The sequence below is a fragment of the Dicentrarchus labrax genome, unplaced genomic scaffold (assembly GCF_905237075.1).
Source record: "Dicentrarchus labrax unplaced genomic scaffold, dlabrax2021, whole genome shotgun sequence".
NCBI classification, from domain to species: domain Eukaryota; kingdom Metazoa; phylum Chordata; class Actinopteri; family Moronidae; genus Dicentrarchus; species Dicentrarchus labrax.
In genome coordinates, this window is record NW_026136703.1 from 198,868 (window position 1) to 343,046 (window position 144,179).

At 40.6% G+C, this 144,179-nt stretch overlaps 4 protein-coding genes, 2 long non-coding RNA genes and 1 other non-coding gene across 24 annotated transcripts; 3 read left to right on the forward strand and 4 right to left on the reverse strand.

Moving 5' to 3' along the window:
• Positions 1–5,262: 5,262 nt before the first annotated feature.
• On the reverse strand, positions 5,263–5,335 carry trnat-ugu (transfer RNA threonine (anticodon UGU)). Its single transcript has one exon. It is a non-coding gene; the product is annotated as a tRNA-Thr (tRNA).
• A 429-nt stretch (positions 5,336–5,764) lies between these two features.
• Positions 5,765–14,533, reverse strand: hhipl1 (HHIP-like 1). Its single transcript, XM_051383717.1, has 9 exons — positions 14,068–14,533; positions 12,267–12,913; positions 11,977–12,120; positions 11,443–11,771; positions 9,124–9,250; positions 8,280–8,425; positions 8,092–8,173; positions 7,384–7,466; positions 5,765–7,286 (listed from the first exon to the last, which is right to left on the reverse strand). Exons 1-9 carry the CDS (start codon positions 14,371–14,373, stop codon positions 6,718–6,720), a joined length of 2,433 nt encoding a protein of 810 aa, XP_051239677.1. The 5' UTR covers positions 14,374–14,533; the 3' UTR covers positions 5,765–6,717.
• A 36-nt stretch (positions 14,534–14,569) lies between these two features.
• Positions 14,570–48,117, forward strand: ccdc85ca (coiled-coil domain containing 85C, a). 15 transcript variants are annotated; one of them, XR_007881521.1, is made up of 4 exons: positions 14,571–16,236; positions 29,125–29,208; positions 36,382–36,480; positions 39,643–48,117. XR_007881521.1 is itself a non-coding variant. In XM_051384242.1 (4 exons), the coding sequence occupies exons 1-3, from the start codon at positions 15,564–15,566 to the stop codon at positions 39,663–39,665; spliced, it is 780 nt and encodes a 259-aa protein (XP_051240202.1). In that variant the 5' UTR covers positions 14,571–15,563; the 3' UTR covers positions 39,666–39,706; positions 42,428–48,117. The 15 variants fall into 15 exon arrangements, 9 of the variants coding, with proteins under 9 accessions (XP_051240222.1, XP_051240202.1, XP_051240214.1 ...); XR_007881515.1 differs by lacking the exon at positions 36,382–36,480 and having other exon boundaries at positions 39,643–43,057; positions 44,946–48,117; XR_007881512.1 differs by lacking the exon at positions 36,382–36,480 and having other exon boundaries at positions 39,643–42,577; positions 42,929–48,117.
• A 1,022-nt stretch (positions 48,118–49,139) lies between these two features.
• LOC127354265 (cyclin-K) lies at positions 49,140–55,138 on the reverse strand. Its single transcript, XM_051384064.1, has 10 exons — positions 54,564–55,138; positions 54,081–54,162; positions 53,108–53,239; positions 52,523–52,628; positions 52,208–52,265; positions 51,562–51,731; positions 51,293–51,465; positions 51,167–51,197; positions 50,955–51,026; positions 49,140–50,522 (listed from the first exon to the last, which is right to left on the reverse strand). Exons 2-10 carry the CDS (start codon positions 54,111–54,113, stop codon positions 50,080–50,082), a joined length of 1,218 nt encoding a protein of 405 aa, XP_051240024.1. The 5' UTR covers positions 54,114–54,162; positions 54,564–55,138; the 3' UTR covers positions 49,140–50,079.
• Positions 55,139–55,323: 185 nt separating this feature from the next.
• On the forward strand, positions 55,324–101,989 carry setd3 (SET domain containing 3, actin histidine methyltransferase). 4 transcript variants are annotated; one of them, XM_051383835.1, is made up of 13 exons: positions 55,324–55,434; positions 61,838–61,956; positions 63,189–63,281; positions 63,444–63,592; positions 63,895–63,967; positions 64,169–64,425; positions 77,693–77,751; positions 82,345–82,459; positions 83,114–83,188; positions 84,279–84,445; positions 97,564–97,649; positions 99,614–99,774; positions 100,143–101,989. In XM_051383835.1, exons 2-13 carry the CDS (start codon positions 61,854–61,856, stop codon positions 100,623–100,625), a joined length of 1,821 nt encoding a protein of 606 aa, XP_051239795.1. In that variant the 5' UTR covers positions 55,324–55,434; positions 61,838–61,853; the 3' UTR covers positions 100,626–101,989. The 4 variants fall into 4 exon arrangements, with proteins under 4 accessions (XP_051239795.1, XP_051239787.1, XP_051239802.1 ...); XM_051383827.1 differs by lacking the exon at positions 55,324–55,434 and adding an exon at positions 58,180–58,317; XM_051383842.1 differs by lacking the exon at positions 55,324–55,434 and adding an exon at positions 58,191–58,215.
• A 5,268-nt stretch (positions 101,990–107,257) lies between these two features.
• LOC127354551 (uncharacterized) lies at positions 107,258–112,027 on the reverse strand. Its single transcript, XR_007881579.1, has 3 exons — positions 111,859–112,027; positions 107,426–107,529; positions 107,258–107,337 (listed from the first exon to the last, which is right to left on the reverse strand). It is a non-coding gene; the product is annotated as an uncharacterized LOC127354551 (long non-coding RNA).
• Positions 112,028–127,721: 15,694 nt separating this feature from the next.
• On the forward strand, positions 127,722–134,415 carry LOC127354504 (uncharacterized). The gene is made up of 2 exons (XR_007881566.1): positions 127,722–127,880; positions 134,181–134,415. It is a non-coding gene; the product is annotated as an uncharacterized LOC127354504 (long non-coding RNA).
• Positions 134,416–144,179: the final 9,764 nt, after the last annotated feature.

The window sequence follows — 144,179 nt, forward strand, 5'->3', positions numbered from 1 at the left end:
CTCGAGCCTCAAAGCGGTTTGGAGGCTCGTTTGTACCATCAGCTATCAGACTCAACAACGCCACAGCACCCAGTACCTCCAGCCTCAGCTGACTAAGACCAGTTTAACGACGCACAAACTTTTTTCATTTATATTTAAGTTGCACATGTACAGTTTAGTTTTTTAGTCAAAGCTGCTCAAAATATTTGCATTACACCATTTTACTTGCATATTGCATATACTGTATATACTTTTCATCTATAGTCTATATTTTATATTATATTTAGTAATATTCTTATTTTGTGATATTTTATTGTACTTCCACTTCTGTACTCTTTGCACTACATTCCCCTATGCTGCTGTGTCTAATTTGAATTTCTCCTACAGGGGGGATCAATAAAGGTGCATCTAAGAAAATATGGAATCTGGAAGTATAAATATGGGACTTTTATTCTTCAATTTCTCCACATTGGTACAGTAAAAATGCTTGATATTAAGTATATTTGTAGTCTTAGATGTGTAGAAGTCAAATATACCATCCATAGCCAGGAATTATTGTGCAAAGTGTTTTTACAGTAGCTCAAATATATGTAAATATGCCACATGGAGGTACAAATATGGGACTTTTATTGTTGAATTTCCTCAAATTGGTACAGTAAAAATGCTTGATATTAAGTATGTTTGTAGTCTCATATGTGTAAAAGTCAAATATACCATCAGTAGCCAGGAAACACTGAGAAATATGTTTTTACAGTACCTCAAATATGGTCAAATATGCAATCTCTGGAGGCATAAATATGAGACTTTTATTTTGGCATTTCTCCACACTGGTGCAGTAAAGATACTCGATATAAAGTGTTTTTTTATTCATCAGGGGCACAAGACTTTAATGTAACATATTTTAATTATAGCTTACGGCTCTAAATACCTTTATTTTGAAAACCGGAAGTAAATACGCTGTTTCTCCGCATTTACCATAATGCTGAGAATACTTGTACACTCTAAATTTAAGTGCGGCTGATTTGACCACGGAGATCGGACTCACGGCTGGATTGACCGCAGTCTACTAGCCTACTGTTTCTTCTACACAGCACCGTCCTGTAAATGACAACATCCGGTCTCAGAATATGAAAAAACAGGCCTTTTTTCCGTTTCTGTTTTCTAGTGATTTTATTTTTTGTTATATGAAATAGAAAACGAAAATCGAATCATTTTTTAAATTTCGCTCATCCCTTTCAGACCATGAAAAAGAAAAACGCCTTGTATTTCAATTTTAATTTTTGTATTTTAAAACGAAATATAAAAAAATATTCGATTTTCATTTTCTATTTCATATAACAAAAAATAAAATCACTAGAAAACAGGGTCCGTGTATGGTCCGTGTATGTTTTGGTCATTGGATTTTCCTTTTAGAAACGGGTATTAAAAAACAGAAAACCAGTGGTTATTTGATTTTCGTTTTAAAATACAAAAATTAAAATTGAAATACAAGGCGTTTTTCTTTTTCATGGTCAGAAAGGGATGAGCGAAATTAAAAAAAATATTCGATTTTCATTTTCTATTTCATATAACAAAAAATAAAATCACTAGAAAACAGAAACAGAAAAAAGGCCTGTTTTTTCATATTCTGAGACCGGATGTTGTCATTTACAGGACGGTGCTGTGTAGTAGAAACAGTAGGCTAGTAGACTGCGGTCAATCCAGCCGTGAGTCCGATCTCCGTGGTCAAATCAGCCGCACTTAAATTTACAGTGTACAAGTATTCTCAGCATTATGGTAAATGCGGAGAAACAGCGTATTTACTTCTGGTTTTCAAAATAAAGGTATTTAGAACAGTAAGCTATAATTCGAACCTACATTTAAAATAAAATATGTTACATTAAAGTGTTTCATGCGCCCCTGATGAATAAAAAACACTTTATATCAAGTATCTTTACTGCACCAGTGTGGAGAAATGCCAAAATAAAAGCCTCATATTTATGCCTCCAGAGATTGCATATTTGACCATATTTGAGGTACTGTAAAAACATATTGCTCAGTGTTTCCTGGCTACTGATGGTATATTTGACTTTTACACATATGAGACTACAAACATACTTAATATCAAGCATTTTTACTGTACCAATTTGGAGAAATTCAACAATAAAAGTCCATATTTGTACCTCCAAGTGGTGTTTTCATATATTTGAGCTAATGTAAAAACACAAGAATAAAAGTCCCATATTTATACTTCCAGATTCCATATTTTCTTATATTTGAGCTACTGTAAAAATGTAAACTGTATGTGGAACCACCTGCAACAGCTGTCACACTGAATAACATAAAAAATAATATGTGAGGAAGAGACAGTAGGTACAATGGTGTTTTGAAGTTAAAACTAATTATTTTTCCCTTTTACCTACAAATGGACACAGCAGAGCTGCAAAATAAGAAGAATGTGGACTGGCATTGCATTTTGTGTGAAAAGTAAACAAATTAGAATTGTGTAGGATTTTGTGTTTAGTGTTTATATTATCAAGATGTTATTAAACATTTGTGTGAAATTTTGTCATGATTACTGCAGCATTATTGAAGTATAATGAAAATGCTTCACCCATAGCCAGGAAATATTGAGCAATATGTTTTTACAGTAGCTCAAATATAAGAAAATATGGAATCTGGAAGTATAAATATGGGACTTTTATTCTTTAATTTCTCCACATTGGTACAGTAAAAATGCTTGATATTAAGTATGTTTGTAGTCTCATATGTGTAAAGGTCAAATATACCATCAGTAGCCAGGAAACACTGAGCAATATGTTTTTACAGTACCTCAAATATTGTCAAATATGCAATCTCTGGAGGCATAAATATGAGGCTTTTATTTTGGCATTTCTCCACACTGGTGCAGTATAGATACTTGATATAAAGTGTTTTTTTATTCATCAGGGGCACAACACTTTAATGTAACATATTTTAATTATAGCTTACGGCTATAAATACCTTTATTTTGAAAACCGGAAGTAAATACGCTGTTTCTCCGCAGTTACCATAATGCTGAGAATACTTGTACACTGTAAATTTAAGTGCGGCTGATTTGACCACGGAGATCGGACTCACGGCTGGATTGACCGCAGTCTACTAGCCTACTGTTTCTACTACACAGCACCGTCCTGTAAATGACAACATCCGGTCTCAGAATATGAAAAAACAGGCCTTTTTTCTGTTTCTGTTTTCTAGTGATTTTATTTTTTGTTATATGAAATAGAAAATGAAAATCGAATATTTTTTTTAATTTCGCTCATCCCTTTTTGACCATGAAAAAGAAAAACGCCTTGTATTTCAATTTTAATTTTTGTATTTTAAAACGAAAATCAAATAACCACTCGTTTTCTATTTTTTAATATCCGTTTCTGAAAGGAAAATCCAATGACCAAAACATACACGGTCCGTAAACGAAAACATTAAATATCAAAATCGAAATCGATCCGTGGCCCGTTATTTAATTTCCTATGTTTGATCTGAGCAATAAATCGAAAGTACAAAAAATAAACCGTTATTTGTTTTTTGGTATCAGATTCATAAACAATTAAGGAAATAACAAACCGTTTTTTCATTTTCCGATTTTGGAATCTCAATTGAATATGAAAAGAACGAATGATACACGGATTCCCTGGTGACATGTCACACCTACTGAAGCAAACTGTAGCACATACATATGAAAATGCTTTTACATGACTATGTTCTCCCTTATCAGCCTAGTTTGTCTTTTTTGTGGAATTGCAGAGATGTTGTAATATTGCATGCTAACTGTATATTTGTTTAGTATTTTGGGGTTCTGACCTGTATCCTGAATCTGCTTTGACCCAAAGATATTAACCCCCTCAACCTCATTGACCTCTTTCTTTGTATTGTCACTGCCAGTTTTAAAGATGGAACTCATTCTGGAACTCCATTTGACTAACATCATTTTGTAATGTACACACAAAATATTCCTGTCCATAATATGAAGCCAGAGAGTTAAACTTAAAATGTGTAAGTAATATATTACATGTCATGTATGTAATTTTTTGCCATGTATGAATTGGAATGTTTTTTCCTGATGATAGTATTAATTGTGTTGGTTCACTTGGAAGCATGATGTTGCCAGTCACCTGGACTCTTTGATCTTTATTGTCTTTACATCAAGGACCACAATTGCAAAAAGTATTGGACTTTATTTTGTTATCCTTGATATAAGCTACGACTGTCAGTTGGACTGGACCAGAAACACAGAGGCTGTCTACAAAAAGGGCCAAAGCCGACTCTTTTTTCTAAGGAGGCTGAGGTCCTTTAACATCTACCAGACGATGCTGAGGATGGTCTATGAGTCTGTTGTGGCCAGTGCGATCTTCTTTGCTGTCACATGCTGGGGCAGTGGGCTGAAGGTCGCAGATACCAACAGACTAAACAAACTGATCAGGAGGGCCGGTGATGTGGTGGGGGAGGAGCTGGACATGTGGTCATTAAACTCTATAACGCCTCCCTAAGAGAGTCAGATACCCCGTCTCTGTAATGTGACTCAACACGGACAATCATTTTTTGCACTTTTTGCACATTATTAAACTGTACATGTGATATTTTGTTCTTAATAGATGTTGCTTGTATATTGTATGTTGTATGTAAATGTGTTGTATGTATATCTGGAATTGGTAACAAAAATAATTTCCCCCTGGGATTATTAAAGTATTTCTGATTCTGATTCTGATTCTGAAAAGCTGTATATATATATTTTTAGGGCTTTTATCAGCCTGAATGCAGAGAACCAGGATGAGAGGTACAGCCAAGGGCCACACATTGGCAGGCTTTAGGGTGGTTGATCCTGGCTCCAGGTCCTGAGATCTAACGCTCAGCATATCAATGACACTCACAACAGAGAGGAAAAATTCCTCAAACAAGTACTGACTGGTTAGAGTACAAGGGCTGTCATTTTGACTTGTTTGTGTTGGTATTTACTCTACATACTGCAATCATGGAAGATTTTGGGGCTGGTCTTATTTTTAAGTTTATGTTTGATTGTATTTTTAGACTTGAATTATGATGCAGGAAAAAAACAAATAAAAATAAGAATGCATTCACATTAGACCATTGTTTCTGAGTGGTGGTACTGTATTGGTCTTGTACTCCACTTAATGCAATTATGTTAAAGACCACAAGTTTAAATGGTTAGAATTAAGTAAGCATTCCAGAGTACAGTTCAACTAGTAGTACTATGTTAACAAAAACTGACTACACGCTTGTGGAGGGGAGAATAGAAAACCTAGAAGGCCCCAGCGAGGATCGAACTCGCGACCCCTGGTTTACAAGACCAGTGCTCTAACCACTGAGCTATGGAGCCATACTATTTCCTTTGACATTGTAGGTCTATATTTATTACTGGAGAAGTAGTACGCTATACGATGTATGTATGTATGGGTCAATTTACGTTGTATGCTATTGTACAGTAACTATGCTACAAAATTCGTTGCATTAACGTTTGGTTACATCACCGAGCTTTAACACTTAACGTTAACGGCTGTGGCGCAGAGGTAGAGCGGACCATCCACCAATCGGAAGGTTGTCTGGTTCGATCCCGAGCTGCATGTCGAAGCATCCTTGAGCAAGATACTGAACCCCAATGTCGTCGATGCTGTACATAGAAAGACAAGGGAAGGCTAGAAAGGCGCTATACAAGTACAGGTCCAATTTACCATTTAACGTGAAGTGCAAGCTGTCATGCTGAAACAAGCCACATTAGCGTTTAAAAACACACACTTTACATTTCGGCAACATGATATTGTAACACTTTTATTTTGCTTGATCCTTAATAATGCACATTTGTTAAAATCTACGAGATAAAGCTTTTTAAAATGCTACATTGTACTCTTTTCAATAGCCTACATTTGATAAAACAGAGCTGTCAAATTTCGAGTTATGTCAGATTTAATCTGTTTGGTCTGAGTGGAGGAAAGCCAGAAGAGATTTTTTCAATAGATTTTTTTATTAACCATTTTCCAATAAAAACGTGATAAAATCATACATTCATTCAGTGGGTATTAAACATTGAAGACCTAGGAAATGTGACATTCAGACACATCAAAATTGTTACTGTAACAAATCACTGAGGAGGCAGACTTAATGTGAGCCAACCATACATTCAAACTAAACATTCAAGTCTGTAATGAAAAAGAAATTCTTCTATATAAACATTTACCTTTACCTAGAATAATTTCCAGGAAAGTAGGAGTCCATCTGGTTACAGTGTTATATCTAATTAATACATTCCAGTTGGTTATCTCAAAAATAACCTCTGGAATGCTTTGATATAAAGGACTATCTTTGTTGGTACTACCTCAACTGCATCATCCCTACTTTAAATTGTGATTTCCTGAACTTTTTTGCATTTATCTGTGGATTCTATGAGAAGCATTAGTGCCATGCCCCATAGTCAAAGCATAAATAATTCTAAAAGATTTCTCCCTTTGCGTTTTATTGTGATGGACTAACAACAAAATACAGCAATTTAGATCATAATTATGCAATTTAACTCTATCGTAGATAAAAAATATGGTGGCACAAATTATGCGTTCTAAGTGATGTGGTTCAGTGTGCTCATTCGTGGGAATGAGAAAGTTCTCCACTAAGAGTACATACTGTAGAAAAGACCTGTTTTTAACAGTGTTAAATTTATGGTGGATTTAGTTAATGATAATTATCTTTGACTTCAAAGTAGTCAAACATTTAGATTTCTACAATGTAATCCGAATTGCCACAGATCACCCCGGCATCTTCATAATGGGCACAGTTATGCGTCCCCACACCAGCGTGTTTGCAGTCCAGCAGGCCGGACTCGGTCCCTTCACACTGAACATCATCCAGAAGAATCTGCAGATCTGTCCCCTCCCCGAACTCTGAGTTCTTGGCTGCCTTTAGAGCGTAACGAAAGCCTAGTTGCCGGCAAACCACTGCAGCATTCTTGGTGGTCCATAGGTCGTCACATACGGTGCCCCACTCCCCATTAATGTAGATCTCCACCCGTCCATGGTCATTGCGGCCTTGTTCATCCCCAACTAGCCTCACTGCTCCATTCTGGAGTTCAGGCACACTCTGCGATCTGGATTTGCCCTTCCTGCGTTTGCCTTTCCGCCTTGAATGTCTGGGTGGTTTGGTGGTAGTTGTGGTTGGCAAAGGGGTGGTTGGGTCAAGTCCTGCTTCACCTAGGCGGTCAATAAGCTCTTGGAGCCAGTCGGAAGATTCTGTGGATCTTGGTTCAGGCTTGTTTTTGCTTGGTGACTCAACGCCGATTAATGCTAATGGTAAAAGCATAAAAGAACAAGACCAATTATGATTTAATTTGTTTTCCAACTAGCCAGTAGTGAGGTTAAACTGTTTTGGAGAGGGACTCACTTTCCTGGGGATCAAACTTAATGAGGTTACTTTTCACTCTGACAGGAAGAGGGTCATAGTGACATTGTCTCGGTGGAGCACGTCTGAAAAACAATTAATAACAAAACAGAATGAAATATTGTTGCATATAAGAGAAGACAGGCATACATACATGCAGGTGGAGAAAAAACAAATTTTTCTAAAACGTTTAGTTTTTTCATATGTATTTGGCATGTATGTGTAGTGTACAGCGCATTGAGTGGTCGAAAACTAGGCCACACAAAGGTGCTATGTAAGTACAGTCCATTTACCATTTAACTTTTAGCTCAAGTGACAACAGTGGTGAGGAACAGTTCAAATGACTAGGATAGAAATAAATGCAGAGAGAGCCAAGAGTCAGAGAAGGGAGATTCAGGAGACAGACTTTTCACACCATGGCCAACACTGCTTTATTTTCCTGCTTTACCAAAACAAATTCTACCTATATAATCTCCATATTCAGCTGAGAAATATCTGAGCCAAGTATGATCCTGACAATGCACATCCCTCGGGTTCACAGAGTAGAAAGACATGCCTGTGTTTGTAATTATAAACAGCTGTGTGTTTCCAAGAAACAGAAATAGAACTGTACATACTCTCTGTACACAGTGATCAGCTACTTCACATGGCAAATTAAGTTTTCTTTGTGTAATGATGGTACAGAAGCAAAGTAATGATTATATTACTCACCTTGAGGGATCTACAACTTTATAAACAACTCCTGAAGGTGACGTAGCACTCGGTATACCAGTCGACATGAAATACAGCTCGCCTGATGGAAAGAAAAACAAAACATTACATCAAGACGACCTTACACAAGAAAACATATTTGAAAATGACCAACTGAGTTTGAGGGTGTGCATGCGTTCATGCATTACCAGCTTCATCCTCGGCAAAGGAGATGACATACTGATGGTAGTTGTTGATGAGTCCAGGGAAGGCGCAGGTCAGGCCCGTCCCCATGCAGATCTCATTGTATTTCCATTGGCCCGTGTTTGTATCCTCCCGCAGACTCATCAAACGCCTGGGAAAGAATCAACTCTACAATCTCTAATGTGCAGTGCACTATTATTTCATGGTGGAGATTTGCATGAACTTTTATACCGTAATAACAGCAAATAATAACTAATACTTGTAAATGGATCTGTACTAGTATAGCGCCTTTCTGCCTCTCCGCCTTTCTGTGAGAGTGGTTCTATAAGATTTAAAACCTCTCTGGCAGAGTTCACTTCTTAAGTAAGACTTTTAGGACTCAATGGAAATAGTTTTTATAATTGATATTAATTGTTAAAGTAATTTAACAATATATTTTAACAAATTTGCTGATTTGCGGCTTTTTTGTATTGTGTATTACTGTGAGATTTTAATGACTAAACAATTAATGGATTTATAAAAAAAAAAAATTGACAGATTAATCAATAATGATCAAAAGATCCTTGAAGCTGGAAGCTTTGTCTGCACTAAATTCTGTTTTACTGAAGCTACAAGTTGGTGGAGAGCATGGCACAGTGGTGTAGGGTGTGTAGCATTTTTCTTAAAACAAGTGCTTTTGGAACTGATAAGAAACTTCACCAGGCCATGAAGTGGGACTTTAAATGCATGTCCAAACTAGTTCACAGACTCCACGTCATTTCTAAAATCGTCAAATGCAGGTAGGCATCCAACAAACACCTCCAGCTGTTATCAGAGGAGAAATGTGCTCTTTACCAGATTAAACCTTACCCACTCATAAAGTCTCCAAACATGTATATGCCATTCAGGTTGGGGTATTCACAGCCTCGGTACACATAGCCACCAGTCACTGACTTGCCCATCCTGTGAGGGTACGCATAAATAGGCAGGACATCCTCTGTGAAAAAATCCATCAGTCATTATTTTTCAATCAAATTTTGATTGAAAGTCATGTCATGCATTCATGGCTAGTAAGAAAAGTTACATTTAACTAAAACTAATGGCAATACCCAACTCCTGCTAACAAAATAGGACTGAGCAGCAACAATTAGTCAACTGAGCAGTTGTCAGCTATCAGCTATCTATCGCCAACCATTTTGATAATTGGCCTGTGTCAGTTTCCAAGAATAATGTCAAAAAAAAATTCAGCTTCTCAAGTGTAAATACCCTCTGATCTCCTCAGTCTTCCATGACAGCAAACCAAATATCCCTGCTCCATGAACAAAGAGAAACACCTGCGGATAGATGTTGTGCCTAACATTAATCAACATTACCAATAGAAGGAAATGTATTTATTATTATACACCACAAGGTTGTAACAAAATGGAAATGGGATGAGGTTTCTTCAGGACAGGGACCACTGTTGAACGTTTGAAGTATGTGGGAATAACGGACAGGGTCAGGGAGAGTTGAAAATATCCATGAACCACATCCACACAGATCCCGATATTCCTTTCAGTCCTGCTACCTTCCTGGTTTCCATCCTCCTGAAGCTCCTCCTCACGTGTGCTGAGACAGAGACTGCAGGCTTCTCTCCCACCCAGGATGTGACAGCTTCAAGGCAGATGGTGGTGTTAGCCTCAAAGCGTGCACAGAAGGTGTTGAGATCCTCAACCAGAGAGCAGTCCTCCAGTCACCATCCGGGAGATGGTCGCTTTGTTGTCCGTTATGCTTGATAGTCCCTGCCACAAGCATCTGGAATTAGTCTGTTGTAATTGTGATAGCCTCCTTCTCTGCTCTATGGATGTTGTATGATGCAGCTATTCATCCATGTTCAGAGTTGGAAGACCTGTGGTGTATGCAGCAGTGTGGGCCTTCAGAGTATCACAGATGGTGTGATCCACCCATGGCCTCAGATTGTAAAGGTCCTGCTGGTCACCATAGTAACAATATCAGTCACTAATTTCCCAATAAATCCCACAATAGACTCCATAAACAGATTTATGTCATTATCACAGCTGCACCTGAATATATCTCAGTCTTCATCATACAGAGCGTACTGATTGGTCAGTCCAGTGGATTACCTCCTGCTGAATCTGAACTTCCTGTTTCAGCCATTGTTAATACTTACACAATAACAATGGCAGCTTAGTCAGATTTGCCAATTGAGGGGAGAGACTGCACTTTGTACCCGTTCTTTAACTGTGTGCAGCAATGGTCCAGAGTGATGTGTTGCCAAAGGTTGTGTTGTCATCAGTGGCACTGATGTGAACTGAAGATAACTAATGTGAATTGAAGATGGCTGATGTGAACTGAAGATGGCTGATGTAAACTTCAGAGGAAAGATAGAACAGGTGGTGTTTTATGATCAGGAGCACCAGATTGGGTGAACAGGAGATTGTGAGCAAAATGATGTTCCTGCTGTTGCACCAGTTGTTATTTGCCTTTAGACATACTTCCCCTCCCCTTGATTTTCCAAAGTCCGCTGTTCTGTCCATGTGTTGAAACAAGAGGGACTCCACTGAGTGAATGCTCTGGTCTGGTACCCAGGGTGCCATGTTTCCAAGGATGTTACTGTCCCCTATGTCTCTCTGGTACTTTATCATGACCCTGATCATCCAGTTTATTCTCTAGAGACAGGATGGATTGGATATTAAGATACTGAGCGATGTGCCCGGGTCCTCAGCCTGTTCCTGACACCCAGTTGTTTTCCTTGGTGCTTTTTTTGCATCTTGGCGCAGGCACGCTCTTGTTGTTGTCCTTCCTTAGGATCTCGCTTGGTCAGGTAGATGATTGATCTTGATTTTATGCTATACACACATAGAGTATATACTAATATTTAATTTAGAATAGAATAGAGTACAATTAAATTAAATTAATTAATAAATAGATTAGAATAGATGTTTATGTAAATATACCTATACAAGACACCTAGAAAGAAATAATTCAATAAGGCACATTTGAAGTGACTGAGTGGTGATGCAATTTTTATAAAGACTGTGAACAATGTAATGTATTAATGGATTACACTTAAAAGGTCAGTGTTTGTGTGTAATGAAAAACTTCATCACACAAACACAGGTGGCAACCACCTCTGTCTGCAGTTGAAAGAGTAACCACTGATGACTGTAATCACACGATCATGCCTACCTAGTGAGCTGTTGGCACACAGCTTCTTATCGTAGCAGGAGAAGCCCTCTTTGGCTCTCCAGCCATAGTTCCGACCTTTCTCGATGATGTCGATCTCTTCAAACTTGTTCTGGCCTACATCTCCGCAGAAGATGCGCCCTTTGCCCTCTTTAGTCCTTGGGTCACCCCGGTCCACAGAACACCTCCACATATTGCGGACGCCATAAGCATAAACCTCAGGTCGTGCCCCCCGGTCACGTATGAAGGGGTTATCTGGTGGAATTCTGTACAATGGGCCTCTCTCATTGTCATCCACATCAATGCGAAGAACTTTACCCAACAGAGCTGACCTAAAGGAGATGTGGCATTATGGAAAAAATCTGATTTTATCTGAAATGCACAGAAACACATAATTGCCCTTTGTCAATTAAAACTAACTTTATATTTTATAATGAATTAGTTTTTTTACTACATTTTCTAAAGTTCAATACATCCTTTGTTACTGCTGATCATTCAAGGGTGCCTAGTTTCAGAAATCTTTAGTGGATGTCTTACTTGTTCTGGGCATTTCCATATTTCCCGAATGGGTCTCCTGCCATTCCGCCATCCCCTGTGAAAATGTACAAGTAGCCATCATCTGCAAAAAGAAGTTGGCCTCCATTGTGGTTTGATGCTGGTTCATCAATCTCCAGAATAACACTGGAAGGAGAGTGGACATGGCAAATAAGACAAGAAAAGGATCTGGTATAACTCCATTTTTTTGAGTTTATTTCTCTGTGTGCATGCAGAGTTTTAAAAGTTCAGATCACTGCCGTTTGCTAACCTGGTTGTACATCAATACCTACCGCTCAGAGGCGTGATCCACCACATTCATATCGTTGGCTGACACATGGAACTCACTGATCCTGATCCTCTCATCAAAACCCACCTCCACTGAGTAATACACATACAGCTTCTTGTTGTACTTGAACTTGGGATGAAAGGTGAGTCCCAGAAAACCTCTCTCATCACCTTCCCATGATGATGTTAACACCGCCTGGGTAATGTTTAAAAATGGTCTCTCCAGTTTGGACCGGTCAGGAAGGTACGTCCACACCAAGCCCACCTGTTCTGCCACAAAGAACCGATGTGTGCCGTCATTGGCGTGCACCATGGCTAGCGGATTCCTCAGCCCGTTTGCAACTTCTTCAAGGCACAACTGCAGACAGCCGTCCGAGTCTGACTGAACCCGGCCCAGGTTCTGGGTGAGCTTCTGGTTGCTGAGGAGGTGTGGGTAGCAGTAGTCCACGTCGTCTAGCTCCAGGTATTGGCATAAATGTGTCTGGTCTTCTTTAACTTTGGCTATGTGTGGGTCGTCAGACAAGAGGGGGATGGTAGGGCTGCACTTCTTCCAAAATTGGGAACAGTAATCAGGACAGAGGCCAGGAATGGTCCTGACTGGTGTGCTCGGGTCCTCAGCATCAAAGAGGTGAGCTGCATAGGGAGAGCATTCCTGTACAGATAAAGAAAAGCGGTCAGGAGGGATGGAGAGACAATACAGAGGAAGACTGAGTATGATGGGTAGTATGTAGACGTTTCCTTAAATTAGCCTGAACTGGTTTTTGGGGGACTTAGGGGCTAACATATAAGCTGGTTAACACAAATGACACAATAACACTGATATATAAGTTTTAGGTTGATATCGTGAAATTGGTAGGAAACAATTGCCCATTTACACATCTAGCAATTCTAACATTTGCATTCATTTGAACTTGTGTTTCTGTCTACATGATGGATGTAAGTCCAATATTAAATTGTTATTAAGTTCTTTTGGTCTCCATCAACTCCTGATACTGAGAATATGTTAACCAACTATTTGCTCAAGGGTTAATGAGGGGTGAAAAAAAATCAACCCCATCTCTGACAAAATATCCACATTAAGTTAATCTCCCCTCTCCCCTCCACTATGCTAATTTAAATCAGATTTTAAGCGCTGTGGCTCCAAAGCATGATTTATGATATCACAAAGTCAAGTCTTGAAGTTTGGAAGTCAAGCCTGGTCCAGTATACAAGTGTGATGTAGAGCCTTGAAGCCAACGTGCACATTAAGAAAACTTAAGAAAATAACAAATTATGCATATTCATACACCGATCAACCATAACATTATTATTATCATAATGTGTACATAATTAATATATTTTCGCTTTGTTTAAAGGATTTGTTTGTTTAGATAATTTTCTGACAAATGTACACAAGACATACATCAAGAAGACAAAAACTAAAAAAATAGTCTTTCCCCATAATAAGAACATATAAAACGTCCATAAATAAACGTCCTGACGTTGTCATTTAAAAAAAAAATTCCCATGCTGAGTCCGCCTGAAATACACACCGCAAGGCCTATTGCATAGAGAGGGATGACCTTTAGTCTACCTTGCTTCAGCTCTTAAGTGTAGTCTACGTCATGAAACGGAGTGTCCTTCATATTTTTCTATTTGCCAAAGAGATCAGATGAAATGCTTTTATATTCATGTAGTTTTACACATGACAGATCGGCTTCCTATGCTCATGTAAGCATCAAGTGTTTAGTTGTTTGATGGGGCTTCTGGCGCTATGGGGGCGTTTTGGACTAAGCCAAGCGACCTTATTTGTCCATACATCCCTACCTGGCAGAGCAGCTCCAGGACGAACCCAGCACAGTTGGCATATCCGTAATAATCAAAATTATCCATAATCCGGTAGTACTTTGTCATTAGCTCCTGGTCTTTCGGATAATCACAGCACCCAAACTCCTTGTACATTACGCAAAACTCCAGCTCCCTCAGCGGTCGGTAGGGCGGCTTAAAGTCCAAACACTGCGGGTGTAACATTACAGGTGCGAAACATAAAGCCCAAAAATACAAGATGCCAGTCGACGAGAGCCACAGCTGGCCCAGTACTCTGCCATAACATCGCTGCATTGTGGCATGCATGCGTTGGAGATCATGGAAGAGAGTTGTGCAGAAGCGTCTTCCTGTCTGCACTTTGCTCTGACTCCAGTCAACCGCTTTTATGTCGCCCTCTGACGTAGTGACCAACCGAGTGCTCTGTCACCCTGTCTGTAGTCAGGCTGCAGCGTCGCGAGCCGTTCGTTTGGTGTGGACTGCAGACTGAAACCATCTGCCGCCCCCGGTACATCTGCATACAAAATGGAAGAAACGAGTCTGAGCCGCTACAGCCGCCGTCTGTGCGATAGATTAATATGATAATAACACCATCAGCAGATTTATATTAACATCATAATCGATTAGGCTACTCGTATAATAAGTCCACCTCCATCAAATACTCTTTTATTAATTTAAGTATCCTATATGACATTTATTTGCCGTTGTTTTCATTGAGTAGTAGTCTGAATTCTAATTCAGACTACTACTCAAGCCTAGTCCGCAGTGCATTGTGGGTTTGTGGATTAATTGTAGTTTGTTGTGTTAAACTCTTGTCTTTTGCGAAATATTATTGTTGAATAATCATGCATGTAGAGTCCTGCTGCCCAGTAGATGGCGACCTTAACAACAACGACGCACGCAGTTTGTGAAAGATCCGGGTCAGTATCATAGGGGTGAAATTGGTCTATTTAAAATAACCATGCACTTAATGAACCGTGACACACAATGTGCTGACTATAGAATTCATAGTGCAGGGCGCCAACAGCAAAGTACATCTGACTTCTAATCGTTGGCGTGACCTCATTTTGGAAAATTTCTGAGGGATCAAATTCCTTCTGAATTTTGTTTTTGTCACTAATAAAGTCTGTGGTGCTGCCTACAGAGGACACTGTTACTTTATTTAGTGTTGGATACGCTCTCTCTCTCTCTCTCTCTCTCTCTCTCTCTCTCTCTCTATCTCTCTATCTCTGTCTGCCTGTCTCCTCCCATACCCCTCTACTTCAAGGACCAACGCGGTGCTCCGGTCTCAGGCTTCAGGCAGTGTTTCATCACGTCTCCAAGATGAATTTCCAGCGTTAATATTAATTGCTATGATTTGTGGATTAAAGGCAGGGTGATCTCAACCTGTCTCTGTTGCCCAGCGTGGATCATGAATCTGGTTTAACTAAGCCTTCCTAAACCGGTTAGAAGACTCCCGGCTGTTTATCAGTAGCCTACAACATTACAACAGCGGGGACATGGACGGGGCAGGCGTAGACCAGTTGTCCGACGGCGAACTGCTGATGTTGGGAAAGGAGGATCTGATCCGAAGGCTAAGGAGGCTGGAGAGCCGCAATATAGACCTGATGCTGGAGCACGGAAACATGGTGATGGACGTGAACCGGAGCCTGCAGGTCCACCTCCACGAGATCCGGAGTCTGAAAGAGGTCAACCAGAAACTGCAGGATGATAACCGGGAGCTCCGAGAGCTGTGCTGCTTCCTGGATGATGACCGACAGAAGGGGAAGAGGGTGTCCCGGGAGTGGCAACGGTTCGGCCTCTATACGGCCAGCGTCCTGTGCAAAGATGTCGGGCTGTACCTGCAGAAGATGGGAGAGCTGGAGGCCAGTCAGGGTGTACTGTGGACGGAGAATATGGAGCTGAAGGAAATCGTCCTGATGCTGGACGAGGAGAGGAACGGAGCCTGCTCCCGGAGCTCCATCGACAGCCAGTCCAGCTTGAGCAACAGGAACAGCTCGGTGCCAGTTCGGGACGTCGGGGATGGTAGCAGCACATCCAGCACTGGAAGTGCCGCTAGTCCCGACCACAACCACCGCTTACACAAAGCATCTGAGGGAAAGATAGCATCTCTAAAGAGGTCTATGGACGACCTATCCGCCACTCATTTCCACAGGGGAATGGGGCTAAGTGGTAAGAGATGCTCATGTTATTAATCATGTAGCTCAGGGGGAAACTGCAGCCTATTACTATGTGATAAAGTTAGTAGTCTACTATATGTGATGAAAAAGTTGTTTGTTTGAAAGGTTGTTTTTCTTTTTCTTTTACCATTTAGTGTAAAAAAAACAAAAAAAACAGTAGCTAAAATGTTATAGCCAGAAGAAATAACCCTTACTTATGCAGGGGTGGCATGAAGTATGTGTCTCAGTTTTCAGTCATTCCGATTTTATTCAATTTGAATACACGGATCCCAGTATGCAAAAAATCTTCAAATACACTAGGCGACATTTTATACCATATACATAAAAGGGTTTTGCCCAAAATTGCATGGGATTAGCATAAAGTGAACATGTCTACAATTCATATATCTTGAGGTCAGAGGTCAAGGGACCCCTTTGAAAGACAGTATGAAGTGGAAGAGGTTAGGATAATGGGGTGGCAGATTTCAGATCAGATTTCAGGGGTGGCCAGTGCCACCCCAGGCCCCCCTGGAATTGCCCGTAGTGGCAGACCTGGCCTCTACTGGTCTGGCTGCTGAAACTGAAATGACACAATCAACCCAACAATACTCTATACCTGTACAATACCTGGCCCTTAGTGGTCCATGTGTGGGTGCTCCAAGAGGCAGGCTTTGCCATGCCAGAGAGAGTACCAATGCAATATTAGGTTATGCCTTCAGTATACACTCAACTAGACACAGTGTGTGTTCATCATAACACTGAACTCTTCTTGTAATGATTTGCTTTTGATATGTAGAAAGACAATTGATTAATTTTATTGAATGAGAAAAACAGTTTTAGGATATATAAAAATATTCTGCTTTGAATAATTTGTAATAACCATAATTACCATGTTAAATATCTTAAAAAGACATCTACTCCTTTTCCTTCATTAAAAAATCCTGAGTTTATAGCCCCACCCCTGCATTACCCAACACCTACCCCCATAATATCCATTCATGGGGTTGCTGTGCCTCAGGAGTTAGAGTGTCTCCTAAACGAAAGTATCTTCCCACTTCCCACTGCATGTCAAAGTGTCCTTGGACAAGATTCTATCCCCAAATTGCTCATAATGCTCTGCCATCAGTGTATGAATGTGTACATTTTCTCTTCTCACCCAATGTTCCACCATGCCATTCATAATAACACACTATTCATAATGTGCCTTGTTGTGTGTTGAGCAGCAGCACTCAATTAAAAATCGCCCCAACAAAACAACTGGCTCAACCAATCACCAATAGCTGATATATTCAACCAATAGCCCAACCCTAGCCTGTGCCTTACATGTAACATATTTACTTGTGGGCTAATATAAAACACAAGAACAGCAGTGCTTGACTTAAACCATGACTTTCTAACCTCATAGCAAACCACCACCCCTGCAGTAGCAATAATGTATAATTAATTCTACTTCAAATCTCAGTCTGGACCATAATTTATAGTTTTGTCTTTATACCTAAATACATGGATTTTCAGACTGTGGTGGTGTCTTCTGGTAACCTTGCTCAAACTCAGACTTGCTCACACTGAGTGACACTGTCTTGTCTGGTGCAGCCCGTCACGGAGGGCCTTGGCCTGAGCTGAGGTAATTACCTCAGCTCATTTGGGATGAAGTCAGTTTGAATGAGGACTTAGCACCTCGGCAGCGCCAGCAGGATGGTACTGCAACTTGCTTCAGCAAGTCATCTAGTTCAAAGCACAGCTGGAGGTGGCTGAGGTGCCAGTCAGCTGCATGCAAACTCCTCTTTGACACATTCCAGCAAGTCTCAATCTATGTATTATACAAAGAGAGAAACCTTAGGTGGGGAGGAAGGTTGCATTTCACTGCTTGGCGGGGCCCACATACTAGTGGACACACTTTTTTTTAGCAGGTTTAACTCTTCACCAGTAGGAAAAAGTGAAAGTTTAAAAGATTCAATTGGGCAAATGCAAATGTAATTATCTCATTATCCTCACTTACAATAGAGCATGTTGTTTGAAAACTCCCGCTTTCTACCATATCTCAATATCATTAATTTGTGTTGTCATAACCTGGCCCATAGATCATGACAAAAAATGTGAAAAACACAGCTTTGCAAAAAAGTAAGAAATATTTATTATAACAACAAAGAAAAACTGAGATGTGGTTGTTTCTAACATCAGTGGTGTTCATGTGGATGAGTGTGAGTGTCAGAAGAGGTGTTGTGCAGTAAAAAGTAAAATAACTGGCAAACAAAGCAAAAAGGTGCTGCAGGGATGAGAGAGAGTGCCACACAGGAAGCTGGAGCTTTTATATCCTGCAAGCACTGGGCCCAGGTGCTCCAGATCGGGGTGGATATGCTAAATCTGCTCCTCTGGCACCTCCAAGACAAAACACACACCATGAGTGACAAGGCACACACCCAGACATACACAGGGGCCATCACAGTATGTACATGAATATTGTAACGCTGGTTACTCTTAGCGTTAACTATAGCTTGATAGTTACTATATTAACTACCTTTTTGGGTCGTGGGTGAAGCAAGAGCACGGGGAAAACTTCATCTTGGTTACTCGATCCACTTTAATGTCCGTTTTCAACAGTAGGACAACTGATCACACTTAACATCATATCACTCTGCCAATCTTAACCATTGGTAACATTCCAGGTAACATGCACCTTATGTAGTTCCTCATCTACATTCAACAGAATACAAATATGCTTATATATGTAATTACCCTTAATTAATTTATGCAAATTCAATAAACATAGTAAAGTAATTCACAAAATAAATCTCATCTTACAATATGATAATATCTTACCCAGTATAAATACACCAGAAATATACCTGCATTAGATTCATGTCTGATGGATATTTCTTATTTCTTTAGTAAAATGTTGGACTTCCAGGTAGAAAAACCCCAAACAGAACATTGACCTATAACTTAATGTACGATTAATGTCATTGAGGGTGTGGTCCTGGAGCAGAATTTCTGTAATTCTAAGTAATTCTAAGAAATTCTAAAAGATATTTTTGGAGGGTCTCAAGCTAAAAAAGAGGCACTCACCCCACCTGTAAATTGTTTCTTCTCACCCAATGTTGCTACACTGCCATTCATAATAACACACGATTCATAATGTGCCTTGTTTAAACACTTTATTTTTTCCTTAGTAAGTGTCCTACATCAGGAATTAATTGGACACCCTGCAGCCAATCCGAATTGAGTATTCACCCAGAACATGGTATAAGCGTTGTAAAGTTCTTGAAATGGAAAAGGAGCTGTTGACATGTTATCTTCCATGGTCTGGGTTGCATATTTATTTCGGTTCAGTTTTTCAGCTAGGCTAGATAGTAGTAGTATACTACAACTCTCTCTCACCCCCAAGACCACCTAGAGCCGAAGGGTCTGTCCTAGGTTTCTGCTGTTTAACAGGCAGTTTTTCCTTGCCCTTGTCGCCAAGTGCTTGCTCATGGTGGTACTGTTGGGTCTCTGTAAATGTTATAACGAGTTTGGTCTGGATCTGCTCTATTTGAAAAGTGTCCTGAGATAACTTCTGTTATGAATTGGCGCTATACAAATAAAAGTGAATTGAATTGAATTGAATTCAAGTAGGAATGTGGGGCCTAGAATGGTTGGTTGGTTTTAGGAGATAAAAACAAGTAATGTTGCTTCTACTATATGTAATGGCTTTTCTGATTGGGCAAGATGTTGTTCATATGGTTAAAATGTATAATAATGGTGTGTATAGACGGGGTTGTGCTTTATAAATGTTTGTTTGTTTGAGTCCTGCGCTCCTCTATTGCTCAAGAATATTCTTATTGAAACCTAATTTTACAGTCTAGACTGCTCTATTTGACAAGTGTCGTGAGATAACTTCTGTTATGATTTGATAACAGCTAGCCTGACTCTGTCCAAAGTTAAAAAATATAACTTTATATTCCTCAATGTGAAGTAACAAAAACTATTGTTTTGTATTGGTACTGAAACTCAGCTTTCACATTGGCATCTGTATGATTCCCAGCTCTAGTTATATGATACAGTAATATTATTTGTCCAGTGTGGCAACTTATTATACTCTGCTTCCCAAAATCTAACCTGAGAGGGAACATTAGTGCTCAGTACTCCTTTGATGCTATAATCTAACCCCCCTTTCCATTTGCCAAGTTGAATTCATTATGAACTCAAAACATTCAAGCCTAATCCCCAGGACTGCAGCCTAAGCAGTACCAGGCAGGAAGGCTGGAAGGCCAAGTCCTGAACACAGGTCACCTGCAGGTCCAGTTGGAGAAATAAATCTTCTAACATTCTCAATGGACCTGTTTATTTACTGAAATTATTAAAACAGAAAGTAAAGCCAATCAAAACCACAATTTACCAACCCACATCCATCTCTCTGATGCATGGAAGAATCAGAATCAGAGATTTAGAGCTCCCTGGTCTTCCTCTGAGAGAGGAATGGAACTGTAATGACTGCAGCCGGCAACCTTCATACATTAATAGACACAACTGTGCACAGTAATGAGGGTTAGATATCCATCAAAAGTGAAAAGTGCCAGCTGTTCAGCAAGGATTAGAGGGCTGCAGACATAATTATGTCATTACAAGTTATTTATTGCCCTTAATCCTCCCATACACTCATTCATACAACAAATTTTCTTCACATATTTATTAGTAAGTAAATATGTAAATATTAGTAAATATTAGTAAGTGAATATGTCAATTATGGCATGTCAACTTTCCTTTTGTAAAGAAAATACATATTAACAACAGAGTTTGCTGATACTGATTGAGTAAGAAAGCTTGAATCAACTTGGTTGAATCCTGGTGGAGCCTCCTGCCATGGTCCTGCTAGATTGCCATTGCCAGTACTGTTGTTACTGTGCACCTGTCTGTCTCTCTCTCTCTCTCTCTGTCTCTCTCTCTCTCTCTCTCACCCCAACTGGTCGAGACAGACGACCACCCACCTAGAGCCGAAGGATCTGTCCTAGGTTTCTGCCTTTTAACAGGCAGTTTTTCCTTGCCCTTGTCGCCAAGTGCTTGCTCATGGTGGTACTGTTGGGTCTCTGTAAATAATGTTATAAAGAGTTCGGTCTAGACCTGCTCTATTTGAAAAGTGTCCTGAGATAACTTCTGTTATGAATTGGCGCTATACAAATAAAATTGAATTGAATTGAATTGAATTGAATACTTAATGACTCTTCAAAATACACCATGATACTTGATGCTCTACATTTCAGATCCAGATTTCCACATGGACTGATAACACTGTCAGAGTGTGTGTGTGTGTGTGTGTGTGTGTGTGTGTGAGAGAGAGAGAGATAGATAGAGAGAGAGAGAGAGAGAGAGAGAGAGAGAGACGGCATGAATCTTGGACACCTTTCCCCTCTTGCAGATTAATTATTAAGTCTGTTAGTTACCCTCAACCTGCTGCCCCAGCAGACAACAGCGAACAGGATAGCACTGGCCACCACAGACTCACAGAACATCCTCAGCATTGTCCTACAGATGTTGAAGGACCTCAGCTGCCTCAGATAATAGAAACAGCTTTGGCCATTCCTGTAGAGGGCTTCAATGTTCTCAGCCCAGTCCAGCTTATTGTCTATGTGAACTCCCAGCTACTTGTAATCCTCCATAGTTTCTACACTGACCCCCTGGGGTCAGTGGGGCCTTGGCCTTCCTCAGGTCCACAACCAGTTCCTTAGTCTTTGTCACATTGAGCTGCAGATGGTTCTGCTCGCACCATGTGACAAGTCACCCACCACAGTCCTGTACTCACCTCTGCTGATACACCCCACCACAGCAGAGTCATCAGAAAACTTGAAGATGGCAGGACTGTGTGTGGTAGTTGAAGTCTGTGGTGTAGAGGGTAAAGAGGAAGCAGTGGAGCAAGAGGTGTTTTGGGGGAGACAACAGACAGATGAATTAGGATGGGGATGAGCAGGTACCATCGTGTCAAATCTGTTGAAGAACAGATTAAGCTTGTTGGCCCTGTCCAAACTGCCTTCAATTCCCCTGCTGCCAGTCAGTCTGAAACCAGTGATGGTCTTCATTCCATTCCAGACCTCCCTCAGGTTGTTCTGCTGGAGTTTCCACTTTAGCTTCCTCCTGTATTTCTCCTTAAGGCCAGGACACACCAACCCGACGGCCGACCGTTGGCAGAAAAGCAGTCGGACTGATCAGTCGGCTCCCGTCTTCCTGAGTCGGTCAAAAAAGTGCTTCGGAACCCACCAAACCGACGCCGGCTGGAGCATATGCTCTGCGCGTGTGCGAGCCGTAATATGTCCCCATAACAGCAGGCAGGGCTAATCTGTGTTGTCGCCCACAAAAAATGAAATGAAAGGAAATGACGGATCACTGTAGACCTAGTAAACACAGAGCACGCTGTCGTCAGTCATTGTTTTCGTCAGAGAGTGTTGATAGTAGTCAAGAAGGATCGTTATTGTCATTACTCGCTGAACGGAAAATACGATGGTTAATAATAACAAGATACTGGCGTTGGCGTAGTATGTTTACCATTGTCACTTCCGGTTTTCTCGTACACTCACTGATTCGCTAGTCAAGGGCTAGCACTCCACCAATCAGATTGGTCATTGAGGCCGACGGCCACTGGGCGATTCTACATGTCGAATCAGCCAAAATGAACGCCGACGCCGACTGACGACGGCACGTGACACACCAAACCGACTCGAGTCACCGACCTCACCAGACTGTCCGAAAACGTCTGACGGCCGATAAACGGGTTGGTGTGTCCGTTGCATGTTCCAAATTGCATCCAATCTTGGGGGCATTTGTCTGCGATCTCCCAAAACAGTTGGCAAGGCATTTGTATGCGATCTCCCAAAACAGTTGGCAAGTGGAAAATCAAGGCTAAAATCATATAGTGAGACCTCATCTTAACTGTAACCTCACTTGACTGTTCAACATTTTTAGACATGCTAGCAGTAGCCATCCATTTTAAGTATAATGGCTTTGGTGATCACCTGTCTTTTCCTCTTGTGCCACCATGAGGCTGACATTTGTAGTGTAGTGACTGTCTACACCTATGGGATGGATTGCCATGAAATTCATGTTCTCTTCTGGATGAATTGTAATAGCTTTGGTAATTCACTGACTCTTCATCTAGCGCCATCATCAGGTCATAATTTTAATTTGTTTTGTGATTTGGTTCATGACAACAACAAACATATAAAACAAAGACATTCCCATCAGCATCAGCTATACTTTGTGTTTAGTGCTAATAAACAAATGTTTGCATCCAATCCAATCCAACTTTATTTGTTAAGCACTTTAAAAACAACCAAAGTTGACCAAAGTGCTGTACAGGAGAATAAATAAGACATCATAGACGTAAACAGTGATGGTGATGATGAAGACCACTGTGAGGAACATAGACAGTGATGGCAACAACTCTGGAAAGCCACCGTGGCAGACAACATGGACGAAGTCCGACAGCGACGAGCTCGATGTCCAGGCTGCAGACACGCTCTTTCACACAGACGTGCCCGGCGTTACACCACCTGTTGTTTATGAGCACGGCCAGTCCCCCTCCTTTCTTCATGCCGGTTGCGGTGCTGTCCCTGTTGGCTCGAACCGTCTGGAAGCCAGGAATGGTGACGTTGGAGTCCGGTATCTGCTTGTGTAGCCATGTTTGTAGGGTTTAAACCTCCTCTTCTTCATCCTCCGTTTAACCCCCGCTCTGCAGCCTCGCCGTCTCCTCCTCAGCTCCTCAGGTATGGAGAGTCTCTCTCCAGTCAGGATGCTCGGGTACCTCAGGGCGGTCATCTGGTGATGATCCATCATCTGCATGATAAAATAAGATGGGAACATAGTTCTACGGTTTTATTAAACTACATCCCACCGCACGGGGTGCGTTTGACCGGCGAAACAGTGTCACACTCAGCTCCGACACTCAATATCTTTTTCACGTGTTTATTTCCTTTTCTCAGCAACTCCACACATGCTTTTCTTTTAGCACTTAAACAGTGATCGTGCCGTCAGCAGGTAATCAACTGGAAAACACAAAATATAAACAACATCGCTACATTAATGGCACGGACATATTTATGATAGTTAACTCGAGTTACAAACACTTTGTATACATATTAACTCACCAGCTCAGCTTCACCAGTCAAACCGAAGCACAGCAAGTACGAAAAAATCACAGAGGAACAAAAAATACAAGGTGGACTGCTGCCGCTCGAGGGCGCTATGAACTCCCAACATAATAACATAGTATGAGACAACATTACATATTTGAAAATAGGAGAACTTCACACAATAGTTAACATTATATATATTATAAAAATCCGCAATGTCAGCATTGTTGTTGTTAGCATGTTAGTTAAATCATTGCATTTGCATTTAGCTCAATGCTCCGCCTAAATTTGGCATGTAGACTCTGGATCTCGTTGATAACAGTGATTCTGTTTTGACAAAATATGCCAAACTGCTTATTGCATGTGTGTTTAATAAAGTACTTTGTCTTAATAAGGTTTGAAATTGGATGCCACGGGACGCCACGGGCACAATGTTGGACGAAAAAAACTGACTGCACTGACCAATTTTGAAGTAGATCCAATAAAACCTGTAGGAGGAGTTAGTTAAAATAGAAGCCCTGAAATGCCAAAAATGACATCACAGTGTGACATTCGTTCAAAATGGCCAACTTTGACGGCACGCCACGGACACGCCCTTCAACGTACAGTTACAAATTGAACAGCGTTCATTCAGCACCATGTTTTGACTGTACTGACCAATTTTGAAGCAGATCCCAGAAATTCCCTAGGACGAGTTCGTTCAAATGCAAGGCGAAAATTCACCGAAAATGACCACGGACTTAAAAATGGCCAACTTTGACGGCATGCCACGGACACGCCCTTCAACGTACAGTTACAAATTGAACAGCGTTCATTCAGCACCATGTTTTGACTGTACTGACCAATTTTGAAGCAGATCCGATAAATTCCCTACGAGGAGTTCGTTCAAATACAAGCCCAAAAAGTCAAAATGACCACAAAATGATGAAAATTAAACATTGAAATTGCAGACTTCCTGTGGGTTTGGGGCATGGGTCCAAGAGGCTTTTCTGCTTCTTTTATCATGATACACATGCGTAGCAATTTTCGTACATGTGGGCCTTACGTGTCTTGGGGGCTGATTCTGGGGGGCGTGGCTTAGCCGTTTGGCGGCGCCCATGCACAGGGACAATGTCATATCGGTATTTTAGCTACGTTCGAATTTTGTGGAAATTTTCATGGCATTTTGAGCATGTTGCGGGGGCCAAATATGCGGTCGAAGTCCCAGAGGTATAATAATAATTCCTAGAGGAACAATAGGGTCCTTGCACTTGTTAGTGCTCGGTCCCTAATTAGCAATTAGCAATGGCAGTCAAGCAGGACCATGGCAGGAGGCACCACAAGGATCCATGAGAACCTTCGAGACGAGAAAGCACAAGAACTCCGGGGAAGAAGTGAAGTTAGTAACATGCATTAATGGGACATGAATGAGTGCAGAAAGAGAGAGGAAGAGAGGAGCTCAGTGCACCATGGGAAATCCCCCGATAGTCTAGGCCTATAGCAGCATAACTAAGGGATGGTTCAGAACTCACCTGATCCAGCCCTAACTAGAGGGGTAATAGGGTACTATGAGCTCTTTAAGATATGAAGGGGCCTGACCATGAAGAGCTTTATAGGTGAGGAGGAGAATTTTAAATTCTATTCTAAATTTTACAAGGAGCCAGTGCAGAGAAGCTAGTACAGGAGAGATGTGATCTCTTTTTCTAGTTCCTGTCAGTACTCTTGCTGTAGCGTTCTGAATTAATTGGAGTGTTTTAATGGACTTATTGGGGCAACCTGATAATAAAGAGTTGCAGTAATCCAGCCTTGAAGTAACAAATGCATGGATTAGTTTTTCTGCATCTGTCTGTGATAGGATGTGTCTAATTTTTGTAATATTACGTAAATGAAAGAAGGCAGTCCTGGAGGTTTGCTTTATGTGGGATTTAAATGGCAAATCCTGATCAAAGATAACTCCAAGATTCCTGACAGTGGTGCTAGAGGCCAAGGGAATGCCATCTAGAGTAACTATATCTTTAGACAGTGAGTCTCTAAGGTTTTTGGGGCCAAGAACAAGAATTTCGGGGTTTTTTTTTAGTTTAACATCAGAAAATTGCAGCTCATCCAGGACTTTATGTCCTTAAGACATGTTTGTAATTTAGATAATTGATTAATTTCATCGGGCTTGATCGATAGATATAACTGCGTATCATCTGCATAACATTGAAAGTTAATGGAGTGATTCCTAATAATGTTGCCTAAAGGGAGCATATATAAAGTAAATAGTATTGGTCCAAGCACAGAACCTTGTGGAACTCCATGACTAACTGTAGTATTTATTGAAGATTCATCGTTAACATGTACAAACTGTGAACAATCTGATAAATATGACTTAAACCAGCTTAGTGCGGTTCCTTTAATGCCAATTTGATGCTCAAGTCTCTGTAAAAGAATATCATGGTCAATGGTGTCAAATGCAGCACTAAGATCTAATAATATAAGTACAGAGACAAGTCCATTGTCAGAAGCAATCAGAAGGTCATTATTAACTTTAACCAGAGCTGTCTCTGTGCTATGATGAACTCTAAATCCTGACTGAAAATCCTCAAATAAACTATTGTTATGTAGAAAGTCACACACTCTTTGGCGACTACTTTCTCCAGAATCTTAGAGAGGAAGGGTAGGTTAGAAATCGGTCCATAGTTGGCTAAAACCCCTGGGTCAAGAGTGGGCTTTTAAAGAAGGGGTTTAATTACAGCTACTTTAAAGGACTGTGGTACATATCCTGATAATAAAGAAAGATTAATCATATCCAGTAAAGAAGTGCCAATTAAGGGAACAGGTTGACGGCTTTCTATAAGTTTTAAGATTATCTTGCCAAATTGAGCGATATTCTGATAATTTGAAAGAGCGCCATTTCCTTCCAGATTTCCAAGCTATTTGCTTTAACGGGCGGGTTTGGTGGTTGTACCACGGTGCTAGTCTCCTATGTTTTAATAATTTCCTTTTTATAGGAGAGATAGAGTCTCTCGTTGATCGTAGTTAGCCTGCAGCACTATCAACAAGATTATCAATTTCAGAGGGACTAAAGTTGTTATAGGACTCTAAAATAAGACTAAATTCAGACATGGCATTGAATTAAACACTGAAGGAGTCAATGGGGCACTTTAGCACGCGTTTCGGCTCCCAAGAGGGCACTTTAGCACGCGTTTCGGTTCCCAAGAGGACACTTGAGAGCAGTAAAGCACACATTTTGGCTCCCAAGAGGGCACTTTAGCACGCGTTTTGGCTCCCAATGGGGCACTTTAGCATGCGTCTTGACTCCCAAGAGGGCACTTTAGCACGCATTTTGGCTCCCAAGAGAGCACTTTAGCACGAGTTTTGGCTCCCAAGAGGGCACTTTAGCACGCGTTTTTCAACAATTGGGCCACAAGGGGCGGTGACCCCCTTGAATTAAAAAGCAGCAGACCTTAAGACAATCCAAATTTCCTGGATAAGCCCACACCGGTGGGAGTTGTGATCACTCCCAGGAGGAGAGGAAGAGCTGGAGCCTTGCTAGCCTAGCTTGGATGTAAGGCTGCCCCTGGCTAATATACAATATGAACAACATGGGATTTAGGCTGGCCAAACACTGGGAAATCAGAGACTGTTGTGCATATAGTCATCACATTCCCCCAGACTGGATTATGGCCTAAGCAAAACTAGGAGAGAACAAACTATTTTGAGCCCATGTGAGGTTTGCACTGTGAAATTATGGGCCAATAACGATGTAAATGATCCTATGCTGATACCAATGTTTTTTTGTAGTTATTTATTCACCATTATGTGTCTGGAAACAATGGAATCTACATAGATATTGGTAAGCATCTCTGGGGTGCCCTGATAGCTCACCTGGTAGAGCTTGTGACCCATGTACCAAGATTGAGTCCTTGCTGCAGTGGCCATAGGTTCGACTTCAACCTGTGGCCATTGGCTTTATGTCATCCCTGTCTGAATAGTAAAGTCTTTCCTACCAGTCACTATCGCTGTTTTGGTTAAAATAAACCTTTAAATCACTGAGTTAGATATGAAAATATTTAAGAGACAGGCTGCAATGTCTGCAGTATAATCTTTGCACCTGTCTAAGTACACTGCTTAATGCTTGTTTTTTCCACTGACAGACTCATTTTGTTATTCTAAGTGTCTTGAAAGGATACCTGCAGAGACCTTTTATTTAACCAGAAACAGCGTTACATTGCTATCGCTTGCCACCAGACATCATCATCACAAGGCATTAGCCAGCTAAAACCACAATATATTCAACAAACTTTGCAGTAATGTTAGCTTTGACTTTTGACTTTGTGTTGAACTCTGTGTTGTGGTGGGTGTTGGTCGTTTGTAGACGTTAGTGGACTCCATTTATAAGCTAACGTTAGCTAGTGACCCTGAAGTGAGGTGGAGAGAGAAGGCACTTGGGAGTGCACATAAATGTCACATGCTTTGGATTTTCACAAAAAAAAATCCAACCCTCATCCCTACATAGAAACACATATAAATCCACAGGCAAAAAGTTGGGGGTCTCATTTTTTAAATTACGTTACAACCCATTCACTCATTGGTAATAAAAAGTGATTCATTCATAAAAATAATATGTAAAATGCCTCAGAATCTTACACAGAACATTTAATACAGTAAATGTATATGCAACCATTAACAAACTAATGTTAACATTTGGTCCATCTAAGATCTTGGTTCAGACCAGATAAATCTGCCGATGTTTTGTGTGCTCTGGCAGGTCCAAATCTGCATTTGGGAATTAGTTTGTCAAAGCCAGACTAACATTTATGCTTTTGTTTTTGTTTTTCAAGATTCAGATGCATCAGATAGTTACATCAGACAGCTAGAGAACAGGTTGAGGATGCTGGAGGATCAAAATAAGCATCTCCTGTCAGGTAACTACTGCCACCACACCAACAGTGACTTTGTCTTCTGATGATTGACATCAAAATGACATAAAATTAGGGCATGGTGTACAGTTACCTAAACACACAGTACAAACAACTACAGTACAGAATGTTCAATTGTTGATGTCTCCACATATGTTATGTGGTACTCTAGATGGTATTACCACAACTATTTTTTTAGACAGTGAGTCTCGGAGGTGTTTGGGGCCAAGTACAAGAATTTCAGTTTTGAGTTTAGCATCAGAAAATTGCAGCTCCAGGATTTTATGTCCTTAAGACATGGTAGTATCTTAAATAACTGATTAATATCAGGCTTGATCGACAGATATAACTGGGTATCATCTGCATAACAGTGAAAGTTAATGGAGTGATTCCTAATAATATCGCCTAAGGGAAGCATATAGAATTGGTCCAAGCACAGAACCTTGTGGAACTCTATGACTAGCTTCAGTGTTTATGGAGGATTCATTGTTAATGTGTACAAACTGTGAACGATCTGATAAATAGGACATAAACCAGCGTAGTGCCGTTCCTTTAATGCCAAATTGATGCTCAAGTCTCTGTAAAAGAATATGATAGTCAATTGTGTCAAATTGATCTAATAATACAAGTACAGAGACAAGTCCATTGTCGGAAGCAAAATTAAATTGTTCACAGTGAGCCTGCAGCACTATTTAAGTATATTTTTTGGGCTTTTATTGCTTTTATTTTAGTGACAGCTGAAGATTGACAGGAAAGGGGGGCAGTTAGAGAGGGGATGACACACAGCAAAGTGCCGTAGGTCGGATTCAAACCCTGGGCCGCTGCAGCAAGGACCCAGCCTTGGTACATGGGTCGCCAGCTCTACCCACTGAGGTATCCAGACGCCCTACCCTGCAGCACTATTAACGAGATGATCAATTTGGGAGGGACTAAAGTTATTATAGGATTCAGTTATTTGAAGTTATTCAGGCATTGAATTAAACACTGATGGAATCTCCTCCTTACATTTAGCTGTAGAGATAGACATCTGCTGTAGGACGTTTTGCCTAATGACTTATAATCTAGTAATAGGATTAGATAGTAAGGAATTCAAAAGTTATTAAATAATGGTCAGATAGAAAAGGATTTTGTGGGAAGACTATTGTCAGGGACCAAACAGTCAAGCAATGAGGAAACAGGAGTTTTTTTTTAATGACCCAAAAATACCAAACAATAGAAACCAAGAATTTAACGTCTAGGTCTATAAAAGAGGTCAACAAAATATAACTATACTTAAAACAGCATACAACAAACATAATATGAACTGAACAAACTGACCTGACTGAATGAGACACACAAGGGAACATATATAGTAGCTTGGCCAAACCAATTTACAAACAAGGGGAAAACAAAATGGACGCCAACCACAACTACTACAAGTAAAACAAATTAAACCCAAAATCCCCCTCCAACATGGCAGCACATGGTATGGCTTGATTGACAGGCCACAGGATATAACAATCCTCCACCCTTGGCCATGCCTTTCTTCCACCAGGACAGACCTCCTCCACACGGTAACACAAGAAACAATGATTAATATAACAGAAAATATTTACTTAACCCTACAATGTGAAAATGTGTGCACTCCATTTGGCCAAAAGCAAATAAATGTATATTATAACTCAAATAAACTGTAATCTGTAATTTGAAATTATGAATTGTTTGATGTGTGGCTAACTGCAAAAAGAACCTAACCTGTGTACTTAACGAAACATGGTAGCCTTGTGTACTGTATTACCATTGCTGGCTCTTACCCTGTGTGGCTTGGGCCATCACACTATTAAATGTTCAATATCAATGCCATATAATAGATCGAGGTCAAGAGTGTGATTAAAACAATGGGTGGGTTTATTTACACTCTCACAGAAGCCAATTGAGTCTATTAATGAGATGAATACATTACTAAGGCTGTCATTGTCAACACCCACATGGATATTAAAATCCCCTACAATAATTACTTTGTCGGTTTTAAGGACTAAACTTGATAAACAAAACTCATTCAGATAGAAAATCAGAGTAGGGGCCAGGAGCGCAGTACACTATAACAAACAGATAGTGTTAATAATTCTTATTTTTCAAAACACATTGTAGTTTTGATGGTGTAAACTTTATTTTAATTTAACTGTAGCACTAAGTGCAGTGTTTTTACATCTACAGTAAAAAATCTACAGCCTCTCTACTTAGGTCTCCCCCAAAATATTTTCAGTGGCTTGGTCTGGGGAAGTGTTTTCAGCAGATCAGACGCTATAGAATAATCATAGAAATGCCATAGGAATATTGTAAGAATACTACAGACCAGTGTGCTTCTCTCTTTTCCACGACTACACATTGCTACTTGTGATCATTGAGGTGACACTACTTTAGTGAGTATAAACAGTAGGCTACAGTAGTATAGAATTGTGTATTTATAGTGTATAGTTAGTGTATAGAGAATTATATAGAAACTGACCATCATACCATCCTTTACCCAATGCATTCAGCAGTCTCATGTCTGATTTGCATCATAACTATCTTTTTCTTATACCCATAATTAGTGTGCCTGGAAAAGCACACTACTACTATCCACCATACTTATTAGTGTGCCTGGGAAGCACACTACTATTATTCCTCGTGCTTATTGGTGTGCCTGGAAAGCACACTAATATTATTGCTCATACTTATTATTCTTCTGTACGTTTTTTGGTCGACTACTCCTCCCACAGTTTTGGTCGCACATACACAGAAAGGTACCAAAACGTGCGGGTCGGTGGGGACATGCTATGACTTTTCTAAGCGTTTCGCCAAACAATTTGCTGATAAATGGCCAAAAACCAGGCCAAAAACGAATGGGTGTGTATTGGTAGAATGTTCAACTGAAAATAACTGCCGATTTCTGGACCTGGTCGGCTAGCAACCAAAGCCTGCAGCTCACAAGCTTGACTGTGAACAGGTATTACTCTCCAATGTCGTTTTTCGGTCGACTACTCCTCCTGCAGTTTTGGTCGCACATACACAAAAAAGGTATCAAAACGTGCGGCTTGGCTGGGAGATTAGTGCTATTCTAAGCGTTTCACCAAACAGTTTGCCAATAAATCGCCAAAAACCAGGCCAGAAAAATTAATGGGTGTGTATTGGTAGAATTCTCACAGCTAGAGTGCCTGACATTATAACTAGAGTGTGGACAGAGAGAAAAATTTGTCGAGAAATAAATTTGTAAACTGCTCTCAATGCCACAAATGTCACTCTACAGAAATAATTTATCGCTAGAAATGTCGGTAAATCCATTGGGGTCGCAGTAATAACACTGCTGAAGCTGTCAGACAAATAGTTTTGGCAGGAAACGTACTGATGCGCCAGCAACACCCTCTCACAGCCCCATCTACTCCCATGTTAATTGTAGAGGAGAAATTTTGAAAGGAGCTTGTTGCAACTGTTCTTCCTAAATCTCCTGAGGTCACATTTTTTTACTTTAGCCACTGAAACTCGGCAGTCCTATGGTCAACAGGATGACGGTGCTCATGGTCTTTTCGGTTTTCATTTCGGTCGTTCCTGGCCAATGGTTCGAGGGGATTCAATGAGATTTTCTGTGACTCTCAGGAGTTAGTGACAGAGAGAAAGCGCGCAGCTGCTGTGGCCTCCCCTGGTTGCCACGACAACCAAAGCCTTCCTGTGAACATACACATACACGCACACACATAGCTAGCTAAAGAGGTTGACAAGGTATTATTATGCTAGCGCTAGCTAGCTAGCAAAAGAGAATGAAAAATTATTTATATGCTAGCGCTAGCTAGCTAGCTAAAGAGAACTCCAAGGAATTAAAATGCTAGCGCTAGCTAGCTAAAGAGAATGACATGGTATTAATATCCTAGCGCTAGCTAGCTAGTGTGCTAGAGAGTAAGACATGGTATTAATTTATGGGCCAGAGTCAGGCACACTCGAAAATTTCTTTAGGAATTTTCTAGTCAGGGACCGAGCCAGCAACCGCTGGAGGTCCCTATTGTATTTGCTATGTTTCTTCTTATTATTATAAGAATTATAAGCCTCTTGGACCCATACCCCAAACCCCACGGGAAGTCGGCCATTTTGATTTTTTGACATTTCGCGTTGTATTTGAACACCATTGACTGCGTTTTTGCTCCCCTGAACATATACTAAAACTCAATTTTATTTGGCAAAGTCGTCAGGCCTGGTGAAAAATGGGATATTCTATGTGTCGCTTTCGGGTCAGCCACTAGGTGGCGCTACTATTAAGAAAAATGCGTTGACTTTTTGGTTACTTAATAACTCCCACATTGTTTGTCGCACATTCAAAAACCTTATATCCACGCGTTCGGTGAACGTCGGTGAATCTTCCCATATAGGCCCCGCCCACTTTCGCCTATAATTTTTTTTCGTTAGAGCGCAAAACGTCCTTAAACTACTTTTTCGTGTTCCTGCTACACGCTTTGTCCGACTCGCACAAAGTTTTTCATCTAGCACCTGGGGACTGCCCTGGCAAAAAAAAGTGATTTGAACGTTTTTGAAATTCCAAAAAATAAGCACGCTATAAAATTAAGACTTGCTGAAGATTTTTCGTCAAAAAAGGAAGTGGACCAAAGTGGAAGTGGTATGTCTGTTTGACACCAAGCTTGGGTCCATAGTTCCCCATGTCTTCCTTAGGCATCGTGAACAATCTTGAACAATTTGAGGAGGCGCTCTTTCAAAGTAAAACGTTTATATCTCTGCATCAGCATGTGTGATTAAAATGAAACTTGGTACGATGCTTGCCTCTCTGAGGCTCGCTAATAAATGTCACAACAATCTGCCACTAGGTGGCGCTCTGGTGGCATGGTAAATCACTGTGGGGAGACCGTAATACTTATGAATATGAAATTCACAGGGCACGTGAAGAGTGGTGCCTGTAGCTCACATACCAAAAATTGTGTTTGTCGTGCCCCCTACCGGATTTTAAAAAAGGCGCCACGTTTCACCGATATGTACATACTTGGTAGGCACGTGTAATGTGCCGAGACGTACAAAAAAGCCTCTTGGACCCATACCCCAAACCCCACGGGAAGTCGGCCATTTAGATTTTTTTACATTTTGCGTTGTATTTGAACGAACTCCTATGGACTTTATTGGATCTACTTCAAAATTGGACAGTACAGTCAAAAAATGGTGCTGATTAAAAGTTGTGCTATTTGTGCATGTACATTAAAGGGCGTGTCCGTGGCGTGGCATCAAAGTCAGCCGTTTTGAATTCCGTGCTCATTTTCTGTGATTTTTCGCCTTGTATTTGAACGAACTCCTCCTAGGGACTTTATTGGATCTACTTCAAAATTGGTCTGTACAGTCAAAGTATGTTGCTGATCAAAAGTTGTGCTATTTGTGCATGTACGTTGAAGGGTGTGTCCGTGGCGTGCTGTCAAAGTTGGCCATTTTGAATTCCGTGCTCATTTTCAGTTATTTTTCGCTTTGTATTTGAATTAACTCCTCCTTGGGAATTTATCGGATCTACTTCAAAATTGGTCAGTACAGTCAAAAATGGTGCTGATTAAAAGTTGTGCTATTTGAGACTGTACGTTGAAAGGCGTGTCTGTTGCGTGCTGTCAAAGTTGGCCATTTTGTATTCTGTTGTCACACAAACTAAATGAAAAATTTAGCTATTTGTGACTGTACGTCAAACCGCGAGCCAGTGACGACTTGTCGAATTCAGCCGATTCGCCATAAAACAGTACTCATAACTTCAGTGTGCAATGTCCAATCTCCAATAAACTAAATATATTCTGTAACAGTCTCGCCCTGAACACGTCCTCATAACTTCAGCGTGCATGGTCCAATCTCAACGAGACTTCAGTCCCGCCCTGAACACGTCTACATGACAATATTCAGACATAGTGATAGCGGCACCTACTGGCAACAGGAAGTAAGCGCTGCGGGCTGATTCTGAACTGATTTACGTGAAATTTTCATGTTGTGGTCCGCACGTGTCATGACGGCCCATGATGCAGCCGCAGCACATCCCCGAGTTACGTGGAATGCGATGTCCTGCCCAACGCTGCTTGCAGCTTTAATTACCCGTTATTACCCGTTTTTTGGAGCCATCTTTAACCATGGCAGGCTGTTCACCTTCTGGTTAAAGTGTTGCTCCACTAGAAACCACAGCAGTGAATAAATAATGTGAATAGACAAACCCCTCCTCCACCGGGGCATTCCTTATAGAGGCTTACAGAGACAGGACATCAAATTAGCTAATTGAGTTTATGTGTAAATGCTTGTGGAAATCAGATGTGGGAGGAAAAAACTGTTTGTGTAACTAGCGTCCTCCTCACTAATTTTCTTTTCTTCAGGTTTCTGTCATTATCTAAGGTAGGGTATTAATGCCAACATCAAATAGAAGGAAAATGTAAGCTCCTTACAACAGTTGCAAGACATCCTACCTCACCTATTGATATAGGTCTGGCTGATTGATCCTCTCCTGCTTCATTGCAAATACAGTAGGTCAACTAAAACATGTTTATCTGCTTGAGCAGTTCTGCCTCCTTTTGTACCTTCTTCTGGGTTTCTTTTTCCTGTCTTCTATACGGTTACTTTTTCCTTCTTTATTGCTGGGTGTTGCTATAGTGTATCTCTGGTGATTACAGTCATTGTGATCAGAGGGTGCCAATTTTCTTCCCAGGGTGCTTCTCTGACCCCCAACTTTGAACCCTCGCCCACCTTCCACCACAGAAACCAGAAGCTGTAGTCCACGCAATGAATGTGGTCCACAAGCCAGCCTGTGTGAGCAGTTTAAGGCTGTGTAGATGTCTGCTATTTTACAGGCAATCTGGGTAAAAGAAATCCAACTGTACTAAAGCTAATTATGGCTATTTTCTGCTTTCACTGACCTCTTCAATCAGTTAAAGTAGTCCATTCTGGGTCTAAGTGTGGTTTTGATCAAGACTTATCAACAGCTTAAAAAGAGCACAAAACAACAAAGTGGAAGGTGGAGAGGATTATGTAAGTAGGTACACACAGCGTGTGATTCTTTTATCATGGTAATGTAATTATGAATGACAGCAGCTGCCCCTAGTGGCTACTGTAAGCCAAAGGTTTTACTAGGAAGCCTGAGCTCTTGAATCTTTAGGCCATTTCAATATTGTATTGCTGTAGATTCGTGTGTGTGTGTGTGTGTGTGTGTAGGTGCTGGAAGTCCATGAGAAGCTGGACAGGCAGAGCTCACAGGAATATGATGAAGATCTTAGTGAGAAAGAGAAGGCCATCATCAGAGAGATGTGCAATGTAGGTTTAAATATGACCTTTCTTTTTCTTTCTTTTTTTTCTTTGATCTGAAAGAAATGCACCTACACACAGTAGGTCTCCAGTCGATCCATAAATGGAACTTCCACACAGCGTCAAACATGGTGATTCAGCAAGGATTTGCTAAATATTATACAGTCTCTGATTTCTACAAATGCAGGGTTTGGTCCACTTTCAAGTCATATGTGCAATTTGTTAAGACTGAGACAAAGATCTCCCCCCTAATCTCAACTGCGGAGGGCGTCCTCTTGCTCCGCCGGAAGTCCACCACCAGCTCACTGATTTTTCCTGTGTTGAGCTGTAGGTGGTTCCTGTCGCACCATCCAATGAAGTTCTCAATCAGGTCTCTGTACTCCTCCTCCCTATCATCTGAGATACAGCCGACAATGGAGGAGTCATCAGAGAACTTCTGTAGGTGGCACGCTCCAGAGTTGAAGCAGAAGTCAGAGGTGTAGAGGGTGAACAGGAACGGTGACAGTACAGTTCCTTGGGGTGTACCAGTGCTGCTTGTTACCACATCTGACAAGCAGCTGTGCAGTCTGACATACTGTGGTCTGTCAGTGAGGTAGTCAGTGATCCAGGCCACGAGGTCCTGATCCACCTGCATCACTGAGAGCTTTTCTGCCATCCAGTGGCGAGACGTAGGTGGGGGGAGGAGGTGGAGGTTTGTGGGGTGGAAAAATGGAGAGGATAGGGGGAGTGGGAAAGGGGAGGGAGTGGAGGGGGGTTTAGGGCAGATGAGGGGGGTGGTGTTACTGTCGTCATGGGGAATACGGGCTGTGGAGGAGGAGGGTGGGGTTTGTGAGTCAAACCTATTGAAGAACAGGTTTAGCTCGTTGGCACGTCCCTTTGTCCCTTCTACTGAACCTACTGATCTTTTCATGCCAGTAATGCGCCTCACCCCCCCCCCAGACCGCTCTTGTGCTGGTCTGTTGCAGCTTTCCCTCTATCTTGTTCTTGTAAAAGTCTTTGGCCCTCCTCAACTCCCTCCTCAGCTCCCTCTGAATGTCTTTCTTGGTATCCTCATCTCCTGCCATCAAAGCCATCTTCTTTCTGTTCAACAGGGCTTTGATGTACCTGCTGATCCATGGCTTGTTGTTTGGGAAATAGCGAATCGTCTTGGTGGGAATAATGCTGTCCTCACAGAACCTGATGTAGTCTGTGACACACTGGGTGAGACCCTCGATGTCGTCTCCGTAGTCTTCCTGGAACACTTCCCAGTCGGTTGTCCTGTAACACTCCATCAAGGCCTCCTCTGCCGTCACCGACCACTGTTTCACAATCCTGGTGGTGATGGACTGTTTCCTCCTAACAGCAGGCCTGTATGTAGGATTGAGATGTATCAGGCAGTGGTCAGATTTGCTGAGAGGGGGGAGGGCGGTCGCGCTGTATGCCTCCTTTTCATTGCCATACGGCAGATCCAAGGTCTTTTCCCCTCTAGTGTTACAGGTGATGTACTGGGTAAAGTTTGTCAGGGTCTTTGAGATTTTGGCATGGTTAAAATCTCTGTTTATTATGATGAATGCGCTGGGATGACGTGTCTGCAGGTCTGCAACGGTAGAGTGGATGACGTCACAGGCGTGTGCCGCTACTGCTGATGGAGGAATGTAAACAATGACAACAATAGTGGCCGAAAACTCACGGGGCAGATAGTATGGCCATAGCCCTATGGCCAGCAGTTCAATGTCAGGCGTGCAGATTTCTGCCTTCTTGACAACATGTCCAGGGTTACACCTAGGGATGCACCAAAATGAAAATTCTTGGCCGAAACCGAAAACCGAAAATGAGGAAACCAAGGGCGAAAACCGAAACACCAAAAGAAATTATTATGCCAATTATTAGCACCATTGCATTTATGGCTATGACTGTGTACTAACCTCACTAAAATCAAGGCATTGCAATTCAAAGAATAAATCAATTAGAAAAGTATGAAAATATTTATTTAGCACTGACATTACAACAGTGCACAATATAAAATAAAATTAAATTAAAAATAAAATGTGTAACTTTAACTTAATGATGAATGAATGAATGACTAATAAGAATAATAATCAGCCTACGAAATCCCACATCCTCTATGACAGAAAATGGCTGATCATCTAAGGCAATGAATTCCATACTTTTTTGTAAAAATTTTTGTTTTTTTTATATGGCTAAAAAAGTAAAAAAAACACTTGTGGTATATTTACAACAATAAACACAGTGCTATTTAAGAAGGAATAAAGGAGTAGTAAGATTTAAGGCGAAAAAATAAGAGGCGCAGCGGGAGCTGTTGCGTCGAGCTGCTACTCTCTAGAATGAAATGTTCTCAGTCAAACCCTAACGAAAGTTTGGGCCACTAAACCAAGTTATATGCAGTATACTGTAATAACATATCAGTCAGTAGATAGAAGTTGTAAAAAAATCGAAACAAAACACTTTTCTAGTGCAATCCACATTTTTAATGCTTGCACTATATATACTAAAATTTCAGCCTGATGTTAGAAAAGTTGGTATCTTAATAGGGCTGCACTATATGGTAAAAATATACAGTATTGCAATTGCAATGTTTCACGATTAGTGATTAGAGATTAGTGCAATCTTTCATTACCATTTTCATTTTCACTCAAAAAAAAATTCATAATGATGTGACATTTTTTGGGGTCTGTATCAAACAAATGTGAATCTTAACCAGAATTTAGAATAAAGTTCTCTGGATTTGAACAAAGCTTGCAATTACAGTATTTATTATAATTTATGAAATGTGGCTTGCAATATAAAACCCAGCCATTCAGTTTGTAATGCAGTCCAATATTATACTGTAATCAAGAATTGAGCCAACTACATCATACCACATATGAAGTCAATGCAGTTGGTATGAGCACACACACGCACACACAGACACACATGCATACACACATTTTCATGTAAAAAGTAAGTATACATATGTCAGATGATAAAAAGAGTAATAGGAGTTAACAGCAGTGGACAGAGTTTGAGGTTTAGGAGGTATACAGTATATTCAGCGGTGATGCAATTGTTGGTTGCATATGTCTTCATGTTTTGTCACACTTTTGGTATATTCCACTTTCTGTTATAAAGTGCTTCCTCTGACTGACTTCCTGAGGACTATCACTCTGACACTGTGTTGTTTCTCTCTTTCAGGTGGTTTGGAGAAAGCTGGGTGATGTTGCCAGCTCCAAGCCTTCCATCCGACAGCAGCTTTCAGGTAACCAGTTCAAGGGGCCTTTATAAATGAAGCCACTAGAAGTCCCGGCAAATCTACACTACTAATTTGGACTGGAATCTTATTAGTGCAGTTTTTGCTCCAGTCTCATAATCTGAGTCACAGACATACACTGTATGGAACTGTTCAAAGCTTGGATTTGGGTGTGGAACTGGAAATGTTAAGCCTGGTTGGAGCTCAAGCACAAACAGCAGTCACCTCAGCCTAATGTAAGCAAGCAAACACAACCAGAAAAGCTAACTTTAAGCCTCAATATCTAATTACCACTTACCACAAAGTGTTTTGAAGTGGTCATTAGAAGAAGAGCAAGGCACTTCTGCATTGGCTTCTCCACTTAGCTGTGCCATGTGGGGACGAAGAAGGGTGTGCTCTAATAATCACACTCTGCAGGAGCCTCCGGTTACAATGAATAAAAGGAAGCTATAATTGATTATTTAGCCAATGCCTGATGTCCAAACCTTTGTTTAGTTTATTGGTATGTCATAGATGTTACATATTAATTGTGTCATTTACGGTCTCAACGAAGGACTGACTGAATTCAGGAATCACAGAAACTTTCTCTGATTTCAATGTTAATATAAGACCGCTAAAAACTTAAAATGAGTCGTATTTGCTGAAACTTTCACTATATCCTGACAGTAGTACATGAGACAGATAATCTCTGAAAAAATCAGGTTCCTCTGTCTCTATATAGCATGTCTAATGGCATTTGCAAGAATCCATCGGGTATGGACAAAAATAACCAATCATGGGTTGGAAGCTTGGAGTTAGTTGATTGTTGAGTCTCATTCCCAGGGTCGCAAAGCCAATGGATATTCTCGGGGGTGGCCTGGGGTGGCCGGGGCCACCCCTGAAAGCTCATTGGCCACCCCTGTGTTCACCCCAGATCTGATAGGTAGTTGGTCAAGTTCATCAACACAAGAAACAAGATAAATGCTGTCAATCAATGATGACAGCTGATCAACTGATTTAGGGCCAGTTTTACATTTTAAACTAACACAGTAATGGTCATACTGAGGCTGTGAGAGCTGATTTCTGCTCAGCAGACGTTTGGCCATGCAGGTCAGGTGACCCATGAGATAAGCACGCTGCACCTGCTGCTGCTGGTCCATGAAACAAGAGGACGGTCACAGTTACAACATCAACAATACAACAACGATAAAAACGCTGAAATCTGTTGATTGAGAGGTATGGTAATTAATGTTTAGTTATATCGTAGTTCCCTCTGAATGTGTAGGAAAACTTTATCTAGCACTAAGTAGCAGCTAAAAGTTGAACTACACTGCACTAGCTAGCTTAGCAGCCTGCAAACCAAGTTAAAGGACATTGTGTAGGAATTTCTCCCATCTAGCGGTGAAATTGTATTTTGCATTCAAACGAATAGTGCTCTCTAGTGCCTTGCGTTTTCAAATGCGTATTGCAACTACGGTAGCCGTTATGTACCAAGAAGCCTACCTGTTGAGGAGAAAGCAGGCAACTTCAGCATCCCTTTGAAAGTCTTTCTCCTTCATTAGCTCTTTCCACCTGGGAAAAGCTACCCCGATGTTTTCCCTCGTTTTGTGAATTCGCCGGTCACTTTGCCTTTTTAATTCCCTTTTTTGCTTTTTTGGCGACGAGGATTCCTTCTCCTGTTGCTCAGCATAAGTATGATCCTCCATTATTAACTAAAGTGCAGTGCAGACTTTCAAATGTGCCGGGGCAGTGACAAGTGCCCTGATCACTGATCTCCTTCTCCATTATAGCTGGTTTCAGTCATGTGACGCTGGCTCTGAACGAAAACGCGTTGTGGATTAGCTAGACAGGTAGGCTAGTTCTTTATCTCCCTCTCGGCGATAATAGTTTTTCAAAATGACAGAACGACATGGAAGCTTCCATGGACTTGTCCAATGTATATACAGATAAGAAATTCTTCGCTCACGAGGATAAGTCAGATCATTGGCAGAGGTAATTTTACACCAATGAGGACACATTTATGAATGAAGACATTGATTTTAGCTAATAAAATACTTAAAACACTACACAATGTCCCTTTAAGCATTGTACGTTAGCATTTTGTTTTTTTAATTGTTACTTGGATACCGCCATGAAATATGAAACACTATTTTCTGGACTGAAGACTGAGGGTGTTTTTGCAGATGTGTGTGTTCAATAGAGCTAATGTTATATTTTTGGCCAACCAGTGTGTGAAATATAGTGTGACAGTCTAGATTTAAGTAACTATAACACAAGAACAAGCTGTGACTTATTTATTTGCTCTGTGATTTAGGGGCTGTTTAAGGACTTTTTCTTTTGTCAATTAGCTCATCTTCACAGTTCACATATTTTTAGACGTTTAAATAGGCAGAGGCAGAGAAAATTGCATTCAAATGCCACAAATGCTTGAGATGAAATATGTGTTAATTGTGTTGTGTAAAAGTGAGTGGTAAGAGTGGTAGTTATGTAAAAATAAACCTTTGTAGATCCTATAAATAGACATAATTAGGCACATTGTTGACACCTCCTTTTCTTTGACATTTTAATGGAGTCAAAGCTGTTATTTAAGGGGTTCCAGAGCCCCACAAATACCTGTATTTTGCACACTGATTCTAACCCAATTTGACAATGATCCTGCTTTACTAAGTTTGTAGTTATAGCTATTACTTCAAAGTGAATTGACTGACTGATTGATTGAGTGATTGAGTGATTGAATTACATTTCCCCCAGGGATAATAAGAGAATAGTTATGAAGAGAAGCAGAAAGAAAGAGTCAGAGCCAGCCACAGCTTCTACCAGCAGCAGTGAAAAGGCTGTCAAATCAGCAGCCTAGGTACAGCAGTAGTGATGAAGAGCAGTCAGCTCCTCCTGCACAGGATGGTAAGTCATGCTTGGATAGTTTGAATGTAGGCTCACATTGTTGTTGTTTGTCACTCCAGTTATACAACTAACCAACTTTCTGAAACATCACTACACAAGAACAATAGTTAAAATAGTTGTAAAAGACAGAAGAACAATAATAAAATGTGCATAATACATAAATACACACACACACACACACGTATGTATGTATGTATGTATGTATGTATGTATGTATGTACATATGTATTGTGTGAGTGTAAAAAAATAAATAAAAATATATGTGTATATATGTGTGTGTGTGTGTGTGTGTGGCAGAACCTCCAGCCTATTGATGTCTCAGATTTCTCAGATATCTGTGTATTCCCACAGCTGACCAGCCACACCCAGAGGAGGATCCAGCAGACACCTTTATTTGACAGTTACGAGACAGGAAATCATGGGAGAGAGAAGGGATGTAACATGCAGCAAAGGACCAGGATTCGAACCGCGGTCGGCTGTGTACGTATATGCATTAAACTTCGCTATGCCATGGCCACCCCACACTAGCTTTGTGTCCCATCTTGGCCACCCCAGTAAAAATGCCCTGGATACGCCACTGCGCAAAGCGCGTGTATGTGACGCCTTGGGAATGAGAAAGAATGACAATCTTTCTTGGCTTTGATTGGTTGTTTTCGTTAAGGCCCGGTGGATTCTTGCAAATGCCATTAGGAGCGCTAGAACAAGGAGGAACTGGATGTTTTCACAGATTATCTGTCTCATGTACACTACTGTCAGGATACAGTGAAAGTTTCAGCAAATGTGATTTATTTATTTATTTTTGTTATTTTTTTGGCTTTTTATTGCCTTTATTGATAGTGACAGCTGAAGATAGACAGGAAGGGGGGGCGGAGAGAGAGGGGATGACATGCAGCAAGGGGCCACAGGTCGATTCGAACGGGGGTCGCCAGCTCTACCGACTGAGCTAACTGGGAGCCCCAAATATGATTTTTTAAAATAAAAATTACCTACTATTTTGACTGTTATGACATGATTTTAGGAATACATGGTTTTGTTGTCTTAACCACAGTAAGATTAGAAAATTGATGACTCCATCTGTTTGTCAGCACAGAGATAGGACCACTGTATGTTAAAGCTGCAGTTGGGAACTTTACTGAAACCTTCCCTATCCTCCTAGTAGTACAAGAGACAGATAATGCGTGAAAAAATTAGGCTCCTCCTAATGCTCCTAATGACATTTACAAGAATCCACTCTACTCGAAAGACAACCAATCAGAGCCAAAAATGATAGAAAGAAACTTTGGGTTAGTGGCTTGAAGATGATTGATTGTTCAGTCTCATTCTCATGTCGTCAAGTACTGATGCTAGAAATAGACTCAACAACAACAACTATCTTTCTCGGCTTTGATTGGTTGTTTTCTGTCGTGTACGGTGGATTCACGTTAATGTCATTAGGAGCACTAGGTGGAGCCAACATTTTTTTACAGATTACCTGTCCAATGTACTACTGCAGCTTTAAGTCTAAGTTAGCACAAAGACTGTAAGAAGCTGAAAAAGTAAGGCTCCATCAGAGCCTAAAATATCTCCAATAACTTCAAAAACATTGTATTTACATGCTGTCTCTTGCTGGCTCCCCTTAAAGCCACCAATAAATCTAATAGTCACCTGAGTTTTGTTCAGGGGTTACTTTGCAAACCTGGCAACCCCACAATGAATACAAGTCAGTGCACACTGCAGTCAGTTGTTCTAGCAGTTAAGAAGTAGCTCCACTCTTCAAATGACAATCTCATGTAATTTTCGGTTTCTACAATTTGAATACACAATTTACAGCTTGTAAATAAGACAGCTTAGAAGTTGTTCGATGGTAAATCGGCACCCTTATGCTGGCACCTTCTATTGTGGTGATAAGCAAGGCTAAATACAACCCAGATGTTGCTGTGTTGGAGCCACAGAGATTAATGTCAGTGTTCCAGGATATTAAGTGCCCTAAGAGATAATTTGCCTAGTTTAGTCTGTAAGCATCTATGACAGTGTTATCTTATGTTTCAATTATTGTCCATTTTTTTTAATTTTGTAATATCAAGCAAACTTTGATCATTTCAGGTGACTTAGCACTACAGTTAGCCTTATTCATACAATTTTCATTTTGACTGTACATGTACTACAAATGATCAAATTAGCTCTTAGTCCTAATTGGATCATAATTAGGTCTCTTAACAGCTAGTAAACACTATTGCCTCAATTTAAAGGTCCAGTGTGTAACATTTAGGAGGATCTATTGTCAGAAATGGAATATAATATTCAGAGGTAATGTATGTTTTCACTAGTGTATAATCACCTGAAAATAAGAACTGTTATGTGCCTTAGAATGAGCTGTTTTTATTTGCAGATGTCGCGGGTCGCCTTCCATGGAGGCCACAATCTTGAACCGCTGTGTTTCTACAGTAGCCCAGAAAAGACAAACCAAACACTCACTCTACATGGGGCTGTTTCTGTTTTTTTTTTTTGCATGTTTTGCAACCACCATAGTTTCTCTTTTGCACTTGGAAAGGGAAGGTGAAGCAAGTAAGTGGCAATTTGCAACTACAACGCTAGATGCCGCTAAATCCTACACACTGGACCTTTATCAGATGCTTTAGATAAAAAACCAGCATATGGTTGCTATATACTGTACAGTCATTTATATAGGAGTCATAAATGAAGTTACATGCTTCATACGTTCTGTTTGTTTATTTTCACATTCGTATGAAATGATTTTGATCTACAAAGATAGTGGAATTTCCTTTGAAATTCCTTACGTTATACACATTGGGAAAGATGTTATGTGTGCACCATGTGCTGTCTTTAAAAACCACTTGTACAATATGTACAGAATGGCTGAAAACAAGTTGTCCAGAGAAAATACATCAGTAGAATCCTTAGAAATTTGCAAAGTTACCCCTGTTGAAAACTCCTGTACACAAAACTGCTTTTTTGTGTGTTACAAGCACAAAGTTATGTTTTAACAACAACCACTTTTAGATGATTTTAAAATAAAGTTGAAGGATACTTTCTTCTTTCTAATCTGTGTTTCATATTTGATTTCTTTTGATTCCAGTTTTCTCCCTATGTTTTGATAACTGTGCTAACACAATCCATTTCCTGTGACAACAAGTTTATCTAAGACAAAAGACAGATGCAACACACCTTAACAATATTAATACATACAGTAAATAATGTATTACATCACTAATGACATAAATAATAGAACTATTGATCACTAGATAATACCTGATAATAAATATGTACTTTTTATGTGACTCAGATGCCCCCACCCCAATGTTCCCCCTAAAGCCTTAAGCCCTGAACCCTCACAGATTTAGTTGACATCCCTGGTAAGTGCTTGAGTGCATGAGGCCTCAAATGGTATAAATATATGGGGCAGCACTCTTCAACATATCAGCAAATACATATCTTTTACAACAATTCTGAAAATGTAAAGAAATATTAATTTGTTGTTCACTTTTTTTTATTGCCAACATGCCTTTTATTATTAGTATTTATCTTTATTGTTTGGGGTTTTACTTAATTGTATTTCTGTATTATTTTAATTCCCTGATTTGGTCCTAAACTGTTTTAATCCTGGTTCAACCATGTAAAAGTTTTTCTAAGTTTCATTTTGAAAAGTGATGTATAAAAAAGGTTTATCACTGTATTAAATTATTAGGCCTTTATCACGTTATTACCATGACAATGCCAAATCATGTTACATTCAAGGATTAAAGATATCTTTATTATCCCTGAAGGGTAATTTGTTGTACAGCCAGTAGTAAATACATAACCACATAATCATCAGGAAAAAAACATGTTTGACTTTCTTCACAGCCAAGGCACTTAGAGGATTCATGTGCTCCTCCTATGTTTGTTTAACAAATATTTTTTTAATGCTTTAATTCCCTCAGGCAAAGTCTTAGAAATGCAGACTTTAGGGTATCTGTGTTGACCTCATACACGCCTCATCATCCGTGAGCCTTTGAGTGTGGAGATTAGGATTGGGTCAGATGTGTTTTTTAATGTGAACAGCACAAATCACATGGAATCTGATCTTTACTAATTCTGATTTGGGACACTTTCATATGTTGTCCAAATCAGATACAGGTCTGATTTTTATAATATGATATCAGTGTGAACAGATTTCATGACTTTTAAGTCACTCTAGATCAGCATTTATCACAATTCTGGAGTTACTTTGTGAATATAAACGTGGAAGACAGCTGTGAAGGAGGTAGTCAGCGGAGGGACAGTGAAGTGTTAAACTTCGTAAGTATTTTGGGTGAGACTGTATAAACAGGTTCGCTGTTTTTAATCCATTTTAATTAGGACACTTTCAGTGCCTTTTGTCAGTGTTAAGCTAGTTGTGTTGTGTGAACAGCCAAACAAACAAAAAAAAGATACAAGCAATAAATAGTAGAACAGGAGCCAGAGCCTTCAGTTACCAAGCTCCTCTCTTGTGGAACCAGCTTCCAGTTTTGGTTCGGGAGGCAGACACCCTCTCCACATTTAAGAGTAGGCTTAAGACGTTAGGGATGGCTCGGGTGAGTCCTAAACCATCCCTTAGTTATGCTGCTATAGGCCTAGACTGCCGGGGGATTTCCCATGATGCACTGAGCTCCTCTCATCCTCTCCCTCTCTTTCTGCACACATTCATGTCCCATTAATTCATGTTACTAACTTCACTTCTTCCTCGGAGTTCTTGTGCTTTCTCGTCTCACAGGTTCTCATGGATTCTGGTGGAGCCTCCTGCCATGGTCCTGCTTGACTGCCATTGACTTCCATTACTTATATTACTGATATTCTTCTTCTTCTTATTATTATTATTATTATTATTGTCCATCGTCCCCCATCGCTGTTGTCGCCATCATCATCAGTCATTTCTATTAGTATAGTTGCTGTGTACCTTTGTCTCTGTCTCTGTCCTTCTCTATTTCCCCTCTCTCTCTCTCTCTCTCTCTCTCTCTCTCTCTCTCTCTCTCTCTCTCTCTCTCACTCTCTATCCCTGTCTAACCCCAACTGGTCGAGGCAGACGCACACACCTAGAGCCGGGGTCTGTCGGTGGTTTCTGCCTCTTAAAAGGACGTTTTTTCTTGCCGCCGTCGCCAAGTGCTTGCTCATGGTGGGAACTGTTGGGTCTCTGTAAATAAGGTCGGTCTCTGCAGTGATAACTATAGTTGGATTTTCATTCCATAAAGATATATTGAAATGTATTAGTCTTCATTACTATAATGTCTAATAACAATAGATTATTTTAGGTTTTTATTCTGACTCCTCTGCCATGTCTCACACTGTTATGCCCTGGCAGGGAGGACAGCTGTGCCTTGCAAGAAACTGTACCAATATTATAATAATATACATAAATACCATCCTCAGCATGTGCGATGGTATTTATGTATATATATATATATATATATATATACATAAATATGTAATTTTCTTGACTGAATGTTAGTATGTATGCTGAGAGGAAGGTACGTATTCCTCTTGCTCATTTGGTCCACATTTACATAAAAACTAGATTTTTGAGACATGCTTGTCTTTCTGCTCACATTGGTTTTCTGTAGAAAACGATATGTTTTAATCATTCTTCTTAAAGGTCACCAACAAGGAGCATTTTGTTTATCTGAGAAATAAACGCCTGCATGCTGGTCTATCCTTCCCACTCACACTACCAACTATCTTCAAATACAACACCAAGTTAAATATTGGTACAAAATGAAAATCCGTTCAAAAGAACACATTCGGAACATACCAGTTGAGGGTATCCTAGGAGCTCATACAATGGGGCTGTGGGGACACGTCAGACAAAAATAGGTTGGGAACATTTATACAATATTTAAACAGAGATTTATAATAATATACCCCATTATTTTATAATATTTTATTTTATTATACCCCCATTTTCCAAAGCTTCACAGTGTGTTGTGAGGCCTTCTTGATTTTAAGGGGTGTAAGAAAAGCTCAAATATATACAGTAGGCCTATATCACAACATTTCATTCATTTCTGTGAAGAAAACTAGATGAAATTATTATTTTAAGATAAAAATCTCACTGGATAAGGGCACGGTGAAGACCTGAACACAAACTGTATTCACAGAGCCTTCACTCTCTGCTAAACAGCCTCGTCCTGCAGAAATACACAGTTTATACAATGAGAAGATGGAATTTTTACAATTAATTCTTCAAAAAAGGAAGCCCATTAAGTATGTCTCATTGTTAATAATTTAAAAATACATAATACAGACATCAATATATTCAATATTTAAAGGGAATAATGTGCTTGTAATTCTTCTAAATCTCTTGTTTTGCATATGTCCTGCAGTTACTGTGTTCACTTTTTGGCTTCACTGTACAGTTTCAGTTGTTCTGTACTGTTTTTTTATACATTGAATATAATATGAAATATCCATAAAACACAACACTTCAGTTTAGCCAATGATAGAAAAGGGTTTCCCTAAGGAAAAATGCTGGGAACTAGTGATATAATGAATTCCTATTACAGAACGTAATTCATGGGAAATTATTAAAATAATTTAATTATCAACACAGTTCTATTCTTTGTGGTTTATTACATTCTTACAGTAAAAAAACAAACATCCAAAGCATTTTGAAAGGGTGTGCTTATGTATTTACAACATTGCATGTTTACATACAAAAGTTGGTTGACAACAACATGAAACTTTATTAAACACCAGAAATGCCTTATTGATAAACCAAATAACACAACCCCCTTAATGTTATTTGGTTTATGAGTAAGACATTTTCCTGATGTTCCCACATGGCAAAACAACAACGAAATTGTGTTCTTAATAATTCTTAGTAATAAAGAATTTCTGAGCAGATGATACAACCAATGTGAATACTGTTATGACATATATATATATGTTGTGCAAAAAAGAAGAGAGCTAAACGAAAACATTTATTTAACAATCGTCCATCCATGTCTCTATTAACTGTCAAGAAATTGGCACAATTAGCTGCATTTTCTTTCCTATTGTTATCTGCTCCGTATCCTCCTGGATTAATGAAGACTTTCTGAAGAACTGAGAACACTGGAAGTCCGTATCTTAAAACTGCAGTAGGTAACTTTTATAAAAAATAACTTTGTCATACTTGCTGAAACCTTCACTTTATCCTGACAGTAGTACACGAGACAGATAATCTGTGAAAAGAAATCAAGTTTGTCTGGCTCATTCTAATGCTCCTAATGTAATTTGCAAAAATCCATCGGGCCCGACCAAAAACTAACCAACAACAAATCAGAGCCGAGAAAGATAAAAAGATGCTTTGGGTCAGAAGCTGGAAGATAGTTGAGTTTCATTCCAAGTCTGTATTTGACGACTTGGGAATGAGACTCAACAATTAACTTAATCTAATTACCAACTGCAGCTTTAAAAAGCTCAAGACCATTAAAGTTGCCTGCTGTGGTGATATCAATTGGAACTATTTTAAAACATTTCATCTGAACTTTTTGCTGTCTTAGCTGCCCTTATCTCATCCATGTACTCCGACTCAGCCCGCTGACAGGGGGCATCCCGGGTGGCAGCGGAGGGGGTAGCTGATTGTGTCCAGCAGCTGATGGTGGGGGGTATCCACCACTCAAACTAGGTGCCATCCCCATGACTGAAGGTGGTGGAGGTGCAAGCAGGTAGCTGTAGGCTGAGAGCGGGGGAGTATGGTAGGAGGTGGTGCCTGGGGGGTAGTGGTGGTAGGCCAGTGGTGGAACACAGGCCTGAGGTACAGTGTAACAGGAGCCCTCTGTCGTCATCATGGACTGGAGCTTCTGGTAGCCTTCACTGGACAGCAGGGAGCTAGAGGTGGGGAGGTCCTTGGGCGGAGGAGGTGGTGGAGGTGGGCAGTGGGGTAAGGGTGGAGGGGGTGGTTTAGAGGGGAGATCTGGGGCTGGTGGGTAAGAGGAAGGGGGTTTATGGTCTGTGGGAGAAAAGAAAGATGCAGTGAATGTTATTCTAAAAAAAACTTTGAATGGGAAAATTTGTCTTTCTGTGCAAAGATCCAGTAACAAGCAAAAGAAGTGTTGAAGAATATATATATGATAACAGTCCATAACTTCACAGTAATACCAAAAGTAGAATGAATTCCATATAATCTTACAAATTCTAATCTTACAGCTCCCATGCTCTTAGGCCATAAAGGGGAATAATTCAGTTATAAATGGTCCTCTGCTGACACCGTCAGGAATGGGACAGTAACAGCAGGTAAAAGTTAAAAAGGTAAAAGAAGTAGAAAATAATATTCCAATATATTTTACTCAAGAAATGTGGTTTTATTTCATTCAGGACAACAAAACACAATGTGGACAACTAATGGAGTGTTAAAATAGAGTTAAGGGCAGACGATTCTAACCTGGGTTTATGGAGACTGGAGGAGGAGGAGGGGGTGGAAGAGGAGGTGGAGGAGGTTCTAGACTTGTGAGCTCTGGAAAACAAAAAGACAAAGAGGGCATTGATAAAGAGAAACAATTTAAAAAAGACAGTGTATAAGTTAATGAGCTTAGAATCAACTGTGAGTCATTCAGTGTGTCTGGTATCTGCTATGGAGGCAAGATTTTTACTTACTAGCAGCCTTGCTGTCATCTTTGGGAGAGGGCTAAAAAAGACAAGTAGTGTCAACTGAAGGCATAAAATGGGATCAAACACAAACACTACAGTACATACAGTTTGAGATGCATGCAGTCGACTCACCTGGGCTGGTCTAGGCGGTCTGGGGCTGGTTTGAGGGGAGGCCTTTTTCACCGGTGGTGGGGCTGAAGGGGACAGGATGGAAGGTGGAGGGAGATTTTCCCCAGTCCCTGTCCCTCCATCAGGCATCTGCTGCTTAGCCTGAGAATACAAGTCCAGGATCTGGTGGCAGATATCTTTGTGATGGAAGAGAGCAGGAGAGAAAAGGTTAAACATTTAGAAAAGCTTATATACTAAATATACCGTGAATAGTGTGGCAGTATTGCCATTACCTTCCAGCACCTCAACAGGCACATCATGGACGAACTGCTCCCACCAGCGCCGGGACGACTGCTTGGAGGTCCAGTCCTGGATGTCGAATTTACAGAGACGTCCAGCCAGATACATAACAGCCACCGCTATGATCTGTGGCTCCCACTGCAGGGCCACCACAGTGCAAAGGCTTGGGAGAACCACAATGGACAGTATTATTCGAATACCCCAAGTACACATCTGTCCAAATCGGCACATAATAAATTCCACAGAAACTATGAATAAATTACTACCATTTTAAAGTTTAAAGCAGCAGTAGGTAAACATAACTTTTCAAATTTGCTAAAGCATTCACTATTTACTGATGCAACTACATGAGACAATAATTTGTGAAAGAATCAGGTTATTCTGGTCCTTCCTATGCTCCCAATGACATTTACAAGAGGAAAAGAGAGGGGTGTGTTGCATATGCGCGTGCGTGTCCATGGGTGCGTGTGTGCACATAAGCCTGGAGAGTCGCTTCGTCTAGCCTCTCAATCAGTGCCTCAATTCACATGGTGTCATCGCGATAACACAGCAGGTTGCCATGGAGACGTCCCTGATCGGGTCCTAAACAGAGTCAACTATCAACAGGTGTCTGTGTGGGAAGGGAGCTCCTGACCTTACCTGTCATTCACAAAAGTCCAGGCCATCTGAACCAGCTTCTGTACCTTGTTCTTGTCACCTGAAAAACAACAGTAGTTCCTCCATCAGGTCCAACATACTTGAAAATGTTTTGGTAAATGTAACTGAGGGGACTACACTGTTTCAATACTAATAATTTTAAAGATTAAATAAATATAAAGATAAAGATTTAGGCTTAATTAACCTAGGCACACTACAGTTCAAGGTCTTAATTTATGTACCATTTTTCTCAATATATTAGTCAATTCTGAATTTTTGCAAAATACCACAGAAATGGACAAAGACAAACAGAGGTACCTTTGAGCTGCTTAGCATAGCGCAGAAGAAACTGGTAAGGATGCTCCACCTGCAGGTCAAACTTGATGGTCTGGAGCAGGATGCGCTCTAACACCATCACCTCCTCCTGTTAGGAAAAGGATTCTAAAATGGGAACAGACTTCACAAGAAAAACCTACCCAGAATTTCATAGATGATAAAGTTACAGTTTACAGTTAAAGTTGTCTGTCTGTAGTGAGACAGCATGAATTGTAAATTTTCCCAAGGCACTGCAAAGACAAGATGATCATTTTACAGATCTTCTTTTTAAGGACGGGCTGTTTTCACAAAGTAGTTTACCTAACACTTTCAGTAGCAATACGAGTTAGGGGCTAAAATAGAATACAAAAAATAAATAGTTTTGCCAGTAAATTATTTACAGGATATTTGGTCATTTGATGAGTTTACAGGTGTTTCCATGATTGTCTCTAAACTCCCAGATTTTCACGGTTTTCCAGGATGTGTCCTCCAAAATGTGCTGTACAAACACAACTGCCATGACGATCAATACAGCATTTTCAACAAGACACTAGTCATGTCCTGATAAAAGGATTTCTTTCTACAGACCTTGGGATCATCTCCGAACTGTGCAAACTGGATGTCGTTAAGCAGGCTGCGAGCTGTCTTGATGATGTCTTTGCACTTCTTTGGAGTTTCCTCCACTTTGCCTGCTAGGAAAAGGCAGCATCCTCCTGTCACCTACAGGTACATGCACCAGGTTAGGGACAAAATGTATTCCTCCAAATTCTACAATAAGTTCAGTTTTAACTGCAGTTTTTAAGAGAAGATGTAATAGTTCTAAAGAAGACTACTTGCACAACTTCTCAGTTTAGGACAAAGTAGTCTCATCCCAGTGCAGCTGTTTAGTTTTTCATTGCTTTAATAAAAAATCCTATACTAAAAATGCTTCTGGTGCCTTCATTTAAAACAAAGTCGCTTGTCATTATTATGTTGTTTGGAGGTTTTTTTTAATCTAATTATTAATCTTTGATTAAGGTACAAATTCTTAAATTTAGCTCAATAAAATTGACCAAAATACTTATTTATAAGTCTATCTAAAATAATTGAGTTTTTATTGCTTGTAATAAGCACAACATGCTTACATGTATGGCTTTTATTCTAGTTTTAAGGCCCATTTCAGTCTTTTAGTTGCCAGATTTTAATGCTAGTTTTAAGAATTCTAGCCAAGCTAAATTGGCTTGCCGAAGAATACAAGAAAACTTAATTTTATTTAAGAATATTTGGCCTCTTTACTAGAAGGGCTATTTTGCGGTGTAGAGGAGTCACTTGAGCTGTCTACCCCAGTTAGGCTTAACAGTTAATTATTGCAGTTTTGTATTTCTTCTTCCAATACTTCCCAGAAAACAGTAAAAGCTTAAACGTACATGAAGTAGTGCCCAAGTGCTCTTAATAGCGAACTGATGGCTTTGTGGAACATCGTAGTGTTGCCACACATCACAGTGGGTAGATTAAGTTTCATCATCACCAAATGGCAGTACACAGATCCCCAAGCCTGACAGAAACAAAAGACCATACTTACATATCTAGGAAACTGCTTGAAGGAGTGGAACATGTAGAAGCGATGGAAGTAAACAATTCCAGTAGCCAGTGTGTCATAGTGTCTGCAGCCACAGAGGTTAAGAAGACTGACAGAGGGACTTCAACAGTGTGGACAGGAACTTTGTCAATCAGTCTCAGGAAGGACGGCTTCCTTTTTCAGAGCCTAACATTTCACTATACCACACTGGATAACTAAAGTAAGAGCTATACATGCTTTCATTTTTAACATGTACTTGAATATTCAAGTACATAAGTTAGTCATATTTTCTGAAATGTTCACTGTCCTGACAGCAGTACGGATGTGTACACGGATGTGCTCCGTATAGCAAGCAATCTATGATACAGTCTAACTGTGTACCAGGTGATGGTTTATGTAACCAATCATTATCTTTCATGTAAATGCCATACAGTAGCTAGTGGGTTTCGTGTAGGTTAGCCATTCATATTTCCCACAAAAGGATACAATCCGAGCCGTGTGCCCACATCAAAGATGAACCGAGCCCCTTCTCTGCGGTACCGGGCCTCAGTGGCAGGGTCCAGTCCCTCTGACTGGGATGGAGTGTGGGCCAAGTCCTTTTTGTCCCAATACCAGCATGGTTTGATGTGGTCCAGGGTCGCCGTGTCCTTCCTGTCCCAGAATAAGAGGGGTCTGATGAGGTCCAGGGTGGACAGATTGTGTTAGTCCCGCTAGCAGCAGGGCTTGATGCTGGATTTCTTGTTGTGCTGTGTTGAATAAACTACATTTAAGCTGCTAGGAACTGTTCCAGTCAGTCGGCCAACGATATGCTAACGTTCCTATAACGTTAGCTACTCACACATCCACTGTAAGTTACAGCAATGGAAGAGACACAAACAATACAAAACCGCAACACAATTTGTTTATAACTACTACTTATCAAACTACTGCTTTTTTTTCACAGTAATTAACACGAGTCATGTCTAATCCCACTGATATATATAAAAAGTGGAATATTCTGAATCTGCACTAGTAGCGGTGTACTCCTGCTGCAAGCGAGCCACTATGTCCAAACAAAGACTACCGTACTACGCCTGAGCCACATTTATGATTGACAAATGTTTCAACCAATGACTGTAGCCCAAACATTACCATATATGGTTGTTTTAAAGCTGTCTAAAAGTAAGCGTCCAATTGCAACGCGCGTTGGGGGCGTCAGTCATGTTCCGCGAGGGTGCTGGTTATCAACCAATTAGAAGACCAGAATGTAGTGTTGTTTTTGTGGGTGTCGGTTACGACTACTCCAATCACAGGCGGGACTCAGTCAAGATTGGTTTCAGTGCAGGAAGAGAGGAACTGCTGCTGTCACTTAAAAAAGGTATGACTGAAACGGAGAAAAATGCTTCTGTTTAGTTTAGTGAAGTTCTGACTTGGTGTTGAGTGTTGTTTTGTATGAATGCGTGTATGTGTTGTAGATGCGGTTGTATCTTAGAAGACATGACTGGCTCGCCAGACAATCCGGCAGATTAGCCCCTTTTAAAACTCAGGCTGATCCTTTATCACTTGACAGCTAATCAGCTAACAGCTAGCCTGGTAACGTTTAGTCAGTGTACATGAATGAGCTACGTTACCCTGCCCCGCTCCAATTACGTCCCTGCTCCGATGGGCGTGATTCTTCAATGCTAGTAAGCTAGCTGCTGGCCTAGTGGGAAATGCTAACGTTACATATAACCCGAGGAGCTACTAGCAGTGGGGCAGCTAGTGTAACTAGTCAGCTTGGAGTTGGTTGGGGGATAAAACCTTGCTAGTAACTAATTTATGACATGTTCTAAATGTTGCCCCGGGCTGCACTGCCTGGTTATAGTTAAGATAGTGTTCACTGCCCAAACTGATTGATTTCAGTGTTAACGTAACATATCAGCAAACACTTAACGTTAGCTGCATTCGTGACAAACCACGCTGCTAGCTGTGCCATTAGACTGTGGGTTGCTGGAGTCAGGAAGCTTTATTCTAGTGTATTATGTAATTTAAGTAAAATAAATGATACTTTGTACATATCTCACCGATTTTCCAGATTTGGCTGTGGTGGGTAGAATACTTCTATATAAAATCTATTCACTGCTAGTACGGTTACACCCAAAAAATGACTCGAAGTAAAAGGTTTGGCAAAGTTACTCAAGTTAAATGACCTAATTACTCAAAGTAGAACTTACTTTTTAAAAACATTTGTTGGGTGTCCAGTGAAAATAATGAAAAAAACCGGACTTGTTCATAAAATCATCATAATTTTTATCCGGGATCGGTCCGTGGGGGTAGCAGCTCCAGCAAAGGACCCCAAACTTCCCTTTCCCTGGCCACATCGGCCAGATCTGACTGGGGGATCTTTGACCAGATTGGACCTGACCCAACCTGCTGGTTGTGGCACAAAACTGCTGTCATAGGTCGGGCTCAAACAGAAAAAGATTAATTTTGTTATGAATTGGCGCTATACAAATAAAATTGAATTGAATTGAACAGGCGCCACCTGGTGACCAATTTTTGGATTATCAAAATTCTTTTAATAGCTTTTGGTCATGAAGTTGCGTAGAGTCTATGTGCACAGTTGTGTGCAAATCGGAATTACCCACTATGAGGAGTCATTTTTGATTATTTTTACAGATATTACGATTGTGATATGATTTGCAATTAGTGGGAATCTTTGCGTCACAAATTTAATTTTCACTGAAAAAAGAAACTATTCAAATCAATCATAATGATGTGAAATGTTTGTACCAAAAAAAAACAAAAAACGGCATCTTTACAGCACTACATTATTTCATTATGATACTGTTTTGTCATACTTTGTCATATTGCGATTTCAATAATATTCTAATTAATTGTGCAGCAAAATTTGGTGAAATTGAAAATGTGCATACAGTACTAATTACAGTAAGACACTGATGGCCATTGCTGACTTATTGTCTGAATACTGTTCAAAATGTGATTTCCAGCATCAGCAGCAGAATGGAGTGAGTCAATGAAGTCATGCCACTGACTTAACCAAAGTCATTAAGCTATATTCATTATATGTACAATAAAAAAAACACCCTTCAATTTGGGACAGTTGTTGAAAGTAGAATTCGGGACAGTTGTGGCATACTCAGACAGCTGTTTTTCTGCTAAAAAAGCTCTGATAACAATGTTGGAACCAAACAGCAGTCAGATAAAGTTAGCAACTACCTAATGAACATACTGGAGCATTTGGCAGCTAAAGAACTAGATATCTCCACCAGGAGTTGGTAGAGACTAAAAGGACACAACTTTAAATGCATGCCAATGTTATTTTGTGTCTACTAGTGGTTATAGAGAATTGTTTTTGGACAGTTGTTTTTTGTGATTGGTTTTGCACAGCTGCTACTGAATGTCACTAAGCAGCCATCTGCTGTGTGAGTGTTTATGAGAGGGAGAGTGAAACACACATGTAGTGGGGTGGAGGGCCCTTTCAGAAAGAAAGACCCCAACTACCAAAATTCATATTAGTCATCCTAAGGCTAGTAGGAAATTTCATCGTTCCATGTAAACTGCACATTGGCACTTTGTCTATTTAAAGGTGTCATTTGGTGGTGTGAAAGCCGTAGGCCTAACCGTGCAACCTACTCCTCATAATGACATATCAGGCTGCCAATGAGGTGCTGTAGAGATGTGAGAATCAGAATCACTTTATTGGCCAGGGAATGTGCACACATACAAAGAATTTGACTCTGGTTTCACATTGCTGTCAATGTACAAACACATACTAACAGCATAAATAGACAAAACAAGTTCAACAAAATAGACACAGACTAATATGTACAGTTATACATGTGTATTTAACATTTGTAGACAAGAGTGCAAATGATGGTGAAGCAAATATTTCACGTGCAGGTTACTTTATGTAAATGAGGTAGGTGGATATGACAGTATAGTATGCAGAGCATAGGTAGATGAATTAGAGTGATATAATTAATACATATTTCAGGTTCAGTGGATATAAGAGTCCTAGGGTTATTGTACAGGGCAGTTAACTGTTCGTCAGAGTGATGGCTTGTGGGTAGAAACTGTTCCTATGTCTCTTTGTTTTGCCGTACAGTGCTCTGTAGTGCCTACCAGAGGGGAGGAGTTGGAACAGGTTGTGTCCAGGGTGAGATGGATCTGCGGTGATATTTCCTGCCTGTTTCCTGACTCTGGACAAGTACAGGTTCTGAATGGATGGCAGTGTAGAACTGGATCAGCAGTTCCTTAGGCAGGTTGAGCTTCCTGAACTGACGCAGGAAGGACATCCTCTGCTCGGCCTTCTTAATGATGTTTTTTTAATTTTTTTTATGTTGAACTCCCACTTCTGTGTCCTGGGAGGTCCTGTGGGTTTCTAAAGCAGACACAGCCTCCTCCTAAAGTCTGACTGCATCATCCACTAACCTGTTTGCCCAGTAGGCAAACTGCTGGGGGCCCAGTAGGGCTGGGCGATATATCGATATAAAAAATATATCTATTTTATTATATATTTTAAAATGTGATGTGGAATTAGACCATATCGCATATATCGATATAACGTTAGTTCAGTTTTGCGCTGTGATCCTTGCTCCAAGCAAGCTGCTGACCCGGAGCTCTCTGCACTGCTCCCCGGGCCCCCGCCACTGCCCCTCCTCTTTCAATAACCTAACGTAATGTTTATGTTCATATCCATAATTTAGACTGTAACGTTGTCAGACTGTTAGGTTAGCTAACTGCTGAGTAATTAACTGACCTTACAGGTACCTTAACGTGCTAACGTTAGCTAGCTTTAGCTTGTTAAGCTCGGCATGATTCATGTCAGCAAAACAACGTTAATATTGAGTGTGGTTTTAGTCGGGATGGGTGCTTGTTCTGTTTACAGGCAGCAAATCTTTATCATACCATGTTACTAACGTTACAGACACTTGTTGCTGAGTCAACCTAATGGACAGCTCAGTAATAGCGTTACCTTACGTTACGTTGTTTTAACGTAATTGTACTTGCTTGTGTAATAACGGTAGCAGTTTTGGTGAGCGCTAACAGCCTTACTGCCTTCTGAAAATATTAATTTAAAAGTTATAATGCAGCCTAACTTCAGGTCACAAGTGTGTGTGTGTAGGTGTGTCTGTGTATGTGTGTGTGAGAGAGAGAGACAGACACACACACACACACACACACACACACTGTATATAACTAATATAATGTTCATAACGTATATATCTTTCATATTGTGTATTGTCTGAATATTTCGACTTATTGTATTTTGATGCTTTGCTTTGGCAATATTGTTTTAAAAAAAAACTTTAATGCCAATAAAGCCCAATTTGAATTTGAATTTGAATTGAGAGAGTGAGACAGGGGGGGGAGAGAGAGAGAGAGAGACTGAACATTTGCTCTCTTTTTGCAGAAAAAATATCGGGATATATATCGTATATCGATATTCAGCTTAAATATATCGGGATATCACTTTTGGTCCATATCGCCCAGCCCTAGGGCCCAGTAAGGGGACTGTAATGGCCTTCAGGTGGGCCAACACCAGTCTTTCAAAGGACTTCATCACTACAGATGTCAGGGCGACAGGCCTCTAGTCATTTAGTCTTTAGCTGGGAGACTGATGGTTCTTTGGCCTGAGAACACTGAGGAGCCAGATAGGCCTGGTATGCATAGTTTGATAAAAGCAAAGTAAACATCTGGCAGATTCAACCACAGCCTTTGGTAGGTGAGCTGTTTGAAAATATAGTAAAACTTGTATTGAATGTAACTGGAAATTGGTAAGTCTTTGATTTTAGACCAGTGCACAGTTTTCAGAGAACCAATAATAATAATAATAATAATAATAATAATAAATTTTATTTATAAGTGCTTTTCTGGATACTCAAAGACACTTTACATAAAGACAACATAAAAGCAGCAAAACAACATAAAATAGTAAAACACTAAAAAACACATCAGACTAAGCTAAGAGGAGCAGCGGAGAAAGAGAGTGATGGGCGGAGTCGGGCAATTTTTTTTTAGGTGAAAAAAGGTAGTTCTGGTCATTTGGTTTATGTGGTGTTCAAAGGAAAGGTTATTGTCAAAGATGACTCTGAGGTTGCGACCGTGAGGGGATGGAGACAGGGTGGAGGTGTCGACAGTGAGGGAGAAACTGTGAATGGCTTTAGTGATGGATTTGGGGCCGATGATGATCATGTCTGTTTTGTCACAGCCATGTGTTTGCCAGTTGCAAGGTGAGCAGTTGCAGTCAATTCAATTTATGAGCTTTATTGGCATGAAAAAATAGTGCTTATATTGCCAAAGCAAACAGATATTAACTAGTGTTTGCCAGTTGCAAAGTGAGCAGTTGCAGTCTGTGTCTCAAATAGTAGTGTGACAAAGTGTTTTTTTTTTTCCTGAATTTGAGATTTGTTGTGCTTGAAACATCCAAAAATAGTATATTTTTTGTTGAAAGTAGACAGTTCACAGCAAGGTCTTCAAATTATCCAAAATAATGAGGACGTGGTTTCTACAAAGAGAAGTTATTGTTCTAGTTTTTTTTCATGTTCATGTTTTCTTTTTTTCAATAGTGTGAGGACCATAAATGAAATTCCATTCAGCTCCATTGTATTAGGGAGAAGGCAGAAATCCTCATAAAATGAAAACATCTGGCATGCCTAGATAGCACTAGAGTTAGAAAATCAGATCTTTTGAAAAATTCAGATTTTGCTAATACACTGGTTATTGGCCAAATTGTTATTTAAAACATTGGTATCAGTATTGACCCAGAATTTCCCAATCAGTGCATCCGTTTCAGATGATATGGTATTTGTAGGCAAAAATCACATGTAAAATAATCTAATAAAAATGTTGTATGTAATGAACTGTATTCCACAATGACATTAAACTCTTTATATATGTATAAAAAATGTGTTAGTTTTTAATTATAAATGTATAGAAAAATACATTATAAGATAATATGAGCAGATTAGCTTGTTGATGCTCTACCATTTTGTTTCATGTTCTTATTTAAGTGACAAACAGCATTGTAATGATGTACTGTGGTGAAATTTTAATTGAATCGCAATTTGTGTCAAAACATTTTTTATCATATCGTGCAGCCCTTATACTGATGTTGTTACTTTTCTATACTGTTTATTTACGTTCAGCTTTTATCTCCACCACACAGCTGCTCTATTGTTTTTGTCTGATCTTATTCACTGTTGTGAGTTTGATATCTTTCAGGCTAAATAAGCACAACAGACAAATGCCTGATATATCCAAAAAAAAATTCTGACAAAAACTGGCTCAAGACAAAAGCACACTGATCTCAAGAAACTCCTTGTTAAAAAATCAAACCATGAATAGGTGGAATGTGGCTCTGGGCGTCTAACCTAGTTAGAATTGAAAATATTCTGTATCTACGTGCTGTTGGTGCTTCTCTGATGCCCGACCTTCCTCTCCCCCCTCTCCCGCTCGATGCCTCTCTTGTCCTGGCCTGTCTCCACCATGTCTTCGTCGTCCTCAGACTCTGAGTCCTGGTCAGAGCAGCTGTAAATTACCTCATTATTGTATTCTCTGTACCCTCTGTTGACTACAATATACAAGCCCACTTATCCAACCTTATTCTTATCAGTTTGTCTGTTTTGAACAGGATGTTAATGAAACAAATGTGATGTCTACCTTTCAGTTTGACCTGTTGAATTTCTGAGAGCTTTAAACAGTACACTGTTGTATTGGACATAGTGAGTACTTGTATGAAATGCTAACAGTAATAATGGTGTGTCTTCTCAACCCAGTTGTCGATCGAGCACCATGGGAAAGAAGAGTCGAGTGAAAACTCAGAAGTCGGGCACGGGAGCCAGTGCTGTAGTTTCCCCCAAAGAGATGATGAACCTCATCTCTGAACTGCTTCAGAGTACGTTTACCTTCAACCTCTACATTCCTACATTTCTACATTGCTGACTCGCATGAATGCATATGCAGTATTTGTTTTAAAGGCATGTTGGAATCTAGAACTGTGGTTCCCAATCTTTTTCCTTAAGGAACTCCTTCTCTGTCATTGAGTAAATCCCTGATGCTATATAAATGTAGCCACAAGACAACACTTTTGAAATGCTTGTTTTCAGAATGGAGTTTCGATCAATCAGGGCTATACTAACAACTTCCTTGCTTACTTTCCTCCAAGCAATGTTTTAGTTTTGTCTCTGTATAGATATGATATAGTATCATAGAGCTCTGGGTGCACACAGACAGCTACAATAACAACAGTGGAGGTCGGCTCTATGCTCGCTGCTGCTGCTGACATATTAAGAAGCAAGAGTAAAGATTAATCCACTTTTTAATTCCAAAATTTAAAAAGAATATACCCTGAGTTACCAGTAAATTGTTCCATTTCAGTGCAGAATCTGGCATGACTCCAGGTGTTCTGCCTCTTGGTTTTTTTCTAGGACTCCCCCTCGACCCTGGCCTCAGCAGTTGTAAATGGATGGTTAATGGACCTGCATTTGTAGACCTGTAGTTGCCTTTCTAGTCTTGTGATGCTTTCAAAGCGCTTTTACACTGTGTGCCACATTCACCCTGTCAAACACATTCATTCACACTGGGATGCCATTGAACAGAAGCTAACTCATTCATGCAAATTCACACACCGCACACAGCATCGTGAGCAATTTGGGGTTCAGTATCTTGTTCAAGGCAGCAGGGAGGAGCCTGGGATTGAACCAAAAACCTTCCGATTAGTGGACGACCTGCTCTACCTCTTATCCATAGCTGCGCAGTCTGTGCGGTTCTCCTTTCCACTCAGTTCTCAACTTCCTCATCCTTGTATTAAACTGATGGCAGACTGGAAGCTACAGTGTCTCACTTTAATTGTATTGTAGTGGTATTACAAGACATTACAGGCTGGGTCTGGCTGGTACCCAGGCTGATTTCAATAGATGTCTTTGCAGCACAGTACATGGATGTATTTGACATATTGTCTTCACATTTAGTTGATAATGTAATTTTTTTGCAGCATTTTAACATTTATGAACCATAAATCTTATCTTACACATTGCTTCTTTTAAGGTTTGTTGGCTATATGGGTAAATGTATGGTTAGTGATTGAGTTGAGGTATTTATGGAACAACACAACATGTGTCTCCCCAGAATGCAGCAGTGCAGCACCTTCCACTGGCAAAGAGTGGGAGGAGTACATCCAGATCAAAGGCTTAGTGGAAAAGATCCGCAAGAAACAGAAGGGTGAGTACATAAACACACAAACAATATTTTTAACCTTTTTGCATTTATTTTATCTTATCCAACAGTGCTGAAGAATAATTAAGTTTAATCTTCGCTGTGTGTGTGTGTGTGTGTGTGTGTGTGTGTGTGTGTGTGTGTGTGTGTGTGTGTGTGTGTGTGTAGGTATGTCCATAGTGTTTGAGGGCAGCAGAGACGACTACTACCCAGACCTGATGTCCTGGGCTCAGGAAAACAGGGCGTCCTGTGACGGTTTCACAGTGACCAACTTTGGGACGGAGGGCTATGGCCTGCGGGCCACCAGAGACATCAAGGTGAGGTCAACCCAGTGGGCAATGTGACGCTTTTAAAGGCACACTATGCAAGAGTTTTACCTTAATATACCAGCTTCGAAGTCATTTCGATGGTAAACAAACTCGTAGTACAGTACACACTGCACCTTTTAAGATGTCGGCCATATTATCGCCTAGAGATTTCACCAGTGTGTTTTTTTTGCTGCTGTTTAAGTTTCTCCAGATGCAAATTAAAAAATGCACTACAGAAACTGTATGCATTCATCACCAGTCACATGTAGCTGGTTATTTTAACAGCTTCCAGTATGTGTGTGTGTGTGTAGGCAGATGAACTATTCCTGTGGATTCCCAGGAAGATGCTAATGACGGTGGAGTCGGCCCAGAACTCTATACTGGGTAAGGAAGTACTTCATTTAACCTGCAAATGGCCAAATCAGTATAGGGGGCTGTTGCACATCTAATCTCTTCCACCACAGATATTCTGTTAGATTTTTCACTTCCACTGTGTGCAAATTTCAACCTGTACGACAGCATTAAAATAAGATTCAAAAGTAGCGTTCTGGTGTCCTGTAACTGACTGTAATCTCTATGTCTCAGGTCCGCTATACAGCCAGGACAGGATCCTACAGGCCATGGGCAACGTGACGCTGGCCTTCCACCTGCTGTGTGAGCGGTCCAATCCTGCTTCATTCTGGCTGCCGTACATCCGCAGTCTTCCTCAGGAGTACGACACACCGCTGTACTACCAGCAGGATGAGGTGCAGCTGCTGCTGGGCACACAAGCAGTGCTGGATATCCTGAGCCAGTATAAAAACACTGCACGCCAGTATGCTTACTTCTACAAACTGGTGCAGGTAGGCAGATACACTGAACACGCACACACATGATCAGCACCCTTAAGGAGACAGAGCATATATCCTTGGTACATTGTAGGGCTGGGTACCAAACTTTTCATACTTTCATTACTTTTCAATTGATTTACTATGAGTGCTGTGTCTGCGCCAGTAAGCACGGACAGACTGTCTAATGTTACACATCCTATGGACATTCAGGAAAAACACTACGTTAATGCCCAGAGTAGCAAATAAAACTTTATGCTGCTTGTTAGATAACCAGATTAAATAACTGAGCTGCTCCCAAAAACCATGGTAGGCTGCTATGGTTAAAGTTGTGTCTCAGAGAGAGAGTAGAATATGTTGCCTGCTGATAAATAAACAGTTTTCAATTCATGATACTTTATAATTTCTTAAGTTTGTTATGTTAAGAATAGTAATGTTGTTAATAGGGCTGGACAAGTTAACGCGTTATTATCGCGTTACCGCATTAATTAACGCCAACAATAGTTTTTTTACTATTATTATTATTTTGAAAGTCCGTTGCTCACTGTCTCTGAATATACATCCAGGCAAACCATGGGTCACAGGAGGGGAGTGGAGGGAGGCTTTAGCAGACTACGTTGGACGCAGCGTGTGGGAGAAGTATAGATAAACAAAAGCCAGACAAGCTAACAAATTCCATAGCCCGAACTGGATAGCTACAAACTGCAGGCTGATTAGTATTGTGGAAGATAGGATCTATAGAACAAATGACGGCACACATCCCTCAAAACGCACCATCATATGAAGAATGCACAAGTTGTATGAAAAGGAGAGGACTACAAAAGCGACGCGTTACAATGTGCATCACCTGTTGCTCTCACTGGAGACTACTGGACATCGCTGGGTAACCATAATTACCTCTGAGTTACAGTACTTTATATTGATGGACAGTGGGAGCTGCATTCACATGCTCTGACTGTTATGAAAACAGAAGAGAGACATTTTGCTGAAACGTGCGCGGAACATTTTATTCATGTTGTACAGCAGTGGAACGTTTCAAATAAAGTCAGCACACTTAGCACAGATAGTGCAAGACTTATATTAACTTCTACTGTGTAAAGGGAATACTGCTGTTAAAAAGCACCTTATTTGTTTAAAGTGTAAAGTGCAAACCAAATGTTATTGCACTTTTGTTCATATAGCTGTACCTTTAAAATAAAAGTGTGCAATACATTACTTTTGAATTCATTATTGAATTTTGTGTAACTGCGATTAATCGCAATTAAAGAATGTAATCGTTGCCCCGCATTAGTTGTTAAGAATAGTTCAATAAATAAGAAAAGTTAAACAATGCTGTGATCAGTATCAGCTGATACTGCTTCCAGTGATCAGTGATCGGCCTGATCGGCGTCATCTGTCTGACTCTCCTCGTTACCACCACTGAGGTGCCCTAGAGCAAGGCCCTTAACCGCAGGGCCAGTACACTGTGGCTAGCAGATCAGACTGTGGTTGTATTGGGCATGTGTGAATGTGATCAGGGTGTTCCTGGAAAAGAGAACACTTTTTTTAAGTGTGTCTAATTATAGAATCAAGACTTTCATTTCCTGAAGCAAGACTATATTTGAAAGATTTTGGACACTTTATCCTATTTATTCCCTACTTAATCCACCAGGATCTCAGAACCTTCTGTAGTTTTATTTATTAAATTTAAATTTTACTTTTTTTTTAACCTTAAACAATGAACCATTTGGGGGGCATCCTTCTCTCCTTTTTCTCTCTTATTTTTTACCTCACAGGTGGTATTATTAACCATTGATTTTAATATTTACAACTGTGCTTTTCCTACCGTCAGCATGTCAAAATGTCTTTCATTATACATTCATAAAATACATATTACCTCCTTCCTCCTGTCCTGTGGCAAGCAGCCATTTGCAGCTGTTCAATCTGGCTTCAGTCTCCCTTGGTGGTGAGCAACAGTGATGTACCTGAAATACTCCACCATGACCAACAGGGGGAGGCATTGGGCCAGAATATACATTTAGAGAACAATGGTTCAGTAATAATGGAAAGTAACACCATCTGAAGTGGAGACAGTTAAATATTCCGATCTGTCTGCAGTTGTATCAAGATCAGCAGAACCCTTTTTCAATTTGGGAAAAGATTCTGTTTGTGAACCTCCTAAAATTATCATGCATACTCTTTCAGTCCAGTGTCATGTGTCAGAAAATGGAATCATATATAAACACAGTGATTATTATATGATGAAATATTGGTTAAGATAACAGGCATGATATCTGTATTTGGCTGACTCTTTTTCTTTCAGACACAAACTTAATGGAATATCTTTCCATTAGCGTATGATTATTTTGTTGCCTTTTTTAATTAGTCTGACAATATTTTATATTTTAAAATAATGAAATCATTCTTTTAAAAACAATGGGTAACTAAAGATAAATGCTTTGGTTAGTGTTCTTCGAAAATTACCTTACAATGCAGTTTCAGTGGACTCCACTAGGTGGGAGTATTGTAATATAACTAAATGGCTTAATGTTTGCAAGATAGAAGAAGAGTGCTAGCACTGGAGGAGCTTTAATCACTGACCCCTTACCGTTGGTTTCAGTTGTCTGATGTTGTCCATTTGATTCCATTGTTAATCTACAGTCTCTGAATGCCATGGAGACTGTCTGTCTGTGTTTTACTAACATGTTGGGGGAATTAGGTCAGTATTGGCACCTGATGCCGAAATTTGAATCAAATTGGTCCCAACTCTTAAGTTACCTTAACTTGATTGTAATGTGAAAGTTGAGGTTAGAAAATACACGTTGGTAACAGTAGAGTTAATTTATCACTTTAACCTTACCTTACCACTTACCTTTCTGAAGTGGCAAAACTGTTAGAAAGATGACAAAGGTAACAATAGAGCAGGAGGAAAAGGATGAGTGTTATAATGACACTAACATGCAAGCTGGTAAATGGTAAATGGACCTGTACTTGTATTGCGCCTTTCTAGTCTTCCGACCACTCAGGCAGGAGGAGCCAGGGATCGAACCAACAACCTTCCGATTAGGGGACTTAAAACTGTGTGGAAAATACAGACATTTGTGTGACAGTATAAAAAAATCTTGGAAGTTGTGCTTTTGGTCATAGAGGTAGGTATATCTGAAATAATTGTGCATTAAGTTGTCTTTTGAAGTGAGGTTTTTGGGATTTGGGGAACAAAGAGCTGAATTTGTAATGACAAAGTACACTTAGATATATAGATATCTATATAAATTACCATTAAACTGTAGAACAATGTCCGTTGCTGTATCAGGGGTGTGATTTGCTCTGTGCCTGAACATTTTTTGAGTTTTAACAAATGTTTCTCTGTAGCATAATCACAATTAATGTTCAGATTCCTGTTAAGGATTAAGTGTCAAACTGTGAGGTTTGGATCGTAGAGGGCTGTGTTTGACTTTGTCTATCAGGAGAGGAGACTTTCAGTCACATAGAGCTCTGTGTTGCACTTGGCTTGAGATAGAGACTCAGCAAGGGTGGCTCATGGAGGTGTGTGTCTTGTCCCCTCATCTTTGATACATCTTCCCTAAGACACACACACACACACACACACACACACACACACACACACACACACACACACACAGACTTCCCTCCTTGTGTAGCCCCTCGCTCTGTCCCAACCTCCTCCCTCTTCTCTCTCCTCAGATGACCGGGCTAGAAAATTAACTTGTCACATTGGCTTTGAATCGAATTGACCTGAATGTACCTTCCTCAAATGTACCTTCCTCTTTCTTTCTTTCTTTCTTTCTTTCTTTCTTTCTGAAATCTGTAATGCTATAATGGATATAATCTACAGCTATAGGATATGTTTATAATAATAATGTGTGAAATGAGAGTGTAAACAATGTTTTGTTTTCAATCATACACACTTAATAGTCTTCTTTTTTGACATAACACACCTTTCTCTTCTCCCTGATGCTTACTCTATTGTTCTATTAGCTCTTTGTTGTTTTATCTCTATACAGTACAAGGCTGTAAAATAACATGTTTTCTCGCAACCCCCTGAAAAGCTTTGGTGACCCCTAAGTGAGACCATAGCAATTCAATTTCAATTCAGTTTTATTTGTATAGCGCCAATTCATAACAGAAGTTATCTCAGGACACTTTTCAAATAGTGCAGGTCTAGACCGAACTCCTTTATAACATTATTTATAGAGACCCAACAGTACCACCATGAGCAAGCACTTGGCGACAGTGGCAAGGAAAAACTGCTTTTTAAGTGGCAGAAATCTCGGACCGACCCCAGCTCTAGGTGGGTAGCCGTCAGCCTGGACCAGTAGGGGGCGCCACTGCTACATATTTAATTTTGCTTTGTATAGTGGTCAAAAACTCCACAGAGTACCTTATAAGTGATTGCACTAATCTGTTAGTCATCCACCATGGAACAGTTGGCTCTGATTGGCCACCCATACTCAGCCAATCAGCAGTCTTCACTGATGGAAAATACCCAAGGGATTTTGCACTATGTAGTTTCTTGTCCATTCATTGATTCAGCTTTACCTGTACAGTGGTAAGTGTCTGTGTCCTCCACCGCACACATTCTCTCTCCACAGTGGCAAATGATGGATGACCCTTGTCGTTGGATGCTAATGCATCAAGAGCTCATTGTGTGTGTGTGTGTGTGTGTGTGTGTGTGTGTGTGTGTGTGTGTGTGTGTGTGTGTGTGTGTGTGTGTGTGTTTCCATTCAGCTGATTTTTACACCCATGTGTCCATCTCGTTCAGGCCCCTCTTCATCTGTCTGCAACATTTACAAACCATAGATTGTGAGTCAATTTAATGGAAAGGTTTACATGCTTGTGAGATTGTCTAGAATCCAACTGTTGGTCATGGTTCAGCAAAGGCCAGAAGGACTGTGATATTTAATAATAATAATAATAATAATAATACATTTATTTGTAAAGCGCTTTCTTGTCAAATTGCTGTACAGAGCATAGGAAATACAGTTTAAAAATATTTCAAATAACTAAAACAAAAATAAACACACACTCGGACTCTCAGGAAAACATACAGAGAAATTAGGCTTCATACACAACAGTAAACAAATGGGTCTTTAGTAGAGGTGTGAATTGTCACTGTTCTCCCGATTCGATTACGATTATCATGTCTTCGATTCCTCGATGCATCACGATGCATCATGATGCTTCAAATACATTTTTCTATTAAAGCCATGTAGGATATTTGACTTGACGGCATGCATTAAGATACTGTATAGTTCAATATAATACAGTTTTCTATATTACTTCATATGGTTGTTTTCATCCAAAAATACAAGAAGTAAGATATAAACAATCTTTTTTATTTAACAGTCTGAACACAGCAGACAGAACACACACACACACACACACACACACACACACACACACACACACACACACACACACACAGATATACGTCTCCCGATCGTGTCATTGGACAGAGGGACAGTATTCAGTGTCTCAGCACTTTCCTCACCTATGATTGTGACTATGTCCAGTGCTGCCGGAGTATTAGCTCCTCTGCTATTGTGTGATTTTTTTTGCACCTTGCGATGTTGCGGTGTTTGTACGAGGCTAACGGTGCGTTGGCGATACTCATCGAAAACTGAACTGAAAAAAGTCCAGTGGCTTATTGACATAACTGGGGTTTAAGGTCTCCAGGTGCCGTCTTAATTTGTTTGGTTTCATGCTGTCCGCTGCCACAGTTTTTAAACATAAAACATACAAAGGTCTTTCCTCATTTCCAACCGTATTCACGGTAAACCCACGGCTATGTAGGCTTCGTCGTATTTCCTGGTCTTATTAGGTTTATGCCGGTTACCGTCACTTGCTGTTCTTGCCTCTGACGTCTCCTCCGTTTTTCTTTTTACTCCTGTCAGAAACTTCTCCATCTCTCCTCCCCCGTCAGTCCCCCCTGCCTGTCGCGCCCCCCTTGACATCTCACTGCGCCCCCCCAGGGGGGCGCACCCCACTATTTGAGAAGTACTGGTCTAGATGAAACGGGTTAGGCTACTGAGAATGTTATTTTTCATTTGAATGTTTATGCCGCGGCCGGAAAATTAACGAGTGACATCATTGCGTTATAATCGATTATGGTCGGCCACTGCATCAATGCAGCATCGTCCATGTCTGCATCGCGATGCATCGATTATTTAATTAATTTCAATACCTCTAGTCTTTAGCTTTGCTTTAAAAGCCTCAACAGAACAAGCCTGCCTGATGTCCAGAGGTAAACTGTTCCACAACGTCGGTGCACGGTCGGTTCACCAATTGTCTTCTTCTTAACCTTTGGGACACTCAGAAGACCCATCCCCTGAGATGGGCTCGAGCAGGCACATAGGGGTTCACTAGTTCTTTAAGATACAATGGTGCGCTGCCATTTAATATTTTATAGGTTAGCAGCAACACCTTAAAGTCTGCTCTGGCATGAACAGGGAGCCAATGAAGAGAGGATAACACTGGTGTAATATGTTCATATCTGGAGGCTCCGGTCAGAACACGAGCTGCAGTATTCTGAACCATCTGCAGACTCCGAAGACTTTTCTTTGGCAGACCCGACAGAAGGACATTACAATAATGTAGCCTAGATGACACAAAGGCATGAATAAGGACCTCAGAGTCCTTAAACGACAATATTGATCTAATCTTGGAGATGTTTCCAAGATGGAAAAAAGCAACTCTGGTCACCTCCTTTATATGTAAATCAAATGAAAGTGTCTGATCGAAAAGCACACCAAGATTCTTAACTTGGTCTCTGCAATTGATTTCACAATCATCGAGAGACAAAGTAATGTGATCAAAAAGATGACCTAGTTTCGCTGGTCCGACAACCATCATTTTTGTCTTAGCAGAATTAAGCAACAAGACATTTGTTGATAACCAGCTCTTAACAGCTGCAAGACAGGCCTCAAGTTTAGCTGTATTAGACTCGCTTCCTACACCTAATGGCATATACAGCTGCATATCGTCAGCATAACAATGAAAAGCAATCCCAAAAGAACGGAAAATCTGACCGAATGGGGATAGGTAAAGTGAAAAAAGCAATGGACCCAGTACAGACCCCTGGGGAACCCCGTGCTTGATGGCACAGGACTCAGAGAGTATGTTGTCATATAAAACACATTGAAATCTTTCTGACAGGTATGATCTTAACCACTCTAAAACTTGTCCTGAGATGCCAAAGAAATTCTCAGGTCTATCCAATAGTATACAGTGGTCAACCTTATCAAAAGCAGCGCTAAGATCTAACAGCAATAAAACACTTGTTGACCCTGAATCTATAGACAATAGCAGGTCATTCACCACTTTTGTAAGTGCTGTTTCTGTGGAATGATTTACCCGAAAAGCAGACTGAAATGACTCAAATAGCTTATTTAGTGACAGATAATTTGAAAGCTGATTTGAGACCACTTTCTCAAACATTTTTGACAGGAAAGCAAGGTTTGAAACAGGTCTATAGTTGGTCAGGGAGTCTGCATCCAAGCTAGGCTTCTTTAGTAGGGGTTTAACCACAGCAGTTTTGAAGCAAGCTGGAAAGACTCCAGTGAGGAGGGATGAGTTTAAGATCGATAAAACATAAGGTCCTAATGTATGACTTTGACAACCCAAGAAGGCAGGGGATCCAGTGAGCAGGTTGTAAATCGTGCCACCATTACAACCTTACTCAAAGAAGCCAAGGAAATTGGTTCAAATTCAGAAAAGCCTTGTCCTGTGCAGATAGACAAAGCAACAACACACTCTGCTTTGTCACTGTAAGACTGAGGTATTTTGGCTCTAATGTCCTCAACCCTTACATTAAAATACAATAAAAAATTATGTGCAGATAGGTCAATACCACTAACTGCCTGAACACGCTGTGAGAGTCGAGAAACAGTGTCAAATAACAGTCTAGGATTATGCCTATTATTTGAAATCAAATTAGAATAGTAGGCTGCTTTTGCAGCTGACATCCTAGATTGGTAGTTGGCCAGACTGTCTTTCCATGCATGATAAAACACTTCAAGCCTTGAGTGACGCCACTGACGCTCAATTTTTCTGCAGCTCTTTCTAAGGATTTGTAAATCCTCATTTAACCAAGGGGTATGGTTCTTTATAAGACACCTCCTAGTCTTTACTGGACCCACAGAGTCAAGGAGGCCCCTGAGAGCACTGTTAAAGTTAACAGTAAGGCGGTCAACTGAAAGAACCTGATTAAATACTAGATCGACCACATCTGGCAAACCCATAGTAAGATCATGTAGAGCTCTTGTGCTGATATAACGAGATGACCTTGTTATCCTTGTTTCTTTCCCAAGGATGAGTGAATTTGGAATTCAAATTTCAAATAAAATTAAAGCTGCAAGCGGCGTTGAACGGGATCTCGCAGCCGGCGCGCGTCGGGGTGTGCTGCGGCCGCATCACATGCTGTCGGTGTGTGCTGCGGCCACGTCACGTGCCATCGTAACAAGTGCAGACCACAAGATGAAAATGTCAGTAAATCAGCTCAAAATCGCCACGCAGCACTTACTTCCTGTTGCCACTAGGTGGCGCTAATTTTATAACATGCTTATTTTTAGAAATATCAAAATTCTTTTGATTAGTTTATTATTAGGACGGTCCCCAGATGCTACGTGCAACATTTTGTGCGAATTGGACAAAGCACATAGGAGGAACACGAAAAAGTAGTTTAAGGACATTTTGCGCTCTAGCCGGAAAAAAACTCTGGGGGGTAATGTGCGTGGCCTATATGGGGAGATTCAGCTCCATTCACCGAACACGTGGATATAAGTTTTTTGAATGTGTGACAAACTATACAAAAGTTATTAGCCTAAATGCACTTTAAAATATAAAACGTGATACTTCCTGTTGCCACTAGGTGGTGCTCTGACTATTACTGAATATTATCACATAGATGTGTTCAGGGCGGGACTCTTATATGAGATATGTGAAGTTTCGTTGCAGTTGGATCATGTATGCAGAAGTTATGACGAATCCCTCTTTTTATGGCGAAGGGTCGAAATCGGATGCCACGGGACACCACGCCACGGGCAGGAAGTTTGACGAAAAAAACTGAAGAGCACAACTTTTAATGGTGAATATGTTTAGATGGCTATGTCCAAATCTGAAGTCGGTCCAATAAATTCCCTAGGAGGAGTTCGTTCAAATACAGCGTGTGCAAATCGTGACAAAATCCAAAATGGCCGACTCCCTGTTGGGTTTGAGGTATGGGTCCAAGAGGCTTTTTTGCTTGTCCCATCATGATATACGTGCGTACAAATTTTCTTACATGTCAGTCATAGGTGTCTTGGGGGCTGACTCTGGGGGGAGTGGCTAAGCCATTTGGCGGCGCCCATGCATGGGGACAATGTCATATCGGTATTTTCGCCACGTTTGAATTTTGTGCAAATTTTCATGACTTTTCGAGCTCAGAAGTTATGACAAATCCCTCTTTCATGGCGAAGGTTTGAAATTGGATGCCACAGGACGCCACGCCACGGGCACAATGTTCTACGAAACAAACTGAGGGGACAATGTCATATCGGTATTTTCGCTACGTTTGAATTTTGTGCAAATTTTCATGACTTTTCGAGCATGTTGTGGGGGCCAAATATGCGGTCAAACAGGCACCAAATAATAATTCTAACAGGAACAATAGGGTCTTGCACTTTCAGTGCTTGATCCCTAATAATAATAATAATAATAATAATTCCTTGGATTACAAAAGGGTCTTGCACTTTCAGTGCTCGATCCCTAATAATTCCTTAGATTACAATAGGGTCTTGCACTTTCAGTGCTCGATCCCTAATTAAAGCCGCGTTGAGCGGGACCTCGCACTCCGCGCAACTCGGGACGTGCTGAGGCCGCGTCGCGTGCCGTCGTAACACGTGCGGACCACAACATGAACATTTCACGTAAATCTGATCAAAATAGCCACGCAGCACTTACTTCCTGTTGGCAGTAGTTGGCGCTCTCTCTATATCTGAATATTGTCATCTAGACGTGTTCAGGGCAGGACTCTTATCAAATGTGAAGTTTTGTTGAGATTGGACCATGTACACTGAAGTTATGATAACTTCCTGTTGCCACTAGGTGGCGCTATCACTATTACCGAATATGATCACATAGATGTGACTCTTACCATAAATAATTATATCAACCATATGTTTTGCATTTTCTGACCACATTTGAGCTGGATCTGATCAACCTGATAGGAGTAGAACTTAAAATTATAAAATTTGATATTTCCTGTTGCCAGTAGGTGGTGCTATCATATCTGAATATTGTCATGTAGATGTGTTCAGGGCAGGACTTTGGGTTATGGGCTTTCTGGGGGGCGTGGCTAAGACATTTTGCAATTACAATATTTACAATATTTTAGCTGGATCTGGTCAATCTGCTGGAAGATACACAGTAAAGTATAAAAATGACACTTCCTTTCACCACTAGGTGGGTGGCACTATCACTATTACTGAATATTGTCATGTAGATGTGTTACAGAATATGTGAAGTTTAGTGGAGATTAGACATTGTACATTGAAGTTGAGTACTATCTATTTCATGGCGAATCGTCAAAATTCAATGCAACACCACGGGCAAGCTATTCAAGGTACAATCACAAATAGCACAACTTTTAATCAGCAACATTTTTTAACTGTACTGACCAATTTTGATGGTGGTCCGATAAATTGCCTGGGAGGAGTTTGTTCAAATACAGGGCAAAAAATTGCAGAAAATGGCTGCAAAATTCAAAATGGCAAACTTTGACGGTACGCCACGGACACGCCCTTCAACAACATATGTTGACTGTACTGACTATTTTTAAAGCAGATCTGATAAATTCTCTTGGAGGAGTTTGTTCAAATACAACGCAAAAAAACGCTGAAAATCAATGCAAGATGCTGGAAATGGCATTACAGTGACATTTGATTCAACCTGGCAAACTTTGACGGCACAACAAGGACATGCCCCTCAATATACAATCACAAATAGCACAACTTTTAATCAACAACATATGTTGACTGTACTGACCAATTTTGAAGTAGATCCGATTAATTCCCTAGGAGGAGAAGTTCAAATACAAGGCGAAAAATCACAGAAAATGACAAAAAAATTCAACATGGCCAACTTTGACGGCCAACTTTGATGGCACATATTCACGGAATTTAAAATGGCTGACTTTGATGCAACGCCACGGACACGCCGTTTGACGGAATGTCGTAAATAGCACAACCTTTAATCAGCACCATTTTTTGACGGTACTGACAAATTTTGAAGCAGATCTGATAAATTCCCTAGGAGGAGTTTGTTCAAATACAACGCGAAAAGTTTGGCGAAAGTGAAAATCAAAATGGCTGACTTCCCGTGGGTTTTGGGGTATGGGTCCATGAGGTTTTTTTGTACGTCTCGACATGTTACATGTGCCTACCGAGTTTCATACATATCGGTGAAACGTGGCGCTGGGGCTGCTTTTTTTCTTATCCTGTAGGGGGCTCTAAAAATATTACAAACACGATTTTTGCTGTGTGAGCTACAGGCACCAATCTACACGTGCCCTGTGAATTTCATACTCATAGCTATTACGGTCTCCGCACAGTGATTTACCATGCCACCAGAGCGCCACCTAGTGGCGGTTTGTTGACACATTTATTACTGAGCAGAGTTCCACCAGGGGCGCTAATTCACCGCCATGCAACCACGTCTCTGTTAAAAACATTACATCCACCTCATGGGAGTCATAAAAGTCACGGAGGATAAACGTCTTATTGGACAGTGACTGGGCGTTAAGGAGAGCCATTTGGACTTTCCCCACCTCAGCACCCGGTAGAGTTTTACAGTCCAGATGAGGCAAGTTATCCAGACATGCACCTCCCCTTCCGCGCAACCTTTGTGACCAGCAGGGCTGCAACAGCTGATCGAGCTCCGGAGACACAGACCAAACAGGAAGAATCCACCGCTGTCAGCACGCAAAATCCAATTGAATATGCCTGACAACAGCATGATCCCTGTTCATCATCCTCACTACCGTTTTAATCTTCACACGCGTGCCTGAGCGTGTACCTCGTGCATGCCCGTGTCTCCTGCAAAGCCTACATGAGCAGTGTGAGACGGCTGCCTTGCTGAACTGCTGCCACTCGCACACCTGTGCTATTGCTATATTTTAAATAACCTTTACAGTGAATAGAGTAAAGTGAAACAACTGAGCAAAACAATGGTACATGAATTGAATATTAACCTGACGCAATGTTTTCTGTTCTTTTTAAATCAAACACCAATGAAATAAAATACCTGACAAAAAATAACTTTTTTGCTTTTAGTTGCTTCAGTATTAAACAGTTCAGTAGCTTTACCAGGGAGAGAAAATATCAGTAATCATACATAAGACAGATAATCTGTGAAAAAAATCTGGTCAAAATCAATCCACCACATCTGAAAGAAAACAACCAATCAGAGCCGTTGGCAGTTGTCAGTGAACCCGGTCCACTTTTTATTTCAGCTCCCATGTTAACACATTAGAACAGGCACACTGTCTGCCCTTTCACATGCAGTTCAGCTGTGTGTGCTGCGACGCTTCACTAGAGAGTCGAGGTCTTGCCTGTTTTTTCTCCCAGCTGCACATAGTTCCCAGCAAAAATAGGGATGGAATGGGGTGGGGTGGGGAGGGGATGTCACACTGCACGGACCACACACACTCACACACATTCAGGCGCGCCCCAGTCGTGGCCCCTTACTCCCAGTCATTCTCGTTAGCGTCCCTTTGAGGCAGCCCCCCTCCAGCATACTGCATACTTTTTATGACTCTGTGGTGGCTCCAGCCATCTTCTTTGCTGTGGTCTGCTGGAAAGGGGGCAGTACGGACAGGGACAGGAAGACCCTCAATAAACTAATCAGGAGAGTGAGCTCTGTCCTGGACTGTCCTCTGGACTCCATAGAGGAAGTGGGTGAGAAGAGGATGTTAGTTAAGCTGACATCCATCATGGACAACACCTCTCACCCCCTACATGACACTGTGGGGTCCCTGAGTAGCTCCTTCAGCAGCAGACTGTTACACCCTCGGTGTAAGAAGGAGAGGTTCTGCAGATCTTTCTGTTTCTGTTTCCAATAACCATCACTACTCACTATAGCTTTTATATCTGTATTTTATCTGTATTTATTTTTTTCACTCCAATTACTTACTTGCTGCCATGACGAGTGAATTTCCCCGTTGTGGGATGAATAAAGTATAATCTAATCTAAGGAAATTAAAAAAAAAATTTTTTGCTCTCATCCACCTTCTTCCCTCCATCCCTAGACTCATCCCGCTGCCAGCAAACTGCCCCTGAAGGACAACTTCACATTTGATGATTACAGGTCAGTGTGTGTATATAACTGTGTGTGCTGAATGGGCCTGTTTTTGATTACTCACATCATCATCTACTTGTTTATGTGAGTAGCTCCTATAAACTGGAGCAAATAAAAAATGATCATTCTGGTTTTTTTTTACAGTTTTTTAAAGTCTATAATAATAATAATAATAATAATAATAATAATAATAATAATTAACCCTTTAGGCGCCGGGTTTTATTTTGAAAAATACTAGATTTTGACATCTAAATTTCAGGAGGCTCTTGCTTGAAAGTGGTTTGAGATAGATACAAAGTGTAAATGAGACAAATATTGAGAATGACCTAAAGTTTATCTAGGGAGTAAATTTTCCCATCTAATTTGCATATTATGACGTCATATGGCGACGGCCCTATTGGATTATATAATTTCCATGGAATACCTGATATTTTGAAAGAGAGTTGAACTTATTTCGTCAGATTCACCCACCTCCATCCATTTGTTATGTTGTCCATGTACCACCCCCCCTATTGGAGGACACTTTTTCTTTTCTTTTTTATTCTCTTCTTCATTATTATTATTATTATTATTATCATCATTATAATATGATAATAATAATAACAGTAGGCGTCTTTTAGCTGCAGAGACCTAATCTGTGCCCATCAATCCAGATAAAAGTTTGTAGTATTTGTAGAGTGTGGAACCTCTCATTGCAAGGCACAGTACAGAGACAATATGAAAAATATTGAGACCCCACCACATAGCCTAACAAATGGACAGGTACACATCCGCATCGGATGGCTGAGCCACTGCCGCGCATGGACGCACCGTGACCGGCGCGGTAGAAAGAGTGAACACTAACGCTGGTCCCAGCGCTATTCTCACCACCCCCGCTACTTTTACCACATCCATTAGCTCCCCTACTGATACTACGAGTTCGTGTAGTAATCCCACCTATGTTAGGCAAAGGGTCGTGTGTTTGTGCTTGTGTGTTTTCCTCGCTCTGCCCGGCAGCGCCGGTGCAAAGACGCACCGTGACTATCACGCTCACTAAACGACCGGCCGTCATCTCCCAAAGGTAGATTTTCCCCTTCAGAATCAGAGTCAGCGAATAGGAGACCCATCACTTCCCTAAGTGTCAACTTTTTGCCTGCCATTTTCGTTTATTTCGTCTCAATAACTCCTAAATCCAGCAATACCGCTTCAGCATAAATAGCGCCGTGGCGCACTATTTCCGGTTTCTCACCCAACAGTTTGGACGGGTCTTCCTCGAACATTTTGCATTGAAACATGACGTTTTTTCTGAGCTAAGGTCAAAGTACGGGATGTCTGCCAACTAGTGGAGGGGAGTATGAATGAGATATAACACTCTATTAGGAGAAAACACTTTTGCGCTTAAAGGGTTAAAGCTGCAAGCAGCGTTGGGCGGGACCTCGCACTCCACACAACTTGGGGCGTGCTGCGGCCGCGTCACGTGCCATCGCTACACGCGCTTTCACGTAAATCAGCTCAAAATTGCCACGCAGCGCTTACTTCCTATTGCCTATCACTATGTCTTAATATTGTCATGTAGACAAGTTCAGGGCGGGACTGTTATAACACACGTGAAGTTTCATTGAGATTCGACCACATACGCTGAAGTTATGAGGACGTGTTCAGGGCAAAACTGTTTCAGAATATATGAAGTTTATTGGAGATTGGACATTGCACACTGAAGTCATGAGTACTATTTTATGGCGAATCTGCTGAAATCGACAAGTTGTCACTGGCACGCGGTTTGACTGTACTGACCAATTTTGAAGTAGATCCGATAAATTCCCTTGGAGGAGTTTGTTCAAATACAACGCGAAAAGTTTGGCGAAAGTGAAAATCAAAATGGCTGACTTCCCGTGGGTTTTGGGGTATGGGTCCAAGAGGCTTTTTTGTACATCTCAGCACGTTACACGTGCCTACCCAGTTTCGTACATGGCTGCTTTTTTAAAATCCTGCAGGGGGCGCTACAAACACGATTTTTGGTATGTGAGCTACAGGCACCAGTCTACACGTGCCCTGTGAATTTCATATTCATAACTATTACGGTCTCCGCACAGTGATTTAACCTGCCACCAGAGCGCCACCTAGTGGCTGATTGTTGACACATTTATTAGCGAGCCTCAGGGAGCCATGGGGAATGAATGACCGAAATGAAAACCATGAGCATTGTCATTTTGTTGACCATAGGAATGACGAGTTTCAGTGGCTAAAGTTAAAAAATGTGACCTCGGGAGATTGAGGAAGAACAGGTGCAACGAGCTCCTTTTGAAATTTCTCCTCTCCAATTAACATGGCAGTAGATGGGGCCGTGAGAGGGTGTCGCTGGCGCATCAGTGCGTTTCATGCCAAAACTATTTGTCTGACAGCTTCAGCAGTGTTATCATTGCGACAACATCGGATTTCCCTACGTTTCTATCTATAAATTATTTCTGTACACTGACATTTGTGACCTTGAGAGCGGTTTACAAATGTATTTTTTTTGACAAATTTTTCTCTCACTCTTCACTCTAGTGATAATGTCGCGCCCTCTAGTTGCGCACATTCTACCAATACACACCCATTAATTTTGTTGGCCTGATTTTTGGCGATTTATCTGCAAACTGTTTGGCGAAACGCTTAGAAATGTCATAGCACTAATGTCTCGGCCGAGCTGCACGTTTTGATACCTTTTTTTGTGTATGTGCGACCAAAACTGTGGGAGGAGTAGTGGACTGAAAAACGACACGGAAGAATAATAAGTATGAGCAATAATAGTAGTGTGCTTTTCAGGCACACTAATTAAGTATGAGGAATAATAGTAGTGTGCTTTTTCAGGCACACTAATAATTGTGTGCTTTTCAGGCACACTAATAATAATATATTCAAAACTGTACAATAGAGGTGTGAATTGTCACTGATCTCGATTACGATTATCATGTCTTCGATTCCTCGATGCATCACGATGCTTCAAATACATTTCTCTATTAAAGCCATATAGGATATTTGACTTGACGGAATGCATTAAGATACTGTATAGTTCAATATAATACAGTTTTCTATATTACTTCATATGGTTGTTTTCATCCAAAAATACAAGTAGTAAGATATAAACAATCTTTTTTATTTAACAGTCTGAACACAGCAGACAACACACACACACACACACACACACACACACCGTCTCCTGATCGTGTCATTAGACAGAGGGACAGTATTCAGTGTCTCAGCACTTTTCTCACCTATGATTGTGACTATGTCCAATGCTGCCGGAGTATTAGCTCCTCTGCTATTGTGTGATGGTTTTTTGCACCTTGCGATGTGGCGGTGTTTGTACGAGGCTAACGGTGCGTTTTTATTAACTGATGCCGCGCTCACTAAATGACCGGCCTGTTGGCGATACTCATCGAGCTTTCGATGAAAAAAGTCCAGTGGCCTATTGACATAACTGGGGTGTAAGGTCTCCAGGTGCCGTCTTAATTTGTCTGGTTTCATGCTGTCCACTGCCAGAGTTTTTAAACATTAAACACACACAGGTCTCCTCATTTCCGACCGTATTCACGGTAAACCCAGGGCTATGTAGGCTTTGTCGTATTTTCTGGTCTTATTATGTTTATGCCGGTTACCGTCACTTGCTGTTCTTGCCTCTGACGCCTCCTCCGTTTTTTTTCTTTTTACTCCTGTCAGAAACTTCTCCATCTCTCCTCCCCCGTCAGTCCCCCCTGCCTGTCGCGCCCCACTATTTGAGAAGTACTGGTCTAGATGAAACGGGTTAGGCTACTGAGAATGTTATTTTTCATTTGAATGTTTATGCCGTGGCCGGAAAAATTAACGAGCGACATCATTGCGTTATAATCGATTATGGTCGGCCACTGCATCGATGCAGCATCGTCCATGTCTGCATCGTGATGCATCGATTATTTGATTAATTTCAACACCTCTACTGTACAATGAACCCAAATAGTTAACTCAGTGATTTGGATGAATTCACCCCTGAGTGCGGTCCCAACCCCCAGATTGTGAGCCACTGTCATAGGCTACTTATGGGCTACCAGTTGCCACCACCATTTGCGATGATAAAATCCAAAATGGGCGCAAATGCTAAACTTCATTGAAGATAAACTAAAGCTGACTGTACTGTGTGTGTGTGTGTGTGTGTGTGTGTGTGTGTGTGTGTGTGTGTGTGTGTGTGCGCAGAACATCTTCAATGCTGCGCTGTGCACCTGTTCCCTCAACAAATTATTAATTATGTACAATATCCACATTCAGAATTCTGATTGTGAAATGGCCAAATCTACCAAACACAACTACCAAGTAGTAATCAACTGGAATTTAACTAAAGGAGGAAGAAAGTGGGCCAAAAAATAATTATTCCTCTAATTTCTCCTCACCCTGCCTTTCTCTCTCCATTTTCCTTCTCCTCTTTTTCTCCTTTTCTGCTCTGTTCGCCCTGCACTCTTTCTCATCCTCATATGATGCAAGCCTTCTCTCTCTTTGGCAATACCAGTGTTGGATACTTTTTCCTCATGAAGCAAGAGCTGCTGTTGTGTGGGATGTCATTGTGGTAAATAAAGTTCACTGTAACAAAGATTGGTTGATTGTATGTGACAGGTGGGCCGTGTCCTCGGTCATGACTCGCCAGAACCAGATCCCTACTGAGGACGGCAGCCGGGTCACTCTGGCTCTCATCCCCCTCTGGGACATGTGTAACCACACAAATGGACTGGTAAAGTCTTTATCTCACACTCACACGTGCATACTTTATGAAGAATTTCTCAAAGAATTTTAAAAGTGTGCCATAATTAGAGACAAGGCTTGAAGTTGAAAACTTTGGAAAACTTTCTGCCCATGCCGTGATAACAAATTGACTGCTATAACACATAAAATGTTAACTTATTTAACAGTACAATTAAATAATGTTGTGTATTGCCTTGACGGATGTATTACATTATTGTTTTTTTGCACCTCTCTTACAAATTAGTTGTTAAACACATACAATCACAGGGTTCCCACATGTCCTGGAACACTGGAAAGTTAGAGACTAGATTTCCAGTCATGGAAAAACCTAGAAATTGATTAAAATGGCATCGAAATGTTTAAGTATATTTTAGCCCCTCACTCCTACGCCTAGGTAAACCTCGGTTAGAATAAAACTGGAATAACAGCAAACTAGTAACAGTAAAATGTGTCACAACTCAATTCTAACTCTACCCGTAAATTATATGAATTGTCAAGAAACTCCTGGACAAGGATTTCTTCGAAATGGTGGGAACATGGATGGTAATGAATGCCAAAATAAGTTTTTTTTTGATGAACAAAAAGGTGAATTTATTGAGCAGTGGTAAAGGTTGAATTGGTTAAAGTTGTTGTTGGCCTGCAGATCACCACCGGCTACAACCTGGAGGATGATCGCTGTGAATGTGTGGCACTGCAGGACTACAAGGAGAACGAACAGGTCACTCTCTACTGCTACTTTTATACGTTGGTTGTCTGTCTTGATTCTCTCTGCACACACACACACACAAACAGCAGCTAAGTAAGGTTAAAGCAGGAAGACATGGTTCAAGGTTAATCATTTTTTTTACTTGCCCAATCAGAGAAGTTGGTCAGTTTATACTTTCTATTTACATCAGCCAGTCCATAAAATGTATGGAAGTTTTGATCTTTACAGAATTCAGGTCATGACTCAAGTCCCTAAAATGTTTTAATAATTCAATTCAATTCATATGTAGTAGTGATGGATAAATCAGGCCAAATATCTGCACTGAAAAACTTTTTTAAAATGTTATTATGTCAAGTGGTTGCCCGAAATTAATTTATCTAAATCCAGATGTATTTTTTTAAGTTGAATGTACCTATTATTTTTCAGTAATTTTAAATTATTTAGGGCCCGAGCACAAATCATGTGATAACTATTGTAATTGTAGGCATTCTTCTTCTTCTTATTATTATTATTCGGACATTTCAGATGCCTCTCTGGAGGCTTTATCATATTCGAAAAGTCCTGAAAATCTGCGCACAGGTCACTTGTGGCGAAACTTGGCAAATTTATGGGTCTCGGACATGTGCGTGGAAAATGTCTCAATAGCGCCCCCTACAAATTTTATTGCACCAGTCATTTCAGCTAGCTACCTCACTTAAGCTAACTTTTGTGATAAAACTACACCATGTATCATGTATCATGTTAATTATTCATATACTCACTATTGCACTTAAAGGTTAATGTAACGAGTTGTAGTCAACTGCAGGTTGTCTTCCTATCACCTGTCTCAGTGTGCGCATGTGCAGTGTGGCTTTTTTCTAATTGTTTTGACTTGAATGAAATTAACTTTTTTTTAAACAATGGGTAGATTAAAACGTAACATTTACAAGGGTATCGGCTGATATCTGTGCTCCTAAGGCCAATAAAACAAATCTGCAGGCAGCCTTGTCAGTGTGAGTCAGTCTGTTGTTCAAAGGGTTCAGATTCTGTGTATTATTTGGATGTTACTTGAAAGAAACTAAAGACGGGTGATGATAGTTGGTTTGATTTGTTCTTCCTGTAGATCTACATCTTCTATGGCACAAGATCCAATGCCGAGTTTGTCATCCACAACGGCTTCTTCTTCCAAGACAACGCCCACGACCGAGTGAAGATCAAGCTAGGTGTTAGTAAGAGCGAGCGCCTCTACGCAATGAAGGCCGAAGTGCTGGCGCGAGCTGGCATCCCAGCGTATGTCCCACTCTTTTCACTGTTAAGATGCTTTTTGTTCTCCAGTCAAAGGACAATTATTCCTCCCCTTCCTATGTCTCTACAAAGACAGTGCTCATAAGTGACTGAATCTGCAAACTAGGCCTGAAGCAGTTTAATATGGGTCAAGAAGAGCTTCAGACTCACGACTAACTCCATGCACCTTTCATATAGCCGCAGTGCCCCTTTGTCTTCCAACAGTAGATATTTCTTTTTCTCTCTCTCTCTCTCTCTCTCTCTCTCTCTCTCTCTCTCTCTCTCTCTCTCTCTCTCTCTCAAATTCAAATTCAAATTCAAAATGGGCTGTATTGGCATGAAAGTTTTTTAAAAAACAATATTGCCAAAGCAAAGCATTCAAATACAATACAATAAATCAAAGATATATACATTATGAACATTAGTTATGTACTGTGTGTGTGTGTGTGTGTGTGTGTGTGGGTGTGGGTGTGTGTGTGCCTCGATCACTCACTGTCCCTCAGGTTGTGGCATGTTAATACATACTGGGCAGCAAGGCGTGCCCGCTCTCCTTCTCCGTCGTTCAGTTCTTTGAAATCTGGTACCAAAGACCTGAACTTGTTCAGATACATTTTTCTCGTATTATTTAATTTTGTACATTGTAGGAGAAAGTGCATCTCTGTCTCAACCTCACCTGTCGAACAGTGACCACATTTTCTGTTTTCTTTTGGTTGCCATGATTTTTTGTGTCTTCCTGTTTCGATTGCCAGTTTGTGGTCACTGAGCCTGTACTTGGTTAGGATCTGTCTCTGCTTTCTATCTCTGACAGTGGAGAGATATTCTACTAATTCATAATCTCTTTTAAGGGCAAGATAACATTCCAATCTACTCTGGCTTTTAGTTGTTTCTTCCCAATGGTCCTGATAGCTTTCTTTACATTGTGCTATAATTTGCTTTACTCTGATTACTGTTTGTAGAGCAGTGTTGTTGTGAGGCTGGTCAGAGTGTGTTTGAGAGGGGGCAGTTAGCCTCAGTACCAACTGACATAGGGGACTCTTTTCTGGGCTCAGCTCTTGGGTGACATTCTCTTCTGAATGTTAATTATCAGTGGGTATCTGCCTAATTCTGCTCTACATGCATTTGTTGGTGTGTTTCTGTGTACGTGTAAAATGTATCTTCAGAATTCTGCATGTAGAGATTCTGTTGGATGTTTGTCCCAACGGGTAAAGCTCTGATGACTGAGTAGACCCCATACTTCACTACCGTACAGCGCAATGGGCTGGATGACACTATTAAATATTTGAAGCCAGATTTTTATTGGAATATGGAAATTATAAACTTTTCTCTTAATTGCATATAGAGCTCTTCGAGCTTTGTCTTTTAGTGCATTCACTGCCATGTTGAAACTCCCTGATGCTGTTATGGTTATACCAAGGTAGGTATAACTCATGCTGTGTTCCATGACATGATTATTGATTATTGTAAACTGGTGTTTGTTCTCATGAAACCTGGGGCGTTTTTGAAAGATCATGACATTGGTTTTCTTCATGTTTACTGCCAGGGCCCAGTTCTGACAGTACTTTTCTACTACGTCCAGTTGTAGCTGTAGTCCTTGTCCAGTAAGAGACAGTAGAACAAGGTCATCAGCATAAAACACTCTATCTAGGAGGGAGAGGCCCGGAGCAGCACATTTATCGAACTCAACAGCCAGTTCATTTATATACACATTAAATAAAGTCGGACTTAGATTGCAACCCTGCCGAACGCCTCTTCTCTGGGGGAAGAAATCAGTTAGTTTGTCTCCAGTTTTAACAGCACACGTTTTCCAATCATACATTTTACCACCTATACCACAGTTTAAAAGTCTGTAATAGAGCCCTTCATGCCAAATAGAGTCCAAAGCTTTCTTGAAATCAATAAAGCAGGTGAATATTTTTCCATTCTTAGTTTGTTGTACATGTTTGTTGATTAAAGTGTGAAGGGTATATACATGGTCGGTGGTGCGGTGTTTTGGGAGGAAGCCAATCTGACTTTTACTTAAGATTAACTGTTCCTCAAGGAAATCCAGTATTCTTGTGTTAAGAATACTACAGAATAGTTTACCTAGACAACTGCTGACACAGATGCCACGGTAGTTATTAGGGTCTGATTTGTCCCCACTCTTATGAATGGGGGAAATGAGCCCTTTGCACCAGATGTTGGGAAAACATCCTGCCTGTAGTATAACATTGAACAAATGTAACACTGCACCCTGCATTTCTGGGGTGCTGCTTTTGAGCATTTAGTTTCTAATGCTGTCTGGACCACAAGCTTTCCTTGGCTTCAGACATTTTGTCTGTGTGGATATTTCTTCCCAAGTAATTTCGAAATCAAGGGGGTTTTGGTTGTCTTTAATTGTTTCTTCTAATTTTTTGAGTTTTTCTTTCATAATACACTGATCTGAATTGATTTGATTGATTGGTATGTCTTTGTACAGATTTGCAAAATGTGATCTCCAGATGTCACCGTTTTGGATGGGTAATGTCTGCTGTTGCTTTGTGTTGAACTTGTTCCACATATCCCAGAATTGATTTTGGTTAATGGCATTCTCAATATCTTCAAGTTTCAATTGGGTATAATTTTGTTTTTTGATCCTAATTGTGTATTTATATGTATTCAAAATTTAATTGTATCGAATGCGCAGGGCTGGGTTGTTCGGTTGGTGATGTTTCTCATTTGCTATTTTTCTCAGCTCTTTTCTGATTGTTTGCATTCTTGATCAAAACTTTTGTCAGTATTTTGCCTTTTAACAGGTCTCCGTCTTTGCTTTATGAGGTCAGCCCTAATAGCTGCCTTATGAAATATCATATTGATATCCTCAATAGCCTTGTTTACCCCATCTCTGGTAGGGACATATTGATTTTGATTATGTATTGATATGTAATTCATCAGATCAGGGGAGTTCAAAGCCTTGATGAATTTGTCTCCACTCTCTGGGGCTTCTGTAAGAAGGATTTAATTCATACAGCTTACTGGGTTCCCTTTTTGTGTCACTAATTTGACCTGACAATTTAAAGAACACATTAATTTGGTTGTGGTCTGAAAAGGGGGATTGCTGTCTGACAGTGAATGCACTGATAGTTGAGGAGTCCATGTCAGTGATTGCATAGTCTATAACACTAGACCCAGGAGCTGAGGAGTATGTGAACCTCCCTAAAGAGTCCCCTCTGAACCTACAATTAACTATGTACAGGCCTAAGGCCAGACAGAGATGCCCTGCCACTTTGATTTAATATTGAGTCAAGGTTATTCCGACAGGTGATGTTTGGTGTGGTTAACAGTGGGGCCTGACCGAATACATGGTTGTTGCCTTGTGTGTCAGTGATATCAGGTTCAATTCCTGTACGTCCATTCAGATCTCCAGTTACAAGTACATTTCCCTGGGCCTGGAAATAGGCGATTTCTGAATTTAGGGTGTCAAAAATGTCCTCTTCAAAATAAGGAGAATCCACTAGGGGTATGTAAATTGCACAGAGGTATAGATCCCTATCAGTTATGCCTAGGGTTTGATCTAACCTCAACCAAATGTGCGATTTACCCTGTTTTACTGGTGAGATCTGATTGCAAAGATCTCCTTTATACCACACCAAAATCCCCCCCGATATCTCTCACAGGTAGCAGGGGGAGGGGCTGTGACAGCAGGCCGGGCTACAGCTGCAGCATAGCTCTGCTGCTGTGGGTGGGGAGGGGGACGTGCTGCTCCATGGCTCTGCTGCCGATGCTCTATAAGGGGTTGTTGGGCAGGGACTGAGGAGGGGGAAAGTGGCCTCAGCTGGTTCTGTTCTGGCGTGTGGGTAGTGTGGGGTCCGGGCTGAGCTGGTGTGTCTCCTCACAGCAGGGGGGATGATCCGGGGCTGGTGATGGGGGCGGGGGGGAGGTCTGTGATGGTCTCTGAAGCTTCTGGTAGAAGAGAGGGTGGAAGGGCTGCATCCTAGGGCCGTGTCTTTGAGGGTCTTTGCAAAGATATTCACCTTCTCTCTGTGTAGATGGAGTCCATCGTAGAGGTCCCAGGGGATTCCTTGGTGGCCGGCTCCGCCATCTTCCTCACTGCCTCAGCAGTGTCCCTTCGGAGGTTGTGCAGGTCGTTTGTTCCTGTGTGGATCACCAGGCATTGAGTGTTCCCGAGGGTCTCCTTTCTCAACAGCTTCATTGCCTGGTCTGTGGTGCTGCAACGTTTAGACAGCACTTTCTTAAAAGGAAAAAGCTTGTTGGTGTCCAGGAATTTCCCATTTGAGTCAGCCAGCAGGACCACTTGTGGGGATTGATCTTCAGGCTGAGTGAAGGGCAGCTGGGATGGACAGAGTTGGCTGTTGGGAGCTGGCTGTGTGGGTGTTGGTAGGGTGCAGAGCAGAGATGGTGGGACAGAGACAAGGCAGGGGTTTGGAAGACTAGCAGGGAAAGTCTGTGTCTCTGTCTCTGTAGTTGTCTTTGTGGGGACTGTTGAGAGTTGGTCTGTCAGGTGTCGTTCCTTTCTCTGTTCTCAGCGTCCTCCTTCACTTTGGCTAACTGAGCCCGGAGCACACTGTTCTCCTGTTTTAGTGCCTCTACACTTCCTCTTAGCTCAGATGTCGAGGCCTGGTTGTCTCTCTTGAGCTGCTGGAGCTCCTCTTGAAGATGCTGCACAATGTTGTCTAGGGGGGCAGACAGCCTGGCCTGGGTCAGCTCTTTGAATTCAGCAAAGTCCAGCTCCAGCAGGGCCATACTCTCCTTCAGCTGGTTGGTGAAGCTGGCAGGTGTGGGAGGGGCAGAGATGGACAAGGTGGTGGGGTTCTCTGTTGGGCTCTCATCATCTTCACTGTCACACGGAACATTGTACCTCTTGGTGTCCACCTCAGCTTTGATCAGGGAGAAAACTTCTTCAAAGGATTTCAAGTTTGCTTCACCCCCATGGACCATCACCTTTCCCTTTGTGTAGTAGGTGATGGTGAGCAGGGGGTCATCCTTGTTCATGTGTTTATCTTTACAAATCTTCAATCGGCCTCCTGAGCCGATGCCCTCACTGGAGATGTAAGGATATTTCTTGCATAGACTTTCCTTCCAGATGTATATGGAGTCTGTGAAGAATATGAGGTTGTTCTTCTTCCTCCCTTCTTCACTGCATGAAAAGTGGGATTTTCGTCCCCGTAAACGCCCGGAAATCTCCCTAATTTCCGGCAGTTAACAACAATTTACAGCCTGTGAACGTCGCATTTCTGTGCCACGTATTGTCGGAAACGAACCATGACATATGTGGAGAGCTCGCAGCGGAGTGCTAATGGACCTATTTAGCATACGAATAGCAGCGAAACCGCGCCTGACTAGGCCTGGCTTGAATTTCCTTACTCAGTATTGGATGAAACCATTACTTTTAAACAAGAAAAATCACTTGTGATTGGTTGGCAGATCTGTCACTATTGGTCACCCTGGGTCATTATAAATGTAATAATAATATAATTTATATATATATATATTCATAAGATATGCTATTATGTTGTATATTCATGTCATTGTTATCCTATGGACTACACTTTTATTACCATCAAGGACATGAATGAATTTATTGAGGAAAGGAAAATTTGCCAGGAACATGTTTATTCAAAGAAAGAGCTTTATTAGCACAAACACACAACTATGTAGAAAGCAAGATCTGCCCACACAACAAATGGGAAGCTCACGAGAAGCCCAAAATCCTACAGCACCGTGAAGTCGCTGTTTGCCACCTCTGTGCTGTAGTTAACTGGCGGCATTCTGTCTGAATTTGGCCCGGACTACCAAAGTTCCCCCTCTTCCTCATCTAGCACACTCTGTCCAGCTTCCAGCAGCTGTAAAAACAATCAATAAAGACAATCAGTAATGCGCGATGCACTGCGTATGGACACAACACATCTTTTAATGCACCTGAAAAATAGTCACCAAAAAAAGTCTTACCCTCTTTCTTCTCGATCGACTCCGAGCTGAACTCTTCACAGCTTCCGCCTGCGGTGCAAGGTCTGGTTGTTGGTACCTGAAGCTCCTGCGTACTGTCTCGTAATAGGTCTTACAGGCAGCTGGAAAACAATTAAATGAGAGGGGTATGAATAAAAAAACGTAAGTCACAGTAAAATTAAACAAGGAAGGAGAAAACAGTAAAAGTTACTTACACACAATGTCGTCATTATCAGCATCGTGTAAATCTGGACTTGCAGACATAGCTCCGAGCAAATAGGAGGTCACAGCCTTGTTATGAGGCGAGGTTAGTCTGTGGAAACAAAATGTACGGTTAAGATCGGTATCTATTAACGTATCTATTTCCTTATATAGCAGAATGAAAGCATATTCTTTTAATCTTACCCTTGCTCCGGTTCGTAGCGCCTACAATTTGTCTCCGAGTTGTGAAGACGGCGTACTGCTTCCTGTAAATTACAAGAAAAAAAATACACTTTTATAAAGCAACTTATACTGGTTCTGCTCACTTGTTCTTTTACAAGGCTACTAGGCTACTTTTAGCTTGGGCTACTTAAAAAAAAAAAACCTTTGCTTTTAGGCTACTTTTAGCTTAGCTAGCAGTCACGGAACATATTCTTACCGCAATCTTGGGATTGTGCATTCGTCTTCTCTTCTTAGAGTCTCCCGCACAGTTTTTCAACTCCAAAGCAGCCAACCTATCCTCCATGGACAGCAACCTGGAGTTTACTGAACTGCTGAGTTGAGTGAACTGCTCATTCACATCGGCAAGACAGCCCACTGATAGCATTCAGCAGTTTCTTCTAATTGTTGAAATAAATTGTTTTGTTGTACTAACTTACGGGAGGCTTCTTCCGGAACATGGGGGAAGGTTTTTTTTGTTCCTGACGAACACAGTGTATATCACGATCACATCATCTCTCACAGTAAACAGGACTAAATTCTTCTTCTTTCCATCTATTGCATTCCCAACAGGTAACAACTTACTCATCGCCCCCTAGTGGACCTGAGGACAATATATATATTTCTCGCAATTCTTCACAGTTACTTATTTGTGAATCTTTTTTTACATAACATTTGCTATTGCTAATGTACACAGTAATTAATCTAGCATACTTTCATTAAATAAATCAATTCAAGCCAAAAATTAAGAGTATAATTAGGCTATACTGAGCCTGATCTATTGCTTCCATTCGTCTCGGAAACCGACCGCCCCAGTTGGAAAGTGTAAATCTCGCAGCTATCTTGCGACATTTCACCGAGACACACCCCCTTTTGGTCGGAATTTCAGCCGTCCAGCTCAGGGTACCTCAGAGTACACCGAGCTAAACGAGGACGAACGTACGACCCAAAGATGGCTGCGCCCATATTGAGATGTATTTTCTTTTTTTAATTTGTACTACGTTGGTCGTTTTAATGTTAATTTTAAATGCTCTCACACACGTGTTTACATTGCTTCTTTAGTCCGGTCACCAATTTATGCATTGCACGGTGTTGCTGTGCGTGCAATACAATGTAAAGTTTTGTTTTCGAGCTGGTTTGCTAAATAGGCTAATGTATCTAACAATAACACTAGCCTGCCACTGCCCCTGGTGGCTTGAGAAAAATGCCACAGCACTTGTTGAAACTGAAATAGGCGAAAATGGCAAAATATTATTGAAATGTAGGACTTGCAATAACGGAATTACTTGAAATGTTAGTGTTTCTGTAGAAAAACATTATTATTTCACATTGAGCTTGTTTAGATGAGCCACAAACAATAACAACACAGCTGTTGCAATGGTGGCGTCCATGTTCTTTCCGACTCGTAATGCCCAAAGACAAATGGAACGCTAGTGGTACAAGCCAGGCAATTACGTCACGTTCTCGCAGCAGAGTAACTCGGTCGGGGATTTACGAGACAAATGGATAGCACCATATTTATATCAGAGATTTTCATACCTTTTAGAAAAATGTCACCTGGGGTAAAACTCCCCCTGCTACCCTGATTTGCATTTGTATAGCTCACAGCATTTTCATTTACATGTTAAAGCCTCCCCTAGAATTAGGGGGAGGGGAGTCATGGGGGGGACAACTGCCAAGCAAGGCCCACGTCAATTTCTGACAATTCACAGCAGTTTTCCGTGTTGCGTGCAAATTGTCGTATGCAGTCGTTAACCTGAAGTTCCACGACAATGTACAGTGCCGCTTACTGGGGAAAATCCCGCTTTTCATGCAGTGCTTTGTGTAGTGCATAGTCCGTGACCAAGACTTCTTTGTTCTCTTGAAGTGTCTTTTCCTTAAACTTCTCCCTGGCTGCTGCACTCTTACAGAGAGCATGGTATTTAACCTCCCTGCTCTCTGTTCTCTGCTTGGCTGTTTCCATGGCGACCATTTTGTTTGTTTACTAGTGGGCTAACTCTTTACTGTTGGTAGCTTTTTTAGCCTTTAAACACAGTTATTAATGTTATGATTTTTGGTTTGTTCTTTTCTTCTCCTCCTTATCTTCATAAAACACCTCTTCTGTTATCTTGTTTAGTCTGGTTCCTCCTTAGAAATGTTCTACACTGTAGCAGGTGGTAGCTTACAGCAGTTGATACACAGTTGCCAGCTAGCTTTTGACAGACGGCTGGTTGTTTTCATTTAAAAAATATATCCAAAGATGGTATTTTCTTTCTTCTGTTTTGCTGATAAAGTATTTACCTTTTCTTTAGAGTCCTTTCTGAAGAAAATTCAATAGTTTTTTTGCAAAATGTCCCACTGTTTAGGTCCATGTTTGAGATGAATTCAGGAGCACATTTCTCATGCAGCCTTCTCTAGCGGACTTTGGATCTCTCTCTCTCTCTCTCTCTCTCTCTCTCTCTCTCTCTCTCTCTCTCTCTCTCCCACCCCACCCTACCAAGTATCAAATTACCATTCGACCCAACACTTTCATCACCAAGAAGCTTAATCATTTTATCATTAGCCCCTAATTTTATGCAGCATTCTCTGCTTGGCATTTTTAATCAGACGCCTTTTAATCTCTTATTGATGACAGTCTAAATCTCAACAGTGGAAATAAAATGAAACAATCCCTGTTGTTGCCGCAGTGCACTATTAAACTGACAGATATGTTTGTAGATAATTTTTAAAGGAAACCGCATCAGATACAGCATCAGGCCTCGCTGAGATGTTGAGCACTATCATCAGACTCTCTTTTTACAATGTGGAAATCACTGAACTTTATTCATTTAACACTGGAATCAAATGATTACATTTGACTATTCATTCATCATTTGTAATTAATGTTTTCATTAGTGTATAATCACCTGAAAAACAAGAATTTCTGTGTTTTCATTTTGTTGCGAAGTTTCACCCTTTTAATCTGGTTTACCATGGGGGTATGAGCCCCGAATAAATGGATTCAAAAGATGCTGAAATAACTACATCATGATGCTGATTTTTAAAATGTGTAAATTCATACTTTGTCAGGTCTGTCTGCACAACGACAAGCAAACAACTTTTAAAATGCTCAAATCGAGCGGGGCTATGCTAACTTAGTTCATGGTAAAAGTTAAACCGAGAGCTGAAATACACACATATTTTCAGCACTTACTAGGTGGTGCAAATAAACAGCTACAAGTGGGCGTGGCACCGTCGTGGCTCGCAGCAGACACATTGGGAAGAGACGATGAATATAATTTTACTTTTTAATCCCAGACGTTTTAAAAATCAACTCCGAGCTCTCCTCTTCATAGCAGAATCTGGTGTGAGTACGGGTGTCTATTCCTCCAGAAGCTCCGGCTCTGTCCTCTGCTCCCTCCTGCAGAGCTCCCCGGGTTCAAGCTGCTGTATGTGGGCCAGCAGCAACTCTGTCTGTCTGTTCCTTCCCACACAACACTTTAAAAGCTCTTTGATACGCACACACTTTCAACCCATGCAACTCGTGCATATTTTGCGCATTTTCCCCAGCGTCAATGAAACGTGTCTATTCGCGTCTTTGCTTTGACTTTCTATGTAATCTCATCGCATAAAAAATTTAACTTTCTGTGTAAACAAACCATCTACATATATAAAGATAGATAGCTGTCCAAAAGTGATGGCAGTGGCTGTAAACAGTGGGAGGAAGTAAAGATGCAAAGTCCATCTTTTATATGTCAGTGTAACACGCCATTAGAATGAGACATTTTTATCCACAGAAAGATCGGTCCTCTTCTATTCAATTCAATTCAATTCAGTTTTATTTGTATAGCGCCAATTCATAACAGAAGTTATCTCAGGACACTTTTCAAATAGAGCAGGTCTAGACCGAACTCTTTATAACATTATTTACAGAGACCCAACAGTACCACCATGAGCAAGCACTTGGCGACAAGGGCACGGAAAAACTGCCTGTTAAAAGGCAGAAACCTAGGACAGATCCTTCGGCTCTAGGTGGGTGGTTGTCTGTCTCGACCAGTTGGGGTGAGAGAGACAGAGAGAGAGACAGAGAGAGAGAGAGAGGGAGACAGACAGACAGACAGACAGACAGACCAGTATTGGCAATGGCAATCTAGCAGGACCATGGCAGGAGGCTCCACCAGGATCGATAGGAACCTGCAAGACGAGAAAGCACAAGAACTCCGGGGAAGAAGTGAAGTTGGTAACATGTATTAATGGGACATGAATGAGTGCAGAAAGAGAGAGGAAGAGAGGAGCTCAGTGCACCATGGGAAATCCCCCGATAGTCTAGGCCTATAGCAGCATAACTAAGGGATGGTTCAGGACTCACCTGATCCAGCCCTAACTATAAGCTTTATCAAAGAGGAACGTCTTAAGCCTACTCTTGAATGTGGGGAGGGTGTCTGCCTACCGAACCACAACTGGAAGCTGGTTCCATTGGAGAGGAGCTTGGTAACTGAAGGCTCTGGCTCCTGTTCTACTTGTAGAGACTATAGGAACCACAAGTAGCCCAGCATTCAGAGAACGTAGTGTTCTAGAGGGGTAATAGGGTACTATGAGCTTTTTAAGATATGAAGGGGCCTGACCATGAAGACCTTTATAGGTGAGGAGGAGGATTTTAAATTATATTCTACATTTTACAGGGAGCCAGTGCAGAGAAGCTAGTACAGGAGAGATGTGATCTCTTTTTCTAGTTCCTGTCAGTACTCGTGCTGCAGCTTTCTGAATTAATTGGAGCGTTTTAATGGACTTATTGGGGCAACCTGATAATAAATAGTTGCAGTAATCCAGCCTTGAAGTAACAAATGCATGGATTAGTTTTTCTGCATCCGTCTGTGATAGGATGTGTCTAATTTCTTTAATATTACGTAAATGAAAGAAGGCAGTCCTGGAGGTTTGCTTTATGTGTGGGTTAAATGACAAATCCTGATCAAAGATAACTCCAAGATTCCTGACAGTGGTGCTAGAGGCCAAGGTAATGCCATCTAGAGTAACTATATCTTTAGACAGTGAGTCTCTAAGGTTTTTGGGGCCAAGAACAAGAATTTTGTTTTTTTCTAAGTTTAACATCAGAAAATTGCAGCTCATCCAGGATTTTATGTCCTTAAGACATGTTTGTAATTTAGATAATTGATCAATTTCATCGGGCTTGATCGATAGATATAACTGCGTATCATCTGCATAACAGTGAAAGTTAATGGAGTGATTCCTAATAATGTTGCCTAAAGGGAGCATATATAGCTTTTTCAACAAAGAGTTAACTTCCCTTAACTAGATGCTGTATTGCTGAAGCAGTGGACAGAGGGATAATTTAATAGGAGGAGTAGGGAGACGCTTGTAATGTGTTTGTGCAGTGTAATAATGTCGACCCTGTGCTACGGATCGCCACATCGATCACTTTGCTGAAATAGGGGGGAAATATTGTCCTATCCCAAATTACCTTAGTGTGTAATGTTATGATGCGGAATGGATTTTGCTGAGTCCTGGATCATACTTGTTTCATATATTTCCTGTCACACTGCTGACATTCACCAGCCTGAGAAATACTCCAAACTTCAACATTAATATAATGTTTTGAGAGAGACACAAGAAAGACGAGAATTAGATGTGATAGAATCAGATGACATGCAGGCAGAGGTTGGACATTTCATAGTTGCTATTGTGAAAATTCAGCTTATTCATGTGCAAGAGCTCAAAACTTTTGATTTGCTTCTTCTTTTCCTGTCCAGTTTCTCTTATTAATTAATCTTATAATTATTAATTATGTTTTTTCTTGGCTTAATTGTAAAGCGCACACCAGAAACCATTGTTTATTTCTCTTTTTCTTTTTTAAATTAACATTATCCTTCACAAACAGACACTTACAGCTTGTTTATACTTAAAGGAAACAAATGCAAAATCTTTTTTGATTACATTTTTTTTTTAAATTACAACAGTGGATCATTGTGATCATTAAGAAAAGGCTTTACACATTGAATAAATATAGAATTAAATGTATATTTTAGCATATAAAGTTTAAAATGTTCTACAGTTTATAAGTTATCAGAGCCTGTCATCAGCAGTGCAGCAATAATAACATTTTGTTCTAAGTGTTTTTATTCAGTAATTATAATTATTGTATTAATGATAGTAGTTCATTAATACCAGTATCATTCTGATAATAGTTCATTGTTATTGTTATTATTGAATAAAAATTTTCAATCAATCTTTCTATTCTAAATGTATTGTTATATTTTTGGCAGTGCTAAAATTGATAATTGATAAATGTGAAGTCTAACTGTATGTATCTGTTTTTGTTATGCATTAGGTAAAAAGAAAACTGGCTAATAAATTATCTCATTTGTTTTTATGTCATGTATCAGTCTGGCTATTTAGAAATACGCTTACATGCGTTCTTTCTGAGTGTCAGATGAACAGATTGTCCATCCCATGTCTGTCCATGAAGTTCAGAGCGAGAGTCAGGACATGGTTGGCTTACCATGAAGACTATAAGCATAAGGAAAGAGCTAGCCTTGCTCTGTTCAAAGTGGACAGAGCCAGGTCGGCTGTTTCCTACTACTTTAAGCTAAAATAAGCTAACCATGTGCCTAACTCCAGCTCTGTACTGACACAGATGTGATCTGAGGTGTGAGAATTTTTATTACAGGCTTGTTGTTCTGTATGACGAGTCTCTTATAACACAATTCGACATGTTTTATATGTAAACAATCCACAAGTATGCTGAGGTATTTATCATGTTTATCAACTTATTACTAATATGTTGGTCTGTATGTTTGTGTTTTCAGGTCCTGTATCTTTGCTCTTCACTGTAATGAACCCCCCATTTCAGCCCAGCTCCTAGCCTTCCTCAGAGTCTTCTGCATGACAGAGGGTAAGACACTGACAGACAGACACACACACACACACACACACAGTGAAATACCAGCAAGCAGGACATTCTCTGTGGAACCTCTATGGTAGCGTACTCTAAAACAAACCACGCCACAGTTTCCGATTGTCCTCCGAGACCATCGTCAAGCGACTGCTTCCTCTACACATCAGCGGAGGGGAAGAGATGGAAAAGAGGTGGAGGTAGAGGGGAAAGAGAGGGAAAGAGCAAGGTCTGTCCATTCCTGAACTGGTTAATTGATCAAGGCATTCCAGCAGATGTGTGGAAGGAGCAATCCACCAGGGGGTTTGCAATATTCATCGGCATGTATGCAGAATGGCACCAGTGTCATAAATCCCCAACCACACAAGGCCATATCCACCTCTGTCACAGGACTCCTCTTCAGGACCCCGCTTGATATATTATTCAAATTTTTTGCTACATGTTAATTTTTAAAATGGCTCCAAAGCCTTTGGATGTGTATGTGGTGAGGGGTATCATCTCCTGCACGCACATGTGTGCTGACATTTCTCAACAGATGTGACATGATGGAATAGTGTGCGCACACAGCTGGGGTACTGCAATTCGCCTCTTTCACCTTCCCATGCAACTCAGACCTCAGTTAAAGGCTGCAGGATTAATAGTCCAGAATGAAGACTACCACTTTTTTTTTTAACATGTTTTGACAGAATTTTAAAGGTCCAGTGTGTAACATTTAGGAGGATCTATTTTATCTGCTGACTGTTAATTCAATTCTAAGGTAACAAGAAAACAGCACTTCCTATGTATACACTAATGACTAGTAGTCGACTAAGAAAATACAGTAGATTAGGGTGAGTAACTGATTTTGTGATGGACATCTGAATAGGTTGCAGTGAGGCAAACTTTTGTCATAATTGAGTGCATGTGAGGAAACAACATTCAGTTATGTAGGACAGGATTTGTGAAATTATTGAAATGTCAAAATATTTTGATTTGTTGTAATTAAGTCACGCTCACTTTAATCAATCAATACCATATTTCATGCAGAGATTAAAGATCTAGCGAATCAAATTTCATATAAATCCATGCAGCTGATTTTGAGATATAAAGTTTTCGCATTTGTTGTGCCCCCTAGTGGCAGAATATCACAGGACTGCCCAGCAAAGCTTGGGCCTAGCATCCAATCAGGCGGACTGACAGACTGTTTATGCAAAATTGACTTTAAAGACTAATTTCAAAACCATATTCAGATATCCTAAAAAATACTTTTATCTGGATTGGTCCAGATATGCTATCTTAGCAATTTGATGAAATTTTTAACAGTAGCGGGGGAAAATGGTTTGGACAAAATTCAGGAACCAGATCCTGACCTCTGTGTCTTTCTCTCATGAAAATGATCGTATTTGACTTTTCGTTCCTAGAAACAAAGATCCAGGACCGGGAAAAATTATTTCTTGTGTCCTGGTGGGATCCCATTTCTATAGCAAGTGTGCATCTAAAAATGTTTTTTCTGTTTTTTTAATGGCAAGGCAAAACTAACTGGCCTCCTATAGATTCACATGTGCAAACCGATTACCTTTTATTAGGGATGGGAATCAAGATCCGGTTCCTGTCCAAAAATTGTAATCATATGCCTCCAATGTTATCAATTACTTTTATTAATGCCAGTATGTTTTTCTGACAGTTAGGCATTGTAAAACTATGACATTGTGCATCTACGCTCCTGGAAACCTGAAGACAAGAAGGAGTCATGGGGGAGAGGGATGAAGAGTCCAAAACATAGCCTCATTTCACAGAGACTGAAACTACTAATAAGCAGAATTGATAACGGCATCAGTATCAACAAAATCTTATCTCTTCCCATTCCTACCTTTTATAGTCAACTTCCACTTCACTTCACTTCACTTCTAACTTTCCCTAACAGTTCTCTTGCCGTTGGGCTTTGGTTTCTTTTGAAGAGATGCTAACATTTAGTTTGATTTCAGAGGAACTGAAAGACTATCTGCTCGGAGATCGTGCCATCAATAAGATCTTCACCCTGGGCAACAGCGAGTTCCCTGTCAGCTGGGAGAATGAGATCAAGTTGTGGACTTTCCTAGAGACCCGAGCTGCTCTGCTGCTCAAGACCTACAAGACCACATCAGAGGTCAGTCAGCTGGAAGTTATGTTGAAAGTTGAAATGTGGGGTGTCGGACTGCAGGGGTGTTGAGGGTTCGGTGTGGTGCAAACAAACTATTTCTAACCTAGGGTCATCAAAACAATCGAAATGTGTTTATACCTCTCCCAAAATCCAAAGCATGATGTGTGGATTTTCAATTCCAGAAAGTTAGAATGCAGCCTCTCCCAATTCCAAAGTCAGACAGATGCAGGGGGAGCTTTTTGAAGATCCAACAAGTACTTAGGAATTAAATGTGTGATATTTGTTATATATTACCTTCTCCCTATAACTCTTTGTCATCTTCCCCTCCCTCTTTCTTATGCTTTTTTTACCTCTTAACTCCTGGTCTCTTGTAGGAGGACCGCTCCATGCTTGAGAAACCTGATCTATCTCTCCATTCTCGCGTGGCGATCCAGCTCCGCCTGGCCGAAAAGCAGATCCTGGAGAAGGCGTCGGCCAGCGGACGGGCTAAACGTCTGCACTTCCAGAAGAAGCTGGAAGAGGGCGCTCCGTTGCCTCTCTACGAGGAAAACGATATCGCTTTGCTGGAGAATACTGACGCAGATGCAAAGCTTCCTATTATCCTGCGCAAGCTGGAGGAGGTAGAAGAAGGCCAGGAGATCCAGGTGGAGGAGCACAGTCACCTCCTGAATGGGGAGAAGGCAATGTATGAGATGGGTATGGAAGCTAATGGACAGGAGGAGGATCAGGAGAAGGTCAGCAGAGATGTTAATTCAGCTTTGGACTTGATTGGAAGTTCAACCCAGAAGGGCCAAAGGGAAGTGGCTAATCTAAGTGCCAGTCGAACTGAAGATAATCCCAAAGAGAACAGTGAATAAGCATAACCCACTTACTGCCACAGCCTATGCTATTTATTAATTTTTGTGTCTCTTAAATTAAGAAAATATAGAAGCTGAAAAAAATTGAATTCAAAGTCACTGAACTTTTCCGACTGTATCTTCATCCAGTGTGGCTTTTCTAAGTTGTCCACTGCTGGACAAAAATGCTGCCAGTGTGTCCCTCAGCCTTCTCTTCATAACAGGATTTGATTAAAATTAGCTTTTGTTTTAAGTTTGAAATGTAGGTTTACATTGAAACATTTTGAGGCCTACAGCATTGGAAAAAAGCAAGAGGGGACACCACAAACTGGTTCAAATTGTTAGGTGAAGAGAAAAAAAACTAAATGGAGTGAGGTGAATGTTATTTCCGCAAAGCCAAAATCCCTCTACTCTTTTGAATTGGTTGGTTTATTACTGCAGTTTGTCTCCATATATGTCCAGTATGTTTTGAGTTGACAATCGTATTCTCTAGTGCATTTTGTGGTGTGCTACTGAGTTAAGACCACCACTGCCCTCTATTCCCTGTTTCCCTCATCTCAAGCTAAATAATTAATAAAAAACATAATATGCTCTCATTAGCCTTTGAGAATGCTTGTTTTAAATTGATTGTAACTGTTGTGGTTCAGTATGACAGGCCAAAATGGAAAATGGTTTTGCTTTCTCAATGAAACCTTTTTTATTTTTACCATCAAAACGTGCATTTTCTATCATTACGTAGTTGCAGCCCTCATTAAGAAACATGTTTATTTTGTGTTTAAAAAGTATCTTTATGAATGTACTCAATTTACATTGCAGTTAATATACGCATATATGCCGCCAAAAGGGAGTGATTAGTGACCCGGTGATCACTGTTATTGCCCCTGAGAAAGCCATATACAGCACTGAGGACTTAGTGAGACATGATGATGATGACGACGTTGTCCTGTTGGAAACTTTTTGTTTGACTGCCTTAAAATTAGGCAATTTCAACATGACACTATTTGTATGAAAAACAAGGAAGCAGTTTGTATTAACTGTAAGGGTGGCCCCAACAATTCTGACTCTGTATACTGATACAAATAACTGATACTGACTAAATCCCTGACAGTCAATGCAGCGTAGGGGAAAAATTTGCAATTTTGGCAAGTTAGAACATTTTACCTTATTGCGTACTTCCTGTTTAAACCACTGTCTCACCTCAATTTCTCACCCATTGTGTATAGTTATGGGTGATGAGGTGGATGAGGGACTTTGTGCTTCAACTGTACTACAGTAATTTAGGGTCACAATTTTGTTTATAGTGCTGTTGTGTGTGGCTCACTTTTATGTACACGATAATGATGATTGATAAAGTTTGACAAAATAATAAAGTCAGTGTCCAATTACTAGTTTTTTCATCAGAATATATATGCCCAATATTTTTTGAATGTGGCTGGTATCTGATTCCAGTGTGAACACGTCACGGTACTGAAGTGACCCGCATGATATAGAAACATATTGAGTGACGTAAAAGTCACATGAATTCTGATATCAGACTAAGGTCGTATTGCAACCACCACATATGAATCAGAATTAATACGTTTCTGCTGTTCACACTGTCATGAAAAAACAGATCTGAGTCTCACATGAGAAAGGAAAAAATCTAATTTGGGTCACTAGTGTCTGCAGTGTGAATGTAGCCATATTTGATTAGCTAATTTTAGTGTAGTCCTAGTTGTATATTGGGAGAGATGCTTGTTTTTGGCATTGGATGTCTTCTCGACCTTCCCAGTCCTCTCCCCATTCAGGATTGTAAAAATTCCGTCATAACGCGTCATTTATTGTTAATTTTTTTATCATAATGAGACATTTAATAGAATTTAATTTTCACAAACAACTCAATCACAGTAACATTTATTATATAGAACTTACAGTTCATACATTATTAGGGCACATTGAGAAAAGAGCATGGGCTTTCTAGAGAAACTTCGGATACCAATAGCAATGTGATGGCTAAAGCCAGCTAGACAATGAGGTCATTGATGAAGACAAGGCTACTAGAAAATACCCAATTAACATTAACACACTCACCTAGTGGCCATTGTTGATCTGTCAAAATGATGCAGTCCTTCAAATTTTTTTTTTTTTTTTTTAATATTTAGGAAGATGTATTGCCATAAATGGAATATAATATGAATAGGTATGTTTTCATTAGTGTAATAATCACCTGAAAATAAGAATCGTTATGTTTGTTACATTAGAATGAGATGTTTTTATCTACAGAGGGAGCGGGTCCTTTTCCATGGAGGCTGCCATGTTAAACCTCCATGTTTCTACAGTAGCCTAGAACGGAAAAACCAAACACTGGCTCTAGATAGACCCTAGACTGATCTCCATCATATACTACCACCTAAAGCACCATATTTACTGTAGGTCAAACCATTTACTGGTGAAGACCGTGAGATGTGGTTGAAGCCCTACAAAACAATAGCAGGTATACCTTTTGTTAATTACTCTAGTTAGTTTGTTAATTATATTGACAAACTGCTGTTCCCAAAGTTACCAATTAACTTTAATGCTCTCTATTGCTGTACTGGAGTGTCATTTTTGCTCTGATAGTTTGGTGGTTGTAAGATTAAAGCTGCAATAGGTAACTTTAATCAAATATTTTTTGTCAATTTTGTTGGAACTTTATACTATATCCTGACAGACAGTTAATCTGTGAAAAAATCAGGTTCTTCTGGCTCCTCCTAGTGCTCCTAATGGCATTTGAAAGAATCAACTAATCAGAGCCAAGAAAGATAGAAAGACACTTTTGGTTGGTGGCTTAAAGATAGTTGATTGTTGAATCTCATTCCCAGCATCGATATTTGATAACCTGGGAATGAGACTCAACAATCAACTATCTTTCTTGGCTATGATTGGTTGTTTTCATTCAGGCCCAGTAGTGTCATGTACTACTGTCAGAATATAGTGAGAGGTTCAGCAAATATGAAGTTATTTAAAAAAAAAAAAGTTACCTACTGCAGCATTAAAGTTTCTGTACTCTGGTAAACCTTATCCAGTGAATAGAGTGAACCATGCACTACTGCTGTCAATATACAGAATCACATTCAGTGGACGGACTCATTGTTGGTGTATTGTTTGAAGAAGGTTCTGTGACTTGCATGTTAAGCATGGCCATTTTGCTAATGTTTCGATGTATTGTGCAGCCCTAAGGGTTAGGGATCCACGATAATTATCGGGACATATAAATTATTGGCCGATAATGGGAAGTTATCATTATGAATTCGAGATAATTAAATTAAAGCCGATATATTATAGGTTGGTATTGGTATAAGGTATGATATTTTATTTTGAATTTTTATGCAAAACGGTTGACAGACTTTATGTTCTATGAAAGTTTGTGAAGTTTTTTTAATTAACTAAAAAATGTAAAGGAACTAACACTTGAAGAGTCGATTTGAATTGTTGTGTTAACAATAGTGGTGATAGATTTGGTTAGAACAGAGCTATGGAATATGAAATCATCCATTTTGGCTGACTACATCTTAACCTTTCTTACCCTCAGGTGTAACGAAAACTAAAACTACTAGGTTACGAACTTATTTTTATAATAAACAATTGTGAAATTTCTTACTGGTATTGGCCATGAAAAGCAGCGAATTGCTGTATAATATCGGCTGGGAAGAAAAATCCATATCATGCACCCCTGTTAAGGGCTGCAAGTAACAGTTATTTTCATTATCAATTATCTGCCAGTTATTCTCTCAATTAATTGTTTGGTACATAAATATCAGAAAATAGTTACCAAATCCATCCGTTTTCCAGAGGTCAAGGTTTTTTTCAGTTCAAAACCTAAAAGATAGCAAATATTTACATTTATTCAAACCAGTGAAGATTTGACATTGCTTAAACAATTGACAATTAATTTTATGTTGATTAGTTGTCTCAGTGCCAATCTGTAAACAAATAGCCTTAGCTTTAGCCACCAATAGGGAACCAGCTTCGTTCTGGTTCAAGCACCTATTTTTGCCCTGTTAAGAGCATTTACACCAAGAATAAATTAGTTCAGAAACCTGAAAAATTTGTTCCCAGCTGGAACAAAAAAATAGCATGTTTTCATGGCAACCAAAGTGTGTGTCTTATTCTAGGTTCTTCCACTCAAGATAGCACCAAGAGTCTTGAATGGAATCGGTTCAAGAACCAGAACTAATTTGGTGGAAAAGGGTTCTGGGTATGGAGCCAGAACAGTCTCATAATGGATAAATGCACACAGAAATTAATAAATGTACGAAAAAGGACTCACAAATGTATTTGGTGAGTTGTATATCTATATGACTCGATACACAAATGCATTTTCAATGCACACACAAATATGCTTCAATCCATATAAGTAAGAAAAAAAATTCACATATAAAAATAAGATTTGTAAACACAATTGTGATGCGCACACACACACATATTTCTTGTTTCAAATATATGCAATAATAATTCACAAATGTACAAATCGTCAGGTATTTGCAATTTTCATCAAATACATATTTGGAAGTTGTTACATTGATATATGAATTGTCAAACGCGCATTTGTCTCAGTGCTTTTAATTTGTAAACCTCCCTGCATTTGTGTGTGGAATTTTGAGACTTTTGAAAAATTTTTCTACAAGGGGGTAGAGCCAGTCAGATGTCTCACTCATTTACAGCCAATCACATGAGTGCCTCCCCACGAGGGGTTTTTAACTGATGATGATATGAATGAATGATATGGATCTATATCATGATCTAGATGGGCCAGAGGAGACGGCAGCGAAAAAAGGAAACATGGCATCTGGAAGCAGCAACGGCAACGATTAAAGTGTAAGTGAAACATAACGTTTTGTTTCACTTACACTTAAATTGTCGTGGTTGCCGCTTCCAGACGCCATGTTTCCTTGGTTCGTGAGGCACTCATGTGATTGGCTGTAAAAGGAGTGAGACATCCGATTGGCTGCAGACCTTGTAGAAAAAAATGCATTTGTGTATCGGAGTCACGCTAGAAAAGTCTCAAAATTCCACACACAAATGCAGGGAGGTTTACAAATTAAAAGCACTGAGACAAATGCGCGTTTGACAATTCATATATCAATGTAACAACTTCCAAATATGTATTTGATGAAAATTGCAAATACCTGACGATTTGTACATTTGTGAATTATTATTGCATATATTTGAAACAAGAAATATGTGTGTGTGTGCGCATCACAATTGTGTTTACAAATCTTATTTTTATATGTGAATTTTTTTTCTTACTTATATGGATTGAAGCATATTTGTGTGTGCATTGAAAATGCATTTGTGTATCGAGTCATATATATATATACAACTCCCCAAATACATTTGTGAGTCCTTTTTCGTGCATTTATTCATTTCTGTGTGCATTTATTTATGAGACTGTTCTGGCTCCATATTCTTGGGGCATCTGGTCCATGAACTCTGCTTGGTAGTGCCTGTTCCGGTGACCACCCTGTGGTCTGATATTGTCTGAGTTGGTTCTTATAACTGTCCCTGCTCTCTCCTACTCCTACTCCTACAGAAAATAATGCTGGTTAAAATATGAGTAGCTTTAGCAGAGTATGATTCAGTTTTTATTTTACCTTTGAACTAAGCATACTTTACCTCCTTTATAAATGGATATACACCAATCAGGAAAACATTATGAACACTGACTGGTAAAGGGAATAATACTGGTTATCATGGCATGTGGGATATATTAGGCAGCAAGTGAACATTTTGTCCTCAAGTTGATGTGTTAGAAGCAGGAAAAATGGGAATAATTTGAGTGACTTTAACAAGGGCCAAATTGTGGGCACCTGGTTAGCTCAGTCAGTAGAGCTGGTGACCCATGTACTGAAGCTGAGTCCTTGCTGCAGTGGCCCAGGGTTTGAATCCAACCGGCGGCCCTTTGCTGCGTGTCATCCCCTCTCTCTCTACCCCCCTTTCCTGTCTATCTTCAGCTGTCCCTATCAAATAAAGGCAATAAAAACTTTAAAAAAAAAACTAGACTAGGTCAGAGCATCTCCAAACCTGCAAATAAAAGCTCTTGTGGGGTGTTCACGGTCTGGAGTGGTCAGTACCTATCTAAAGTGGTGAACCAGGGTGCCATAATGTTATGGCTGATTGGTGTAAATATCTGCTTTGACTTGGTGATGTGGAATCGACCACATAAAATGTGAGTTGGGCTCACTCCTAGTTAACCTGTAAAGTTAGGAAGATTTAGCTAACCTTGCCGTGTTGTCAGCTCATGCAAGTGTGAAGGGAAGGCAATGTTGCATTACTTAATATGATCAAAACTAAGTTCTGTTCACCTTAGGTCAGATGTTTATGACCACCCCATGATGCTCTTGTTTTGTATCACGTTTGATCTCTCACTTCTGTGGCTTGAGCACTTTTCCATCACAAAACTGTATTTTTTATGCAATCATGTACTTTTACCAACCTTATTGGTAACACTGAGTCTGTTTGCTGATTTTCTAAAGACCCCTTTACTATAGTGTGTGTGTGTGTGTGTGTGTGTGTGTGTGTGTGTGTGTGTGTGTGTGTGTGTGTGTGTGTGTGTGTGTGTGTGTGTGTGTGTGTGTGTGTGTGTGTGTGTGTGTGTGTGTGTGTGTGTGTGTGTGTGTGTGAGCCATTGACTCACCAAGTCCTATGTGGGTACATTGTTATCCATCTGAACTGGGCTCCTCACCATTTCACCGTATGCAGTAGTTCTCGGTTTCTGTCAGTGTAAAAAGTGCCGGAATATGGAGTTGAAAAGGAAACTTGTCCTGAAGCTGTCAAAGATTAAACTTCATCTCATTTCTTACCTCCTGTGTGTAGTGTTGTTTTTCAACCTTCTATCTTAGGATCAAGCCATCTCCTGCTCCAGAGACATGAGGTCACCATCCGTCTATTATTCCTCTCTCTTCTCCTTTTGTTGGGGAAAAAGGTTTATTTAATGTCTTTTCCCCTTCTTTGCCCCCTGGCCCTATTACCAATTTATAAAAGAAACATTATCTTGAATCATTTAATTCGGGGCAATTAAATTTTGAAATGCCCTATTCATAATTCATCGGTGTCTAAGATAAAACCCCTTTAATCCTTGAATATATTATTATAATGGGCATGGGGGTGGGCAGCGGAGAGCGAGGCATGTCCAGTATTGTTAGTACTCGCTGTGTCAGTGCTGGGAGCAGGCCTGGGACCAGCACTCCCAAATAATCCTACCCCATGAATTATAAACTGCCTTCCATATTAATATACAATGGAAGCAGCCCCGGCTGGGACAGCACCATTGTCATTCAAGTGTTTACTGGTGTCATGCTGGTGATGCTGGGAAGCGGACTGTGGTGTGGGGGGATGGGGGGGTGGGGGGCATTAGTATCAATCAAACCATTAGCATTTTGCAGTGAGTATGAAATTGCATTGTTATCACACTCTGCCATCTGCTTGGTTCACTGCATTAAGACTACTGTTTATTTGTGCCCTCAACACAAGTACTGTCTCATTGTTTTTTAGGTTATTTATATGAGTAGTTTGCCTAGTCCATTTATGTAATCATACATGGGTAAACTTTCAATCAAGCACTGAATTGTAGACCTTTCTAAAGCCTAATCTGCCAAAGTAGAAGGAGTCTCTTTGAACAGCTTTTGTAACCCTATTTTATTGATAATTAGGGCTGAAGTAATTCCTCCAATAAGTCGATTACTAAGTGCACTGTGTTTTGCATGGTTAATTAGACTGTCACACAATGCGAGGAAAGAAAATGGCAAGGGCCAAAAGAAGAGACGGGTCAGAGGAAACAATTGAAAGTTTGAGATAATTTCAAGCTGAACTCTGAAGAATTTGAAGACTGAACGCATTACATCTGGTCAGCAAATCTATCCATTTCCAAAGTCCTCTGAAAAATGGTGCTGCCAGAGATTCTCTTTTGCTGGAGCTTTGGGGTTGTTCGACTTTCAGCAAGTGTGCTCTGAAATTTAGGGTCTAATTTGTGCCACAACTCCCCCGACACACATGCACACACTCACATAAGCTGTACCAAGAGCTCTGGGGCAGTTACAATGTTATTATAGTTAAATACATTACAAGGCATTCAGCTCAAGGGATGGATGTGAGGTTAACAAGCCTGACCACACTTCTGAATAAAAGTTCACACAATTCTTCCAGCGAAACGTGCACAGTTCAGCTGAGGTCACAAACTCTGCTGCTAGTTACACACACTTTGACTAATGAATGAATGACTAACAGTACTCAGTACCATAGATCTAATATCATATGAATAAACATTAGATTAGATTAGATTTTCCTTTATTTGTCCCACAATGGGGACATTTCAATGTTTCAGCAGCAAAGTGGATAGAGAAAAAACAAACAGTATAAAAACAGTAGGAATAGAGAAATAATAATAAAAAAACACTATGTACAAGAGAAAAAACAGTAAGAATTCACAAACAGTAAGAATCCACAAACAACAGATAACACAAATAACACAAATAGTAGCAGCAGCAGTTGCACATGGGCACAGTAATTATTGCACATTAATTATTGTGTGCAGATGTTGGCTCTGGCCAACAGGAAGTGGATGTAAGGTCAAAAGTTAAATGTGTGCTGCACTCACTGACTGAATCAGATCATCATGTGTTCCCTATGGCAATCCTAGAGAAAGCTGTAGCCCCCCTTCGCTATGGCATTTGTTAGCTTGTATGGCTTTTGTTTATCTATACTCTCCCACACGCTGCGTCCAACGTAGTCTGCCGAAGCCTCCCTCCACTCCCCTCCTGTGACCCATGGTTTGTCTGGATGTGTATTCAGAGCCAGTGAGCAACGGACTTTCAAAATAATAATATTAATAATAGTAAAGAAAACTGCGTTAATGCGACATGAAATAGTTGTCGGCGTTAATTAATTAATGTGTTAACGCGATAATAACGTGTTAACTTGCCCAGCCCTACTAAAAACAAAAGGTGATGAAGTTTCACAAAAGCCAAATCATTACACATCTTTAAAAACTCAATTTCTTTGCTTTGTCTTGATGTTACAACTTGGAATGGTGCCTCCTAATTTTTATAAACATTCCTCTTTTAAGCCTCCTTTGTTTTTTCTGTCTCCTGTAAAGTACTTTGTCTTTGTGACTTCTTTTTGGAAATGCGAGGGATAAATAGAGCTTGCTTGTTCATTGTAGGAGGAGAAGAATGAGACTGTATTCATCAGGTCTCAGCTCTGAAATCTATAAGGAAAATTTCTGATTCATATAGTATTTCATGCATTCTCCAAAGTAGAGGAGTAGAGAGGACCCTTAAACCAAATGTCACTACTGGTCATTTAAACTATATTACTTTTGTATTTGGCCCGAAAGGACATAAAAAACAGACGCCTTGAACCAGACTGAGAGTCTCTTGTATAGTTAACCAACCACTCAGGAAGGCCGTTATGGCAAAAGGTGAATCCAACACTTATGAACATTAACATAGAGCTTTGGTTGAAAAGACACCTGCAGTAAGCACACTCCTAACTGTAACCACACGTACTGTACTGTAGTAGTGAGTTTCAAGTTTTCAGTGACTGTGGTTTATCACTTAGCGCTTGTATGACAGGCCCAGCTGTCCACAAATAGGAAGTGTTAGCATAAAGGTTAACAGACAAAGTTACATACTTGCTTCAGAATGGCCTATGTGGTTAAAACCTCAGCTGATGGCCAGCTCTATTGAAGAACTGTACTTACACAGAGGAGCTAATGACAGCTACATATAGCATTTGTACATGTATTTTAACATCTGTCCACGGCTGTAACAAACACAGAAGTGTTACAGTTGGTGATATTGCTCTGGTCATATTTAGCCTTTCACTCACTTGGCCTTTTCTTAGACCGCCAAATTCACTTGTCTAACTAATGTTCTCACAGTTTCTATAATTTGCAAAAACTTCATGTAAAAGGTATCTGAGTTTACAGAAATACCCAGGTGTTCATGCTGGTGGCACTAGAATGACTTGAGATGGTTAACTTTCTTAAAGTAGGTTATTTTTATAATTTCTTTTTGTCATATTTGCTGAAACCTTTACTATATCCTGACAGTAGTACATGACACAGATAATCTGTTAAAAAAAATCAGGTTCATCGGGACCCTGGGAATGAGATTCAACAAATAACTATTTTGAAACCACCAACCCAAAGCGTCTTTCTATCTTTCTTGGCTCTGATTGTTTGTTTTCATCCAGGCCTGGTGGATTCTTGCAAATGCCGTTAGGAGAGCTACAACGAGCCAGAGGGACTGGCTTTTTCCACAGATTATCTGTCTCATGCACGACAGTCAGGATATAGTGAAAATTTTAGCAAATATGACACAATGTTATTTTCATAAAAGTTACCTACTGCAGCTTTTAGAAAAAGCAGAAATGTCCCAGTGCCACCTCCTAGCTGCCCCTGTCTCCCTAGAGCATGACTGACTATGATTCAATGTTTTGAGCAACTCATAATGGAAGCATCCATTTATTATTAAAGAGGATGGGAGAGGGACGGGGGAGTCTCTGGCCTGGCGTGAGTGGTCTTCATCACGGAGGAAATGAGGGATGAAGGGACAAAAGGCAAATGGCAGAGAAGACAGAGTGAATAAAGAAATAAAGGAGGAAAAGGAGGAGGAGCACAGCTTCTTCCCGAACAAACTCCTCAAGTGGGTGTGAGTGGGTATGAAGTGAGCAGCTTGCAAGGGTCACTCTTTAACATTTAAACAGGAAAAATGATAGGTACAACAGCAGAGGAAGGTAAGAGCGAGGTAAGTGGAGAGACAAAAAGAGACAATGGTGATTGACTGTGATGATGAGATGCAGTGTTCACAATGGCTGCTACAAGACTGAGAACAAGCAATGCAATTGTGAACCATTTTAATACAGGCACGCAGCAGCAATTCCACTGCCTTCATTAATTTTACACCCTTAAAGGGAAATTACAGTATTTGTCAAATGTCTTATTCTTATAATTCTGTCTAGTGTGACTATTAATCTTGATGACACTTCACTCACCATCTCTGTGCTGAAGATTTGGGAAACAGATTTTGGAAAGAACGACAATTTCCAGAAAATATCTCAGCATTTCATTTATTTCTCTAAAGAAGACTAAATGGAATAATTATTTTTAAAGCTTAGATTATTATTTAAGATCTTAAAGAGAAATTAAAAAACAGTCTGACAGGATAATGACAACAACATGCCTTTTCAACTCATACGTTGTGCAGAAACCGTACAAAACAGTCCTGTCGCCTACCTGTTTTTCCACCGCTCGCTTCACCAAAAGCCCAGAATAATCGATCACGGAGATAATGCCTTTGCGACGAAAAAAAGTTTATTTCCCCCTCAAAAATGTCCATGTCTTCACACACTACTCTCCGATTTGCACACTTCCTGCAACAATCTCTTCTTCTGCGTTTACCAAAGGAAATCCCACGGGACTTTAGCGGGATTTAAGGATTTAAGGGATTTCCCTTGTTGGAGGGAAACGCAGAAGAAGAGATTGTTGCAGGAAGTGTGCAAATCGGAGAGTAGTGTGTGAAGACATGGACATTTTTGAGGGGGAAATAAAAAAAAACAGGTAGGCGACTACTGTTTTGAACGGTTTCTACACAACGTATGAGTTGAAAAGGCATGTTGTTGTCACGTAAGGGCCCTGATCATGTTGCACAGACATTTTAACTGCATTTTGTGTCTGTTGAGAGGAGCAAAAGGCACTCTTTAGGATATGCCCCCAAGAAGTGTATTATAACTAACTAGGAGCTCTGGCCATTAGCTGCAGGAACTCCAGTTTGCTAGAACCAATTCTGGTCGTTCTTTTTCCTATCGACAGTACTCGGTGACCTCTAGTGATCAAGACTAGGGTAAAAATCGAAGTTCCCCTTTAAGTATTTAAAAAATGCGTAATACAGTGTTTAAACAGATTCTAAAAATATAAGGATTCACATCTCTGAACTATATTCACAGGAAATAATCTGCTCAAAATTCCTCCAATCACTCAATTTACACAAACTTCCTGCAGTTATTGTGTTCACTATTTGGGTTCATTGTACAGTTGACTCCATCTGCACTACCTCTGCTAAATCCTGTGACTTTCATTCATTCACATCTATCTATCTATCTACAGTTTATCAGTTGTTCTGTACTGTTATTGTTACGCATTGAATATAATCGACCACCCACCTAGAGCCGAAGGATCTGTCCTAGGTTTCTGCCGCTTAAAAAGCAGTTTTTCCTTGCCCCCGTCGCCAAGTGCTTGCTCACAGTGATACTGTTGGGTCTCTGTAAATGTTATAAGGAGTTCGGTCTAGACCTGCTCTATTTGAAAAGTGTCCTGAGATAACTTCTGTTATGAATTGGCGCTATACAAATAAAATTGAATTGAATTGATGCATATATTGTATCTACTAGAATTAAGCACCTCCACCTAAATACTGATATTTAGGGAAACAAATCACTTCAGCTCCGAATCAGATTTTAAGGCAGAATATGTGATTAAATAACATTATAACATAATAAATGAGAAAGGAGAGACAAAGCTTGATGGAGAGATGAGAGTAACTGAGGGAGGAACTGAAAGAAGATGGAATGGAGAACAATACAAGACGAAAGAGAAGGAAGATAGAGGGACCTGTGTTCAACCCAGCTGAACATAGAGGCAAATGAAATGCTGATAAGGTGTGTGAATGTGTGTCTGTTTGCACACATACATACACAGACACACACACACACAATTGGACCTTTATATTGAACATACAATAACAGACTGGCAGTTATGAACCAGGATTTCACATCTTTCCTCTTCTCCTTGTCCTTTGCTTTCCTCTTTCTGTCATCTTGTAATCTGACCTAGAAACACAGAAAAGATGGATAGAGGTATAAAAAAAAGCAAGAAATGGAGAGAGAAAGAAAAGCGATTAACATTGTTCCATCTGATTTAAATGTAATAGCCACTTCTTTCTTTGTTTCTTTCTTTGTTTGTTTGTTTGTTTGTTTGTTTCTTTCTTTCTTTCTTTTCTCGATCTCTCTTCTCAGGGAAAAGGAACATCATTCTTTATTCTCCAGGTCAGAGAGGGAACAATTAAGTGTGGAGGGCGCTGGGAGTCGGCGACAGGTGATGAATGGCTGGGCCGGCTGCAACTGACAATATGCAGACAAACCAGATCATTTGCAAATGGATGCTGGGAGATGGAGGATGGGGGGTGGGGGCGCTGGATGGAGGCGGACGAAGTCAGGGGCAGCCAAAGTGAAAAAGGAGAGAAGAGGAGGAGGAGGGTGAGTATTGGGCAGGGTTGGGGATGGTGTTAAACCTTTCCAGGATCATTTCTCACCAAGGAAAAGAGGGAGGTAAAGGAGATGCAGCCACCTGCCCAGCAGAGGGGCTCATTTGTTAGAGCTGATGGAGGCTTCCTGACAGCACACTGCCTTGGGAATACGCTACAGCTCGGCTAGCACGGTAGCATTATCACATCACTGTGTTGACCAACAGCCTTGTATACAATTCACTGTGACAGTGTGTTCCTGCACTTCCCAGTGTTACTTTGCAAAATTAAAAATGAGACAATGAGGAAAACTTCAAACCTTCCAACCTTGTTGTTCTTCACTGTGCTGTTTGAGTGTGTCACTGAAGTGAAGCCAACATGGAAGTGTCTTTAACTGCATTCATAACACACCGATAGCATGCAGTCTTATGAAGAAATTACCTGACTTCTCAATTGATTTATTAGCTCAGGACACAGTTTCCTAATGAGTTTATGGTCTCAGTCTTCTTCCATACACCACAATGTTAATTTAGTAAATGATGGTCCCATTTCGAGTTAAATAGATTATAAAGCAGGGTATTCTTTAGGGTGTGGCTATCTTGTGATTGACAAGTCATTCTGAGTGAGTCTGCCTACCTCAAAGGATTAAACTCAGATCGAACTGTCAAACTAGGCAGCATTGATTAAATATGAATCAAGATTCTGTTACTGTATTGCCTATATGTAACCAAAAATCATTTCAAAACCATATTTTAGTCTACTGTTTCGTGTATGGACCAGCTATTGAATTTTTGAAATTTAAAATATTTCATATATTCAGATTGTTTTTAACAAGGGAGAAGAAACAGAATCGTCCACATGTCTTGAGAAGATCTTTAAGCTTAACGTGACTGAAATATTTTATATTATATTATATATATATTTATATGCATTTTATTTTCCAGCAGGGGTGGAGTCAGGGGTGGATTCATGGGCTCTAGCCCTGAATGTTTTCTCAAAAGTCCCAAATCTTTTAGGCTTTTAAAAAATCTTTTGTGTAATTTCCCCACATTCTCTCTGACTGGACCAGAGCCAAAGTTATATCACAAGGGAAGTATCACCATCATTACAGTGTGCATGGATTCACTTGCAGCAGATTACAGGCAGCAAAGGGCCACAGATCGGAGCTGAACGCATGGCTGCTGCAGCAAAGACTCAGCCTCAGTACATGGGGCACGGCTCTACCAGGTGAGCTACCAGGGAGCCCCAAGTAGTGCTTTACACCAAATTCCTACCCTACCCATGTTATATAATAAAAACATCAGATAATTTTCTTTTTTTTGGTGGTAGGAGTGAAAATGAGTCATACATACATACATACATACATACATACATAAATATGGTATTCTGGTTTCAGATTGATGAAGACCAGTTAGACCAGTTTGGAGAACAGTTATACAAAATAGGATGAGTTTTTCCTGGGCAACTATCCTGATTTTTATGCATTGAAAAATAGCGCATATAGCTGACACATAATGGGAAAGCATGTCCCACAAGCACAACACAGCAAGCTACCTTTGCATTTGTTTCCCCACCTTGCCTTATTTCAATTCTAAATAGATTAATATGTGCCTAAAGTCAATTAATTACTTGCTTCCAGTTATGAGTTTCACATAGAGAGCATTAGTAACAGAGACTGCATTTTCCCCAAGTTTTCACATGAGACTACATTAACCAGACGTCCTGCAAATTGATGTCAGTCATCTTCCGTGGTAGAGACAATTTCTGAGGCTGATAGATTTTACTTTAAGAGGGAAAGATATGAAACTAAAGTCAGATCTGTGCTAGTGTCTCTTGGATCCTGCACACATCCATGCCTACCTTCTTTCTCGTCCCTCACCTTATTCACCTCTCTCTCTCTCTCTCTCTCTCTCTCTCTCTCTCTCTCACACACACACACACATACACATACAAACACAAACACACAGATTTCTTAATTCACCTGAGGTGTGGACAGAGGCACCACTTAGTCACCTGACATGTAAATCAATCACTTACTTGATCTCTAATACCCTTAACAAGGTGTGTCTACTCTGGAGGACATCTGAGTCACTCACACATGCACACACACACATAAAGGTGGTGTCCTTGTTTTGCATGTGACAGGCGTTGACTGTCTGCTTGATGGATCTGCTGTGCTGCTGGTGATGGAAGCCAGAAGCACTCCTCCTTGTCATGTACTCTGAATATATATATATATATATATATATATATGTGTGTGTGTGTGTGTGTGTGTGCGGTGTAATGGAGAAATAAATGTGTTGATCTCTGTTTGGCTCAGGAGGTAGTATGACTTGATTTAGGTCAGACTGTACATACCCAGTCTGAATAATGTTTGGAACCCTCACTCACTGGTTTTGTGAATCTGGGTGCAAATTTAAACGTAAATGTGACTGTAATGTTATTGTGTTTAATAGCCTGAAAGCCAAGTAAGCAGCTAACATTATCAGCCAGCCGAAAGTAGAACCCTCTATGATGAGACTTTAAGTCATCGTCATCTTTAGGTAATTAATTAGCTACTTGAGTTGTTACTGGAAATAACTGGGCATTTTTCACTCTTGGTTGAGGTTAGCTTAGAGTTTTACAAGTGTTAGCTACAGTATGGTGGCTGGTATCCGCGAATTTCAAAAGCCACAACACAATCATATGAATGATGTATTGTGCTTATTATCTTATTTACTTCACACAAACACAACACAAAAACATTCAATGTGCCCTCCTCCTCCATCCTTTCCTTTTCTTTTTGAGAGCCATGTTTACCTATAGAGTATAATAGTTACTCTACAGTAATAGTCAAATATTATATTCCTTATAGGCTATAATATGAAAAAGAATTGAGTAGAATCAAAGAAAATTATCACATTTATTTAACCAATTTCTAGTCAGTCTGACTGGAAATAGTCAAACCCATAGTAGGACTTGAGTTCATTTAGCTGGTTCACAGCACATAGCATGTAAGCATGACAAAGCACCTGCCCCCTGCTCCGTCCTCTTTGATGTTTCTGCCTCTTTGCCACTGTCCTCATTATCACCTTAAAAACTGCATGCCTAGCTAATGGTGTTTCTATGGGTTTCACCTACAGCTCATATAGAGGCTTCACATATTTAATTACCAGGAGATTCTTTTTTCTGTAATCAAATATGTGTACCTGTTTAGCCAATAAAAAAACCCCACTATATACCTTTTAATATAATTCCTTCAAAGTCTTCACCACTTACAAGAATCTGGATATACATGGACGAAAATTGCGCCTTGACCGAATGGTGGAGGCATATGACTGCGGGGCGGTAATTTGAGGTTTTCTTCAATCACTTTGATCTTAACCTTTTCATATTTTGTAACTTTTATATTTTCTTCCTCCTCTTCTACGTTTTTCTTCCTTTTTGTGAAACCCCTTTACTGACACATTCTCTACAGAAATACTATGAATTGCCCTCCTCCCTAAAACACACATCCCACATTAATACAAGTCTAGCTTTGTCACATTCATTTTAACCTATACACAAGTTACTTTTGTCTTTGTATGTGTGTCAGACCATGCACTGTGTTATGTTTTGTCTTGTTTCACTAATAAAAATATTTGAATGAATATAGGGTAAATGGACTTGTATAGCGCCTTTCTAGTCTTCGGACCACTCAAAGTGCTTTTACACTACTTACCACATTCACCCTTTCACACACATTTACTCAGTGATGGCAGAAACAGAACTCATTCAGGAGCAAGGATACTTCAACATGTGGCAGGAGGAGCCAGGGATTGAACCAACAACCTTTCAATTAGTAGACGACACACTCTTTCTCTGAGCCACAGCTGCCCTAGCTATTTCTGCATCTAGTATACAAGATCAGATGTTGAATAATTTTCAAGTGGGCCATGAGACTTGGGAGACAGTACTGAACAAGTTACTGAAAACAAACATGTAAACAAGTCTGGTTTCCAGGGTGTAAAATAAGAAGCAGAAGTGTCAGTAAAGGCAGAACATGAAGATAAAGTGAGAGTTTTAAAGCTGGGAAATAGTGTGCTGATTTACTTCGTATGTGATGAGCCTCATGCCAAAACAATTAGCATCTATTCTGTAAACTGAATAGTATATTACCAGGCCATAGAGTGACTTCTCCTTCCTTCAACCTGCTACCCCCCCCACACACACACACACACTCCACCTCCTTCTCTCTGGTCTTCTCCTGGTTACGGTGTGATGGCCTGTCAGGAGACGCGCTGAGAAGGCCGAGAGACGACCAAATCAGCTCAGATCAGACCTGATCCCCTCTCACACACATACACACACACACACCCAGGCACAGCGGTGTGCTGACCAGTGAGCGGTGAAGAGGCCCAGTGTTGGTGTCCCACCTCATCTTCATCAGACCTACCAGCCCTGACCCAGAATCCTCCAGACCTGCCACCCTAGCTCGTGTGTGTGTGTGTGTGTGTGTGTGTGTGTGTGTGTGTGTGTGTGTGTGTGTGTGTGTGTGTTTTGGCATGTGTGTGTGCTTCCTTTGACCACATCCATGATTACTGTGGTTATGGCCCTGCCTGCGCAGGTGGTCAGGGTGTGTGTGACATGATGGCTTTTGGCACAGTGGGTTCTCCTGCCCAGTCAGACTGTCTGTCAGGCCAAATATCTGAGGAGAGGAGAACAATGGAGGAATGGAGAGAAAGACAGAAGGATGGAGGACGAAGTAAGGGGAGATGAAAAAGAGATCACTATGAAGTCACTAAGGGCACTACACTACTTCCTTCCTACTTACCTTCTAAGCTCTGGGATCAGAGGACCCTGCGGGGTTTTCTCTTCCAGTATTTCCTTCCTTCAGGACAATGCACACGGTTAAACACCCTGTTTCTTGAAAAGCAGAATATAGTCCTTCAGTTCCTTCTGCTCCAATCAGCTGATCTTAACGTCTTCCAACATTAATGAGAATCCCGTTTCCTTCTCTCAAAGAAATTTCCTTCCCTACTCAGTTATGTGCTACATGAGGGCCTGAATCTGGAGCTGTAGACCAGCTGGCAAGATAAGGGTCCTCAAGTGGGTCTTGCTTTATTACCTGATCTTGAGGCCTTGTCTTGTCAAAATCTTTTTTAAATTTTTTTATTATATGTTATAACATTCTGTAGGGGTTACACTACTATTTAATAAGAAAGGTAATTAATCACTGGTGATTAATAATACACTCGTAAATGGGGCACCACCTCCGTTGTTTAGTTACTGGAATAATCCGGAGGAAATTATTCTACAAACCTATTCAAATCAGTTTCAAATCAATTTATTCATCGATTTCCCCGCATCAAATCAAACCTGCACCAACAAGGACATACGGTTATATATGTTTATTAACTAAACTAATGCAGAGTAAATAGTATGAAATGATAATGCAAACAAATAACAACAAGTAATAGAGTATGTGGACAGTAAATGAATTATTAACATTGGGTGATTCAGGAGCGATGGTGGATTTTGCAATACGGCAGTACATTTAAAATATTACAAGAGTAACTTTTAAAACTACGAGGCCCTAATCGAAAATTCTTCTGAGCTTAAACTATGGGAATCAAAGCTCACAGACAGACACCAACTCTTGGGAAGTGTGTGGGACCCCGGCAGTGTATGTGGGTTTCAGCCTACTTTTTGTAGAGATGGAGGGACTTCAGGATCTTTCTCCTCCGGCTGGTACTGCTCGGCTGCTGTTCAGAATCACAGGTCCAAGAACGTGTCGTCACCGATACCAATTAGCGCTCCAGTCCAAGGCCCAGCGCGGCTTGGCGCTTTGAGTGCGTTGGAGGCAGATAGTCTGGAGAATAATGTCTTTGTCCGGCTGAAACGTTTATACGTCTCCTTGAGCGGTCAACCACTGCGATGTCCTTCTGGCTTATGATAAATGTCTTAAGAGAAGTTCCTCAGAGTGGTTGGTCTTCGGCTTTGATTATGAGCTAATCCAACTTCTTGTCTAAAATAACTGTAGGATGAAACGCTGGACTGGCGAATCCTCTGTAGTCAGTAAATCCAGGAGTTAAATTAAGTTCACTTTCTGTGAATAAGGCGACAATACTTGACAAATATATATAAACTAAAAAAATGTATAAAAGAATTAACTTTGTTCGTGTCTTGAGCCTTCAAAATAAAAGTACTAAAAAGTACTTCAGCACCGCAAACTATTACGTGAGGAAAAATTCAACACGTGTCTCAAACGAAGTAAAGTAAAGTACGGAAATTAAAAGTAGAACGAGAGTAAATAACGAATGGATCCAAAGCAAATTTAAGAAGAGAGTTTTGGAAGTGTAAAAGTAAGAAGAGAGTAAGAAAGAGGGAGTGTATATTATATATATGTTTTAGTCTGGAGGCGTATCCGGTAAGGCTAATCGCGTCACTTCCTTTAGCGATATTTTGATATTCGTAACTTTATCAACTTACTTCTACCGTGTCTTAAAGTTTCGGAATCATAATTCACCGTTCACAGAATCCACCATGACTTAATACATAGTTTACATGTTTTAACATAACATAACCGAAATTACTTGATGTAAAAATAAAAGCAGAACTAGTTAAAATGTCACAAACATGCATATGAAGCAACACTAATGGATTGTACATATTTCGTATAGTGTTAGCTTAATTCTTGTTATAAAATTGTGTGTCAGGCATTTACCATTTGGAATAATACACAATTATAAAACAAAGTCCGTTTTGAGGATACCTTATGCTATACCAGAATCTTACCAAAAGGTGGCACTGTGGCACCATCAAACATTCAGACACTTTACACATGATTTTGTAACTTAGTCCAACCTGGGAATGTGAACATCAGAAAGGCATTACATTTGCGACCTTCTCATGCTGGATGGCAATTTGTTGATTTTGAGAAGATGAAATTTTACAATAATACTCCAACAGAACTAAATCTATATCAATGCCGGTGCTGTTACCACTATGGATTGGAATGTCCTCCAGCAAATGGACCTCTCATAAATTACCTTGAAGGAACCTCTCAGAGTCAGAGAGAGAGATCTTTCTGAACTGGGAAAGAATCAAAATTATATGATGAGTGTGGAATCAAGAAACCAAAAAGAAAAGTCTCTTATGATGATAATAGACTATGACATGGTCCTACAATTCCAAGTAGTTTATTTTTTTTATTGTTCAATGCAATGCCAGACAGTGAGTAATATTCTAGAATGAAATACGCCCAGTTTACCGAAAGGAAAAAGGAGGGGTAAATAGGGCCACAGGACCACAAAGCCTGTGGCTGCTGTGGCTTAGAGGTACATCCTCTCTCAGCCTGGATCTCTGGCAGAAGAAAGAACCTGAGAGGTGATAAACAAAGGCTCCTCTTAGAGCCACATCCCTGGTTTCATCGCAGCTTTCTGACTGAATGTTAAAACTTGCGAAGATTGTAAGACCGACTGGTTAAATCCATGGACTGGGGCCAAAGCAGGAACAAGTGTTGTATCTTAAGCGCCCTGCCTTCCTCTCACCAGCAGTAAACAGACAGTGTCTGTCCATAGCAGGCCACAGCTATAAAGCAGGGGACGAGCTGTCTACAGCCTGTCCCCCCTACTGTACCAGCAGGTACAGTAACACTTATCTCAGCCAGTGCTTCTCTCACAGAAGAAATCCATGATTTCCTTCATTAAGGCCCCTAGATGAAAGTATCTGTCTGTGCCAAAGGGTCTAGGCATCCACGTTATTGACAATCAAAACCCTCCAACAGTAAAGCTGAGGTAGCAACCATTTCCATTTAGACAGTCTGGCACACACTCTCTCCATAGCACAGTCCCAGTTCTTCCTCTGAAGGCCCTCTGTTTCTAGAAAAACACCCCCAATTTTCATGTCCTTCCTTTCCCAGCTGAGGGTAAACTCCTACTTAGGAATTCCACATTTCTCTGGGTTCTAACAAACATATTAATGTCATCAGCATAAGCTAATACCACCAGTACAGGGTGCCAAGGCAACCCTGGTCACCTAAGTCCTGATGGCTTGGATCTTAATCTATTTAGAAGAGGCTAAATAGCTCAATAGTATAGCTGTCCAGAAGGACAGTAAAGCTCAGCCTATCATCCACTTTCACCAAAACTCTCTCCATACCAAATGCTTTTAAAGTGGAAAAAAGAAAACAAACCTATCACACACTTTCTCCTGTTCTAATGATATATTTCCCACATAAATATTGTGCCGTTTACAAATATATAGGTATATATGTATATTATGGAATGCAGTTTAGGAAATTATTATATATATAATATGAAACTTGAATATATGGAATTAAAGTCTGAATATATGGAATGAAACTTGAATATATGGAATGAAACTTAAATATATTGAAAGAAACTTGAATATATGGAATGGAACTTTAAATATATTGAATAAAACCTGAATATATGGAATTAAACTTAGAATATATTGAATGAAACTTGAATATATAGAATGAAAGACTGAATATATGGAATAAAAGACTGAATATATGGAATAAAACTTGAATATATAGAATGAAAGTCTGAATATATGGAATAAAACTTGAATATATAGAATGAAAGTCTGAATATATGGAATAAAACTTTAATATATGGAAAGAAAGTCTGAATACATGGAATGGAACTTTGAATATATTGAATGAAATCTGACGTCATCAAGGCATTGGTGCCATCTTATGTTTTAGATGTGTAATAGTATTATGATGTTGCTTCAAGACCATTCAAGCTGGAAGGGCACATGCCCCACCAGATTTTTGATATGTTTTTGTATCATTGGTATTTTTTTAAAAATATGTAATTATAGTTGTTTTATATTCAGGCCTGGTTCTACGAGGGTGCAAACATGCATTGCACCCTGACTTTAATATTTTGTACCCTTAATTCCAAGCACAAGGTGGTCTTATAGGCGCACAGACTGTATGTGTGTCTTCATGCGCACCTTCTAATTTGGTCCATGTATGTTCAGCAGCGCAACTTGCAGGGTGAAGATCATATATAGATCATATAGATCATAGGTGGAGATTATTAAATACTGTATCAAAATAAAGACAATGATTTGGTGAAACCACATGTATTATTATAACTTATCTTACTGACCCTCTTTTAGTAATAATTATCATGTATCTCACCTCGTACATGGTCATATAGCTCAGTAATTGATGTCACACAACAGCGTTTGCATTGCATTGTGTGTTTCACAGATAAAACATGAGATGCTACGTTTGCCAAAACAGAAAGTTGGATGAGGCTATAATAAGCCCTGGTAACCGGATGTCTCCTTCATAAAAAAGCACAATATTGAGTTATATCCGACCAGTCTGATGTGTGTAGAGCTCTGTATGGCCTGCTGTTTTCAAACAATTAAATGAAAGTAAACTCAGTGAACAGTCGTTCGTAAAGACACTGCGCTCTGGTGCAGCACTTAAAACAACATATCCGTCCATGCCATCAAATGCTGCAGGGACTTCATGAACTGAAGGAGGAGCTTTTTATACAATATAAAGCAATTGTGGACAGCAGATACTGTAAGACTCACCCACAATTATTCACAGATCAGTGACTGATTTACTGACTTTCCTGTTTTAACCACAGTACACCTTTTGCTGCTTCCTATGCATTGTGTTTGAACATTACAGCGTGAATATTGGCCTTATTTTCCAGGGTGTTAATTATTCCTTCATTACTTAGGACTGCTTCTTACAGATTTCCCACAGACTCACTTAGTCCCACACTTCTTGCAGTAACATGATGATGTTGATTATTACATCCAGAAAGTTTTTAAGCATAAGGTGGTGAGCACCTTTGAAAGAAGTATGTAGTCTGTGCTTAACAAAGCCACTCATCTCCAGTTCGATAAAGCCAAATCTGAAAAGTGCATGCCAATAGGAGGCTGGTAAGGCTTGTCTGAGAGCGCTCCTGCATCACCTTCCACAGGTCAGCTCCCGAGCACTTCCAGAAGTACTTGTAAAAGTCTGCAGGCAGTCCATCCAGTCCAGATGATATAAACAAGTAGAGGATACAGTAAGAGGAATATCACCCAGTGTCATTATGACCTTACTTATGCAGTTTTTTTTGGACTTTTCCTCTGTTAACCTTAAGCATCTTTCTGAGACCTGATTTCATTTAACAAATTCACACCAACTACTTCCTGCGAAGTAATCTGGAGAATATTCAGATACGCAGATTTTCCATAAATTTAATCTAGAAACTCATTAATTTCCTCTAGCTTGCAGATATCTGCTATATGACTGTGAGTCTCCAACAGAGACACCGTGAGAATCAGTGTTGTACTCCATTTCCTCCTCAGCAGCAACACTCTCCATATCACACAGCTCTCGCTCTCTCATCTCACCAGCAGCTTGACTTTGGTCAGATTCAGCTGCCGGCCCTTTCCTGCTGCTCTCTCCAATTGGTCTGCTACCTTTCTTTTCTTTTCTCTGCTTTCTTCTGCTCTGACGCTCAGGACAGCAGAGCTGTAGTCATCTACCCATGCAGTTTCCCGGCCTGACTGTCTGCCTTTCCACTGTGCCTCTCTCATGCCTCAGGCTCAGTTGGCATTCGGCAACTTCTTGGCTGACCCGGAGACACCCCTTAGCCGGGCCTTTGAGGACAAGTGGTCCTCTTGAGCTGTGCATCCCCACACTCGAAACATTTCATGTTGCCTGTCCTGGGGTACACCATGTAATGTCCCTCCCTATGATTTGCTTGAAAGGAAACCTCCAGCATCTGAGATGGACAGTTCAGAAACATGAACAGCTGTCTCCTGAAAGACTGGACATGTTTCAGCTTATCACTCTCACAGCCTTAACCCGCAGTCCTAAAACTGCTCTCCAGCTTCCAGAAGCTTGCTTCTCTTTCAGGAAAACAGCTACACGACTGTTCATCCTGGAAGCATAGGACACGTTGTTGTGTTCCACTCAGACTCCCACAGCCAGGAGAACCGCCTCTACTGGAACAGATGGGTTAGGCTGGACCCTATGCCAGGGCCTCAGAAGACTCTATCCCCACCACAACACAGAGCTTGCCATCCACCAAACTACACTAAGAAGGACCACTAACCAAGTAAAATAAAAGCCTAGAGTTTGACACTAGAAAGATGTTTTCACATTCATCTGCTGAAAGTTTCTCTGTGGTCATAGTGGTGGAAAAGCTGATATTTAAGGGTTCTATGAGCATGATTTGCATCACAAGTACTGTGGAAGTCTGTCCTGGTCCAGTATGCAACTTTCACAAGTGTGATATAGAAACCTGAAGCCACCAGTGTACAGAATGGACTTTACAGTGAAGTAGTAGACATCTTGCATTTGCATATTACTGGATTCTACCATTTTTTAATGAGGTCGGTGGAGTCGATGCTTTTTTTGTGGAAAGTAAAATCAGACACACATTATTGTTCCAAGCAGAATATTTAAATGTATGTCTTAATACAGTCAATCTTAAAAGATGGAGCTCTCACCGGTGAAGAAAGATCTGCACCTCAATAACCATACTGAGCCTGAAAGGCCAACTTCAAAGCCTTACTGTATCACCGCCAACCTCCAGTTCTACTGCCTGCCCCCAGTAACACACAACACACTGAGCCAACACCTTCCACCAGCAGCCCACTGCCCCGGCCTGACCCATTGCCATCCACTAGCTATCAGCTCGACATCAGCCTTAACCAAGGAGTGTCCTGGAGCCCCAATGACACCTACAGAATACAACCACTATCCACAAAATTCCAACTGATGCTGAAGTAATTATTTGGATTGACACTCTAAAATTCATAAATGAAGAGCAATTCTGATATTATAATGGTTCTAATTAAATATGTTAATAATATTTAGCATTATTCAGCAATGAAATGTAACAATAATATAAACCTACAATAAAATATATATTATTATAATATAAAATCATATTGGAAAATATTTTCACACCAATGATATGTGCCTGTATGTGAATTCATTACATGATATTATACAATATGTGCAATCTCAGTTCACTTCAATTCAATATTATTAATTGGTATGAATTTCATGACCAATATTGCAAGAGCGTTAAAAAAAATCATTTTTACATTATCATCATCATTACATCTCACAATCTCTCTTTCTGTCTTTATATATCAGTCTTTCTACCTGTCTCTCTGTCATGGTAAAGAAGAAGAAAAAGGTTTGATGCTGAATTTGGTAAGGCAAAGTTGGCAATTTGTTAAGCTTCATTAGGGAACTTTTCTAAAAACATTATTTTTGTCAAATATGTTGAAACTTTCATCAGCAAATATGATATATTATACATATATATATATATGTTATTACCTACATGTTATGGTCAGTAGTTGCTAGAGTTTTCTCCTCCCTGGTGTCCCTGTGTCTCTCTGTGTGTGCGTGTGTGTGGACTCCTCCCACCCTGATTACCTGCTCACCTGTCTGACTGCTCAAACCTCCCAGCCATCAAATTATCAGTCCTGGAGTATATAAACCCTGGTTCTCCATCCACTCTCTGCCAGATCGTTGTCTCTACATGCCTGGTAGTAACTTTCTTGGCCAGTAAGAGAACTTTAAGATAAGTTTTTTTCCTGTTCGTGCTGAGAAAGTTAACCTTGTTATTTCATGCCTCTGGATCATCACCTTCACGTCAGCTACCTGCCCGCTCCTTTTTATCAGCCACGCTGCCTCCATCTTCGGTTCCACTCCGCCTGGATCTCAGCCATAATCCTCTCCCCACTGCCAGCAGGAGCTTCATGTCACCGTTTCATCAGCTGGTTCTCAATAAAGCCTGTCTTTGGAAATCATAACCAACCATCTGTGTTCTGCTTGTGGGTTCCTCTGTTTAACATAACACTACTGTGGCTTTACATAGGAAATGATACTAGATAGAGGGCATAAGTTTGATTGTTTATTTGTTTTTAAGAGTCTAGTTAGAGCACAAGTATTTTTAGAATAGAAATATTGTGTTAAAATGGAGGATTTGGATGGTTTTTAAAATTTGTGGAAGTATGAAAGCATACTTTTTTGTTTAAAGGAAATAACTTTCTCAGATTTTATTTATTTATGTATGCTTTAGTGGTGTAGTCTGGAATTGTATTTGTTGCAAACTATTGTAAATGTAGAATCATTTTTATTTGAAAAAACTCTGTCTGTCTCTCTGTGTGTGTCTGTCAGTATAGATTTCATCTCTCCCTCCCTTCGTCCCTCCCTCTCTCATACGTCACAGTGATGGATTGGCTTGGGCTCCTACTCTTGCCGCCTGACACAGGAGTCAGCCATGGTTCATCCTGATTACAGCTGAACACCAGTGAGCATGGGCTGTGTGTGTGCACGCACTCATGGCAAAACTCCTTTTTTCAGCATTGATCATTTCAGCGGTGTGTCTCACCTTGACCTGCTAATTTGCTCACTTACTGACAAAATTATGTCATTATGTTATTTTATGTTTTCCCAAATTGAACCCCAAAACCCTGCAGTGCAGGTACAAGGGTAAACTGTGCTGTTTCCTCGTCTGGGTATTTCATTTCAGTTTTCTCCTGAAACCCTGTCACCTCTGTGAGAGTCTGCATCTTTTGTTATTCCATGATCTACTGACTCAAAAGAGAAAGCTTCTACAAGTTTACGTATTCAGTTTGGTATTATTGTCTGGAATCAGTAACTATAATGTTACGCTATAGTAAACAGAGACACGTCAAGCACTAGGACCAAGCAGAAAACGGCCGGTCAAGCTGAAGCCTGTTTTCCTTAGTTTAGACCACCCACAAGCTCCTCGATTGGCTCTGCCATTTCTTGCTTGCACAAGTCTGCTAGTTGCCCAGGAGTCCTTATTAATCTGCCACTGTAAATTGGGCGTTTGTTCTGCCTGGGTCCCGTCAGCTAGAATAGCATCTTGACTGGAGAGAGAGCCACCATACCGGAGGAACAGAGGAGGAGACGGCGAGGCTGCAGAGCGGGGATTAAACGGAGGATGATGAAGAGGAGGTGTGGGAGAGAAACAGGATTTGGGGGTAATAAAATAGATGTGCCCCTGGTCAAAAGGTTGAGTTTATGATAGGAAGAGCCAGGGGGATCACACATCAAAGGACCATTTGGTGAGAGAGACCTGGATTTACAGGAGTAACATTTGCAAGACACACAGGGGTTTTCATTGTTTGTGATGTAATGAGATGCACTGAAATGTATATAAGGGAGAGCATTTTGGAAGTTGGGAGAGAACATCCACGACGTGACCTTCTCTTCATGCAGCATGAATTAAATTGACTTGATTATCACACCGGCTTGAAAGTTCTTCAGAGACTTAGTACCTCTCAACTTTGGGAAGAATTTCCACGACATTTTGGCGACGAGGATGGGATGGACGAGTCGCTGATCAACCCCTGGGTCTAGACTGAAGGTAAAACTGCAGTAGGGAGATTTCCGCTCCGACAAACGGAGGACAGGATCCCGCCGGACGTCAGGCCAGGGTTGTGGACAGCGACCGCTCCATCTTTTTTTGAACAGTGAGTACGGTGTGTTGAATCAATTCATGTGTGAAAAAGCCTAGGTAGACAGCATTTTCCTGAGTGGTTGTGTTTGGTCTGTACAAGCCCAGTGTCTGAGGGGTACTGGCCCAGTGTCTGAGGGGTACTGGCGTTTCCATGTAAGATCCTATCGTGGTATTGGGCTGGTACTCATGTAAATGCCAAAGGAGGTGTTGGAACGGAATGAAAAAAAAAAAAAAAAACATAAAAAGGATAACCAGACTTGTGGATAAAAGTAAAATAAGTAGAAGTAAAAAGTATTAAGTATATAACACTGGGTGGATAGTAACCCACATTAAAGTGGCCCTTAAGTGAAGTATTAGAGTGTAATACAATGAGGGCGTATGTGTGAAGGAAAGTAAAAATATAAACTTTGTGGTAATTCAGTCAGTGTCTGGTATACATGCTATACCCATTGCTCTGAACGTATGTGTCATACAAACCACCTGGCTGATCTGTATTACTCAAAGGTTTTTGTGTGATTGATAAGATCCGACTACATTTTGGTGTGGAAAGATCAGAGTGAAAGAGAAAAAGTGTGTGACTGATAAGCCCAGAGAAGTTCAAAGCATAACCGTTCAAGTGAATCTGTGGAAACATGGGGAATAAACATGGGAAGTTAATGTCTTTGCCTGATCCACTTACAGGTCCTGCTAAATTAATGGCAGAGAAATGGGGTAAAAGCGTGGTGGGAAATGTTCCACTGTGGCACCATGTGACTCAAGATGTGTTTCCCATTGTAGGTACACTCAGTACAGCTTGTTTAAGAAGGTGTAGAGTAATGTTAGAAGAAGGAATACGAGACAAGAAAGTAGGGAAGGAGAAAATTAACTGGCAGGTTTTCCAGAAATGGGAGAGAGAAGCAGAAGTGAAGGAAGCTAAGTCAGAAAGGGGGATAATGGTGAAACAAGAAGTAGAGGAAGAAGGTAAAGGAAAGAGTGAAAGGCTAAAAAAGGTACGTAGGGCTAGAGGGAAAGCTCTACCTCCTCCATATGCTGTCTCCACAACATCTGCAAAGCTGCCTCAACACCATTTTGCATAAAGGGGAGACCACCCCCGCAATTAAGAAGACAGACTCTGATGGTGAAGAGGAAACAGAGCTATTGTATCCTGACATCTCCACCCTATCCTTGGGCCAAACTCCAGAGGACAAAGGCCAGGGTGGCCATAAACTAACTGTCTCTGAACCCCCTAAACAGCCTGAGTCCCTTCCAACTATCACGCATGGTCACTGGCTCCGAAGTAAAGGAGGCAGAGGGGGTGTGCACCAAATGCCCATGATGAGGTTCCCCAACCCCCAGCCGATGCCAAGCGACAGATCCGCCGAGTGGGATCCAGAGGTGTTTGTCTACAGGCCATGGCAGCCAGATGAGCTGAAGGAAATTGTAGGGGAATTACCTGACCCCCAAAAGGCTGGAGGTGAGAAATGGATAACAGCAATGCAACAACCTAGGCCATATGTGGAGGGAGTGTCCTAACGCAGGGCCTCACAAACAAAGGGGACACGAGCCAGAGGAGATGTGGCCACATGCACCACCGAGAGGACTTGCTGTGCATTCTCCAGGATTCCAGGCAGAGCAACCATAGGAGACAGTGGAGGCAGGTCAGAGAATTGAGCAGCACATAAACATAGAGATAGGGACAAACACACACACAGACACATGCACACACATAGAAACAGATGCAGACCATGACAAACCTGTTGTTACATATCAGCAATACGTACAGTTAACATTGGATTCTAGAACGCCCCCTAGGTTGACTCTTACTGTGCTAGAGTTAAAGTGACATTCCTTGTAGACTCAGGAGCAGAGGTATCTGTAATCCAAAGTAAAGTAATTCCTGAAGCCCCTAGAACAACAAAACGTCTAAAAACAATAGGTGCATCAGGTATGCCATCATTTGAACCGGTATCTGATCTATTATCGGTCAGTTTTGGGGATTACAGGGGAGAACATCAATTTCTCCTTTCTGATGTATGCCCAGTGAACCTTCTGGGTAGGGATCTAATGTGTGCTTTGAGTATTGATGTACATTGTAATCCAACAGGGATAAAAGCAACATCAGTTATTGCGGGTCTGTATCATGTTAGGACTGTACATACACACATACATGGAGTCAGACTAATGCCTTTGACAGTTGAAGAGGAAGCATTGTTATCAACAGTACCAGAATGTTTGTGGGCTAAGAGTAAATTTGATTTTGGGGATATAAAGGGAGCAACCCCTGTTAGAGTACAGGCTAAATCTACTTTTAGACCAAGTAAAAGACAATATCCGCTTAGTCCAGAAGCTGTTGCGGGCATTGCTCCGGTCATTCAGGCGCTAATAGATCAGGGTGCCATTGTGGAATGCCCTAACTCACCATGCAACTCCCCCATCTTACCTGTTAAGAAACCAAATGGGTCCTGGAGACCAGTTCAAGATCTTAGGGGTATAAATGAAGCTGTGCAACATTTGGCACCGACTGTACCCAATGTTACAACATTAATGTCACAAGTGCCATCAGGGGCTTGTTGGTTTACAGTAATTGATTTGGCTAATGCATATTTCAGTATTCCTGTTCATCCTGACTCACAGTTCTGGTTTGCTTTCACCTTCAATGGCAAGAGGTATACGTGGACGAGAATGCCTCAGGGTTATGCTTCAAGTCCAACATTGTTTTCTATAACTGTAGCTGAAAACCTGTCACATTGGCAGCCACCATGTGGAAGTACGCTTGTGCAGTATGTGGATGATTTGCTTGTATGTTCAGCTACAAGGGAGGATTGCCAAAGGGATACAGTGTCATTCTTCTGTTTTCTTGCAGATAATGGTCATAAAGTTTCTAAGGATAAGGTGCAGCTAGTGTCGCAATCAGTGCGTTATCTGGGTCATATAATTACACCAGAGGGTCGCAAATTAGGTCCGCACCGCATTCAAGCTATTTTGGATGTCCCAAAACCAACAACAAAAAAACTAATGATGTCATTTTTAGGTTTAGTAGGCTATTGCCGTCCATGGATTCAAAATTTTGCGGAGATCTCCCAACCCCTGTATGACATCACTCACGGGGGTAAACACCTGGCCATGACTGACTGTGTGACTTGGACTTCTGAGGCAGAAAAAGCCTTCACTGACTTAAAACAGACTTTATCTAGTCCTCCTTGTTTAGGACTCCCAAATGCTACCAAACCATTTAATCTGTTTGTGTCTGAGAGGGATGGATTTATGTCAGCAGTCCTGACTCAACCCCATGGGGATATTACTGAGAGGGCTATGATAGCAGGTCTAAGAGCTGTAGCAGCCGCTACCGAAGCAGTCTTAGCCACCGCTGACATTGTTGCTATGTGCACACTAACTGTTCATGTTCCACATGCTGTCCATTCTCTAATCCTTCAAGCTAAAACAGCTCACTTGACACCAGCACGAATATTACATTGGCAGAATGTTTTACTAACCCTAACCATGGCGCATGTCGCTCTAAAGCGCTGTACTGTCCTTAACCCTTCAACCTTACTCCCTACAGCTGATGATGGAGAACCACATGCATGTCTGGAGGTGGTGGACACAGTATCACAACCAAGAGATGCGCTTTTCGACACTCCACTTCCTAACTCTGATTCTGTTTTCTTTGTAGATGGTTCTGGCATGAGGCATCCATCCAATGGATTACCAAGTGTGTCCTATGCTGTGTGTAATGAACATGCAATTGTTGAAAGTGCCAGACTGCCTAAAAACCTCTCTGCACAGGCAGCTGAATTATTTGCATTAACCCGTGCTTTTATTTTAGGTGTAGGACAGAACATCACAGTGTATACTGACTCCCAGTATGCATTCAATGTGTGCCATAATTTCCATACTTTGTGGAAAAATCGAGGGTTTCTTACTTCCACAGGAAAGCCTATTGCTCATCGCACTCTCATCATTAACTTGTTGTCTGCATTGCTACTGCCTGTCTCTGATCCGGTGGCACATGGAAATGCGTCTGCTGATGAAGCAGCAAAGGCTGCTGCTCTTTCACCTGTCTCCCCTATTTTGCAAATGCCCCTTTCTGTCCAGGATGATGTTTTTTCCCTTAATGATGTCTCTTTGCTTCAAGCAGGAGCTGACGCTGGGGAGAACGCCCTCTGGAAAAGGAAAGGGTGCACTAAACTCATGTCCGGAGTATGGGTAAACCCCAATGGGTTCCCAGTACTGCCGAAATCTATATTCCCTTTTTTGGCAAAATTGACCCATGGGCCAGATCATGTGTCAAAAGGGGGGATGTTAGATATTATGCACCAGGGTTTTCTACTTTTGCTGAAAACTTTTGTAAAAAATGTGTTATTTGTGCTACGAACAATGTAGGGAGAGGAATTTCACTACCTCTATCAGCCCATCCTAAACCTGAAGGACCATTTGAACACATGATGATGGACTTTATTGAGCTCACTCCATGCAGGGGATATAAGTATTGCCTTGTAATAGTGGATATGTTTTCAAAGTGGATTGAATGTTTCCCATGTAGACAGGCAACTGCTGTCTCAGTAGCAAAGGCGTTGCTGGGGGAAATAATTCCAAGGTGGGGACTTCCATCAAAACTAAGTAGTGATAATGGTCCTCATTTTGTGAATCGTATCATTCAAAGTTTATCAGAAAGCATCCAGGTGAACCTCAAAACACACTGTGCTTACCATCCAGCTAGTGGAGGTGCAGTGGAAAGGGCTAATCAGACCATAAAAACAAAGTTAACCAAGTTAATGGCTGAAACAAAGTTGTCATGGGTTGAGGTACTGCCTTTAGCCTTAATGTTTATGAGAGGCCGCCCACACAAGACAACTGGCCTATCACCACATGAGGTAATCACTGGCCGTCCCATGAGAATGACTAACACTCCTTTCCCTCAAAATAGGTTAACTCTGACTGGGATGGATGACGAAATGGTAACATACTGTTGTGCACTTAACCATGTTCTGAAGCTTATCTTTCCTAAGTTAAAAGCTGCCCTCCCTGATTCTGCATCTGACCAACTGCACAACATCCAGCCAGGAGACTGGGTAGTGGTCAAGGATCTGAGGAGGAAACACTGGCATCAACCCCGGTGGAGAGGACCATATCAAGTGCTGTTGACAACACCAACCGCTGTCCGGATAGCTGAGAGGGACACGTGGATCCATGCATCCCAGAGCAAAATTTTCCCTGATAAGGAGACAACCTCACGTTTGGGAAATGATTAGAGTTGTGGCTACAATTCTCACCATGAGCGTGATGGCTGTTGCTTGGTCATCATTCCAGCAACAAGATGAGAACTGGCAATAAATGGGGTCCAAAAGGTCCCATAAATCAACAACTATACAGGACTCAGAGGGTAGAAGTGGCATTGGCATGTCACCTACGCAGGATCAGGAGATCCCAGAAGAAGATGACATCCTCAAGATAAAACAACAGATGTGCACTCACATGTATGCGAGCCCTCCTGTACAGATGGATAGGGGGGTAGTTGGAGGAGGAATTACACCAGTCTATGTGAAAATACCTTTGGAACAAAGTAATGATAGTGAAGAATGTTGTACCATAGCAGATTGGGCCCCAGGAAATCCATACAGTAAAAGTGATGAAGATGAAGTATTGGTATAGTTAGAGTGATATAATGTGTTTTTGATTTTTCTTTTTGTTTCTTTTGTATTGTTCGAGGTTAAAAAAAATGTTTCATATTAACTTGTAATTTTTAATCATTAGTAATCTTGTTAAAATGTTTAAAGGAAATATTGTGTCTAGTTGACACGTGTCAAAAGGAGGGAATGTGGGAGAGAAACAGGATTTGGGGGTAATAAAATAGATGTGTCCCTGGTCAAAAGGTTGAGTTTATGATAGGAAGAGCCAGGGGGAAGTCACACATCAAAGGACCATTTGGTGAGAGAGACCTGGATTTACAGGGGTAACATTTGCAAGACACACAGGGGTTTTCATTGTTTGTGATGTAATGAGATGCACTGAAATGTATATAAGGGACAGCATTTTGGAAGTCGGGAGAGAACATCCACGACGTGACCTTCTCTCCATGCAGCATGAATTAAATTGACTTGATTATCACACCGGCTTGAAAGTTCTTCAGAGACTTAGCACCTCTCAACTTTGGGAAGAATTTCCACGACAGAGGTTTAAACCCTACATCCCTGCAATCATCAAGCTCTCCACATCCCCGCTGGCGCGGGGTGAATCACAGCAACTTGCGGCCTCTGTGTCGGGCTCGCCGGACAGCCAACGCCGCGGCCCTGCCGGTTCCTGCCAGGATTGGCCTGGTAAATGCTAGATCACTAGCAAATGGATTTCCTCTGTGTGACTGAGACATGGCTGAGTGTTGGTGAATCCAGCGCTTTCACTGAACATTTACCCCATGATTGCTGCTACTTTAACTCCCCGCGGACGTTCGTCCAAGGAGGAGGAATATAAATGTAAGCAGCTATTGCTGTCATCCTATTTCACCAGCTTTGAACTGAGCTTATTTGAGTTTGGTCGCTCTCACACAGTGTTGTGTGCTGTGGTCTATCGGCCTCCCAAGTACAATAAGGACTTTTAAATGACTTCTCTGATTTCCTGGCTGAAAGCATGCCTAAATATGACCGTGTTCTTCTTTTAATGTTCATGTGTGTTGTCCTGATAAGCCAATGGCAAAGGGTTTTTCAAACCTCATTGATTCTTTTAATCTTGTGCAATCTGTGTCTGGGCCCACACAAGAACACGGACACACACTTGATCTTTTCTGATCATATGCCTGTATTATTTGAGGCTGCCCTTGCCTGTCATACAGTTAAACCTCGCGCTGCTGCTTGGCACTGTCGCATTATTAACCCTTCCACTGCTGTTCAGTTCTCCGTTGCTTTCAATCAGAACTCCATCTTTCCTGAGTCTGTGTGCAGTACAGAGGTGCTTAGCTCATGGTTTCACTCCACCTGCCAAACTGTTTTAGACACTGTGGCTCCATTAAAATCCAGGCAGCCTAAAACTAAATCTGAGCCCTGGCTAAATGATACGACTCATGCGGTCAGACGTGAGTGCCGTAGAGCTGAGCGCAAGTGGAAAAAGGACAAACTGCAGGTGTCTTTTCAAATGTTAAGGAACTGCTGGCGTCATTATCAAAAAACTGTGAAAGATGCTAAAAGAAAACATTTCTCAGATATTATCCTGTCAAACTGTCACAAGCCTCGTGTTTTGTTTAACACTATTGACTCACTTCTGAATGCCCCGCAGACTGCCTGTATGGAGGCGTCCCCTGCTGTGAGAAAACTTCCTTCACTTTTTTATTGATAAGGTCACTTCAATTAGGGCTCAAATCTCACCTTCAGCTTATGACCCCTCAATCTTTGTCCCCTGCTCTGCTGTCTTTGACCATTTTGAGCCTGTGACTTTTTCCTTTTTACAGGAGGTTGTTGGTCATTTGAAGTCCTCAGGTTCTCCAAATGATGCTGTCCCCCCTCGACTATTTAAGGAGGTTTTCCCCACTGTAGGACCATCTGTTATTGCAGTCATAAATAGCAGTCTGACCTCAGGTGTGGTCGCTGAAAATTTTAAACATGCAGTAGTACAACCTCTGTTTAAAAAACTTGCTCTAGATCCTGCAGTTCTTGCTAATTCCAGGCCTATGTCCAAACTGCCTTTCCTTTCAAAAATCCTGGAGAAGATTGTGCACAGTCAATTAATATAATTGTATCCTAGAGGTTTTCCAATCCGGTTTTAAAACCCTGCACAGCACCCGAATCAGCTCTCTTAAGAGTTTTTAATGATATCTTTTTAGCTACTGACTCTGGTGACTGTGTTATCCTTGTGCTTTTAGATTTAACTGCTGCATTTGACACAGTGGATCATGAAATATTGATCTCACGTTTGAAGCAGTGGGTAGGCATCAGGGGCATAGCACTGGAGTGGTTCAGGTCGTACTTGGCTGATCGAACTTTCTGTGTCAGCCTAGGTGACTCTGTATCCTCCTCTGCTCCTCTCTCATGTGGGGTCCCACAGGGCTCAGTTCTTGGCCCTCTCCTTTTCTCTCTCTATTTGCTCCCACTTGGTTTCATACTTAATAAGCACAGCTTTTCATTCCACTGTTATGCAGACGACAGTCAGATTTATGTGCCTCTTAAAAAGAAAGGTGAATAATCTGTCAGACTACTACTGAAGTGTCTCGACGACATAAAGGCCTGGATGGCTCTGAACTTTTTAAATTTCAATGATAAAAAGACGGTTTTTGGTGGCACCCCTGGGACCCCTGTAGATCTGGGTTCCTTGGCCCAGTATATTAAACCTAGCATCACAAACCTAGGGGTTAAAGTAGACCCTGAGCTTAGGTTTGACAGTCAGATCAAGGCTGTTGTCAAATCAAGCTTTTTCCATTTGAGGCAGCTGGCCAAAATAAAGCCAATTCTATCAAGGCAGCACTTTGAGACGGTAATCCGTCATCCATAAACTTGGTACAATGCTTCCCCATGGCTCCCTGAGGCTCACTTAAAAAGGACAAAAAAAATACGCCACTAGGTGGCGCTCTTTTGGCATGATAAATCACTGTGCGGAGACCGTAATAGTTATGAATATGAAATTCACAGGGCACAGGGGCGGCTGTGGCTCAGAGGCAGAGCGGGTCATTCCTAAATCGGAAGGTTGTGGGTTCGATCCCCAGCCCCTGGTGCCACATGTCGAAGTATCCTTGAGCAAGATACTGAATCCCAAATTGCTCCCGATGCCGTGCATCGGTGTGTGAATGTGTATAAATGAGTTAGTTTCTGTTCGATGGACTTTGCCATCACTGAGTGAATGTGTGTGAAAGGGTGAATGTGGCACGTAGTGTAAAAGCGCTTTGAGTGGTCGGAAGACTAGAAAGGCGCTATACAAGTACAGGTCCATTTACCATTTACGTGTAGAGTTGTGCCTGTAGCTCACAAAATTCCTGTATGTCGTGTTTGTAGCGACCCCTACAAGATTTTAAAAAAGCAGCCTCGGCGCCACGTTTCACCGATATGTACGAAACTCAGTGGGCACGTTTAAAATGCCGGGACGCACAAAAAAGCCTCTTGGACCCATACCCCAAATCCCACAGGAAGTCGGCCATTTCAATTTAGAATTTTCATCATTTTGTGGTCATTTTGACTTTTTGGGCTTGTATTTGAACGAACGAATTGGTCAGTACAGTCAAAACATGGTGCTGAATGAACGCTGTTCAATTTGTAACTGTACGTTGAAGGGCGTGTCCGTGGCGTGCCGTCAAAGTTGGCCATTTTTAAGTCCGTGGTCATTTTCAGTGAATTTTCGCCTTGCATGTGAACAAACTCGTCCTAGGGAATTTCTGGAATCTGCTTCAAAATTGGTCAGTACAGTCACAACATGGTGCTGAATGAACGCTGTTCATTTTTTCACTGTACGTTGAAGGGCGTGTCCGTGGCGTGCCATCAAAGTTGGCCATTTTGTCACACTGTGATGTCATTTTTGGCATTTCAGGGCTTCTATTTTAACTAACTCCTCATACAGGTTTTATTGGATCTACTTCAAAATTGGTCAGTGCAGTCAAAAAATGGTGCTGAATGAACACTGTTCATCTTTTGACTGTATGTTGAAGGGTGTGTCCGTGGCGTGCCGTCAAAGTTGGCCATTTTGAAGTCCGTGGTTTTGTATTTGAACAAACGAACTCCTAGAGAATTTATCAGATCTGCTTCAAAACTTGACAGTACTCTTGAATAATGTTGCTGATTACAAGTTGTGCTATTTATGACTGTACGTTGAAGGGCATGTCCCTGGTGTCTTGTCAAAGTTGGCCATTTTGAATTCTGTGGTCTTTTTTTTCCGAAGTGATAAAACACAAACACTCCCACTAGCCACATCTACAAACCATATTTCCTAGGGAGTATTGTTTGTGGAGTATAGTAGGAAACCGCTGGAAGTCAAGTATTGAATTGCAACATAAATAGGGGACTTATCAAATCTACTTCAAAATTGGACAGTCTTATAAAAACAAACTGTAGATGAAGAGTTGAGCTATTTGTGACTGTACGTCAAACTGCGTGCTAGTGACGACTTGTCGAATTCAGCCGATTTTCCATTAAACAGTACTCATAACTTCAGTGTGCAATGTCCAATCTCCAATAAACTTCATGTGTTTGATAAGAGTTCTGCCCTGAGCACGTCTACATGACAATATTCAGACATAGTGATAGCGCCACCTACTGGCAACAGGAAGCAACTGCTGCGTGGCGATTTTTAGCTGATTTACGTGAGATTTTCATGTTGTGGTCCGCACGTGTTACGACGGCACGTGACGCAGCCCCAGCACACCCCGACAGCATGTGACGCGGCCGCAGCACGCCCAGAGTTGCGTGGAGTGCGAGGTCCCGTCCATCGCTGCTTGCAGCTTTAATTACTCATGTTTTTTGTCTTTTAATTTTATTGTTTTATTTTATATGTAATTTTTTGCGCTTCATATGAGCTGTTATGTCTTTTATTTATGATGTCTTATTTATTCTCCTGTACAGCACTTTGGTCAACTTTGGTTGTTTTAAAGTGCTTAACAAATAAAGTTGGATTGGATTGGATTGGATTGGATATCGAAGTTTACTTTTATGCTCTGTCAGTCGTTTCTTTGAGCAGCGCCTTCCCCCTCACATTCAGATATTACACAGCATCAAGTCACCATGAGCTCATAATAAAAAGAGTGGAATTTTTTTTTTTCTGTGAAGAAGCTGAAATAAAGCCACTGGATGATGTTGAGCCTAAATACAGATGCCTAAAATGTAAAATCTGCTGCATTTTCAAATCACAAATACATGATTGCTAAATCCGATTGTTCAGAGTACCATGGTAACTGAAAACTGACACTGAATAACATAATTTATCACAATTATAACGGGCAACAACTTTCCTCTTCCACACATTAGTAGACAAATAAGTCTGCTGCTAATAACAGGCCATGCCGTTTCTCTGTTGTCACTCACTTCTGTTGTGTTGTGACTTGTATTTGTGTTGTGACTTTTAGATTTGTGTTGTGGCTTTTGGATTTGTGTTGTGGCTTTTGGATTTGAGTTGTGGCTTTTGGAACTCGCTCATACCTCTCGGCCACCGTAGATTTGGCCTTGGATGTTGTTTTTGTATGGGGTGAGATAGCCAAAAGTCACGTCAGCGCTGGAAAAGAAAGGACATGAGAGCTCCTTTAAAAGCATGGACTGACTCACCACTGCTAGGATAAGTGTCTGAGGACTGAGCTAAGTGTGGTGAATATAGAGCTTTTGCAGTGACAGGGTCCTCTATCAGATGCCAGTGTTCGTGTGTGTGTGTGTTTGTGTTCCCTGTGTTCATTCCCTCAATCGTTTATTTGCTTGCTCTTCCAGTTCCTCCAGGGACTCTGGTGGAAGTAGGCCTGCCGTCCGACTTCCAGGCAAACCTGATTTAGTCACACTTGGCTGCCATTTCTTTTCGTGTTTGGCTCGGAGGCTGGTGGCCAGTGGTGGCTATCTCCAGGCTCAGGGGTCACTGGTTGACATTTTGCCTCCAGGGGACACAGCGCTGCCCTCAGCGTTTTAGTTGTTTATGTGAGTGTTTTGAAGGGGTCAACTTCCATATGTCTGTGTGCTTCCAGTTCAAAGTTCAGAATTCTGCTGTTAACAGGCAGCTACCATTGAAGACTCAGAAGTCATGTTCAGTATTTTTTTTCTTGTAATAGTTTTTAAATATTTTGATATTTCTTTAAACATTAGCCGAATAACTGCATGTGCAAGTAACAAGAAAGCAAGTAAGCAAATAACTTTAAAATAATGTGACACACATAACATTTGTAATTTTCCAAGTCAAACATTTTCCAGCACCTCTTTCTTTTCTTGTATTGCACACATAGTTTTTGGTGGGTGTATTATTTGATTATATGTAATTATATAACAGTAAGCCCCCCCCCCCCAACTAGGCTCACGCCCTCAGTATTTCTAAAATCCTATCTACCATCATGGCTGTTCATGCTGAACTTAACTATGATGACCTCAACAACTCCACTGTCGATTCAGCAATGAAGTGGTGAGAATTGATACAGTAACAACGTTTTGGGAAATGCGAAAGTGAACAATCAAGTAATGTAACTCTGAAGTTAATCTTTTAGCACATAAAATGTGTTAAATACAACAACTACATCCTGTTTCTGTTTGAACATCTACTTCCGTTTTTTTAGTTAAAGGCTAATGAAAAAAGAATAATCTTGAAAAAATGGACAATTGCTTGTGGTGGCTTTTTTAAGCTTTGACTTCTGAAATAAGATGCATTCATTAATTGTTTGGTCACTTTGGGAACGTGTTAACAATTTACACATCAAGCAGACACAGAGCAACATTAGCATTCACTTATCCACCTGATGTGTATGTGAGAATGAATACTCAAGAATGTGAACCCAATATTCCCTCTTCTTTAGGTCTGTTTTGAGCTTCACCAACTCCTTAGAAAAAAATCTGGTTTGTTATATTGATTAGTGCAGCTGGCTGCTTCGAGTAAATTAACTGTAGGGACAATCAAATAGTTTTATTCACACACTTAATAAAAGTAGCAATATTATATAACAATAAAATGTAAAAGATAAGTATCAATATTCAAATATTCAGTCTGACTTGGGGGTTCTGAAAGAAAGTCAGTCTATATAATGACATCATACTAAATGCTAAATGCATGCCATTAATTGCATTCATTTGAATGTCCAGAATAATGTGCAATGCGAAAGCTCTTTTTTTTGCTTTCCTACTTTCCTGTTTAAACATTTTTATGAACTAATGGTTTACTCCAGCACCCATGTGGACAGAGATTTGTCATTTTCAAACAACTCTTAGACACATTGTTGGTGCTAAAGATATTGGTTTCCATTTTGGTTACATTGTTCTGTTGTCTTATAGAATACACATCATCTTATTAAGATTTATTTTATTCTGTCTTTATCTGCATACTTGGTGTTGAGGTAATCCAAATATAATGGAAAGTAATCAAGTTACATTACTTTAATATTGTGATACTTAGATTAGTTTACTGACTACATTTATTAACAAAAACAATGGTGCTTTGCTTATAAAGACAGGAAAAATGGAAAAAGCTACAATGGGATTTTCTTCCTTTAAAACAAACTATTGAACTATTTTACTGGCCTTCAGCCTAACAATGCACATCTCAGAACAAACATTTTTGTGAATGTGGCCCCAGGTTTTAGTCCGTATACAAAAACTAACATGAGGGCTGGTCTGCTTTATAGTCTCTAATGGAAGGCAAAGCCAATTAGGATTCTACACTTTGAGTTGAGAACACATCCTTTTTTCTTGTTTCCTCTCTCTGCCTCATTATATGACTGTGAATAATGACCAACATATACATTAACTACTGCTATAATTGTGGTGGAATTAATTATTCTGAAAATAAGTCTCTTTGAAATTAGTGGAAGAAGGGAAGAAAGAAAGTGTGAGAGAGTAAAAGGTCTTGAAGTGAGAGTGCACATGTTTTTGTGTGAGAGTGTGTGTTGGTAATGAGAGCTCAGTGCTGCTGCTAACTTGCTCTAAATAAATCTATGATTACCATTTTCCCTTTAAAAGGAATAATTTCATCTTTGATATCCGTAATTGTGCTTAAGGGCTGCTGCGCTCCTCCGCTAGCCCTCAAACACTCGCTCTTCAACCCATGCAGAGACTATCACAGCAGCGTTTTATTCACTTAACACTTTATTCAGAACCTGTAATAATGAGCCTCACTGAATACTATTTTTAATAAACCATTACAACACCCAAAGAGAAGCTCATTCCAGGTATGTCAAGTGTGGAAATCAGCTTACTGTAAAGAACCCACAGCAGAGCAGATGCTGGGAGTGATCAATCATCTGTAGCACACACTTTCAAACAAGCTTGGACACCCAGAATAGAAAAGTCTGCTAATCCACTGGAGGTACAGACATTTCCATGCATACTCATAGAGTAATGCAAAGGTGCACACTACACATTCCCACTGACACTGAGGGGCTTGTTATTTGCATATGACAGTGTCTAACCAATAGAGGGTGGTGTTGCATTGCGGGTCTGAGTACAGAGGGTCATTATTTTCAGCTGGGAGTGAGCATGGAGCTCATCACATCAACACCTGCCTTTCTAATCTGTTTTTCATTACTGATGACGGGATAAAAAAAGACAATCACCTCTTTAATGGATGATGCTGACATTAAGACTTGATGGTTGCTGTTAAAGAGGACATGTCAGCTGCTCATTGATAAACAGGAGTGTTTCAAATGTAAGGGATCTGGTAAAGCTTTGAACAATGTGTCACTTTCTTTCATTTATCTTAACAAGTAAATATTGCAGGGTTTCAAATTGAATGTTCAAATTCAAAGATATCTTGTATGTAATTCTGTTTTAAATATACTTTGACTCAGGGAGTCAAAGTATATATTTTTTTGTTTTGAGAGATCAAACTCACCACACATATATCACCATAACATATCATCTTCATCAGTGAATAAATGCTGTTTTCAAGATCAAGAATGAACAGACACGGCCTTAAAGAACTAAAGTTCCTCTTACTTCCCTATCCAGATATATCAGCTGCACTTCATGGTCTTCATCACCATGTGGGATATTCCTAATGTTGCCAATAAAAGTTGCTATATTAAAAGTTGCATCTAATCCCCAGAATATTAGATTCAGATTGGCTGATAACAGGGCCTAGGGTCTGAAAAAATGTTAATATGCTTAAAAATCATAGCATCTCTTTAAAGTTGCGAACTCACTGTGAACTCACTCATTTGTTTTCCTCCATATCCTGCTTTATTTCCCAGCATGCATCTGAACATATAAACATCAATATTAGCAGTTTAGTGTTGAACAGTTGTTGGGAAAGTAATCTTAAAACTCTAAAGGACACCTCCATGTAACTCTAATTAAAACTTAACTGCCCAGCCGAGGCAACAGGCAATAGAAGGGGGGAAGGAAAAAAAGGCTTATTTAGCATTAACATAAAAACAAACAGCCGCATATATATATGCAAATGAAGGAAGGGCAAAAGCAGGATGCTGGGAGCCATCCACCATAACTCACACTGATGGCCTTAAAGTGAGAAATCCCTTAAAGAATGTTCAATAAGAAAGTGGGAATGATGCACATGTCGCCCCTCTGACTAATGAGCCAATCACGTTGCAAGGACATAGAGCATCCGGGTAGTGATGTTGGCCTGGAGTGTCACTTTGCACAGAGTGCACCCATGATTCCACAATAGTGAGGGTTTAGGAGCCTGTGATGATACAGAAATTCTCCAAAAAGGAAACATTGCATCTTAATGAAATGATTTACAACTTGTTGTAAGATTAGCCGGGCTCAAACTAATACCAATGTGAACCTGAAAATGTGTGTTTTGAGGCAGCCCTGATGTTTGAGTGTGTGTGTGTGGATTGAATATGAGTGACAATGAAGACAGTTCCTCCTTCTTTCCCTCTGTCCGTCCAATGAGCCATTCAAAGCAGCTTTAATCCTGTATCTTCACAAAAAACATCAAACAAACAAACAAAAAACACTGGCACTGAGTTGCGCCTTAAAAATGACAATGATTTACATTTCAACATAATGCTCTCTGTCGGCTGTTATTGTGACAAAGTGCTGCATGTATCCCTCCCAAATGAAAGTGGGTGTTCTGTTATGCATGCGACAAAGACATTTGGACGAACCTGCCATCCTCTCCTTTTTCTTGTAAATGAGCATGGGAAATCTATTTATGTCCTCCTACAGTATACTGCTGAAATAAGAAACGGCTTTGGCTTATTGGGAGACAGCCCGAGCAGCCGAGATGAGCCCCCGTGAAGATATAGCGAAAGAAAGAAAGAAGAA

Coding starts and splice junctions, on each gene's coding strand:
- hhipl1 (XM_051383717.1), bottom strand. CDS start 14,373: ATGCATGCCACAATGCAGCGATGTTATGGCAGAGTACTGGGCCAGCTG. Junction 12,121..12,266: donor GTGGATCACGCCTCTGAGCG/GTAGGTATTGAT, acceptor CTCTCCTTCCAG/TGTTATTCTGGAGATTGATG. Junction 8,174..8,279: donor CTTTGCCGAGGATGAAGCTG/GTAATGCATGAA, acceptor TCTTTCCATCAG/GCGAGCTGTATTTCATGTCG.
- ccdc85ca (XM_051384262.1), top strand. CDS start 15,564: ATGGACGGGGCAGGCGTAGACCAGTTGTCCGACGGCGAACTGCTGATG. Junction 16,237..29,124: donor CAGGGGAATGGGGCTAAGTG/GTAAGAGATGCT, acceptor TTGTTTTTCAAG/ATTCAGATGCATCAGATAGT. Junction 29,209..35,549: donor AAATAAGCATCTCCTGTCAG/GTAACTACTGCC, acceptor TCTTTTCTTCAG/GTTTCTGTCATTATCTAAGG.
- LOC127354265 (XM_051384064.1), bottom strand. CDS start 54,113: ATGTTCCACTCCTTCAAGCAGTTTCCTAGATAT. Junction 51,732..52,207: donor TGGACTTTTGTGAATGACAG/GTAAGGTCAGGA, acceptor GGTTCTCCCAAG/CCTTTGCACTGTGGTGGCCC. Junction 51,198..51,292: donor GACCGCCTAGACCAGCCCAG/GTGAGTCGACTG, acceptor TGTCTTTTTTAG/CCCTCTCCCAAAGATGACAG.
- setd3 (XM_051383827.1), top strand. CDS start 58,280: ATGGATGGCAGTGTAGAACTGGATCAGCAGTTCCTTAG. Junction 58,318..61,837: donor CTGGATCAGCAGTTCCTTAG/GCAGGTTGAGCT, acceptor TTCTCAACCCAG/TTGTCGATCGAGCACCATGG. Junction 63,593..63,894: donor GGGCCACCAGAGACATCAAG/GTGAGGTCAACC, acceptor GTGTGTGTGTAG/GCAGATGAACTATTCCTGTG.